General features: G+C 37.6%; 1 protein-coding gene across 2 annotated transcripts; it reads left to right on the plus strand.

Moving 5' to 3' along the window:
* Positions 1–32,656: 32,656 nt before the first annotated feature.
* pcdh17 (protocadherin 17) lies at positions 32,657–93,333 on the plus strand. Of its 2 annotated transcripts, none has more exons than XM_005810265.2 (5): positions 32,657–33,345; positions 34,113–36,908; positions 60,032–60,090; positions 60,233–60,405; positions 91,197–93,333. In XM_005810265.2, exons 2-5 carry the CDS (start codon positions 34,413–34,415, stop codon positions 91,892–91,894), a joined length of 3,426 nt encoding a protein of 1,141 aa, XP_005810322.1. In that variant the 5' UTR covers positions 32,657–33,345; positions 34,113–34,412; the 3' UTR covers positions 91,895–93,333. The 2 variants fall into 2 exon arrangements, with proteins under 2 accessions (XP_005810322.1, XP_023188428.1); XM_023332660.1 differs by having other exon boundaries at positions 60,236–60,405.
* The last annotated feature ends 50,846 nt before the right edge of the window (positions 93,334–144,179 follow it).

A 144,179-nucleotide genomic window follows, 5' to 3' on the forward strand; every position in this document is an offset into this window, starting at 1 on the left:
AAATGAACCCATAATCACCATCATAATTAACAGTGGAGTGTAAAGTATTACTGCCAGAGATGAAACATGACAACCAGGCTACTCAAAAGGTTACTACCCAGGGGAAAGTCTTTCCTGTGAATTTTAAAGGAACCTTAGTGGAGAGATACCCTTTCATATAAAGTCTAAATGCAAAAGGACTAGTGCCTTTCTCTAACATTCATTGGGGGTGAAATGGTAAATGGTCTGTACTTGTGTAATGCTTTATCAAGTCCAGAGGACCCCAAAGCACTTCACCCATTCACACACACATTTACACATTGATGACGGTAAGCTACTTCATTGTACTTGGCCTAGGGCAGCCTGATAGAAGCAAGGCTGCCATGTGCCTTGCCCGAGGTCACAACAACTAGTACAGATGGAGGACAGGTTTGACCTGCAACCTTGCAGGAAGAACTTCCACCTCTTGAGCCAGCGTTGTGAAGTTTGGTCCACCCTGGACATTTGGGTCCTTTTGAACAGGCCATAATCATTTTGCACTTTTTTGTATTATGAAAACTTTAACATGAACATCGACAACTGAGGCCATATAGTCTGAGATTTGTTTTTCAGTTGGCCTAGACCTGAGGTGTCCAAAGTCAGTCCTCAAGGGTCAGTATCCTGCATGTTTTAGTTCTCTCCCTGGTTCAACACACCTGGATCAAATGATGGCTCATTAGAAGTCCTCTGCAAAACATTGACATGTCGAGGAGGTAGTAACTACCACCAGGGAGAGAACTGAAACCTGCAGGATATGCTGGTGACTAAGTATTGCATGATCTCCCAACAGATAGAAAATTGCAGACTTCTGCCCAGGTCCCTCTTGAAAACGAGATCCAGATCTCAATGGGGTTTACCTGGTTAAATAAAGAAAATTAAAAATATATATATTTGGCATCCTTCACTCACTGCTTTTTTTAATTGTTCCCATTTTTGATTTACTCTTTGTAGAGTCATGGTCTTTAAACTGTACATGTTTTTAATGTCTCCTTATTACTTAATCAAGCTTAGTGTCACCAACAGCAACTGGATGTTTCTTGCCCTTTGAATTCACATTGAATTAGACATAAAAAGATAGTTACCTATTCATTATAACCACTTTTTTATTTTATTTCAGCTAAATACAGATGGAGGCTAAAACATCAAGCATTCTTGTAAAGTCTAATGAAAACCAAGTGTCTTCATCAAGGTCTTAACTCAAGGCATGTAAGAGAATAAAGCTCAAACAGGATTTACTTAACTTTTTATTGTCATATTAAAATTATTTCTTTGATTAATTTATTAGCAGATTCATTTGAAAAATGTATAATCTTTTGACAGCCTTTATTTATAGTCTTTTTAATTAACCTACAGGCTACCAGTAATTATAGCAATATTATCATCATTAAATTGCCATTATATTAATTTGCTTCTATTAAGCTCAGTTCAGATAATCGCTAAAGGAAAAAAAAAGAGCGACTTTTTTCTGGCTCTGCAACACTTGTAATAATGATCACGGTGTTTCTCAAACCCTGGAAATAACACAAGAGGCTTGCTTACAGAGGTAGATTATTGTCTGGTCACAATTCAGAGTTAATGGCTGTGGGAGTGTCCGGTTCTGCATCCAAGATTTCCAAACTGTACTGATATTCATCCACAGGCACAACCAGATCATTTTAATAATGACCAAATCAGTCTGCCAGGAGAAGCACATTAGCAAAGAATCACTAACAAATGGACATGTTCATAATCAGGAGTCTGTAATACAAACAAGACACAGCTGTTGCTCATTGCAATAACAATAACACGGGTCACAAAAGTATGAACCTGATTCACCCTACGCCACTGGGTCTGTTTTGTGAAATAACTTCTGATTTTGCCAATTTGTTTTTCAAAGGTTTTAATGTTCTAAGATCTAATTTTATATACAACTCCCTCCATACTGTTTACATACAACAGCAGGATTTATTATAATTATATATTTTAAAAAAATTATCTTCTGATGTTAGAGAATTCCTACTTATGTTATATCTAATTTATAGTTTTAGAATAAAATAAATATCCACTATTTACAAAAAATACACTTATTAAGACTGAATTAGGGCAATCTATCACTTCTAAACTTCTAAACCAGCCTTTCCTTCTTGCTCTTCATATAAATAGTTATCCATTGCTCTGTCATTAATTATCAGTTATTAAGTGTCACTGTGGACAAGCTAAAGGGCCACATGTTGCAAACCCCTGGCATAGGCCTTAAGTTTTCTCCCATAACATTTCACAAAGTTGGAGCATTCAGAATGATGGATCTTTGTCCATTCTTCTCAGCAAAACTGTAGGTGTAAAGAGTTCAGAGCGCTGATCCTCTCTTATGCACTCCACTGTTTTTTGTAGGATTTAGGTAAGGGAGACTAAGACAGATATCAAAGAAGATTAATTTTCTGTCTTGTGAACCATTTCTTAATTGATTCAATTGTATGTCTTTGGTCATTGTTCAACCTATTTTCAGTTTCTTTCAAATGTGAAGTGTCCATGATACCATAACAAGCTTCCAAGGGGCTTTGGAAGAGACACAGTCTGTTATCAAAGATCCTCTGTCATAATAGCATAATAGCAGGCTTGAGTTGTGTTTTTATTCAACCCAAGTTTCATACACACCCAGCTGGAGAGCCAGCTGCTGTAAAACCCAATGGTCTCATCTGATCAAAGCCCATAGTTTATGTTTGTAATGGTTGGAAAGAAAATGTAACTCCTTGGCTTTTCCCTAACAAGATAATTACTTTGGCATGCTGATAGCAACAACCTTAATAGGTTGTCATAAAAACTCTGTAACCCCAAAGCATCACTGTTTTCTGCACTTCTCCAATAGTGAATTTTAGAGATTTTTAAAATTTTATTTTTACGTTTCTTGGCATCCTGCTGAAGATTCAAAGTTCCAAGATGATCTCAATCTTCAGCCTTGATTGTTACAGTTCCAGGTTTATCAAGCTTGTTAATTATTGCTCTGCGTTAATATGTGGATGTTTTAAAGTAGCTGATTTCTTGATTTACAAAAACCAGCAAATGTATGCTTTTCTGGCATGACGCTCTTTTGTCCTTGCTATTTTGAATGTTCCACTACAGGGAAATAGGAAACCACGTATCATTATGTACAATGTCTGTATAAATGAGAAACATATTTAGTTACATGGTCCATCACAGGTTGGAAGCACATAATACAGTAATATTACAGAATCTAAACCAACAAGCTGCATCAATGTTACAAATAAATTTGAAACATCAGTAAAATGCAGAATCAAAGAAACAAATCAAAGTCTAAAATTAAAAGGGTTCATATTCTATATAATTCAAGAATTGGTAATGAGACTGATCTAAATCTTGATTTTTTTTTTCATGATTTTTATGTTGTTATTGCTGACATGTGTTCTATCACATCACAGAGATGAACAGTGTGATGTGACAAGTGCAGTTGCACTAACTCATCGTTGTGTTTTACCATTGTTTTATGACAGCAAGTGCAGTGTAAAAAGGTTTAGTTGAGATGCAAAAAAAGAAGGGCAGCCTTTGTGGAAAAAAATATTTCATCAAACCCAAAAGACAAACCAAAAGAATTGAAAAACACAATGTTCAAATTGATGGTGTAATTGTAACAAATCTCCAAACATACTGTAATACAGTCTTGACTTTGTGGAAAAAGTAAAACAGAATTAGCTTGGAAGCAACTCAGTTAACAATGGAGAGGATTAGACAAAGAATGAGTGAAAAACTAGATTCTATGTACTGCAAAGAACACAACAGACAAAGACAAAATCTAAGTAAATTAAATCTACCATGCATCAGGTTTTGTGCTAAGTAACTCAGTGCTGAATCTTGTGAAAACATAATTAGTTATACAGGATAAAAAGACAGCCACCAACTGTTAGAGCTTACCAGAACTGAGAGAGAATTATAATGTTCTCTCTTCGACACTGAATGATGAAAAATAAAAAAAAACTCATGGATAAAATGAAAGACATGAACTGACAAGAGCTACATGATCCTTAATTTTTGTCGCACACAGTCAGGAATTAATTTTTTTAAACTAAAATGTGCCAAATGTCTATTATAGTCATATTTTGAATTTAGAAATCATTCTGCATCCACTTTATGATTTTTTTCTGCATACGGCTTTCAAGACGCATCTGCTTTAAATTTCTGCTGCCGTACTAAAGCTCTGGTCAAAATATTTGTAAAAACCTGACATGCAGTCTTAATTTTTTATTTTGTTGCTGTTTTTCCTGTTCTTTGCCCACCAACTGCAGAAATCCCAGTGGTAAAAAAAAATGCTTTGTGATGATGTTTTAGAATGAATTGTTCAGTGAAGCTACTGGAAATGTTTCCAATTTAAAACATTTCATATGCAAGTTATTTCACTTGTTTATTTGTGATATCTCCATTTTAAATTAGTCTCTAAATAAAACATCTTAACTTGAAGGATGTTGATTTTTTTCCTCTGCTGAAGAAAATTCTGTTTCTGCTGGCTGCTTCACATCTCTTTAAATTTAGCCCCTATCTAAGATTGAAAAATTAACAAAGTTGATTATTTTAATTAAATAAAAGTATTTACATTGAGTATGTAGTTTACTTTAATCTAAAAAAAAAATCTAAGGGTCACCACAAATACTGGGACTAAACAAGGTACACGGTAGATACTTGGTAGATGTATTACATGGTTTTGGGGCATGCGGTGGTGGCGCAGGGGGTTAGCGTGCCCCACGTTTGGAGGCCTTAGTCCTTGACGCGGACGTCACGGGTTCGACTCCCGGTCCCGACGACCTTTGCCGCATGTCTTCCCCCCTCTCCTTAACCTCCTTCCTGTCTGCCTACTGTTGCAAAAATATGAGCCACTAGTGCCGCAAAAACTCTTTGGAGAAAAAAAAAAGATGTATTACATGGTTTTCAGTTTTTCCATAGCTGTAACAGGTAGTTATCTTTTACTTCAGGTTCGCTAAAAAAAACTATGGAGGAACTTCAGAAGTCTCCAAATTGGAGTCAACCTGTGTGTGCGGTTTTGTTTGTTTTTTTTCAGAATTTGTAATTTTATAATTAATTCCCCCAAACTAATTCTGATGATTTGATTATTAATTTATTCTTAGGTAATCAAACACTAGATCATAAAGCTGTTTTGACTGGCCAATGATCCTGATTTCCTAAAGCCCTTCACACTGGATGAAGCAGCAACAAAGCCACTTCAGTCAGCATGTCTACATTTCTGGATTCCTCTTTCATCTCTCTCTCAAAATTAAAACTAAGTAATGACATTCATTGCCGTGGGCTACTTAAAGACATTGAAGTCACAGAGGAGATTGAAACAACTTTACATACATTGTTGTGCCAATAGAAAATTACTTCCTGTTTATACTTGTCAGTCAATTTGAGCATGAGGGAGGCAAGTGTGAGTTTTGCATGCAAATACCTCTGCCTGGGCTCCAGGAAAGCATCCAGTTTATTTAGAATGCAACTCAGACTCTGTGGAATGTACACAAACATGAAGTTATGGTTGATGAGCTGAGCACTGTCCTTCAACTGAATCCGAGCCAGCCAGCATGTGACAGGATTACCAACTTTGCCCTTCCCAAGTCAGACCCTTTGTTCTTTTAGGTAACTTTGCAAAGCTGATCCCTTTTAATGTCTTTCTAAAATATTTTCACGAAGGCAGAGCAAATGTAAAAAGGAAAAACACACCTGTTAAAAAGACAGTGATGAATGATTATAAATATTTTTTCCAGATTTAAAGAGACAAATTAAATCATCTGCACAATTTAAATGAAAAAATAAACATGTCTGTTGAAAACACAGAAGTATATATTTAAAACTGCCACAATGTGCACACTCCTAAACTATTACTTTGTTGAAAAAGTAGTTCAGTATCCCACATCTTGACTTGGCAACATTTCTCCATTCTACCCTGTACAAGTTCATCTTTCACGTTGTGAAGAGATCTCTTGTGAACAACTCTTCTCAGGTAAATTTTCCCTTTTTTCAGATATGCCCATATTGTTTCCTATCAGAAACAAACTTTTAAAGTTAAATATAATCTGCCATGTGAATTAATAATTTTCAGCTTATTTGTATATATAAACCAAAGAAATTTGGAATTTGGTTAGCTTACTTATTTGTTATTATTTGCCTGGAGTGTCCTCCTCAGGCTGGCCACCAGCTTGGTCAAACAAGCTAGTGTCATGTATCTCATGTTTTGACAAGTTTTTGTCTCACGTCAGCCAGTAAGGTTGTGTATATGACACTCTGCACAAACTGATCCCACAACTATTGAGAAGTATAGGTCCTGGAGTCAGGACTTGGGTTCTGTAGGGTTGAGTGTTGTGACCTTGATGGATAGAGATTTGTCCATAAGGGTTAAGAGATGTAATTTCAATTGGTGGCAGAATCTACAAACCTACTGCAGCTTTATTACTGTTTACATTTGTCTGTCTCACTTTCTCTTTCAGTTGACATATGCAGGATGTGTTATGGTAGAAAAAGTTCAGAAATTATTGTCAAGTTTTTTTTACAACACACTCCCCTGGGAATCTATAAAGGGCAAGTAAACTTTTAATATCCATAACAGTTTTCTTTCACTGATGCTTGAAATATTAAGAAACCAATTACACAGACATTTATCCGTTTTTAGGGAATAAGCCTGAACATTAAGTTTTTCATTAAAAACACTAAAACTTTGATCAAATAGATCTTTGTTAAAGAGTTGTATTATTCAAGTTATTATTAAAGATAAAAATGCAATTGATTTGTCACAAATTTTTTGAATGTATCCAGCTAAATGATTTTAGGATTATTTCAGAGTGGAATTTATGCTTTGCAGCAATGAGTAAAAATGTTCCTTTTCTTTCTTTCTTTCCAAGGTCCATAAACCTTCTGTTCATGACACACAGTTTCAGAGCCTTTGTTAAATTCAGCCTTGAGCCAGTGGTAACATAATTTTCAATAAGACAGTTTTCAATGTATCTTTTCAATGACTAATTTTTTCTTTGAACCTGTGATTCATGATTATTTTATGATTGAAAAGAAATTACCTTGTTTTTATTTGTTTGGAAATGAGTTAAATACTGTTCATTGCTGGTGTTAATTTCCCACAAGAAGACTGCAGATTTCTTGTTTATATTTTTCAAAGGCTTGCTTCAATGTTTTCCTATTGCCACTTCTGAGTTTTCATTATGGTAAGGTTTGGTCTCTAGTGTTAAAAATGTAACCTTCTTCCATGTGCACACTGGAAAAATAATTTCTTCTAAAATTGCTCTACATTTTTTCTTCTGTCTTAGCCATTATATTAGCTCCACTCCCTGTTCTGACTGCTGAAACATCCCCACACAATAATGCTGCCATCTTCAAATTTGACTGTAGGGATGCTATTAATGAGCTGATCCCCAGTGTCTGGTTTCTTGCACACATGCTGTTGGGAAGTTTGGCTAAGTAGCTCAGTAATTGTTTCACCAGACCAGGGGACGTTACTTCTCGCAGTCGATGAGTCATTAGTAATCCTGGCAAGTTGTCAGCACTGTTTCTTGTCACTGTGAATCCCAAATTTGATAGGATTTTGAAAAATTCAAGCATGGTCTAAATAACTATTGTAACTGGAAGAGGTAGTTGACAAGTCGTGATTTTTGCTGCTTCCGTTTGGATCGAAATCAAAAAGAGCCCAACAGATGTGTACAGATGCTTGACTAAAACTGAATTGTCACACAGTTGTTGAAATTTGGTACAAGAGCTGAAAAAAGGGAAAAGATTGATCAGTTTTAAATTTTTTTACATTCACAGTGCAGTTCTAACATATAAATTTTGTTTCTTTAAACTCACTCAGATTTGTAGTATTAGTGACAACTGTATTGAAAACTATTAAAGATTTGCACTGCAAACTGTGTCCTGCATATAGGTTATGCTATAATTTGTGAAATACGATCATTTAAATATGAGTTATATTTTTAAGTATCAACATGTTGATTACTGCAGGAATATCTTGTTTACTTAAAATAACATTGTTTACTGTAACGTTACTGCAACAGTTCCTTGGAATCACTTGAGTTCTATTTTACAAGGTCTTTCAGGCTTCTTCTGCGTTTGATCATATTTTGCTTTATGAAGCTTTTACCAAATTATGAATTTTAAAATCAATCACATTTATTAGCTTTATTGGCTGTGGTTAGGTCACAGCAGTAACAGATTCATGATGTAAATCCACCCATCAGTCTCTCTGGCAATACTTTCCAACTCATTCTGAGGGACCCAAGACGTTCCCAGGCCAGAAGGGTTATACAGTCCCTCCAACGTGTCTGCTATGGGGCTTCCTCCTCCCAGACCTGAAAAACCTCCAAAGAGAGGTGTTCATGCTGATCAGATGCCCTTTTTGATGTGGATATATAGGGACTTTACTTCAAGCCTCCCCCGGATGAAGGAACCGCTTCACTATATTCCCAAGGCTAAGCTCGGCCAGCCTACAGAGGACATTCATTTCGCCTGCTAGTATCCAGGATCTCATATCAGCCGTAATTCATATCTCATCACAGTAGGTGAGGGCTGGAACCTAGACAGACAATAAATTGAGAACTTTGGTTTTTTTTCTAAGATTTCTTTATCATCACAACAGGCTGGAGAAGCACCTGCATTAAAGCTGATGAGACCCTGTCAGTCTGTCTTCTGTTCCATCCTACCATCACTCATAAAAGTCAGGATACTTGAAGGGCTTTATGTCACTCCAACATTTTTTAGTTGAGAACAATGGCCTTGCTACAAACCGAGCCGGGCCTGTGGAAATGCGTTCACTTCGTAGTAGAGCCGGGCTGCTGAAGTAGAGCCAGTGGAAAAGGGGTAATAGTAAAATCTACTTGTCACTCATTTGTTTCAGTGCCAACTGGAGGTCATGAGCAGAAGATTCAACCACATCATCTGCAAAATGGAAATATATGACCATGAGGTTCCTAAACCAGACAAATTCATTTGCATGACTTTGAATCACAAACAGGATCTGGACAGCGCTTACTGGGAATATATTGTAAAATATTTAAATGTATGTTATCTCCTCTATTGATTGTATTCTGTACTCTACAACTAAAGTACATGTGAAAACATAGAACTTTACAAGGCAAAGAAATATTGATTTTAAGTTTGCTATATGACAAAGAATAAAAACACCAAACAAAACTCTGCATAATACCAAACTTTTTCTAAGCGAAGGGTAATCCAGTGAGAGCCTAGATGAGCTAAAGAACATCCTTGCAGCAGGCCACTTCTGCCTTTGAAAGCAACATGCAGATTACAGCAATCCAAACACCTGCCCTCTCAATGTGGGGAGGGACAAACATAAATCAGCAGAGGTCTTTTTTTAAGATGCTTTTTTCCAGTTCTACCATAGACAACCGTTTTTAATGGCGTGAAACCAGAGAGTGTGTATTTCTGCTCTCCGGTTTCTTTTGTTGTAAGCCCTCTAAACCTTCAGAAAATGTGGTGGTTGGTGAAGAGTTTTACAGTGTAAACAAAAAGGGAAGGAGCAATGAATGACAGCTGGTGGGGGTCTGTCACAACAGACTAAAGCTTGACCACTTGTGCGCTCAGGTTTTATGTGGGTTCTTCTAGGATTCAAACCCCTCACTGAGCAGCTCCAGATAATCACATCAAGATGAGAAATTTCTAAAATGGGTTATATTGATATGTATGCAGTATTACATCACTGGCCAAGTTTATAAATGCAATGTGGCAATGGTACAATAGTTTGCTTTTAAGTGGTTTGTAAATCATTTTTGAAACAAATGATATAATTTAGTAGGTTTAGGCGTGGTTTCTGACAGACCAATGTGTTGTACTGAAACAACTTTCAGCCAGTTTCCCAAAGGGAAACCAAAGTTGATTTTTTCAAACCTAAACATTTGTTTAAATTTATACAAGTTTCATAAATAAAATCTTCTACTTTTTTCAGTGACTTTATGGCCTAATCTAACTTTTCCTACATTTGTTGTAGGCCAGCGATTATATTTAGTCATAAACATTAAACTGCCCAGGAGAAAGCTGGGAGACTAAAGTGTTTTAGTCCAACACTTTAATGCATAAAGTGTTGGACTAAAAATGTCCTTAGCTTTAGCCAGAGTCTGAGTTGCTGACTCACACTAATTGGAGCTGGCCTTTAATGAGAAGTTCTAGTGTTTGTAAGTGGTTGTGTCAAGAAAGGAAAAAGCTGATTGGAAAGTCAACGGTTATGGCTGTTCACCTCTCTGGGCTTTGTTCTTCATCACCATTGTCGTATACAGTGTTAATGGTCCAGTCCGCATTATTCTCAGACATCAAAGATGAGACTCATTTTCTGACACTTTAGCGAAGACCTGATGAAACAGAAGCTGAAGAGGAGCATGTGCCTTTTTCGAGTGAGAGAGGGAATGATGTTGTCGAGGGATAATGTGTTTTTGTTGCTAAGAAACTGTCTGCAAATCAGAAGGAGAGAAAATGATCAACATTATAACACTTTATAGGATCTTGTACAATTGGAAAAGATTCTTAGAGGACTCTGTAAAACTAAGTTGTGCATGAGTGAATGAAATAAAGGTGTACCCTGTTGAAGGTTGTGATCACTTTGAAACATAAGAAATTGTTAAAATGGAAAAGAGATTGCTGTTGGGTTCAGCTGACAAAACAAACAAAAACACACTTGTTTGGTTATCATTTTGTCTACATAGAAAGTGGTAAAAGTATTTGCATTGGCTTTAATCAATAACAACTGGAAAATCATTAGTTTAGTCTGGATTTCTTACTTATTACGTTATGTTTTCATCATCTAAAACTGTTTGAATTGCCTTGTTCCTGGAATGTGCTACACAAATAAACTTGACGACAATGATTAATGATGATGACGATGAAGATGTCACTGACTGACTTTTACAGTCTTTTAACAACAAATGAGATCAGTCTGATTGAGCGCCATGTATATAAGGATGGCAGCATCAGGTGACATTCTAGAAATGAACACAGTCTTAAAACAACATACGTCTAAAGATTCGGTGCAGACACACAAACTGTTCTGTAAGAGAGTGCGAGCAACTGAAGTTACATTTGGGCAGCCATGTGAAGTTCAGTGAATAACGGAGTGACTTGTGCCCTTTTTGGTTAATCAAACACCAAATACTCTTTCCCAGTTTTTAATTTTTTTTTGAGAATTTACAGCAAATAGTGACAGACCCTAGATACTATGGCATTAACTGAGGATCCAAAATATCATTAAATTTGCAAAAATGAAAATATGTTACATAGAAAGTTTGTTGTAATATATTGTGTGAAGACAGGTATGATAGTACCATTATGACTGCAATTCATTATAATAGAATAATTGAATAAAAGGTTTAGCATAGTGTGAAGTCTGTGCACTGATGCTATATTGAATGGCCATGCTACCAAACTTGTGTGCCAGATAATATAGCAGTTTGCTATAGCGTTAGTATAAATTCTTTTTGGATTATTAATTTGAGATGAAACTATGGTGTTACTAGATGACTCTGGAACAAAGCTCCCAGAGACGTTCCATGTTTAGAAAGTAAAACATCTCAATGGATTTCTGACTGTTTTTTGTGGAGAAAGACTTGCATAATCTGCCACCAAAGATCTTCAGAGAGATTTATCCAAACACCCTTTTGAGGGAGTTTTGCTTAGTTTTACTTACACATATGTCAGCAACTTCCTAACTTAAAATAGTCCTGTGTAACTATTCGGGTGATATCATGACCCTTGTTACTCATGATGAACTGATGTTTGAGCTTATGCTGTTTTGCATGTTTCCAAAGTAACTCCTCCCGTTATGAACTGTGCATTCATAGTTGTTTTAAAAGTCAGTTTTTTATTATGTTGATTATAAACTTAGAACTTCCTAAAAATATTTCCATTTTTAACTTGCCATGGACATATTCATTTTGTTCTGATGGGGGGAAACAGACTCGGACAGAATTTGAGTGGCTAATCTTGGCACAAGCTCATTACATTATATATCATGGCAGTTCATAAAAAGTCATATGATTTTGTTTTTTTTTTTGTTTTTTTGAGACGGGAGAAAGGGGGTGCCTGTTTCAGTGACATCAAAGACAAAGCAAATGAATATTCTTTCATTCTGGTCACCAGAGGGCCATCTCCTATAATTAAGAATTTAAAATGGATGGTTAACTCTGATTAAATTAATTACTGTTAACAATATCATTGTCTTTCGCTATTAATCTTTAAGGCAGTTCTATAGATAAAGTCTGCTATAATTTAGTAACTCCAAAAACATCAAAAAAACATATCTGCCATATAAGGAACTGTTATGTGCAGGAACATTAATGATACAAGAGAAACCAAATATTTACGTACACTCTGAATCAGAAATATAATACACACAGAACCTTTTTCTCTCATCATTTGCAATTAAATCAGACACAACTTTTAATTTCTCAGGGGGGACATATTTTCATGGACATAACTCAAAAGTTGGAATATAGTTACAAAATAGCCCATGAAAATATGTCCCCCCTTTTTCTTCTATATTATATCATATAGAAGAAAAAAACTAGGTAAGCCTGGCTGACCTGAGAAATTAAAAGTTTATCCATGCACAAAACTCTCAAATGTTTGTGAATATTATGACTAGATACTTGGAAAGAAATCATGTAACTGAATGAGGAGACTTGTAACTTTTGCTCAAACACATCTTTTATGTTCTGTCCACACATTTATGTGGAGCTGAGATAATGGACTTACGACGGAAATCCCAAGATAGTGATTTTGCTAACATCTTAGACTGGCTATTGCCTTCCTACACTATTCTGCTCGATTCAAATCTCAATTAAACCACAGTCTGTTTAAGATTGTGCTTAAAGCACTACCGGAGAGAGACTTACAGTAGATTCTCTGTGGTAGAATTCCTACCAGGTCAATCAGCGAACAGAAGGAGAAGTTGTGAACGATATTGATTTTTCTTGCTGTTTTACAATCGTAGTTTCAGCAATGGCAGCAAAGGAAATGCACAAAGCTGTTCAGTCCGTGTTGGTCACGCTTCCAAATACTGAATTAACGTTAACAGCCGCCTGGATCAGATTGGCACTTCCCTTTTTGAATTGACAGATAGTTGTTTACAGTGCAGGCAATTTCTGGTAAACTTCCTGGTGTCAATCTGGCACATTAGATACATCAAACATTAGGGATCAGCTATAATTTCAACCTCAACAGAGTTCACGGTTCCAGGAAGCAATTGTTTCTTGATAGCCGAGAACCCAGACCCTGTTTACTACGCAAAGTGTAGAGCAAGGGGCTGGTATTGACCAGGCTCTGTCCTCCAATTTGTAACTAGTGATGAAAAGTAACTTGATTATTGATTGCTGGTTATTCCTTGAAAATGTAATTTAGTTGTTTAACTGACTACTAGATCTTAAAAGCAATCAAGTTACATTACAAGTTACTTTATTAGTACTTACACAGCCCCCAACACCGCAACATAAAATTGACAATCAGGGCAAGACAACTGGATTCAAGGACAGCACTTCCTCTGTTCCTTTCTGTCTGACTAACTTCTTCAATTCTGCTCAAGTTACTGGTTGTGTACTGAAAATCAGGTTTTGTTGTTTGGGTGGATGGGGTCCTCCTGCATTTTAGTCCCAGCTCTCTGCTTCAGTGGGACTTGCTCTGTCATTTTGACTGTGCCATGCTGAGACTCCAGGTGCTTCTTTAAATTTGATGAAATATTTTTGAAGCCAGATAGTTTGATAGGTTAGAAGGCTATTATTGTAGGACAAAAAGATTCTGTGCAGGTTTTATAAATTGATTTCAGACAATAAAAAAAAAACAACAACAACAAAAAAAAGAATTGTAAAAGAAAAAAAAGGTTTACAATAAATATCAATCCACATTAGCTGACAAACCTTAAAACATAGTAAAATACAATTCATTTGTTGAAAAGTTCTTTTTTCACATAATAATGTAAATTGGCATTTTATTAAACTACAGAAAAATCACTCCTTTTTCTGTTTTCTGTACTTTTAAGAGTGTAACAATTTCACTTTACCAGCAAAGAGGGAACAACAAACCTTAATATTGTCATCATTAGCTGACGCAAACTAAAAACAATGCTTGAATTTCCAGCTAAAAAATGTGTATGTCTCTCCTCCCTCCATTGTCCATTGCATTGTGTTTCTGTGTTGGATATCATGTAAAGCACTTTGATATGCCTTGCTGCTGAAATGTGCTATACAAATAAAATTTGATTGATTGTTTGGGTTTATGGCCCAAAAAATATAAAATAAAATAAAATAAACAATATGATGCTGCCACTGATACTTAAAAGTTCTGATAATGTTCTGAGACTTACAAGCTCCCCCCCTCCAAAAGTAATGATGGTCACTTTGATCAAACACTTCAGTTTTAGTTACAGCAGCCCACAGGACACCCTTCTAAAAATGAAGGTCTGTCTCTCTGAGAGCCTTTGTAAGCTGGCAGTTTACTGTTTTATGTTGCTTTTGGAGTGATGACTTCTTCCCCTCTGAGAGGCCTGTCAGATGTAGGTACAGGACATGTTTCACTGGGGATAATAACACTCTCTTACTTATTTGAGAAAGCATCTTCTCAAGATTTTTTTGTTTTGTTTTAAGGTTGACCATCCATCCATCCATCCATCCATCCATCCATCCATCCATCCATCCATCCCTCCATCCCTCCATCCATCCATCCATCCATCCATCCATCCATCCCCCTTGGTGGGGTCAGAAGGAGAGTTGGGGCTTATCTCCAGCGAACGTTTCGGGTGTGAGGCGGGTTACACCCTGGACAGGTCGCCAGTCCATTGCAGGGGTTGCAGAACCCCTTCTTCCAAAATACTGTGATGGTATATTTTGTATATTCTTGCATACAATTATTTGAACAGATGAACATGGCACATGCAGTGTGCTTGTGGTGTTACCTGAAAACACACCCACAGTTGTGTGTCCATTTAACTGAAATGCTGTGAATGATCTTATCAACAGCGTACAAATCCTATTGTTACCAGAGCTTTCCTCATAAGCTAAAGGCATAATAATTTTAATGTATGTAAATCTCTAACTATGAAGAAAGTAAAACAATATTCTCTGAAAAAACATTTATGTAATTATACTGGCATTTAGCAAAACATTATATAGAAAACATTATGATAATTCTAAGCCTGAAGGTGATTCCATGGTTAAAGCAGAGGTCATTGAGTTAGCTACAAAGGTCAATGGTGGCAGAGCACCAGGTGTGAATAAGATTCGCATCAGATGCTGAAGGCTCTGGACAAGGTTGGCTCTTGGCATGGACCACATGGGCGGCTGGTTACACAAAAGGGCAACCTGGGTTAGAGCAACTCTAACACTAACACTAACACAAACAAATGTTATATTTTTAAAGGACAAGTTGCTGATATGTGTTCCAGTTGTTTTCTTGTAGTTGTAATGTCAACTTTGCAGTAAATAGTTTCATAGCTGTACATTATTTAGCAAAACGTCATCCATTAAGGTATCTATTCATCTATTATCTAAAATTATGACTGTCTCTTGATTACATGATGTAGTACTCATGTCCCAGAATATGGGTCTAACACTGTTAAAAAGAGGGGGGGAAAGAGATATTAATGTTCAATTAAAGACAAATCTGTGCTATATTATTGAAAAACTGCTAAATATTCAGTGTAAAATCATTATGAGTCTTTCCAAAAGCCAATTAAAAAATGCAATGACTACATAATTTCTAAGTGGTAGTTTAACTTCAGTTAAAAAGGCTTGCATGTGGATGTTCAGTATTTGATGTGGCAGTCTGACTAAGAATTGCTTTTCTTAGTATTCTCAAACTATTAAAAACATATCTGAATACACACAATTAGAACTACTTTGGGACCCTATCTACAGAACTCCTTAATAGTAAGTGTGGGTTCCTCTCTTTTTCCTTCAACCATTTTATTAAATTTGGTTACAATGACAAGCTGGGGAAAAGAATGATTGGGGTCGGCACTGTCGCAAACAGTTTCGGCAATTATAATGCTGAAATTTTGTCCGCTGCTGTCTTGTAGCTTTATCAGACACAAATCAAATTTTAACGCAGGCCTTGCAAATTGAATTACCCTCCCATTTAAGCAAACACCTATGTTGTCATGACAAACACAAGTTTTTTGCAGACCTCAGGCAAAGAATCTCTAGCATGCATGGATGTTTGCACTGATGTTATTTAGAGATTGGTTCATAACTTTCATGAGCTAAACTTATTAACAGTCTTCACATGCTTGGCTAAATGGTAGATCTTTTTTGTGAACGTCATGAGCTGGCACTTTCACAAAGGTAAAAGGATGTGTTTTCTTAGAGGACACATTTGAAGATGATTGCAGGAACACTGTAGAAGTGCATATATAATTTAGTTGACATTCAGATTTTTCTTTTTTTTATTATTATTATACTGGCTAATTAACTGGAGTATGAGTTTTTCCCTAATTAAGATACTTGATCTGTAGGGCATAATGACACTATGTCTGAATAAACAATTCAGTTATTATCTAAAAAGTAAATGTAGATAGACAGACAGACAGACAGACAGACAGACAGGCAGGCAGGCAGGCAGGCAGGCAGACAGACAGACAGATAGATTTTACAATAAACATTTAAAACCTTTGATGTACTGAAAATCTCTTTTAAACTCGCCACTAGATGGTGCTAATGTGTTTGTCACCCCATTCGTCTTAACACACAGGTGCCTCTTGTGACACTGACAAACTCATAAAATAGGGTTAACAGTTTTAGAAATCAAGCTTAAATAAAAGCGGATTCCAGTAAACAAATCAAATTAGCATATTGTCTGGAACTGTGAATCTGTGCATGCCATCAAGACGCAGTAAGGGAGAAACAGTGCCTGTGGTTGCCATAGACAACACACTGTTTAAATAAAGGTGCAAACGGAATAGTGTTATTTCCTACTCTGTTTTAGTTTTTTATTTGTGTGGATTTACACACTGCTAGAAATAATTAGTTGGAGAAATAGGAATGCTAAAGCAAACAACACAAACTGAGAAGACTTTATCACAACAAACTTGTAGTAGTTTATAAATAATAAGAAAAAAAACAACATTTCAAAAACATAAAAAAAACAATGCAATGGATGGTGCCTATGGAAAATGCACACAGAGTGTAAAATCTGCAGTTTGTGTTATGTTGTGTGAGTGCAACAAGATTTAAGTGTTCTGTCGTTGTTCCTGTCTGTTGTGTACATCTAATCATGATGAGCACAACCCTCATGCATAGTTCAAGGCCCTTGGAGTGTACAAAGTCTTGCATCAGTTCTGAGGGAATCAGGTGCTGCACCTTTGTAGTGATACACATTTGAGCACCGGCACCACACTGCTCTACAGGGATGGCTTGAAGTCTTTGTTTTGCTCTCAATTCCATTGATATTTCTTTGTGGGAAGGCAAAGGGGGGTCAGGTGTTTGCAAGTAGGTGAAAGTGAAAAACACAAAAATGAGAAAAAGGAAAGAAAGGAAGACAAGGCAGGAGGCTGGGTCAATCATGGTTAATGGGAACTAAAATAATAAAAAAAATCTTCCTTGTTTTGCCTCTGCTGTCCCAAGGCCACAATGGATTGTACAGTACATGCGTTAGCCTGCTATTATTTATACTCTGCAGGAAACAATAGAAGGGGACATCATGAATGAAAAGAGGATACAGTCTCATATCTCCCTGTTACTGTAAAAATAGAACATTGAACTCCACTAGTGAGACCACATTATGAACCTCAAGAGCTTGTAATTGCATCTAGTGACATTTAATCCTAATTCCTGTGCTAGAAGTGTGTTCTCTGCTACACCGTTTCAGTTTCAGTGTACAGTGGATATTTTTCAAAGCACTTAAAATCAATATATATCTTATATTAAAAATGCTTCAAATGTCTGTGTAAATTAAAATTGGTTTCTTGGGTTAGTGTGGCACCAAAAATACAATCACAGCTCTGTGATCCAATCATGCAGTATTTCAGCAAATCTTATTTCAGCAACTCTTTGTTTCAATACCACTGCAATTTCTATGTTTTCAATTTCACAAACATTTTATTTTAATCACTGTTCACGCAAGGCTCTAAATTAATAGCTTGTTAGAACAAACAAACCAAAAAAAACTAATAATCTTATTTTCCTCAGGATTTACAAAACGTCTTAGCCTGAGAGTCAATATTTAATTTTTTGTCTGAGTGAAAAGGTAGATTCTATTTATCATTGTCATTATTTTTCAAATCATTTGAAAAATGTTGTCCACATGTATTCATCCACCCCAACCTCCTCATTAATACGTTGAAGAACTATTATCTTTTACTGTATTTAAAGGTGAAAGTAAATGGATTTAGATTAGAGCCATGACTGGGCCACTAACATATGAATATGCTTTGTTCTAAACATTCTTACTGCAGCTCTGGCTGAAAGTCTAGAGTCGCTGTCCTACTGGAAAGTGAACATTCACATTTGTTTCAAGTCAGCAGCCTCTAACAGACTTTCTTCTTGGATTGGGCTTCAATAAGCTCCATCTATTTCCCTACCAACTCTGAGCAACTTGCAACCCTGTTATTGTAAAGCAACACACTCCCATGATATTACCATCACAATGTCTTATGTTAAGGAGGGGGTGATTATTAATAGTAGTGTTTTGCATGTAGGATCAAAAGTTTAGTTTTGGAGTGACTAGACCAACTTCTTCCACACCTTTGCTGTGTCTGCAATAGATTGTGGCGACCTTCAAAGATAATTTTTTTTTAATGGGTCAATTTTTTTCTCTTCTTTTCACCATTCCATAAAGGTTAGATTTATATAGTTTATAAGTGATACTTGACTTGTTGATAGCTAATTCCACTTAAGCTATAAATCATTGCAGTCCTTCCAAAGTCACCATAAGCCCCTTGTGTTCCTTGCCTTGCCTGTTAGTGCAGATGGACAGTCATATTGCGGTGATTTTGTAGTTGTGTCGTACACTATCCATTTCCGGTGGTAAAATTATGCTTCTCCACATCAAAATCTCTCACCTGATTGCTGTGGTCCTATTTTTCTTGATGACTTAGGTTTATGTTCTTTAGCAAAACTGTCGCAGAACAGCTTTGCTAATAACAAGGGTAATATACAGACAGACTCCATTTTACAATCTGAAATGTAGCTACACTGGATGTTATTTAGGGGTATCAGATTAAAGAGGGGTACAATTCTCCAATTTTCAAAGCATTTGAAAAGCATGTACATTTTTTCCCTCCAGTTCACAATTATGTCCTTTGCTATTTGTTATAAAATTTTAAAAATATAGCTTAGTAAGGCTCAAAATTTACCAGATATATTAACATTGTTGGGGCAATTTTTTATAAGTTTGATTAAACACAACAAAACCTCTATAGCTGTCCTTACTGATAGTAGTAGATATGACAGGAAATATATTTTGAATATTTATTCAATACAGAGAGTACAAAAACGTAAATTTAGTTCATATGTTCAGTGTCTGCTTAATCTTATGCAGGGTTGTGTGTGTTTGTGGGGGGGGGGGGGGGGGGTGTTGGAGGGGGTCTGTATTTTTTCAAGGGTCAGAAGTTAAAAGGTGGTACATGCTGAACTGGTCCTGATGTAAATGCAAGGGATAATAGAGGACATTATTTTGATGATGTTGTGAAGTAATGTGGGATCACAATGGATGTTATCTCCCAATCACATAATATTTACCCAAAGAGGTGAATGTTCTGCTCAGCCATTTCCCATTAATCTCCACATGACTTAATTAGAAATAAAAAGCCATGCTGAACTCAGTGTAAACTCCCTAACTTTTATAGAAAATAGGGAAGGTTAAACTCTATTTAAACGTTTGTCTGCAGTTTTACTCCCTGACATGCGAGAGGACCGGCGTGACCGTGGACCAGATGGACCCTGATGGGGATGGCTTGATCAAGTGGAGCGTTATCAGACCACCCACTCCAGCTGACATAAGCTGTGAGAGCTAAGCGTATTAGGAGGCAGGGGGTCTATGGGGACCATGGAGCCACTTCAGAGTAATATACTCATCAGGAGAGAGACAGATACACCTGTTCACTACAGGGTGACTGAAACAGAGGTCACAGAGAGGGAAAAAGAGAAGAAGGAGTGGCTGGTGGAGGGAATGAAGCAAATAGCTATTGAGGAGGTGGGGTGAAGAGGGAAGTGTAAAGAGGAAAAGACAGGCATGTTAAGCAACAGAGGGGTAGTCCGTGACCATCTCCTGAGTCAAAATTGCTATTGACAACTAAGCTGCTCCAGTTGAGACCAAGTAAAGCAAAACACTGAAGGAGAATCTTCAAATCCAAAGAATGCAGCAGTTTGTTCTCCAAACTTTACATAGAGATGTTTTCAAGAATATCGGTTTTAAAGGATCTGCTTAGGGGTTTCTACAATTTCATCATACTTTATAAATAACTATACTCAAAGTGTAATTCAACATTGACAGACATGCATTGCCAGTCTAGAATGAACTGCTGTAGAGAACAGAGGTGATAAAGGCCAGTTAAACCGAGATTGGATTGGAAATAGTAGGAAGGACAAATCTACTCCTTCCACATACAATAAACCCAGCGCAAGACAAATATAGACACTCTACTGGGTCAACTATATAAAATTGGTTGGTAATTTTCGACAGTCCTACAACACTCATTCTTACTGAATTGCCAGAAATAATGCAGTGACCCATGTGATTCTACCTCCTCTGTAGAAAATCACTTTGACCTACTTTGATGTAAAGTAGTCCATGTTCTTATTTTTGTCCTTTATCATACAAAAAGAAAGGAGCAGACAAGGTACTGAACTAGGTCTGGACAAAGACTTGCATGGGATTGGATGATTTTGTGTAATTCATGCAATAAAGTGGGAAACTGACCACAAATAAAAAGCAATTATGCTTAAACTGTCCTGAATCGTGTCATAGGTGAACAACAAAATTTTAGGGGTCTTTTGTGATTTATTTTGCTATCCACTATTTATTCATATATAAACATATAAACATTTTCATTGGCTTCCCAATCATAATTATGCCTGGGCATTGACCTTAGTTAGCAAAGATCTGAGAACTTAAAAGAGCAGATCTGTTGGGTTGTCAATTCAGTCTTTTCCAATCTCAATCAATAATTATAAAACACACTATTTATATCTTAGATTTTGACAATCTTAGGCTCTTATATACCCTTAACCTTATTACCCAGTAATAAATAATACAGTAATAAATTAGACTGTAAAAAATGTGTTTCAATTGTGTTTATTAATTTCAGCTCTATTGCTAAGTGCATTGTTGTGAGATGATATCTTTCAGTAAAAACAAGAAAAATAGACATAAATCTGCAGTGGGAGTAAAAGGAAATGTATGGTCTCATTCTTACTTCTAAGGAGATAATTTTTCTGTCAAGACTACCCCTCTCTAAACTGCGCTTGATGGGCAAATTTTAATGGGTAACTGTCTGTTGGTGTGTCATTTGATGTTGGGGTAGCATTTAAAAGCAGGCCCATACCAAAGAACTCAGTTGGTCTCATCTCCTTGTCTCAGCATGGTTCCTGGCTCTGCAAGGGGAAGTAATTATTTGCACCTCAGGGTGAATAAAAATCATTCCATCGGCGAGCCTCACATTGCTCCACCAATATTCTGTGTCAGCCTCAGCTGACCGAATGTGATTAAAATCTTTGTGGGCAATACTTGATGTTTAGAAAATGTGGGGGATAATTACAATTAATGTGCCTTACATGTTCTGTTAGAAGACAGGAAAATTATTCTTCTCAAAGCAATCCAGAGGCTTTATTATATGCATCAAATAGGACTTTTATTTAAAAGATGTAGAGAAGCACTTTTCTGTGTGTTCTGCCCATGAAAAAATATGAGACCAATTAATCTCATTTTTGCTGCCACAAACAACAACCCATAAACATCTAAACATCTCGCATAGCTGATAAAAAGCTTCTTTGATGAGAGGCAAAACCTGCTAAAATGCAATCACTGACTGACTTCTTGGAATGTGCAAACCATTAACGTGGTTGAAAAAAAAATATTCACAGGAAAACAGGTTCAAAGAGATTCAAATTGAGCTTGACCATTAAGCTTGTCCTTTTCCTAAACTCTCTGATAGAAGCATACATTACCTGGAGCCTTTGTGAAGACAAATTAGAAATCAACATATTGACATTACACACTGTCCTGACACATACATTAGACAAAAACAGACACAGAGTGACACATTCACAATGCACAGTACATTTGGGCAAGCATGTTGCCTGTCAAGCTATTTTAAAACATTGTTTGTCTTGAGACTTCCTTTTGGCATGTGCAAACCCAGGACAGGATCTGTTTCTGTTGCAAACAGATACTGCACAGAGAGCATATACAGAAGCATACATTGACAGATTCCCATGGCGAAAACTGTTGTTAAATGGGTTAAAGCAGCGCTGGGAGTATTTCTGAATCGATCAGTGCATTGACATCTGGCCTGCCATTAAAACTCTCCTTCTCACCTGACTGTGAAAGAGGGTTAGGGCACAACTCTTCTTTGTCATCAGAGATGAAAAAGGCATAAATGTAAGTAATGTAAACTTTCACATAATGTAGCTTTTGTTTTTATTCACTCTCTCAGTGGCTTTCTATGAGGACAGGCTACTACTTTTACTGAAATCAGATCATCTGAAGATGAGCTGCAGCAAGCACTGTCTCAGAGCAGGGAGACTGTTGCTACTCACATATACTAGGAGCATCTATTACCATATCTGGGAACATAGAAGTTTGACATTAGACAATTTTAATTTAGGAACTTCAGGAACACTGTGACATGGTTTTGTACAGGGCAGACTTCTTGTCCATTCACCAGTGGAGCTAAAAACTGAGCAACACTGAGTGAAAGTAAAGTGGAAGTGCCAAAGGACTGTGGAAAACATTGTCTGTGACTCATCTCAAACTAACAATCCTTTGTGTGAGAGTCTGCAGACTGCTACTTTCCTCCTAACAAGCAATTTACTGGAGTGAAGAGTGTCAGTCTTCACTTCATCAAGTAGCAGCACGTACCAAAAAGTTTAACTGTGCACCATCACATAGTGAAAAGTAAGCTGTGACTCAGGGAACGTGAACGAAGACAACTCACACAGTGTATGCTTTAGTATGTATTTTGGTAGTACCAGCTTTAGTGGGCAGCTTGGAGTGAGATTAACGATTCCAGCGGCATCAGTATAAAAAAAGTTGGATCAAATGTAAGTCAGTTTTGCATTAGGCGTCACAAAAGAAAATAAAGCTAATGGTTCTCACATTTGACTTTTGGCATGACCCATGCTGTAAGAAACAGGAACAAAACTATCAGTTATACTTACATTTCACTCAAAAATATACATAAACACAAGCAGCAACTATTTATAGAAGTATTTAGATGTTGTGGTTACCATGGAATTATTGCACTTAAACTCTTATCTGATTAAACATTGGTACATTATTTCCAGTTCGATATCCTTGAGGAATTGTATTGGTACTTTGATAAAGAAATATCAAAAACTTAAGTTCTAAACAGATTAAAACAAGTGCAGTCACCAAGTTGTGGTAATATATTCTTTGACGTTTGCAGTGGCATTGTCGTGGCCATTTATGTAAAAGTTTTGTAATTTATAATTTCTACCAATTTTGTTTTGTTTTTTGGGTAGTTGGAATATATTTAAGTTAATTTAGAATCAAAATTTGTAATTAATTTTTATATTTGGAATTGTTTAGTTTACGTTGTTAATTGTTAGACCCTCCCACCAATTTGAGTAATTAAGAACACACCGGGTGGATTGTTTGGTGGATGTCTGGTGTGGACGGGAGGTTTTGGTAGAATGATTTTTTGACCACTTGAACACTTATTTACACTTGTTTACAATTGTTTATACCTTCAAACATTAAATTGAGATTATTTTTCATTTCAACTAAGTTACAAGACCTTTATTTCTACTTTAACAATAAATGAATCAAGTCAAAGTGCGTACAAATCCCAAACCACCTGTTACCACCCACAGCCTTTATTGGAGTTTTATTTTTGGCTTTTTGGAACGAAAGGCTGCAACAGGCATATTATGCTAATTTTGCACTTTGGTACATTAAAAGTTGTATAATATGAATGTTCAAATATGCAAGTTGTAATTCCCCCTGTTTTTAGCACAATAAATCACAAATAGCATCGTGGGGAGTAGTAGTTTCAATCCATGGACTTGGAGCGATACGCTTTCATGGCAGAGCAATTCAGTGAAATACAGAAAACAGATTATGAAAGAGTAAAAGTTAGGAACTCAGCTCTACTTTGAAATTACATATTGTTGAAATTGGGGTTATTGTAAGGTGCTTTTGCACCAAAACAGTTTGATCTGCTTTCACGCCTGTCCAAAAAGGCCAACTGGTTCATTTGAAACAAGTGAATCTGTTTTCTGCACCACTTAGTTATCCTACTTGTAAGAGGCATTCTAACTGTTCACTTACAGTTAGAATGCAAGCAGACTACACAGCAGACCAAATATGGAAAGGGAAACAAAGATATGAGGTTGATGCATGATTTCCAGACATATTGTAACGCATACCCCCTTATAGATTTATTAGATTCCCCAATATGTTTCTTATTTAATAAAAGTGACATTACTGTTTTACACTCAGCCGGAGTCTCAACATGAATCTGTTGAAAAATTTGCGGAGGATGCTAAAGATTAGAGCGATGTGATGGAGGCCTTCCAACCTCAAGGGTAGGAACTCATTGCCAAAAATAAATCCTCCAAATTGCAGTGAAAATATGCAAAAAGCTGGTCAGCAATTTTAAGAAGGGTTTGTTTGCTGTAATGCAAATAAAGGTTTTTCTACTGAATATGGAGAAGAGTATTCAAGTCTTTTGATTAATTGATTTATTGCTTAATTACTTTTTCAAAACTGACGTTATGGCCTATTTACATTACTTTATTATGTGATCATCATTATGTGATTATCTATACTGCTGAATCTCAGGTGCACAGAACTACATTCTGGGTAGCTTGGTGCCACGTATTGCTGCTCTTAGTGGGCAGCCTCTTTTGATACTGCCTCAGGTGAACAGCTGTTATGACTACATGATGTTTTGCATGAAGTTTCAAAAGCGTTGTATGAAAGGGAACTAAACTGAATGAAAATTGCACATATTTGTGCATTCTCTGTCCATTCAAACTTTGTCCTTCTGACCTTTTCGGTGTGGAACAGCCTTAAACTTTAAAACTAAAATGCAGCATTTTGGTAATTTACTCCAACAATGTGCTATCTTAAGAAATATTCTTAGCACAGCCTTCTAATATGCTGATTCATCTAATACCAGAAGAAGTACTGTTAGGTGCACACTGTGTCACATATTCTCTCAATAAAACACAGCAAAGAATTGAACACTGAGAAGAAAACAGAGGACAGATTCTGATGGGAACATGATAAAAAATGAACATGTGAAGCCAACCACTGTCAAGAAAAAAAGTCACTATGAAAGAGGCAAAAGTGTGTTGCAGGAAAATTTCTCCATGTGTAAATGTCTGCTCTCATTTCAATTTTCTTTCCTTTAAAGAAGTAGTAAAGGGGGAAAAAATCACACCTAGTCTTCATTCTGTTGGCTCAAATTTCTATCTAGTGGAAGAGTTGGATATTTTTAAGCTGTGTGAAAGAAAGAAATCTGGATGCCAGAAAATGGGGAAGGGAAATCTAGAAATAGGTTAAATAGTGCAGGCAGGAATAGGCCTCCTCTCTCTTATTACCACCTGAAGAAAGGCCATTGCCATTAGATTGAAATTTAATTTACGAAATAGGGTTTTAATGCAGCTGTTCACCAGCAGCCCATTCCAAATACACTTTCTGTCAGTGCATTTCCTGAGGGCCATTTAATTGGGCTAATGAAGAAAGCTGCTAATGGCTGGCTTTATCTCTGGAAGCACTGGTGACATTTCATCAAAGCAGGTGATTTTCCAGGCATTGTTTTGGCTCAGTGCATTTCATAGTGAAAAAGAAAAAAAAATGCAAGTGTGTTACTTGGGCAAATTATGGAAAATGGTGCTGGTAACAATGTGGTCCTGAGGACAATGGCTAATTCAACTTTATTTAAAAGGAGAATGAATAATTTTTTTTAAATTATCCACACATTTTGTAATGTTTTACTTGTTCATTTCGAACTCCTTAATTTTGGAACCAAGGGCAAAGACATGAATAAGCAAAATGTGCAGCACGTAGACACACGCTCATAGCACAGATAGAGACAGTGATGTGACATTTACCTTCATCAGTTATCAACATCTTGACATTAGTACATCAAACCTGCTGTTTGATAATGAGCTTTGGTCGCCATCTGACTGAACAAATCTGACACTGTTGTCATTCGCTGCTGTCAGAGGGAAAGGTCAACATGAAAGTCAAAGAGGTTGAGACCCATGTTTATAGATGATTGTACTGAACAATGCTGACATGCCAAAACAGAAAGCCTGAATAAAAGGCTTTGTTAAATATTGCAACAAAAAGAGACAAAGCTCAAACAGGCAAAGTGATAAAAGTTTTCTGGAAATGATCAGTTTTAAATAGCTACTGTGCAAGCTATGGTTATGATTATTTTTGATTAGGGATACATCCTTCCTGAAAATACATGTATTGTCAGGATACATAATACCTGACAATGTATTATAACTAAAAACATGTATATATTCTGACAAAATTAATGTTAAATGTTTCTATATCTTAAGTCAGCATCGTGGAGGAATTAAGCTTCTTGCATTGTCAAAAAAGTACACCCTTCCTAAAATATGGGAGGTGGGGAGAGGGCTGTACAGCAATAGTGGTGAGACCCAGTTCGATATACTCTAATCCTTTAGAAGCTTTGTCAAACATTTTTTAAGTAATAAATGAAGCAATAAGTAGGACTGAAACAATTTCTCGAATGATTCGAGTACCTCGACTATTAAAATTCCTCGAGGAAAATGTATCTGCCTCGAAGCTTCGTTAAATAATGTTTTATTATGTAGCGCACCGTGTTCCACCCGGATCATTATTTGTGGTGGGCAGCGGTCTTACTTCTGCCTATGAGTTGTTGTGAAGTGCTAGCAGCATGGTGTTGAATTGTGTAGCATTTGTGAGAGTTTGGGGAGAAATAAGGATTGTTGAATTTTGTGGCGCGATGGTTGGAGTACGACAGCGTTTCTGCTGTCGGAGCCACGTCGTGGAGCGAACGGTAGGAATGGCGCTGAGAGAGAAAGAAAGAGGGAGATTCCTTGATTAATCATAAAAATATTCTATAGAGTACTCAATTACTAAAATATTCTTTTACAACAGCCCTAGCAATAAGCATCATTTGATTGATAACTGAATTAATGAATAGATATGTTTGGACTTAAATAGTCACATCAAATGTAGAATTACTTATTTTGTCTCTACATACTGTAGTATTCAAAGAACCATCATAGCCAATATTAGCTCCGACTTTCACACTTGTATCAAAATGGTTTGCATGTGGCTATGTACAAGTGAAATACTGCAGACATGAAATGTCATTGTTCCACCGTTTACACAAAACTATGTTTTTTTGTCTTTTGTTTAACAAAACTATGTTTTTTAAGTTATTGAAAAATATGGTCAAATTGTCCATCACAGTTCACCAAACTATTCCTAGATTCAATGCATTAATGTAGTTCCTGATACAATTAAAAATAACACAAAGTAAAGCATGTCTGAAAGAATTAAAAGGAGAAAATCAAAATAATAAGGCTTCACAAATCAGGTTCGTAAAGAAACGCGAGTCCTTGAGCAATGTATATTGAACCAGTGGGGTCAAAGAAGAGATGACCTCAATATACGACATGCTTGGTGAAAACACATTATCCAAACTCCTAAGACTATCATAAGTGAAGGGCGTCCCGTTACTTGTACATGTCTGATGCAAAGGCTAGCTAACACTTTTCTCTTATTAAAACTCTGAAGACCAAAGACCGTTGTCAGCAGGTTTATTAACAATCAAAAGGGTGAAACTGAAACACATGACAAAAAATACAATAAATATATAAATATGTGCAGAATATATTGCACTTTTATACTGAGTTTCTGCCGAACATCTATGTGTATAGATCTAGGCTACCGACACCATATTGAGTAATTTCTCAACTCGCGGTTAAATTACACAACAAAGAAAACTTATTTTGCAGTCAAATAGCACATTAGGAAGCTACATCTAGTACAGAAACGACCTCACATAATTACTCGTGCAGTACAAAACAGCAATGCAACCATGAACGAAAGATGTCTGCAGATTTTCACTAGAAGCGGAGATCACAAAGTGGATGACTGCTACTGCTGTTCAATAAAGTTTTGTTTCAAAACGATTGCTAAGTTGCAGTACCTAAAAATAACACATGAGGCAGGCTTTCCCTCGTTTTGACCTACATACATTAACTTAATTACTAAAAACATATACAACTTGGTATCAGAACAAAGGGTGATTATTTGGGCTTGTATTGCAGTAAAGACCAGATCCTCTGACCAAGTAAAAGCCCAGATCTTAATCCATCTAAAATATTGTAGGGGAGCCTTACATAACACTGGGGATACATTTATACATTTTAAACCTAATTAGTCAGAATAGTAGTGCAGGCAGGTGGACTAAAATTGACCATAACAGTGTATCAGCCTAATAAACAAAGGAAATGATTACTATAAATTATTGTAGCTAAAGATTGTCCAACAAGCTATTGAACAATGATGTGTTATTGGGTTTTCTTGTGCTTTCTTTTTAAATACATTATGACAGTGTAGAACACATTGTATATTTTGTCACTTGAAGTATGATTTTAGTAATTTCAGACTCTGATATGGATAGATATTGTGTTATATGTAAAACAGTGGACACTGGAAGGAGAATGGACTTTCTTTTTTTTACATGCTGAAAATTCATGGGGGGATGATACCAGTACTCATCACAACAGAGACATGGGGCGCTGCATCTGTCATTACCAACACGCTGTAAATATACAACTGCAATTTTTTTTTTCTGCTGCACAGGTATCTCCATCATGTTGTGCTCTCTGTGTGCTACCCCACAGCACCAGCCTGCAGAGTATTCTGTTGTGAGAACGCCTCCCCAGTGGAGAATATCCCGCTGTGAAGTGAATGTGTGAACAACACCTTTGGTGAAACTCTACCTAATTCCATGCATACATTCTCCAGGCATTCTTGAGTTCATGTAGGAAAATGCCTTATATACTGTATGAACACACTGCCAATATACCCTCCATGCAATATTCCAAACACTTTTTTTTTCAAACTCTTATTTTTTTTACTTTCTTTCTCACACCATAAACACTTCTTTTTGCAGCAGTTTCAGGAAATGTCTAAAGACTACTGACGTTATCATGTGTTCTTGTGTTATATACAGAAAAAAAAATGTGTGTTATGCCGGTTATTAGTTACAGTGCCTTGCAAAAGTGTTGATACCCTTTGAACCTTTCCAGATGTCATCAAAATAAACTTCTATGTATTCTAGCATGATTTCATGTGATAGACTTATGGAAAGAAAAATACCCATGGCTTTCTATATATTTTTTAAAAATACAAATCTGAAAAGTTTGACACATGTGTATTCAGTCTCTGCTACTGGGAAACCTTTAAGTTATATCCACCACAAACAGCTGCGTTTAGAATTGAGCTAATTAGTAAATAGAGTATAAATATCAAGACTCTAATCTCAGTATAAATAAAGCAATAAAGGTGTTACTAATCAAGTCACTAATAAAGTTGTCCAATCTATTATCTGCAAATGAAAAATAAAATATGGAAAAGATTCATAGTGCAGATAAAAAAAAAATCTTTCAACATTGCAAATAATGCATGCACTCCCCAAATCTGGAAGAGCGGCAAGAAGAAAGCCATTATTTAAAGAAATGATAAGATATTTACATTTTGCCACAAGCCATTCAGGGGGCACAACAAACATGATCGGATGGCATTATAACTTAACTTTTTGTCCTATGGCACCACTGCCTATTGAGTGAAAGGAAGCCCTCACCTGACTGTTGTGTCTGTCCCCTCTCTGTTTTTACATAATGCTATAATCCCATATCCTCATATGTGGTTGGTCACAAGTCTGCCATTCTAATCAAAGCAAAGTTCGGCCTTGAGCAGAGCGCTTGCAGTGAGAGCGAGAACTGAGCAGCCAAAGGCAGAAAAAATAGACTTTTTTGCACTGAAGATTCAGCCCTATTTTACTCTGGCTCTGGTCATTTTGCATTGAGCAGAGTACGACTTCGAAAGTGGGCGGACCGTCATGTCAATCAAATTCCTGCTAAAGCTGCCGAGGCTATCTCCCAAGAAAAAGCAGAATAGTTTTGTTCTTGGTTATCCCGTCTAGCTCCTTCTGTATGCACTTGTCAGCGAAGAAGCTGAGGAAACTAATTATCTCAGCGTTACTTTTAACTTAAAAAATGTTCACCTAAGTGTTCTCTCAGAACTGAACTCACATTTGGTACTGCTGAACTACCACCAAGGCTTGAGTGATTTCCCAGCTACATGTGGAAAATCCCCTCATTCACAGTCTTGGTGACTTCTGATCAGTTCAATTGGAGAAATGTTTTTTACATTTACCATTAAAATCTGTGACTGAAGAGGCGCTTGTAATTCCAGTGTAGCACATAGCGCAGATTCATCCTCTAGATCAACTTGAAAACCTTGAGATATTTGATTGTATACAACTGATACAGACTAGGAAGTTGTGAGATTATATCAGGCTAGGGAGCAGAGTGGGACCGGGCCGGCTCTGCAGTGCCATAGGGGCGAAAGTGTGGAGACGGAGCTCAGTCCCTTTCGCTCTCTTTCTCCCTCTTTCTCTTCACCTTTCGTGTTTTATGATAGTTGCGCTGTTGTGTCTATAGCCCTTCCCGATGAAGAACTGCTGTTAGCGAGGAGTCGGCGCCCGTCACTCACTTCCAAGAACCGGCTCTATACGAGCTGAAACATTCCCATCTGACCCATTACTATTCTGAACAAACATCGTTGGTAGGCATGTTCACATGGACATATGTAATTGGAATAACCTGCCAATTGAAATAAAAATATGGTATCTAAGATCGGATTCAGAACAATAGGAATGAAATTGTGATCCAAATGAAAGTGATGGCTTGTACTGATCAATATTCAAAACACACTTGTTCTGTTGATGTCTTTCTGATTGTGGCAAACTGACTTGACTGCGCATGTCCCAGCTATGTCAACTAATGGGAAAGCAAAACTGGTCTGCTATGGTTAAAACTTTGAAGGATGTTAATTGCCTCCCATTCTCTCGTCCTGTAACACTGGAGGACCATTAGCATATGCTTAGCCTGTAGCTTAATTAGGGAGTGCAGTAAAGTCTTAGCCTTTTTTATGGTCCAAGTCCATTTTGGGCACTCAGAAAATGCAAAACAAACACAGGTGCTTCTGCGTTTGTCTTTATGCACTGTGCAGACATGCATGCTTCTTTTGTTTGAATAAATCCTGGTGCACATAAACACATCAGGATCAACTTAAATGAAATTGTGCCCACATAAATGATATATTTGCATTATTTGACCCAAATATATTCAATCTGATTAATGCATTTTGTGCACTAATATATCACTATCATGACACGTGGTGGTGGCAATATCATGCTGAAATTATGTTTTTCTGGAGTAGAGAGAGGGAAACTGATCAGAATTGATTGGAAGATGGAGGGACCTAAATACAAGGAAATCCTTTAGGACAACCTGTTAGAGACTGCAAAACACTTGAAGATGTTAACCATTCAGGAGAAAATTACCTAAAATGAATAGTCAGAGAAATGGCTTAATGGCTTAGAAATCAAAGCACATCCATAAGCAAAGAAAATGAAAGTTCAAACCAAAGTCAAATTGAAAATGTTTCAAGACTAAAAATAAATAAATAAAAAATCCGTTGTTCACAAATGGAACCTTTTCAGCCTGTTCCACAGTGGTTTTACTAATACCAAGGGGTAAAACATTCTGCTGTATATTGCGAGTGGGAATGCAAGTGCACACCACACCTTTCAGATTTCTTAAAAAAGTAAGAACTTGCATTTCACTTTACAACTATGCTCTAGTCTACATCTTTATGCTCTATTACATAAAATCCAGACATATTAAACGTTCTGATCGTACAAAATGGGATAACTTTAAATGCTATAAATACTTTTGCAAGTCGTTGCATGTACAAAAATAACCCAACATCATCCGTGTGTTTGTATTTAAATGACAAGGTTTTTTTTTTTTTTTTAACTATGCCACTAATTTTAAAAAGGAGACGTGGATATTATTTATTCAGTTAGCGGGAAAGGGAATTAACTGGTGTGTTTCTCTCCCTCCCAGTCTAACTGAAATTTCAAACCACTTGGGCTTGGCCTCAGCACATCCGTTGGTGACCGTGGTCAACGCACCGTTTCCTTTATTGTAGCCCCGCACAACAATGAAGTGTGATATTTGAAAAAAGACAGATCCGCCACCGGTGAACTAAGACCCACCAATCATTTGTAGTCTGTACCCACGGCGACTTTTGAATCCCTCCTTCTCTTCCCACCTCTTCAAATTCATTGGCTGCCACAGGAGTAGCGACAATGTTTAATGCACCATGCGGTGTCCGGAGTCCAGTCAGTGAGAGGAAGCGCTTGCTGTGCTTAGGGCTGTGTTACGTGCTGAAAATAGTAAGTGATGACTTGGCTTGAGTAGTTTAAAAAAAAAATCAAAATTTTCTCTGACAGCAGCATGGAGACTTATCCTAAAATGCGGCATTGTTGCTGACCACTTCCACAGCAGCTGTCCGTCTTTCTTTGCGCACTTTGACGGGGGGACGACGCACAAGGACAAAATGCCACTACGGGAATCAGTAACTCTGAGCTGTCTCGGACGTGGGGAGAGAACACCGATCGCCCTTTAAATGTCCACTGTGGATATCGGCTACCTTTCCACACATCTGGATTCTTCTTTCTTTTACACAGTAATTTTGACAACAGTTTTCCATCCTGAAGAACAGTGACTCACTGCAGGCAGAGGGCGAGCCGCTGCATCCTAATCAGACAGGAGAGAGGTCTTCAGCTCATTGACATTACAGTCATACTTTGGAGCACTTTTTTTTTTTATTTCTACTGCGCTGTACTGTAGAGTGCGTGTTCATCGGAGGCTTGTGGCTTTCCTTCTTCACGGAGGAGAAGAAGGATACGGGTGGTACCTTTAGTGAAGTGGAAATTAAACAATCTCTTCATCGCACTGGAATTGACTGTTTTGATTTTTTTTACTGTTACCCTTTTGAACTAGCGAAACAGTTTCTCCCGTGGTAAGATTGTGTTTTTTATATATTCTTTGTGTCTTATCCGCTTTCGTGATTTTCCACCTGAAGCTCTCACTGTTGCTCATTTTCAAACCGGTGTTATTCCCTAACCTTTTCCCGTACACCCCGACGCAACAGCTTCTCTCAAGGACTGTTGAGCGTTAGAGAGAAGCAGAGTTGAGGAAACGGAGAGCAGCAGTGGAGAGAATTAAACGGCTGTGCTGAGATGTTGGCAGCTCATTTCTGACTTTTTATAAGGCTCATTTTAAATATCCGGATTATGCGGATTTGTTAATGCGCGTAAGAAGATAATTTTATATTCACTCCTTCAAATAGCCCTTACAATAGGCCATCCTCAGTTTTACGCCTGCGGCGTTACCGCATTATTAAAGTTGCCCTGTTACACTTCAGTCAGCACCCTCAACAAATGTATGGGTCATTATCTCTCTGGGGTCAAATGATGCATGCACACCACATATAGATTTGAAACTGCCTGCAGAGTCTTGGATTTTGTTTTGTATAGACTGCAGGAGAATACTTGCTGCATGTGTATTTATGGGGCTGAGTGCCTTCCAAGGTTAACCAATTAACAATCTTCTCCCATAATTGTGTAGATGAATTACACATGAGCTGTGTCTCATTTTTGGCTTGGCAGTGAATCTGATTTCTTCTGATTTCTCTCTGGCAGGGTGGCTTGTAGCTCATTTTGTTTTTATTCGATTTACTAATTGATTTTCACATAACATGTTTTTTTTCTCCTTTTCCTTTCTTAGGTGATATGAGTGAACACTTACAATGACTATTCTGTTGGAGTCTGGATCTCGATTATTGTTAAGATGAGTCTGGGTGCTCAGCTGAATATAAATTAGGCATTCAGTACCACAGATTGCTTGCTGAGGAGAGAAAGCAACAAAGCAAAGACAATCTACAGTGACAAATGTCAAGACATCACATGATGAACTGGACTCTTTTCTTTACCCGTCGTGATAGAAGTATCAAATCTGAACAGAATATCAACAGGTCACAGATAGAATAATCACTGCAAAGATTTAAGCAGCTTTTACTGAGTGGAGATGCATCTTTCTATTTTCTTTTTCCTCCTGTTGTGGGCTCAAGCCTTGACATTGAAAAACTTGAATTACTCTGTCCCGGAGGAACAGGGACCAGGAACAGTGATTGGGAACATTGCCAAAGATGCCAGGCTTGGACTCGAACAGATTGGGCCGGGAGGACAGGGTAAGAAAGCCAACTTTAGGGTGTTGGAGAACTCAGCCCCACATCTTATCGACGTGGACCCCCAAAGCGGACTGCTGTACACAAAACAGCGCATCGACAGGGAAACATTGTGTAAGAGAAACCCCAAGTGCCAGCTCTCCATGGAGGTGTTTGCCAATGACAAGGAGATATGCATGATAAAAATAGATATTCAGGACATCAATGACAACTCACCCGTTTTTCCTTCTGATCAAATTGACATCGACATTTCTGAAAATGCAGTGCCAGGGACACGCTTTCCTCTGACCAGCGCACATGACCCTGATGCAGGGGAAAATGGCCTAAAAACGTATCAAATAACTCGCGATGACTACAATCTCTTTTCATTGGAGGTAAAATCCCGAGGGGATGGGACCAAATTCCCAGAATTAGTCATTCAGCGTCCACTGGACAGAGAAGAACGAAGCCATCACACTCTCATTTTGTCAGCCACTGATGGTGGAGAATATCCTAGATCAGGTACAATGCAGATAAATGTTAAAGTTATAGATTCCAACGATAACAGTCCAGTATTTGATCAATCTTCATATGTTGTAGAAATTCCTGAAAATTCACCTCCTGGAAAAGTCTTAATTGATTTAAATGCTACAGACCCTGATGAGGGAAACAATGGTCAAGTAGTTTATTCGTTTAGTGGCTATGCTCCTGAGAGAATCCGTGAGCTATTCTCAATAGATTCTAGAACAGGAGTCATAAAGATTCAGGGGGAAATTGATTATGAAGAGAGCTCAGTTATCGAGATTGACGTCCAGGCAAAAGATCTAGGTCCCAATCCAATCCCGGGCCACTGTAAAGTCACCGTTAAAGTACTTGACAGGAATGATAACTGGCCATCTATAGGCTTTGTGTCTGTGAGACAGGGAGCCATCAGTGAAGCAGCACCCCCAGGCACTGTCATTGCTCTGGTCCGTGTCACAGACAAGGACTCTGGAAGAAATGGGCAGCTCCAGTGCAAGGTGTTGGGTAATGTCCCTTTTAAACTTGAGGAGAACTATGATAACTTCTACACAGTGGTTACAGACAGGCCCCTGGACAGAGAGGTGCAGGATGAATACAACGTTACTATTGTAGCCAAAGACAATGGCATTCCTCCTTTAAACTCCACAAAATCTTTTACGGTGAAGATTCTTGATGAGAACGATAATGTTCCTCGTTTCACCAAGTCAGTCTACCTACTTCAAATTCCTGAGAACAACATCCCTGGGGAGTACCTAGGTTCAGTTCTGGCACATGACCCAGATCTAGGCCAGAATGGCACTGTGTACTACAGTATTATCAACTCCAACGTGAGTGGGGGTGATGTCAACACCTATGTTAATGTAAATGCCGCAAACGGAGCCATCTATGCTGTAAGATCTTTTAACTATGAGCAAATAAAGTATTTTGACTTCAAAGTTCTTGCTAAAGACGCAGGATCTCCACACTTAGAGAGCAATGCTACTGTGCGCATTAGTGTCTTGGACGTCAACGACAACATCCCTGTCATAGTTTTGCCGCTTCTCCAGAATGACACAGCTGAAATCCATGTTCCACGAAATGTTGGAGTTGGCTACATTGTTACCACAGTGAGAGCAGTAGATAACGACTATGGTGAGAGTGGAAGACTCACCTATGAAATTTCAGATGGCAATGAAGAACACCTCTTTGAGATTGATCCTATAACTGGGGAGGTGCGAACGGCTCACCCTTTCTGGGATGATGTAAGTCCCATTGTTGAGTTGATCATTCGTGTATCAGACCACGGCAAGCCAACTCTAACTGCCGCTGCCAGACTCATTGTCAAGGCTTCCAACGGGCGTCCTCCAGATGGACTTCCACACATGAAAGACAATCAAAACTGGGACATGTCACTGCCTCTTATTGTGACTCTGAGCATCATATCTATCATGCTTCTAGCTGCCATGGTGACCATAGCAATCAAGTGCAAGCGGGAGAACAAGGAAATTCGTACTTATAATTGTCGCATTGCAGAGTACTCGCACCCACAGCTGGGTAAAGGCAAGAAGAAAAAGATCAACAAGAACGACATCATGCTGGTGCAAAGCGAAGTGGAGGAGCGGGATGCCATGAATGTGATGAATGTGGTAAGCAGCCCTTCCCTGGCCACCTCTCCCATGTACTTTGACTATCAGACACGCCTGCCACTCAGCTCACCAAGGTCAGAGGTCATGTACCTCAAACCCACTGCCAATAACCTCAGCGTGCCCCAAAGCCACGTGGGATGCCACACCAGCTTCACAGGCCCAGTCACCAGCACTACAGACACACCTACTAACCGCATGTCCATCATACAGGTAAGAGAAATTGCATTCTTCTCCACTGTGGTACCATCGTTTTTAGATCACAAGCTGCACAAAGCTCCCATTTCCCACATCACCACTTACTTTTGTTTCTTTAAATGAAAAAAAAGGCAAGGACAGACAGTGGCAGAGCGACCCAGGAGCAGTGATAAAAAAAAAAGATGCAAGGGAGGGGTGAGCATTAGAAGGATTAAACTGCCATTCTGGTGCTTACATAGAACAGAGCCGATGACATCAACGCAAATCTGTTGTGCCGGAAATATGTGACAACAACTTTTATTTATTTTCTTAGATCAGCTTCTGTGCAGTTGTTTTTATATCACTTTAAAGTTTTCTGTTCTTGTAGGAGAAAGCAATTTATCCCAGAAACTAAAATATTATATTGTTCTATAATTGTAATCTGACTATAAAACAGGCATTACCCCTATTTCTTATTCCTAATGCCAATTTAAATGACTAAAGAATTACCTACAAAAAACACAACCATGTATTTAGTATGCAATGCATTTAGTTGGTTAAAACAACAGCTTATATGAAGAGGAAACTATCTCTAATCAATAACTATTTAGTATGACATTCTATTCTACAGTTTCTTTCATACTTATTCTAGTGGTTTTAATTCCTGGCGATAAGGAGATTGTACTTATTTTCTTGACTACTTTATACGTCTTTGTGCCAAGTAGTAGGGTACATAAGCTTCCAACGTGATAAGTTCTCAAAGTCTTTGACCGTAAGCCCATTAAAGGTCTGTCGTGGTCGACAAGGATTAAACCCAGCTTAAGCTAGTGGTGTATTCCACGACACCTAATGGGCAGTCACAGTGAAGTTAACCAGTGTCTTGTTTTCTTACTATTGTTCCAGTTTTGGTTGATATCTGTCCCTTCTAAATGTAGTTTTGATGGGTGTTGTTTCTATTATCTGGGTTAATTATTTTGCTATTTGATAAAGGCCTTAATTTATATTCCCCAAATATAGCACACATTTATTCTCCATATTTATTATGTTCAGCTACTTCTTATTCAGAACAGATGTAATCTTGGAGCACTATATATAGAAAAAATAAACAGGTGCAATTTAAAACCAGTTATGCTTATTATCTCCACTTATCCTCTGAGACTTCAACTATCATAGTCTAGGTTACGCTGCTTGCAGGGAACAACCCTGATGGAGTTTGGGATGATGACTGTGATCATTTACCAGGAAAGAAGGCAAATGTCTGTTGTTCTGTCTCACATTCTTTGCCCTCCTTCTATTATGAACTGACTCTGAAGGCCAGAGGTCAGCACAAAGACCGTTAATGCTTTCTGTTATGAGGGACAAAATAATTGCTGGTCCATTCCACAGACAGTTTCCCTGCTAATCTACTCATGATGAATTGGACTGCATTAGGCTGTCTTACACCTGTTTATTAATGTTCTTCTCCTCAACTGTTAAAGGCAAAAATTAAACAACAAAAAAACAAGAGGGATCAACACACTCTACAGTGCCTTGTTTATGGAAGGTCCCTTCAACGTATGGGTGCTTTATTGTATTATTCAATAGAAACCTGTGTTGAGGGAGATGGCCTGAGGCATTAAGTTTCTTCAGAAGCTGTACAGAAACATATCAGTTTCTTCCCTCCTCCTTCCTCCTACCCTCACTCCATTCGCATGGACAGTAAGTAACCTGAGTCAGGAAAGTGTCTATGGTAAAAATGTCAGGAAACAAAGACAGAATTCCCCTTCTATCGATCCAAGGCCTCTCGGCCCATCTGTCACTGTGGTTGCCACAGTGGTGTAGCTGAGTAGGAAAAACAAATGAATAGATGAATAAACCGGATGAACATATCACCTCTTCACAAGGGCACCTTTGTGGTGCTGGCTGCATCTGTGCATTGTGGAGCAATATTAACTGCCTGCAATGTGTGGTCTTCATCTGTAGAGCTGGTTTACACAAATAATATTTTATAGTGGTGCACTAGGAGAGGGGCTGAGATGGTGTTTAGCTTGAATAGAGGAATGATATAAAGAATTCAGCAAAGCTCCACTTTCCTTATTATCCTCATCACCATGCAAGGACATTACATAGTGGAGAATATTGTCATTCGTAAACAGAATTCCCTAGAAGAGATGGGTGATATACAGCGAAGCCTAATTCCGCTTAAGGCGTAAAAGGAAATTACTGTGTATGGAATCAATAATAAAACCAGTCTGTAGCAAAATTCCTCGGGGTTCAGGATGAATGGACTGTAATATTTTTGCTTAACAGAGCCTGTGCTAAAAGTGACTGGAAATGGATTCAGATTCACCAAACTGGAAGTCACTTACTGACTTGTTTGGAGGCTCTCCTTTTTAAGTCTTCATTGTGACCACATTTTAAAACTCTGCTTTGTCAAACAGAAGATGCTGCACTTATGTAAGCTTGTGTATTATTTCTTGTATAAAAAAACTTAATGTTATGTCTGTGAGACATAACTCTTGTGAATAAGATACGAGTGGCTCTGTAAAAAAGGCTGTAAAAGCTGCCTGTAGGTGGCGGTATTCTGCCTTTTGTGGGGTAGCATTGACAAGAGAGTGGCAAGAAAACTGGGCTCCAGTATATACTGACTTGTCACTCGTCAGTTTATTAAAAGAGTTCTGCTCTATCAAGAAAGGATATATGTGGAATCATCAGCTTTAGGAGTTTTTTTAAAAGCAGCCTCTCTTACAGCATTCATCTGCTACAGGTCTGATTGACATTCACTGAACTTGTGACAGTGAATCCATGATATCGATGGTTCATTTAGGAATACATGTTGCTACATGTCACCATCAGCTCTCTCTCTCTCTCTTTATATATATATATATATATAGATATATATATCTATATATATATATATTTTTTTGTTGTTGTTGTTTTTTTCTTTTTAAGGTGTTAAAGGAATTTACTCTGAATGGAATCAGAGTAATAAAGCCAGTCTGTAGCGAAATCCCTGAGGGTTCAGGAAACATGGACTGCAATATTGGCCACACATACACAAATATGTTTGTGTGTGGCAGGAAAAGGAACTTTTAAGTGATGTGATTGTGACCATTAAAGTTGCGTATTTACTCTGCTTGGGATTTTTCACTCTTTTGATCTGTTTAGGTTGAGAATATGCATGCCAACATTTTAACTGGAGCAGATGTTGAGAATGGATGCTTCGAGGGATGGTCTTACTCTGCATAATTTAGGGAGATTGTGTGTGTTCGTGTGTGGGTGTAGTGTCATTGTGTATTCCAGGCATGTGATTTAAGCCTTTAGCTGGCAGGCTCCGTGACAGAGCCCCTCTCTTTTATGAGTGTGACAATGTTGCGTTTGTCCGAACCTTGAAACACCCTTCCTCCAAGAGACACACACACGCATACAGACACACACACACACACGTAGGTCTGTTTTTTTTAAGGATTCAACCAAAACGTCTTATCCAAGCCTCAGTGGTATATTGTATTGAAATTGCTCCCACACTTCAGTAGCCACTGAGCCAATGAATAGAAAAGCACTCTTTATTTCATTTTTTTCTCCTTTCATCTTTCGATAACTCTTTTGGTCTGGAGCTTCCTACAGAGTAAGTTTAGTAAACATGTATATACTCAAACCTGCTGTCAGGTTTTGCAGTATAACAACAAAATGTGTAGGCAATTATGGCAAATAAGAAACACTTCGAGAAACCTTTTGCAATTTGTGTTTATTTGTCCCCTTGTGGGCCTACTAAGTCTCTAAGACAGATCTGTTTTATTTTATTCGCCTGTACATAAAGAAATATTATCTTGCCTTGGGGTTTATTTTTGTATTTCTTCAAATAAACCTGCCCCTACTGTACATAACACACCACGATGAAATATTAAATTATTAATAAACACCTTTATGTCTCTTCATTCTACCCAAAGCTGATATGATAGATACAACTGGGAGGAAGTGCAGTCAAACCAAAGAGTGTTGCTCTGGGGAATAACTCCAAGTTATTTGATCTCTTTTCCCAACACGCACAAGTTTGGATAATGTGTATATTTTTATTTTATTTGCAACCGTCGCTAGTGTTTAATAGTAATCGTTGAAAAAGGGCTTGTTTCCATATAGATGCCTTCAGAGTGGTTAGAAGTGGCAGCGGCTGTGCAAAGCAGAGCATAAAGCTGTATTTGCATCCTCCTTCATTAATTAATCATGATGTTTAACAAATCAGAGCTAAAGCAGAAGATGTCACAATAAACATCAGAGGTCTCCGGCTACTTGTTTATGAACTGGACCAAATGAGGATAACTGAACTCAGAGAAAGTGGGGAACCAGAAGATACTCGCTGGCTGATATAGGCAGAATTTGAGTGCTTATTTGAGACATTATGAGACAGCGAGAGAAGGAGAGAGAGACAGAGGGCAGAGTAGTAGCCTCTCAAATAGCCAATCAGTTTTCACTCTCCGATGTAGGAATTGTATTTAAGTTTTATGAAAGATGGAGAGCAGAAAATTAGGTCTGATTGCAATGTGCATCATCCATGTCTTTTATCTTCCCACATTCATTACATAAACAGATATTATAAGCACATTGAAAGTTTGTTTGAGATTTAACGCAGCTTTAGAAAGGAATGTTTTATTTATTTCCTGTTTTCAAAAATCCCAGTAACCATGCTAAATAATTTATCTGTTGGCTCCATACTTCGCTCACCACTACTTACGATTTCCCCTTGTACCTAAAAACAAACTTCACATGTTGTAGACAGATATGGACTGGTTTGTTGGTGACCCACTGGATGCGGGGGAAGTGCTCTGCATATGGACTCCGCACTTAGCTGTGCTGCATAATTTCATTAGTTTAACAGACCTCCCAACTTGGCAAGGCAGGCCAACAAAGGAATTTTTATTTTTTTGGTAGCGTAATGAAAGACACAGGAAATGAGCACACAAGTCACCCTTCATGATAGCCAGATTGACCGGACACATTAACCAATTTTCTTGGCTCAGTAGGAAACAGCCAATTGGAGATGACATGAGCTTGATAATAAAACTGCAGCTTGTTAGTGAATGCTTGCTCTCTTATTGTGTGGTGGTGTATGCCTAGCTGTGTTAGAGACAGAGGGGAAGAGGATGATGAAGATTTTTATGCCTAATTCAGCACCATTTTGCTTGACATACATTTAACTGAGAGACTAGGAAAGTTTTATACAACTATTTACTATTCCATGAAGCCAAGCACACTTCTTTCTTTATTTCTGGATGCTGTCTTGTCCAGCACTCTCTTGTTTGCAAGACCTTGTTGATAGCATATTTCTGTTATGCTGCAGGTGCACTCCTACACAGGATACATTTCAGCGTTTTGTACCTGAGAATACATCTACTGTAATGTTTTTATTTATTTATTTTTTTGCATAATTTAAGATGTTTCCTGTGAGAAAAAAATAATATTTTGTCAAAAAAAATCCACATGCTGCCACTCAGCTTGGTGCTGCTGGCATTGTGCTGAGAGGGTGTGGAGATGAAAGAACAAAACATAACCTTCACAGCAAAGGAATCTGTGATTCAACTGCCACGCGTCTACCTGTATTTCTGCGCGGACGTGTGTGTGTGCACACAACCTCGCACCTGTGCTACCACCAGCAGAGCTCTGAAGCACAGGTCTTGCTGGTTTCCCCAGAACATAATGGTCTTCTCTGTTGGGGCCGCCTGTCCCCTGTAGGTTCTGGATCCCTGCTGGCGTCCTTACACTTGACTTTTTAAGTAACAGGTGGGCCTTAGATGGAACTGAAGACAGGCTCAGATAGGAATGACCACACATTAATGTGCAACAAAATGCACGACACACAAGGGGTCGCCTAGGTGTACAGAGCATGGTGATGTATTCTTTGAACTGCCAGCAACTGGGTCTCCTTGCTGTAAATCAAACGCTCTCAAAGTCAAACAAAGTAGAGTCCGCTCTGCTGTGCCTTGGCTCCGGTCCAGCCTGAGAGAGCTTTTATTTCTGCCACATCTTCTTTCACTGTGCCCCCCAGGCATGTGCTGTAGAAACAACACGTAGCTCAAAGAATGAGTTATGTGAAACTGTTCTCACCTTCTATCTCATTAGTATAAGAGAAATGATTTATCCCCCTCTGCCTGAATGTCTCGCTCTCTCTCCTTGTCCTTGCCTTTTACAGTTCAGCTCTTCTTCAGCTTCATCAGTAATGTGATTAATTGTTTGGAGGCATATATCATGCATACCATCTCATTTGCTATAATTTAACCTAACTGCATGTCAAAACAAGCTGTTATAAAATGACTCCCTCTCCCTCATACAATCACAGGAGTACATTACTGGCCGGTTACAAATAGGAAATTACGATTTCCCTCGCAATTTGTGTGCAATCGTATCTGAGTTTGTGCACGGTGTGTGTGAGAGATTGTGAAACTGAAATGAGAGAGATCCTCCCGTTCTCTTCTGTTGCTGCGTATATCTATCGCACAGCTTGAAATTTGACCCGCGTGTCTATAGCCCTGAGTGTGCATGAGAGAAATCGAGAAGCGGCTGTGTATTGGAGTGTTGATGGAAATAGAGGCGAATGGTCCCACACTCTAAGATGCTATTGCCTAAACAAAGAGCCACTAAGTGGTGGGAGCACAAGATTTGTTGTCAAACCTTGACGGTCTCTGTTCTTAGTGGTAGCAGTGGCAACGCTAAGTGCTAAAGGCATATTGAAAATAGTTTTATTTCACCAGTATTATCTTCGTCTGTTGTACCACACAGATGTACTGAATTGGCCCCTTGCTGGGTTTATGTCTTAGCAAGAAATCTTTTTGGGTCCTTTAGCATTCAGATCAATGGCTGGTTTGCTCCGTTTCTTATTGATTTTTACTCTGTTTGGTACTGACTTACTGTTTTTCATTATCTAGCGCTCTTAGCATTGTTAAGTAAAAAAAAAAAACCTAGAGCTCTTGGTTTTGCCTTCAATTTTAGGATTTCTTTTCTTTCTCTCAGCCCTTGTCATCTCAGATAAGCATAGCAATTGCTCATGTTACAGACGACCCAAGCCAAATTTATAATGATGAGATTATGTTGTCAACGGTACAGGGTGTATATGTCTGCTGTATTGATCTGTGCAAAGTCCTAATAAATGAAGTACCACAATGGAAGCTTTGGCTCAGTAATAACTCTGAACAGATCTTGCTATTTATATACTCTCAACACTGCTTAGATGATGGATGGATCTTTTTCCGTTTTCCTCTTGTATCTTTTTTATGCCCTGTCTCAATTAATCCCTCCTCTTCCTTTTTTCCCCTCCCCTGTTTGAGGTCATAGCAACATGCTTGACCGAAATGCTTGCAGGTGGAGAGACATGGGTGCTGCCAATCAGACAGAATCCAAGGGCGGTAGAGCAGGGCAAAAACAAGTTAGCAACGCCTTTGTGCATGTGTGTTAGGGTGTGTAGGGGTGTGCGTGTGTGTGTGTCTTAAAAAGGCTGAGGTTTGAAGCAGGGTCTCTCTATGTATTTGAAGAGAAGGTCAGGAGGATTTAGAAGCTCCGATTATGTGTGATTGTTTCTTCAGTGGGCTAGCTGATTAACACCAAAGCTGCTCTGCCAGATCCTTGACGCTCCATAGAGACACTTAAAAGAGACAGAGAGAAACATACATCCAACACTCTGACAATAGAGCATTATCCCAAAGCTTGTTTTCCTGCTTTTCCCCAGGAGCAAGAATAGCTTCCACCCTGTCTTCCATTGTGTCTTATTCAGGCTCAACCTTTTACTAAAATATTACACCCCCTATTGACCCTATAAGTCACCTTGTTATAAAAGTACCTCAATGTATTTTGTGTCTGTTTGAGTATTCATTGAGAGGGAGTGAGGACAAGAAGGCCTTTATGTGTGTCGGCGTGCATTGGTGTATGTATCAATGTGAGACCCATGCATTCAGTCTGTGTCAATATTTGTGTGTTTCTTTGTGTCTGGCCTTGGTATTGGGCTTTTGGGAAGCCTCTAAAAAGCCCTTTCATCCACAGAATGGCACACCCCCCCTCCTCCATTCAATTGGAATAATTGTATTCTTTATTGTTTTGTTCACAAGCTCTCAGCTTCTGTCTTGTTTATCAGCAGAGAAGCCAATAATTTTTGGATTATTTCTTTGCAGGAGAAAAACTAAATAAATCTGCAAAATAAGAGGACTTAATGAAATCAGTTTACAAGTGTAATTATTGTATGCTGAAGCTAAACACTGGGTCACAATATGTTTATTTAACAATTATCCCTAACACAGAATCACGCAGCTGTTTATTGACTTCATCCTAAAGATGCCTCTTTCTGCTCTGGTTCCTTTGTAGTGAAAAGATATAATAATTCCTGATTACTCACACAAATTGCCCATTTTCTGAGATGGGAAATAATTCAGATAATGCCAAAGAATTAGACATATTTTATTTATACTTAGCTTTAAGTAATAATTGCTGCTTTTACTGGAATAAAATTGCTTAAGTATTTACTATTGTCTCGGTTTGTTTGAGGGCAGCAAAACATGTGCTCGATCACTGAGGAGAATTCACCATCATGTGAATTCTCCTCCAGTCTTTTCTTTAGACTGGAATTAACTACTTTTGGGAGAAAGTAAGGGCAACAGAGAAAGATGAAAACATGCGTCTCCTTTGTAAAGCGTCATAAGGCTGTTGCAAACATTCCAGAAAAAAAACAAAAAAAAAGATCATAGTTCATGTTTAAAGGTCCAAATTTAATTTCCAGATAGATTAGTAAATCAATTTTATAAATTTGTGTACATCTTGAAAAGAAATACAACTTTATGCCTACAGTTGGTTGTCTGTGAGCCTAATCAGCTTAAGTTTGGACATTAAAACAAAATGAGCTGCCTAATTTTATTAGAAAATATAACTTAAACATAATTATTTCTATTACTTTCCATGCCTCGAAGAAGAAAATGTGTTGTTTTGTTTTTTGGTTTTGTTTTTTTGTGGATCCTTTCTTCAGAAATTGAGTTCTTTGTTTTGAATGGCCCATTTTTTACACATGGTGTCATGGCAGCATACAGTGGTGGGTTTAAGTCTTCTGTTGAGCTAGCAGAACATGCCAAGCAGTAAGGCATGCACTCTGTCCAGATTGGCTTGCTATTTGGTCTGAACTCTGATCAGTTTTGTTTTGAGAATAGCTGATTTTAGCTTGTCATTTTTTCAAATTGAGAAATTTACATATTTCCACCCGGTGATGCGAATTATATTAAAACATTTTATCAGTGAGATGTATCTTTAGTGTTTCCGTATCCCTTATTCATAACTTAAATAAAAAACAACAACAACTAAAAACACAAGTCACAGTAGATAAACAATGGGGAGAAACACTTATCTATATCCATCTACTCCATAAAGTTAAATTCCAAGTCTGAATCTTAAGGCAGCAATTGTAAAACTTAGTTCCATGTTAGTAAGAAAAATCCAAAGGTATCAGACTGCACACCAGCACATCCTAACCTGAAAATTAATGATTTTATTAATCTACATTTAAAATACAAAATGGAAACTGTAAACAAGATTCTAAAGAAAAGCAACATATGTCCTGACTGAAATAAATAAACACGTGGTGTAGCTGAGTTTTTTTATTTTTACTACAGGTTTTATTTTCTTTATGTAGATACCAAAGTAGTTTCAGTATTCTGAAAAGTTTCAGAAACAAAATGAATACACCCGTATTTACCTTGAAGAGAATTGTATTAAGGCGTAACTCCCTGTTTACTTATTGCAGTAAATATGCATTATGCATGTATCTCTTTATGACTAAGTACAATGTCTTTTTGTATGATGACAATATATTACCTCAAGCTGGACCTTCTCAGCTGAGTTTGCTTTGGAATAATGAGGGTTTAGCAGGATCAGTGTGGATTCTAGGCTTTAGATAACTTCAGTTCAAACAGTTGTCACTATTAATGAGCAAGTAATAGAGGATTAGTAGCCCTGGCTCTAAAATTTCATACTGTCCTCTCACTTTTGTGTGTTCTCTAGATAATTTTAAATGTAACTGATGAATGTGGCATCAAGGAGAATCCTCTATCTCTCATTTCTGACATGTTTTATTCGATGTTTCATATTTTTCTTCATTAATAATCAAAAGACTGGTGCTACGCATCTCAGACAAGCTAGTAAAATCTGTCTGTATACAAATGTCTCATGTAGTTGCTCTTTTTTGTTCATTTACATTTCTTGTGCTGTAATGAAGAATTGTATTTATTTGAAAAGTCATATTTATCATTTACTCCTGGGGCCAAACAGCAAGTTATGGGGGAGGAGGGTATTCTCCCCTTATGACAATCTTAGGACGTTCCGACCTCCTGTGTGGTGTGTTACGTAGAACGTCGGGACTGCTCCGATCTAAAGTCGGGCATATTCAACATGTTGGATTGTCTTGGCCCTTTTATGGCAGCCTGTGGGATTTGCCCTGACTAGGAACGAGAACGCAGCCTGTTGAATGTGACAGGTGGCCAATCAGAAAGTACGGTGACACAAGCACGGAGGGGAAATCTCAAACAGCTAACATTGTGCAACTAAGAGCCTGGTTTAGTGCATAGTGCAGCAAATAGAGTGGCTGCTCCCGCAGTCTTTTATCCAAGGTTTTTTCTTTTTGTTAGGTCTTTTAACGTGAGTCCACAAACCATCACTATTGCTTCTACATCGTCGGACATGTTTGTTACTCTAAATTGACGTATGGTATGGTGGGGGTTTTTACGGGATTTTCTTCAGGAATCAGGATGTTGGTGAGTGAAATCGGTTTGTGCCATATGGCTGGACACACAAACCGATTGAACCTGTTGTACTTTTATCAGCTCCTGTGTGTTCACAGAGGTTTGGAAAATCAGCGGACAACTTTTAAATCGTGCCGTGTGAACTCGACCTAAAACTCACAAGCTCTACTCTCCTCTCAACCACTGCCCTAACGCTCTCTGACTCTGTCGCTATGGTAACGTTTACATATCTCTTCAAAATAAGACACAGATGCGCCACAAAAAGGAATATTTTGCTTTCATGAAAATTTTATCTCACGATAACGACAAATTCCCCTTCGCAAAGAAGCTTTCCAAAGACATATGATCTGTTTCTTACTCATTTTGCTGCTTGTGAGCTCAATGTTGGCGCGCAAGACGCAACTAAGAGAATCTGGTTAAAGGATTTTCAAAATAAAAGATCCTCCAGACTCAAATAATGCATAAAACTGAAATATTTAACTATTTCTTGTGCGGCCCGGAACCAATTGGTCCACCTACCGGTACCGGCCCGGGGTTGGGGATGACTAGTTTACAGGTTCAGTCTTAACCAAAAATTACCTCACATTTAAGGCTAGAGCTATTACCATGAAATATAATCATTTAATATTTTTGTTTACTTGTTTTTATTCCCAAGGTCTGGCAGGTCCACACAATAGGACTGCCTAAACAGCTTTTTGTCCCAACATTATGACTAATAGAAGTGCACACACATAAGCATGCAGTCACACAAACAGGCTAATGCAGAATCATGCACAGATTAGCTCACACATGTAGACACCAACTCCCTGTTCTGGTAGAAGAGCATTATGACTTCTCACTCGGCCCCAAAAACCCTAGGGTCAGTCATATGAATTCACTCAATTTGAATTTAGTTTGCAGCTTGTTAGGCTATGAATTGTGCCAGTGCCACCCAGATGAAATTGGAATTAATTTTTCTGCTTGAATATCCCACTCACATGGCATTTTAGTGATCCCACAGTCTGCTTGCCCGAAGACAAATGTACAGCAGCTTGTGAGGGAGTGGATTTTTGCAATTTTCTACACTTATGACTTGTTTGTCATGCAAACCACAAACTAACAGAATTAAATTGATGTTGATTTTTGCTTTACAAAACAAGAATCATTTGCTTAAATTAAATCTAAAATTAGGCGAAACATTTGGGTTTCATTTGATTCACACAGAAGAAACTATTTGCTCCTGTGAGCTGTAACCCACTCTGTTATGTACTGATGGAGAAAAAAACAGCAAAATGGGATTTGGGATTTTTAAAAACACTTATTTATACTGAAGGCAAAAAATGCAAAAGGCTTAACGTATGTCTGTGCCTATCACTATGCAGGGAATACATTGCACTGTCATCTCAATAGCACTATCTACTATGATTCCTGAAGATTGAAATAGTCTTTACTTGCTATTTTGTTCAAATGTTAATTGAGATATATCATGTCACTGATTTAAAATGTGACAAGTACTTATAATTTGCCATGCCATCTCCTTTACAACATGCCACCCTGGGCGGTTGCCTATATCACATATCAGAAAACACCACTGCTAGTGACAATAAAAATGATCTTGGACAGAGAGTAAGGTGCCTCTAATTGTTACTCCTCCCATTACTATCTTCTGCAAGGCCCTCTTTTCTCTATATTGCTGTACAGTTCCATTTTCAGACATCAACTACAGTTCTGTAGAAAGTTGCAAAAATATAAATGAGGGTTCTGTTTCAAAATATGAGATGTATTCTTTGATTAGATGAGGTCATCAGACACCTGTCTTTCAATAAAATCTACTCAATTAATTAATTTCTATACAGCAAACGTGCTGATGTTAATTGGTGTGCAATCATTTTATGATTTTCGTAAGCTGTTGATTATCTTTTCCTCCATTTTGTCTACATTGAGCACCAGGTTGTTGGCTATGCCTTTCTCTGTTCATCCCTTAGATACATCCCACTACTGCAGTGTCATCTGCATATTTTTTGATCAGGTTTTCCACTCAGTAGAATTGAACTGAGTATACAACTTTGGGGAAACTCAGTGCACAGCATGCTGTAGGTGAGGATGCTTTTAAAATGATTTTAATTAAGAAATCTTCCAAGGCATAGTAAAAGTTGTGGTAAGGTTGGTTGTCAGTGCAATAATACTTTTGTTAATTTCACATGACTGTTGATATCGTCTCTTTCTTACATGTAGATGGCAGGTTGGTGCAAAGATTTGTCCAAGTAATGGCTGTTGTGGACTGTGATGGAGCTTTGTGGTTGCAGTCTCTCAACATTAATAACATTCTTTTACCAATTAATGTGTTCAGGCTTGGTCTCCTTTCTGCATTGGAATCATAATGTGAAGTCCAGTAGGTAAGCTCTAGCCTTATGCTATGCTTCCTTTGCACTTTATAAAGCACAAAACTGAATAAAATAGGCAATATATAACAGAAATACCAAAACGTACCTCCACCATGCTACTGCTGATTATAATTTGAAGCTTTTTGGAGTACACCAACAACAACAACATAAAAACATTTTACACTTTATTTTAATAGACTGTACATTTTAAAATAAAGCGTTATTTAATATTTAGTCCATGCAGATGAAAGTAATTAAAGTAATGGAGAGCATTGAAGTGAAGACATTTGCTTACATAACATGTATTTTGCTATCCAGGGGTTACCTAATTTTCAGCTCTTGTCTTAACAAAATAACAGTGGCATGGGCCCAGGTTATCGCTGGTTCAAATATGGTTAAAGTTGACTTATTAGCAATAAAGCTCTATAATAAGTTAATTAAGAATGGACATATAATAAACAGCTTGATCCACCATTTTACATTTTTCTTTTCTGTTTTATACATCTTGTATAAAACAGAAATTAGCCCAATAATCCTTAAAGGAGTTTTATCTTTTTAAGCCACTAGCAGTGAGAATTCAGATGTTTTTTATGTACAGTTCAACATGTGTCTACATGACTTGTGATTTGGTAGAAATTATATGCAAGTCTTACAAAGTCAGGTAAGTTACTGAGGTGATAATTCAAACATACAACTAAGAATCTAAGGTTTCTCAGCTTTGTGTGGAAAGGATTGTGTTCTTACATTGAAATTTTTAATAGCACAAGACTTTCTTCTAGTCTGAAGAAAGATTAGAAGAATTTGGTAAGCGGACAAATACTTTTATCATCTTTCAAAGGTGTCTGTCTCCTCCCTCTATTCTTGAATGTATTCATTCAATATCATAAACTATTTAATGAGATTAGCTTCACAGAAGTGTGTGGGTAAGCATCACCCTCTCAAAGCCAGAAGACCACCAATTCAATTTCCGTTTGGGTTTTTTTGGTGTGTACTTCCCATGTGTTCTCCTTTTGAATCCACTTTAGTCTCCTCCCACAGTCTTATCTGAAGTTAACCTCAGGTTTGAGTGCAGGGTTAGTTGTGTCATAATATGATATAGTGATGACCTCCATGGCACAAATCCTAGTTTGATGATTTTCAGAGTAGATATGGAGTTTTGCATAAAATAGGGACCAGACAGACCATCTTGCTTCAATTTTAGAAAAAAGCAACATTGTGTGTTTGTGACTCATGGTGTTTTTCCAATTTTGCAGCTTATTGTAATCTTTACCCAAGGGGATGCTGGTCCACATCATGATTTATGGGTAATGATGTTCTTCATAGTTAGATAGGGAGAATCCTTTAAAAACCTGCTTAATCATCCTATTAATGAATCAATTACATGCACAGAAGTTAAAAGAAAAAAATGTAATATATTTTTGTTGTCCAAAGTAATCAGATTATTATGTATTTTCCTTGATTATAAAGAGAACACATTGTCTTGAGGGTAGAAGAATAATTAATTCTTCATTGTAATCTGAAGTGTAGCCTCATGATGCCGATAAGATCAAGTTAAAGTTTAACAGTTCTTTAGTGACAGTCTGTCAGACACAGGGGTGTTAATCCACCAGTGTTCTTTCCTTGCTCTTTAAAACTCATTTAGTTTTCAATATTAAATGACAAACTTTATAACAAATGGATGAAGTGCTTTACAAAAAAAAAGCTCTTAAAACTGATGAACCCTCATACACTGTTACTGTCAAAGGCAAATGCAGCTATTCGGATTGTGCCGAAAACTATAAATGAGACTAAAGCAGCTATTTGGAGACAGAAGTGAAAAGTATATGTGTATGTTTGCCCGGGATCCACTTCAAATGGAATAATAGATTATCAGTAACTGCACTGACTGTCCTGTTTGTTTTTCACTTGTAAGTTTAGATAGGCTTGAAAAAAAAAAAACATAAGCCAACTTTCCTCCACTGCATCTTCCACTCTATATTTGTATATATTTCAAATGAAGTTCTTTCTTAATAACAGCAGCTGTGCCACTAAGCATGCACGATGAATTCTACTTGTTTGTTGTTTACCAGGATGTCAAAAGGGAGCCCTAATGATACTTTGTGGTCATTGAAAGGTACTCCATGTTAATCATGAATACTGAATCGAGGAATTACTCAGCAAGCAAAAAGTCATGTCCTTTATATAGATTAATAAAAAAGTCACCAGAGTGCTTCTTAGCCCAATCTAATAAAGGAAAAGGTACCATTCCCAACACGTAAACCCCCCCCCCAAAAAAAACAAATCTCTTAAAATGATGAGACAATGATTTACAAGGTATGAGTGCCGAGTTAGATTGAATTTGCCAGCTTTATAATAAAGGAGCTTCTTACAAATAGCCCCGAGGTAGTTCTATAATAAACACAGATGATACTTCTACACCACAGCAGCGCTAACAGATGATTCTTTGTTTGTCTTTATTTACTTTGTCTTGTGTTAGATTTGTTGTAATGTCAGATTCACTGCAGCTAGTGATGAGCAGCAGATAAGAGATTGTAAGAAGGATTTGATTTAATGACTCATTTCTTTGGGTGGAACAAATAATCAATATTTTCTGTTACGGTCTCAAGTGATGTTTTATCATTACATCGGTGCTAGTTTCACATCATTTTTCTCTTGCTATACTGAGGAGTTCTTTTCATAATTTGCTGGTATTGCAGAGAAAAATCAGGGAAACATGAATGTAGCTGTCAAATGCCAATTGGAAAAGTGAAAATTTCTGTAACAGATACATACAAAGGATTCATTAATGTACATCTACCAAGTCTGCTACAATGGAGTTTACATCAAGTATTAGCTCATTTGTTTCCATTAGCGTTACAGTAACTTGCCACATATCACAAACATTGTGATAGGAAGTAAGGCATGCTAGCTATTTTCAGCACTACAGCATATCATTCTGCAGCTGCACGTATCTGTACATATACCTCACTGATATCAATAATGTCAAGCCTGAAACAAATCGTATTATATTTATTTTAAAAAGTTCTCTGCTGCTACATTGCTTTAAAGAACACATTTTAAGATTTTTCAGGTTTTCTGAAGGACCCATGTGATTTAGATGACTAAACCTACAAACTAACTGTTTTATTATAGCTGTACTCAAACGCTTGCTGAGCATGCATGCTCGATTTTAGCTCTGCCTCGTGTCATTTATGTAGCCGCACTTGTTCACACTTGGGAATTACCAGTTGAAGTGCTATTTTGGACCTTTGTCAACAACACAGCTCTCCCAGGCATCTTAGAATTATGCTTGAGGTTGTGTTTGAGGGTTGCTGACATATAATAGAATTGAAACCAGGAGAGAATATTGGAGCACATTCGGTTTTTTTCTTCATAGTAACACTTGTTACTTGTTTTGCAATTGTTTAAGATATGAGTTTTAAAAATGTGGGGGAGCTAGGCCCCTCTACATTGTTGCTAGAATGTCTTCAAACCTTTGGCTGTCGCTATACTTGATGTTCCATTCAGACATGTTTCACTGATGTTGTGGGGTTTATTTGCTTTATCTTGCTTTACTTGCTTTACCACATGATGTGAGGCTTTTGTTGCTTTGTCAGTTACAGTGCTACAAGTATGAACTACTTTCTGCTGTAGTCGAAGTTTGTTTAGCCTCCTGTAACAAAAACCCCCGAGGCAACACATTGGCTGTGGGGTATCTTCATATCCATCCCATGAAAATTTCCTCCATCATCATCATACTGTTTTGCTTGGCCCAGACTCTATCTCCTTATTCAACATAGCTTTAGGTTGTAGCAACTCATCAATTTTATCTATGGTATAGGCTTGGTGAAGTTGACTAAATGTTTGCTGTTACTTTTTCTGGGTAATTTGCTTTTAAAACGCACCCTGACATCCTAGGGCTAAACAGCATGTGAAAGACTTGTAATGAGCTCCTCAGAGCTGTATCAGTGTAATGAATTTAAAGCCACTTTCAGACATTCCCTGCTTTCCATCAAATGTGACAACAAGCAAATGTGTTGGTTTTATGTCTGGGTGAGCACTCAAGTGCTTTTCCACATCAGTGTACAATGGCAACTGTACTAGTTTAAATTAAATGCAATTTATTATGTTTAATGTTTTGTAAATGTGACCTGCATGCATGGACATTTACTGAGAGGCATTCATCATAGTTGATACGTCTAAAAAAAAAAAGAAAAAAAAGATTTTATTCACTAGGGTTCTTTATTTGAGAATGGTCAGACAGGACAGTGGGAAATGAAAGAGGAGGGGAGGGGGGGCATTATGGGACTCTGACCCACACTTCAAGGATTACGGCTTCCACATTTGGGTTGTGTTTATGTGTTCACAAGTAAATTTTCATTAATATACTGTATATTCTCATTGAAAAAAAACCTGCAAACAAACTAGTAAAGGGTTTCAATGTGACATTTATCTTGCATGTCAGAAAAATTTGATGTTCAAAATAACTAACTTTAAGACAAACTCTTTAAAAAACTAAACAACCAGTCATTCTTTCCAACCATATTTTATAATTCAGTCCATCAGCAGCTCTCCTATATGTTGTTCTTCTCTATCTGCTTCCTCTTGGTCCAATACTATCAATTTTTAAGGATATTTCCCATCATTGCTTTGCGGATAATATCCAGTTCCAAACTAAGTTTTGAAACTACACATTTTACCAAGATGTCTGGATGAGTGAAAGTTTTTTTTCAGCTGAATGAAGAAAAAACTGAAGAAATCCTCTGTGAGCCACAAAAAGTATCGGTAAAGATAAAGCAGATCCTTGGGCCATCGTCTGTTTGAAACTGTGGAATAACCTCCAACTCAGATTTTAAGCTGGAAAATATCTTAAAAGTTCTGGTTTGATCCTGTTTCTACCATGTACGAAATATTGCCAAACTTAACCTTGTTGTCTCTTGTCCTTAGATGGACGGGAGACAATAGCTTTTGTTTCATTTCATCTGGATAATTGCGATGGACTTTGTCTATCCTGAGCCTCCCTAGACCAGTTGCAGTCTGTACAGAATGCTGCTGCTGGGGTGCTAATTGCATCTTTAAAGTTTTATCACTTCCAGTGACAAAACATTCGTTTCTGGTCGTTGCAATTCTAGATTCTGGTTTTGACTTAAAGAGGTTCTCATGGAAAGACACCAGTCTACACCTAGACGTACTGATTTCCTCCCAAATAAAACAGAAAACTATAAGAAACAGAGCGTTCTCTGGAACTCTTTTCCTCTGACTGCAATCAGCAGACCCTTTGAAGGACAGCTAAAAATGTACTTTTTTAAGTCTGCTAATGTTTAATTTTTCACTGTATATTTTTACTCCGCTTGTTAAAGCAAGTTGTTTGTATTTTTTATCTTGAAAGGTTCTTTATAAATAAGATTTTACTTACTTAATTAGTTACTCCTGTCCATCAGAACTGCTTAAACCTTTTGTGTTTACTGGCATCATTAGGACACCGTTACTTGTCAAAAATTCAACTGGATCACTTCTGTTCTGAGTTATTTAGAAGATAAAGCAAGATGTTTATCAGGCAGTGTGTTGGCCTTAAGTTCACTTACGACCATCGATTTGATGGTCTCTTATCTCCAGGAAGATGTTTAAATGCTAATTAGATCTGATCACTTAAAGTTGCTCCTCAACCACTAGATACTCTATGTGGTCCAATGTATTGTTTCTCCACCCCTCTTTTCTGATTCTTTTAGCGTTTACTGTTTTACCTCAATTTATTCTTTTATAACCCATTTTCTGTGCCATTCATTTCCTTATTGTTTTTCCCTGGTCTCAGCATGTTTTTCATTTTGTCCTTTATTTCTGTCTGACTGGTGCTGATATACTCTACAACCTTTATTTTTGCACAGCTGAAAAACGCTTTTTCCCAATGTGTAACTGGTGCATAGATTTTTTCAGTTTATTACTATGACTATGGTGATTCCAGGTTGCTCCGATTACTTTTTCTTAGCAAAAAACATAATAATAATCACATATACATTAACAAGATTTCTGCCGTATCTTCAACAGTTATTGAGAGTTATTGAAGATGAACTAAAATCCTCAGAATTAATTGAAAAATTCTATTTTCATTTGACACATTTATGGAAAAAAGTCCTCTTTATGGAAAAAAAAATTGAAACAGTTGTTTTTACTTAGATCACTGTTGCTAAACTTGGCCTAACGATTCCTAAAATATAAATGTAACTGAACTTTCTTTGTGTTGTGTTTAAGTTTGGTCACTTTGTGGCGGAACTTTTTATCAACATCCATGACATCTTGTGAGTCACTATTGCAATAACATGTAAGGTAAGGGCCTTTGTTTTGAGTTTCGAGTCACAAAATGACTGCAAGAAAATACCTAACTGTCTTAATTTGACATTGAAGTCAACAAAGAACAAGTATTGAAGGTCTCTTTCTGCGTGCTCTGACCTTGTATATTGTTGTATTGTTTTATGTGTGATTACGGTGTGCAATAAAAAAATAATAATTCCTTCCTTACGGTTTTTACATGTTTCTGTAAGGAAGGAATTGGCACCCTCTTGTTTTTACAAGTGAGTGCCAATACATATGGAGGTCACTGTATTTTTTCCAGGACGACAGCAAAGGAGAAATGCATGAATCATACCTCTCAGAATAGGTGAAGGGGGTGTACTCTTGTTCGTTTGAATAAAAGTGAGCGGTCCAATGATGTGTGAAAAAGAAGCTGCAATTTGTCCTCGCTCACCATCCCTGTGTAGGATATCAAATGCACACTGAAAAGGTAGCAATACACAAATGTAACCACATAGAAGCAAACAGTAGCCCAGAATTCACCACTATGCCCCAAGAGGAGAACAGCACTCCAATATTCTCGTCCCATTTGTCTCAATCGGCCTGCTGTCTGGGCGGTCAGTCTTAGGGGCCTCAATGGGAATACAGAATAGAGTGCAGCTTTTTACACTTACTCAGCCTGGCTGTGTTCAGTATCCCTGTGACCTTTGTGACCTTGCTCCCTGAACTAGATACAACACATCATTTACTGAACTTCAGCAACACATGCCTTTGGAAAATTCATCCACACCACAAAACAAGAACAGCCTTTATTGTTATGTGAACAATGTGAGTAGAGGTGGATTTGCTGGATTCATCTTTTATTGAACAGGTTCTTCACTTCTTTAGCTCTTTACGGTAATGACTCAGATCTTCAGTCAATAAGCAAGGGAAATCTTCAAACGAGTTCTGGCTATTCAGGTTTAGGTACATGTAGCATTGAAAGTAATGATACCTATAATGCAAAGGGAATTTATGCAGTGTACAATGCAGTTTATCAGCCTGCCTCAAATTATCCTGTATTTATTGTGGGCTCTGACTTTCTCAGCGGAAAGCAGTTCATGCTGCCTGTTATCGACCCATTAATTGGAAAGTGGCCCATTGAAGTGAAAGGGCTGGGTGCTATGGTCAGACAGGAAGAGATGGAGGCTTAAGATCACCCAGAACTCTTAATTGGCAGGAAAGAGGTTTCCATGAAGTGGTGTAATGTGTTTTTTATTGCCTTGTGTGCAGTGAACGGCATGGTACTTTAAGTAGAGGCATGTTTTTTTTGTCTGTTAAGAAAAACTACAGGTGTGAATAACATTTGTTGAGACTACGTTTGGATTCAAATCAACTGTAACTGTCGACTATTTTATTCAGTACCACAAAATTTAAATTTTTGTATGTTGTGATGAAGAAATCACAGCATGGCAATTGCAAAAAACATCTTTGAGTAATGCCCTTTTCTTGTGATGACCTTTATGGAGCAGAATTGTTTGAAACACATGCCCAAGGTTAGTTGTATAGTCAAAATAAGTACAGATGGGACACATCACTGGAAAAAGATTTTAATCTTCCCTTTTCTTTCTTTCCAATTTTATTTCAATTTATTTCATTTTATTTTTTTAAAACTCTTTTCAGCCGCTCTTATCATTTCATTGCCAAATGATTTCAAACATTCCTTCTTCTCTTGCTTTATGGTCAGATTCCAGTCTTTGATATATTCCGTGGGTGTTTTCTTTTAACATTGGCAAAGGCTGAAGTGGAATAAAATGTTGAGGAGATAAAGGTGTTTGCAAAAGCATGGAAGGTCAGAGTACTGAGGTGGCCTGTCTGACCTTCACACACCCTTTTTTCATACTGAGCCACTGCAGCGCACCGATGACATTGAAATACTCTATCGACCATGAGTCAAGCTGTGCATGTGAAAAAGCCTGGCACAACGACGCATTACTCACCAAACATGACATTTCGCCGCTATGAATTCTAGACAGAGAGTTGTGCACAACATAGTGTAATTATTTGTGTTGCTGTGATGAATGCAGCTACAAGAGCATGAAAGCATTTTCTCTTTAAGGCATTTTCTTCAATCATTCCTACCACTACACAAGAGGAAATTGATTATTCCCTTGCAATAATCAGAGCTAAAAATATGCTGGTTAAAAAAAATGTTTTCATAAAAAGATCCTACATCTTTTGATAATGGGCCTATATTTTTGGCAAATGCCAGTAAGCACACTGCGATGTTTTTAACCTTTTAACTCCTTAACATGATTAAAATCTCCAGTACATTGTGGCTTGCTATAATTACTAAGCCAGTGAGACACACTGGGACTAAGATAGAGTGCTTCGTTGCCGATGTGATTGATCCACCCCGTAAGGCGGTGCTTCGTACTGTTCCAAAGATTAGGCATTTGTGCCATTTATGCAGAGTGCCTTGTACCAGAATTACATTACAGTGCTGCACTTTGTCACACATCAAAATGCTTCCTAATGTGACTGTACAGAACATGTAAAGTCTTTTTCTCATTATCTGACATTAAAATCAGACTGAAGTTTTATTATTGTGTTAGTTTGGTATATACAAATCATTCCTATTGGGTATATAATATTGATAGTAGTAATAATCAACTGTAATATTTTTACAGCTCTTACCACATTTGTCGGTTTAAACAATTATGTCCAAGTGTAAATAGATATCCTTCTATCATATTGTTCAAGAAGGAGATGGGTTCTTTGTGTAGCAAAATGTGCCTATCAACTAAAGAACAAAACCTGGGTAAAAATAAACCATGACCAAGTTGGGGACAAACACCATAATGTTTAGAGACAATGAAATCAAGAGTAAAGTGTTTGGCCAATTTCGGAAACAATACCATTACATGTTAAGTTAACATATCTGCTAAGACGTTAAAGCAAAAGTGGATTTTCCAAATGGAGAATTACCCTAAGCATACCACCAGCTTATTTAGAAAGTGGCTTAACAGAGTGACCATCACAAATTACTGGTCTGAGTTACATATAGTGTGTTTCCATTGAAAGAACTTTCATTCGTTTGGTTTGTTTCAATCACATGGATAGACTGTTAGATCTTTTGAACACAGCTTGAACTATATTTCTAGATATTCTCAGTGTTCTTATAACAGCGTAAAGCTCTAATTATCTGACATTCCCACCCAATTCCTCATGCAGCATGTTGTGATCTCAACTAGTCAACATGAAATGCAAGAAAGTCATGGCAGATCTAAGAATGGACCGTCTAATATTCAACTAATCGTCCCTACTATACAAAGTCTTTTTATTTTTTAATATACTTGTGAGTGAAGATTGAGAAAGAATATGTTGAATTTAAGAGAGTTAGTTGTTCTCTAACAGGAACAAGGCGGAAATTACATTCTTATTCCTGTACAATTTGTACTGTAATCTAGCTAATAGATGTCTAGCCAACGGCTCGACACCGCAATTGCAAAGATTTCTATTTTCATCAAGACAATTGTCCTTGGAGTCATTGATTATCTGATGTCTGCCAGACCTGATGTTTAACTGTGTGGGTTACTCTCCAATGGCTAATTATCCCGTTTCATATGGTTAGTGAAATGCTTAAACCTTGGCAAAGCAGAGTGCATACTTTCAATTCCTTTCAACTAATCTGTCCTGCACCTCACAGTTCTGCATAATTAATTGTATATCTTTAGGAATTCTTGTTTTTACAACAGAAAATGTTTCTCTTACTAACACTGCATACTTTATTCTCACTTTTCCACAGACGGACAGTTTCCCCACTGAACCTAATTATATGGGTAGCAGACAACAGTTTGTTCAAAGGTAAGAGCTGGAATCTATAAGGTAACTGTATCCAAGTCATTACTAGTTACCAAAACGTACTACAGAGTATGCATATGTCAATTAGATCTAAAAGTGGTCATATTGATGCATCCAAATCTTCTGGTTTTTTGTTGTTGTTTAGTAGTTCAACATTCAAAGACCCAGAGCGAGCCAGCCTCAGAGACAGCGGCCATGGTGACAGCGACCAGGCTGACAGCGACCAGGACACCAACAAAGGCTCCTGCTGTGATATGTCTGCAAAAGAAGCCCTCAAACTGAAGGCTGCAGGTGTGAAACCACCACCTTTGGAACAAGGTGAGCCCTCCCTGGCAAATCTAAGCAGACGGGAGAAGAAACAGCCAAAAAAATACAATTAAAAACATATTTCTTTTGTACTTGCCTAAATACTCATTGTATGAAATTGCATCGGTCCCCTTTATCCACGCCCCACTTTTTTCACTGCGCTCTGCATACAGTATGCCTGGACTGGAGGGTGTGACTATGTGTGCATGCTACACACGTCCTCAGTTTATCAAAGCAGACAAGCCCATTATGTTTTTATAAGCTCAACTACTTCTGCTTCTGCATTTAGTCCCCTTTCTCTGAGCTCCCATCTCTGAAACTTTGATAATGGAACATGGAAAATGACTTAGCAAGTGGCAGGCGATGTAGTCTCGTAGTTTGGTGATTAAATATGAATAATTATTCTAAGCACTGTGGGTCGGGCAGATTACATATGACATGTGTAGAACAATAACTCCCCAGATATGAGTTGCTGCAGTCACCCCCCTCAACCTCGCATGATTAGTGCATGGTCACAGAGAGGCAAGAAATTTAAGATTATGCATAGAGTAGAAAGAGAGAGGAAATGGGAAAGGAGATACAGTGAATTTCTCTTAGCAGCTTTAACCGGAGATTTGCTTTGGTGCGCACAATTACCCGCTTAACATAATGGAAATACTCCGGGAAACACAAATTTGCTAAAACATCTACACTAAAAAAGTTTGTATCTCGCTGACAGGATCCTGAAGAATGGTCTTGTGTACTGAACATGGATTCTCTGTAATGGTGCTATTAATCCTGGGAACAGAAGGGCTGCTTTACTCCGTACGGAAGGACAATGAAAATTTGAGCAACACTCTGTGCTGCAATATGCGAGTCTGACAAGATAGCATTTTTTTCCTTTTCATTGATTTTAGAATTAAAAAAAGCCACACATGTTGGCAAGAGAAATTGGCCAATTAAAAAACTCCATATGTTTCTCATTTTGAAAATGTTCTCATTTAATTGTCCATGAGGGACCAAAGGATCACATTTATAAACACAAAAGCACGTGACTAAAGACTAAGTATGCAATTTTAGGTGTTTGGTAGCTGTTTGAGCTCTGGTAGATGCAGCATGCTTATACACTTCTGTCTGTGTGGTCTTTGAGCAGTACAATTTAGTTCTTGAACAAAACAAAATGTGCTCACATGCCTACACGTGCACACACTCACACACACATATATGCACTCACAGACCACAAGTCCGGAGGTGATGGTAACTTATTGAGGGTGTAATCTGTGTTTAAGGTTTTTTTCCCACTCCTCCTCCATGAGTCTCGTTCCACTTCTCCCCCTTTCCTTGTTTGGGGAAATCGACTGATGTGAGATTAGACAGTCAACCGACAGCAGCCGGCTGTGTTTTGCCAATAACATAGGGGTTTAGCTAAGCTGTGGGGGAGAGGCTGTAGGCTAACGCTGAAGTTACTCTGGTACTACACTAGCACATCTTTATCAACTTTCTAAACCACTAGTTGAGTGCTCAATGATGTTTTTATCTTAAGGAAAAATAAATATCATCGTATGTTCTGTATTCAAGCTATATCTTGAAGAGAAAGAAAATTATACTCTCCCATGCATGCGCAAGTAATTTGTAGTATGATCACTTAAATCTGAAGCTGTTAAGAGAAAAAAATGTTTAATGCACTGGGATTTGTTTAACCCACATGAGATAAACCCACACAAGTGTGGATACAGCATATTGTTCATGAAACAACGCTCCAGTTTGTTTCCTCAGATGAAAACAGGTTAAAAAAAAGCTTGACACTGGTCAGTGTCCCTGAGGTTGTTTTCTTACAGGGTTTTCTATACATCGAATCACTTAGTGTATAGTTCATGGGTCTTTCTTTACAGCTGCCTCCCCCACCTTTCCCCACCCCCAACTTTCATCCCTTATCCCATCTTAAGACCAGTTTCCCTCTAAGCATAGCCCTCTCAATTACTCTGTAGCTCTTTGCTTTTCTGTCAGAACACTGTGGCCTCTTTCACTGGTTCAGTATAAACAGGACTTTCAGTGCACAGAGCATGTAGTTCAAGTCCCAATTAATCCCCACCTCAGTCAGTTCTTATCCTTAAAGAAACCAAGTTTTTCTTTATTTTCACCCTAATTTTGCCATCCCGTTTAGGTTTTTCTTTTAATACCTGGATTTGTGCTGCCCTCCAGTAAAAGTAGGTTGAGTTCAACAATTTCCCTCCCTTATAGAATAGGTTTCTTCTACACAATATAATCTAGATATCTTAGCACTGCAGCTCAGTCTCAAATTGATTAATTAGTCTCGCAAAATTGGTTGCAATGTATTAATTAAGCTTAAGTATATCAAATGCATTTTTGCCAGTTTTAAACAGCGATTAATTGATGCTCCAGCGCGCCTGCAGCAGACATTAATACGGTCTTGTCTGGCTCGCCGGAGAGGTTGGCAGCACATCGCTCGCCTCTGTGGAGATGACTGCCACAGTCGCTATCATGAACAGACAGTCGGCAGTGGTGTTGGGAGATGTTACCCACTGATAGGGCTGTCCGAGCAAATGGAGAGGGAGCAAGAAGAACAGTGGGGGATGAGGGCGGGGGGTTGGAGCACAGAGAGGAACGGACAGTGTTTGAGTGCACCACCTGACCTTTCCTAATTATCTGCAACTGGATTATGATAATCAAACCGCCTCCTGCTTTGTTTCAGAAACGGGAGGGATGAGTGGGACAGGGAGGGGATGGGGGTGTGGGAGGATAATGTGATACTACAAGGACAGTGTGGATACTGTGAGGAGACAGCATGAGATGTGTTCCTATGACAGCACTGTGGAAGGTGATGAAATTGAGTTTCTCAGTTATTTGTGGCTTGGTAATAGAAATATCCACCTGCACATTTTCCACCAGCTTTTGAATTGATTAAGTAAGGGAAATGCCATGATTGGTCAGTTGTTCTCACACATTCAAATGCTCCCTTACAGTGATGTCTATGAACACACACACACACACACCCACACACGCACGCACATATAATGTAATTCATAAAAAGATAATGATGATGGCATTATATTCAGCTCTTACTTGAAAACCTACATTTCAGTTTGCTTGTTTTTTCTGTAAATGCTAAGTAATATACTGAGAATGAACCAGTATATAATGATTATATACAGTTATATAAAAATTTACAATTCTATTTACTTCTGTGGTAACAGATTAAACACACATTTTTGCAGTGTGTTTTTAATGTTTTATAGAATACTTCATTGCTTTATGCGCAAACTTAAAGATATACAAAAATAAAATCAGACATTTTATCTTCGATGGATCCTATAGGCAGTGTCTTGCGCTTTCTTTTGATTCTGAGATGTAATTGCAAAGGTGGATGTTAAGAGAACAAAATAATACTGAGCTGGCAATATTTCATATCAATGTACTTCTGCGGGTGATGTGTGAATTTCCATTTATGCCTTTACACATCAGTGTTTCTAATTTTATCAGTAGCATTTTCAGCTGAATGTAGTAGCCCAAAGCAACAAGCGCAGCAGAAAAGTTAGCAGCCTATCAAAGAGGATTTCACGCAGTGGATTTTCCTGACCTTATTGTGGCATTAGGATGTTTTCAAGCTAAAGAAGGGCTCAACTCTGTGTTCTTCTGAAAAACTATGAATAAAATTGAGTCCACATAGTTTACTGTGCTTAATTAAACATTTTCTCTTTTAGTCCTCGCAAAGACAAAGTCAAAGAAATATTCTGGCTTAAATTCATCTAAAATATTAATCCCATCTTCCCTCGAGGCAGCTTAATCTTAAGACGTTAGCACTATGGTACCTTTCCTAAATCCTCACAATCTCAGTTTTCCTTTTTTATGTACAAAGCAATTAATTTTGAATTATAGGTGAACCTTTGATTAAAAAAAATGCAGTTGCAAGATTAATTGACTGGTCAGAAGTCAAATCAGATGCCCTTTTCAACCGTGTAGCCATGGCAACCCCTTTCCTACTCACCATGGCCTTCAATAAACCTTTATCTGACTGTTGGAAAAGTGGATTCCGTTGAATATCATTCATATTTCATGGTCAGATAGAGCATTTGTTGTATGAATGCTTTTGGATCTGTATTAAAAAGGCATCCCAGACAGCATTTTATGACTTCATTATTGACATGTACCATTTTGACACATACAGCCCTCAGGACAGTACACATTACAGTAGTGGGTGAAATCAATAACGCATACTATTTTGATGTATTTATGTTTAGAATTCCTCTTAATGGACTGATAGAAAATGCTTTTGTTTGGGCTCACCAGTCATACCAACTCAAAGAAAATCGAGTGCAAATTTTACACGGCTATCAGCTTCATTAGAGAAGTATTTGTTTTTGTATTTACATAAACATTGTCAGCTGCTCCATTTGAGATTTGTCAATAATGGTTTTGGACAAACAAGTTCTTATCGTTCCAATTTATTTAATCTGGGTTCCCTTTAGGGATAAAGCATGGTTCATAGCGAATGTTTCGTCAAGGGAGAGGAAGAGAGAGGCAAGCTGAAAAGGGAAAAAACAGTTCAGATGCTGCACAAGTGAATTCTGAAAACAACAAATGAACAAAGAAACACGCAATCTGGCTGCTGAATGACAGGCTGCTTGAAGACGCACATCTTCTGAAACACTTCCAGTAAGCTTTGAATCCAAAGTGGCATGATCGAACCATGGCGCCACCAGGATGTGACTCAGTCATATCATCCGGACAGGGAGGCTGACTTTTTGACATTTACTCATCTGATGAAAACTTGAAAAGCAACAGTTGCCTCTCTTGTGAGGGTCCCTAAAGTGACGGCTCACTGACACATAATAATTCCTTTCTTATTGCAGTTATTACATCCATCATATATTTCATGATTTTATTCAATATATGTGACACTGTGATCCATCATATTCAAGTTTTTTTTGGTTTTTTTTGTTTTGCATTTTGTTAAAGGAAACCCATTGATAGATAGAAACTTGAGAGGGAAGATTCACGATTTACTTCTGCAGCTGTCTTGCACCCAGTGCCTACTTTTGTTTCCTTACTGGATTTATGAAGCAGGTTGCGCTAGATACCTGAAGATGGGTGCTGGTAATGGAAGAAATCTGCAAATATCATCAAGCCACTGTAATACTTTCTCCAGGCACAAACACAGCTGGAGCTGGAGTGATCAAAGAGATTGAAAAGATAGTTTCTCGTTTTGTTATTCAAATTTCAGCTAATAAGGAACTGATAATTGTCCTGAAAAAGCAAGACTAACATTTTGAAAGACAAATTGTGCTTAGAAAAATTAGGGAAGAATGGCCTAAATCAACAAGTGTTGCTGCAGATTGTAAAAAGAAAAAAGTGGAATGATGCATTCATTTATCTGAATCAGTTGGAGATAGATAGAGAGGGAGAGGCTATTTGCTCTGTTTGGTTATTTCAGATCCAGATCTGCCTTTGTGTCCAAGTTTATAATCAGTCACACAGTTTAAGGTTTGATCATGTTTAACACTTAATACATCCTTCTTGAATTTACTCCTGAATTGTATGTCACTTAAAAATCGATAGCAACATCAGCAATAATTTCTCAATGAACGGAGTTAGAAAAGGCAACAGTCAACAAAATTAACCTTCATGTTCAATGAACAGCCAGCTTTTCAATGCCAAAAGCAAAAACATTGTGTTTATTTTCTCTTTTACAATTAGAGCAGTGTTGATGTGTGCTGGTTCCCATGCTAAAATAACTGTTCCACAGGTTAATGGACAAACAGCTGCTAAGAGATAGGCTTCATCTGAGAGCACTGTAATTAGTCAGCTTACAAATATTGCTCCAAACAGGTAGCATATGGAGGAGTCATGGTTTCATGTGATGCCATCACGTCCGTCTGTTTAAACATGATTAATTTAGGCCATCGGGGTGTGTTTACACCCGTTGTTCCAACCAGATATGAAAGTGCGTCATTCCAGTGATCCTCCTCATACCAGCACAAGCACAATTTGGAGCGCTCCTCAGCTCCTGTTTTCCTGTTTGCACCTTTCTTCAGAAATCATTAATGTAAGAATTGGAATTGTTTTTCGTATCATCTAATGAAGTATCAATTGTGATTTACCACAATGCCACTAAAGGATGGCTGTGAAACTCTGCAACGTGGCCTTGGGGAGTAGATTAAAAAACAAGCATCATCCAAAAACAGCAGCCAGCAGCTTGTGCTTCTTCTAACTGTTTGTGCGAGCCATTGGGCAGGGAGGATTTGTCTCTGAGACTTTCATCTCTTCCTGTCCCTCATCTCCTCAGCTTTCTGCGGTCTGTCCCTGGCCAGGCCGATAGCTTGATTCATTGCACCCTCACCAACTTACTTTTCCTGGTGGGGAATATAAAAGCCATCAACAGTCTGGAGTTCTCCAGGATGCATCACTCAAAGTCAAATAAGATTTGTGAGTGTTTTTGTGCCATACACATGTGCCAGATCACCCCTATTCTTAGAGGATGTGGTGGTATCGCACAGCAGTGAGACGATTTGCGGCTAAGCTATTGGAATCCTGCGGAAAGCCTAAAATCTTATGGGGTGAAGGGAGGGGAACTATCACAGTCTGAGGATTTCTTCCCTCTCATTACGGAAGATTTAAAGGGATTAGTCTATTTTCTTTACCACACAAAGTTTTATTAAATCCTATTGTTATGATTGTGGTTTATAAAGGGTAATGTCCATTCTTGTGTCCTTCCTCTTGTGCTTTGTGGGAAGCTATTTCAGACCGGGCCGGCTGTTGGGTGTGATATCCACCTCTAAATCTCAGCCTGACTGCATGGCGGATCACCCACAATCCTTATTCAGCCAGTGTAGCCTATCTCCAACTCTCTAGTGCTGGAGAGGATTGATGAATATCTCTGACTCTTACCACTTAGGCTGTAAATCTGTGACATTATCCCTTTACTCTGGTAGCAGTAGCAAATAATTACACCATGTTTATGGAAGCAGTGAGAGAGAACACCTCTTATTTCTTCCTAAGTGCCCTCATAACCTCTCTACACAGCATAGTAGGACTTTTCACCCTTAAAAGTCTGCCTTATACCCTTCTGAGAATGGTTGTCACCTATATCTGAAGCTACAACTGCTTACCAAAATCAGACCGTCCTCAAAAATGGCAAACTATTACTCCAAGAGTCTCATATTACATGGAAAAAAGAAAACGCAAATCCAGTATAACACAATGAAAATGTTATTCAAAGCTTACTGAAATATTTATGTCTGCTAAGGATGAGGATTAGTCCAGAGTCCTGGAGATTTAAGGGTAATCACTCTTCACCCATAGTGTTAAAGCCTTCATCCAGTATCAGGACCAGTAAAGCTCCAGTGATATTGTGTAATCATTTATTTACTTGCTTTTTTTGTCAGTCATAACTCTTGCGACTTGCAGGACCATAAATATGGATCCCGGTGCTCTTCTCGAGCCACAGATTCGTCATCATTGTTCTTATCGCAGGCCCTGCCCCGTGCACAAATTTGCATGTGTTTGTTTTAATGCCTTGTCTGTGCGCAATAGAGCTCCGAAAGTGAGGCATGGTGGTTTGATTAGTTTGCATATTTTATGTTTACAGTTTATACATGCTGGCTGACTTGTTTGCTGTAAACACGCTAGTAACCCACATTATCATGCAGAGAATATGATTCAACTCCGCTGAGTTGACTGGGAAAGAAAACAACTCTACCAAACTTGTTTCTACGCAGATATAAAATCTCCCTAAGGAGTTGTAAGAGAGAAAATCCAGTGTTTATCAGCTCCATCATCATGATAGACATGTTTCTGTTCCCAGTTGTTCCGTTTGTAATCACATGATCAACAGCCTCCTAGATGGGGTGTCTGAGCTATAAATGAAATTAATTAATACTATGTAGCTGAGCCCCATGGCAATGCAGCCTCCTTTTTTTTCTCCAGGAATTAATTTCTGGATGCAAAGCTTTGTTAATTTTGTGAATTCTACTCAGACAATTAAAGTGTTATCATAGCTTTTAAATAGAAGTGCTTAAAAGACAGCAACTATCGCAACTCAGAATGTGTAGATGTTGTGTTGCAGATTTTCAGAGTAGTTCTATAAACAGCGAAGAAGCCCATTGAACAGTCGAAAACTGTGCTTTGCAAGGTTGAACTTGCTTTTATACGTGCAACTGAATCAAAGCAATAGCTACTGCAAGCAAGTTGGATTTGAGAAAGCCTGAGGGTTAGAGCACACATTGTTTTGCATTTTAAGAAATACTACATGATATTAGGAAAAGTGTGATTGCAATACTTTCATTGAATTTTGTAATGGCTTGTTTTTAGATACACTTTACACTGGGCTGCGGTTGCCACTAAATACATCTTGTATTACCTCGATCTGTGTACTTTTCATTGACTTTTCATTAATGCATCCAGTATTCCTCTCACCTTCTTTCCCACCTTTTTGCCTTTCTTTTCTCCTTTTTTTTCTGTCTGCATCCTTTACATTTCAAATAAACCAAAAGCAAGTTTTACATAGATTGATAGACAGATATGCTCAAGTGAATCAATCTGCATTGGAGCATCACGACAAAAGTTGTAATGCTCCACTTGTGAAAAATAAATCTGTTTTGCTTCACTTTGGTACTCAAACACACCTCTGAGAGCCACACTGGAAACAAAAAAGAAGAATATTGTTATAGCTATATTTACTATACCTACATTTTACTCTATTTTTTCTTTTTCTTCATGTCTCTACTACTCTTTGTGAGCTAAGATCTGGCCCACCACACTTCATTGGTACAAACAGGAGGGGGGGACAAATGGAAAAATGATGTAAGGCAACATTTTGAGAATATATATAAAAAATAAATTAAACTTCAGGTTTAATTTATTTTATATATATATATATATATATATATATATATATATATATATATATATATATATATATATATATATATATATATATAGTAGATTTAAGCATTTTTAAGCAAGTATTTAACTCCATAACTTATCAAAAATACAACTAAAAAGATCAATGAAACAGTATGCAATAATTTAAGTTCATGGGTATTAATTGGAAGTAGTAAACAAGCGATGATAGCTATGGAATGTTGGAAATGCCAAATGTAAGTTTATTTTTGCAAGCGTCTGAGTGTATGTGCTGGAGAACAGCAGTAGAATTGTTCCAGTGTCTGCTCTCAGTGGGTGAAACATGTTGTCCTGCACAGCAGTAGGGAGGATACTACGGAGCAGATTATAATGATACAGAACATCGTCACTCCCTGGATCAGAGCCACTCCGTAGCCATCTGTCCTCTGTCCACGGACAGCCGGGCATTTCTGCATTTGTATTTGTGTGTATGCATGCATGTTGGGGTGTGTGTACGTATGTGCATGTGTGCGAGAAGTAATTCTAGACATTACCCATGCTGTTTTACATATGCTTTGAAAGCCTCTTTTACTTGCTCCCTATCGTTGTCCAGCCATATACATGATCATTACCATTTCTTTTAGTACCCAGTTTTTCAGCCAAGTTAAAAATATATAGTTTTGTTTTGCTTTTTTAAAACTCTCTCTCTTATAACCTGAGAGACTCTTCTTTTCGTTTTCTCCACATTGCCTTACATTATACAAAACTGCTAGAAATTAATTAGGAAATTAGGACATGACAACTCTCTAGCACTTCATAAAAGAGCTCTAAGTATATTTAGAGAGCGACCTTACACTGGTGCTACAGCCGCTCGGTGACCTGTCAGATTCTTTGACCTATAGCAGTGCCTTCAGGTAATGTTAAGTGCTTTAAGCATATACTGAATATTAAAGTGGAATTATTATATTTTCTGCTGTTTTACTTAACCTATGAAATATTAGAGGCCAAAGTCGAACTACAAGCTCTGCCCCACAGAGAGGAACAAGCTATTGTCCTTTGCAAACAAAAAGCAAATGCATAATAAGGACAGTGTTAATGATACAGTCATAGAACAGTGATAAATTAGGTAATGAAGCCAACTCACCACGGAGTCTTTTTAAAACAGATAATAAAATTTGAGAGAAAAGAATTATGTTTATACTTTAATCTTAGAGTCATAAAACTACATGAGGGATTTAGATTTCACAATATCTATCTTGGTCCAAATTATTTTAATTAAATTTTTTTATGTTATGGGATTGAAATAAAGATTTTGCCATTTCTACAATCTTTATGTACTGTGTTTTAACATGTTCTTGTATGCAGTAAAATTGAGAGTACTTGGACTCATACTTTGGGTTTAGCGTTTCAGAGAGGTTTAGAGAACCAGACTAATTACAGCAATATAACAGTAGTGTGTGCTGTCATACTCCGAGTAGAACAACTTCAGAGCCTGGTTGCTAATATTAAGGTTATGGGCAGGTTGAAGAACTTTCTGTGTTCTCTAGGTTTGCATTTAAAACAGAACTCAGCCATCAAGACCTTAAAGCTTGTTAGTAGGAAAAGAAATAAGTGACAAAATTCAGGCTAGTCAGATGATTACAATGTTAGGAAGGAAAAAATATATTGGACTCTCAAGAACAAAGCAAGAAATTTAATAACAAATGGAGACATCTTGAAAAGAGGGGATTTTCATTAATTGTGTAATTATGTGAAATCTACTTTTTTCCAGCTTTATATCATGTTATAATGTCATTCTCTCATCAAAGACATGCCCAGAGTGTTGCTTTGATTCTTTCATGCATGTTTGAGAAATCCTTGAGTCTCCCGTGGCAACCATTCATGGTGCCTAATCGTTGCTCAGACAAAGCCGCACCTATTTACCGAAAGCTCTGCCTTGGATCACCTGAAAGTGACAAAGGCCAATTTCAAAAAGTGAGATATGGTCAAATTTCTTTGAAGTTAGTTTTGATATTTTGATATCATTTTCACAACTGTAAGTTACAGTACATGCTTACTTTATTGTGGTATAAAATGGAACTGAAAAATACATAACAGCCCCCTTTTAAATACCCACAAATTACATGGCAATAACACTCCTCTTTGTAATGACACCATTATGTTAAAAAAGAAACGGTTTTGAAATTATGAAAAATATAGTCAGGCCTTTCAGGTAGTACTGTAAAGGAAACACGATCTATAAAAAAAACTCATCTCATAACTTCAGTAGCACAAATATCTTTTGCTAATGGCCAAACATCTGCGGAGGCTTTCAAATGCTCTGAGTGCAAGGTGGCTTTGATAACTTTTATGTGTGTGTTTATTTACTTATGCTGATCTGTGAAACTTTACCTCTAAAAGAAAATCAGTCGAAGCACCTACAGAATTACATTGAACAAAATTACAATCGCTCTGAAATCAACTTGAAGAATAGATTATTTATTTTACTCACAAGGTCATTTCAGTTTGCAGATTGCCACACAGAAATGTCTTTGCTTCAAAATGCATATCTAGACCTAGTTTAGAGGTCCCATCTGTTAATATCCTGCTATAATTAGACGGTTTTGTATGGATTTGCTGGAGCAGCCACATGCTGATTGCTGTAGTTCTGCTCACGATATTATGTCCTGAGTTCCCCCTATATTGAATTCCTCAACGTTATTAATTACAATAGTAAAAATGACAGATTGCTTGATCAATTCTGTGCAGTCAGCTACAAACTGGAGAAATTGTTCAGCTTTGATTATGTGAAAATGAACTGCCGTATGAAAATTTCCCGAGACAATGAATTCAGCACAACTTCAATCACTAAGATGCAATTGGAAGGCCCCTCCGTCTGCACTGTTTCCACGCCTGATGCGAGTGAATATTTGTGATGCCCTGGGGCATTGTTTCCCCATGTTACACTGCATCAGGAACCAGAGAGACAAATGGCCCAGGCCTGTCCAAGGCATCAGGACTTCTTCTCAGTTCAACCATAACTAGTAATGTCCTTTCATCCACTGCCTGCAGTGTAGTAGATAATGGAGTTTTTGAAAAAGAAGAGATGCTAAAACAAAGGGGGGTAGGGTGGACTTGACAGTGGATGGGATGATCACAGAAGAAACTATTTAGGTATTTCGTAAATCTGAATGATTGAGACTTATATACATAAAAAGCACCCAACCCCTAATTAGGTTTTAAAATATGACATCTGAATAATAGGGTCACTATGGATGAGCATTACACCAGGCTAGCTTCATTGGAGATAGACTTACAAAGACACCAGTTCCAATCCAGATGAAAAAGACAACACATGCACTGGTAAGATCTGCTTCAGTCTTGTCCCAATCAGGGATATACCTTTATGGATTGTCAAAAAACTTGCCTTGATGTCAGAATTACACAACAGAATAAACTTGTGCTAAAGTATGGTATCTTAACATAAAGCAGTCAGTGCCAACATAATAAATTTCATTAAATATATCTATTTCACCGAAGCTTTGCCACATTGACAGAGACAGAGAGCATGTACATGTGAGTATACCAGTATGGCGACTAGGAGTGTTTTTCCCAGATAACCTCAGTTTGTTACTTTTTGATCCTGCTAAATTAAGATAACGGGCTTGGTTAATTAAACTGTCACATGGCAATACCTTGAGGAATTGCAAGGCCAACACAGCTTTAATTGGGTGGCTGCTATTGTCCCCGTATTGCCTCCCTTATGCGGGAATCAACCCCACACAGGGGAAAAAAACACTCTCATTGCCTCTGGTGAAGGACAGAAAAACTTAAGAATGATGCATATGATGTAGAAAAATGTTGAGACGAGTTCAGAGTAATTGCCGACTTAGGTTTGTGAAAAAAGAGCTTTGCGATTCAGTCTAAATACTTAAAAATCACTTAACACATTTTAAAACCAAAATGTAATTCCTGCAGTTTCCCTGTGAATCCGTGAACACCAGATTAGGCCCACCACGACTTCCTATCGCTTCTTAAGTTTCACGTTAATGAGAGTCAGTGTAATTTTCAGTACATTGTAGTTGTTTCTGCATTGAATTAGTTGATAGTGCCTGCAAAGCCCCATGGACAATGTCAGCAAGCTTAGGATGCATCTGTAATTACTAGCAGCCAATAAACAGCTGACCTCACCATCGCACCTCAAAACACAACAAAGATCTATTACGGAGATTTAGAGGGTTTATAGTGTAAACAACTTGGAGTGATGGGTAGTTGGACCTCTTACACAAACAACATTAAAGTAAATTCATGGATGTGGTGCATGTATACAGATTTTTTTTTAACACTACCAATTTCATCAATGTACTCCTAATGACCTGCTCAATATGTACTGATATTTTATTGCTTCTTAATTAGAATGTGAATTTTTAATCAGACCTAATTTATTAAACATTTTTTATAGTATATTCTTGAAGCATTTCAGTTGAACACAAACATCATTTAGATGACTGAAATGCATTTCAGGGAATAAGCACCTCTGAGACTGTGTCAGGATTTTTGCAAAATTTTTACAAACTGGCTTGACCACTTCATGTCTGTTCTACTGTGATGTTTATGAATCTATTGTCCATCTGTCCCTGAAGGTGATCAAAATCTGTTGTGATTAGCAAGTGCGAAGTCTGGGTAATGGTCCTCCTGCCGCACTGCCTCTTATCCCCTCCCAAGTGCGGATCAAAGAGGATGAAGTTTTGAGCCTGGGGATAATCTAGTCCCTTAGATTGTGATAATGCTTCTCAGGGTGATCATGTGGATGAGAGCGGGTCTGGGCGTGCTCACGGTAGTGTTTTTTTCTTCTTTTTTTTCATCCTCATGAGGTACTTGTCAGCATGTTAGTGCTCAAAAGACAAATGGCAGACAATAGCAGAGTGAGGCAGTGAATTAGCACATGTAGGGAGATGGAAAACACACTTTTGCTGAAGGTGTATCCAGGCAACCACATCAGAATTGATAACGTTTTGCCTTCATGACAGATGATTGCTGCTATCTTCCTTTTCTAGCTTTACAGTGATGAAATATAACATGTTCTAGCTTAGTGTGAATTCAAATATGTTGTGAGACTTTAATTTTAATAAATACTGTTATAACTGGAAATGTTTTTGCTATATTTTTGGTGACTGTGATTCTTTGGGTGAATCGCTGAAACATTATGGGGTACATGGAAAATCTTACACAACAATGTACTTGTAAAGAAAAAAACAATGTGTAAAATATCAAAAAAGTAACAAAAAAGAATTTTGCATGATTGTTCTCTAGTTTGGAACAAAAACATGACCTTTCCTCTACCCTCTTCATGTAAAATTATTTTAGTTACAAGATTTACAAAGGTTTTCTTTGCTCTCACTACTGCAACATTTCAACATGACTCAAGTCTGGCCTGTAGCTCGACTTTCCATAACTCTCCCCGTTTGGTCTTTTTGAGTCATTCCTTGGTGGATTTGCTAGTGTGTGGAGCATCATTATCCTGTTGAAAGGTCCACTTCAATTCCAATTTTGACTTTTGGCCAGATTGACTCACATTATCTTCCAGAAACTCTTTGATATGGTGCAGAATTCATAGTTGGATCAGTGGCTTCAAGCTGCCCTGTCCCGGGGGCAGTGAAACAACCTCAAACCAGAACACTTCTTCCACACTTTACGCTTGGTGTGAGGTTCCGCTCCTGAAAAGCCATCTGTGACCTCTGCCGCGTGTCTGTTGCTGCGGCCACACAGCCTTTCTCTTTGCTTTTCTTCTTGGCAGGTTATTTCAAGAGGGCATTCATTCATTTATTTATTCATTTATGTATTTCAAGCATAAATGTCCACCACTTAGTTTTAAATTTTATTTTCTATCCGTCTATGCATTCGCTTTAACACCACTAGCTGCAGTATTTACCTGCAGAATCTGCTAGGAGACTTCCAGACTCCTTTTTGCATTAAATAGTTTTTTCTCTTTAGCCATTTTTGCTGAGGCTGCCATTCCATAAATTGGCAGCCATTTCAAATGTGTACCATTTGCAGATGCTCTCCTTTACTTGGGGATGATCTTTTTTTTAATAATTTGAAGGTCTTTTTAAATCCCTTCATAGAATACAAACATCTAGAACTTTCTTTGAAGGCCTTAGAGAACTCTTTACGTCTTGGCATGATGAGACGATACACTGGAGCACCAAAGAGAGCAGCAGGTCATACATGTCAGGGGTTTATGGATTTAAGAGTATGATAAATATTAGAGAGCAGTTATGTTTGAGTGTTTGCTTGTGAAAATATGAGAAAAATCTCCCTTCTATTATTATACAGGGTTTTCCGTGTAGATACTGATTTACAATTGTATTTGATATCAGACCTGCTAATTCCAGTTGTGACAGAGTTTTTATTCTTTTTATTTAAGAGCTTAACAAAAAACTAGTAACAGAAAATGAGTACAGGATCACTCAAATTAATGCATCGTTGTTTTTTTAAGCACATTAAAATGTATCAGTGTTGGTAGATTTGCTTATTGACTGAAAGTGGTGGAAGTTCTTAGTTGTGATTCATTTAATGAATTAGAGGAAAAAATATCAGATTTTTTAGCATTTGACCAATAAATCACCAATCAGGGACAGTCAATGGGGAAATGGTCAACGGTCCATTCCTATCTTTGGCAGGTTGATTGGTCCATCTCTCCTCATTTCAGTATGTACAGCTTGTTTGCTTCAAACTATTTGTTTGAGAAATATTAAAAACAAACAGATTTAGTTTTACTTGTGTTCTTTTGTTTTTCTTTCGCCCTGTTGACTCAGTCTGTGAAATGACAGTGAGCTTAAGCTTTGCTCAATCTCATTTTGGTCTTAAGTTCCCTGTTGTTCCGCATGATCTCTTCCCACCCTGATCTGTGTCTGGTGTTGGTGTCCAGCTGTTCTGTCAGCACGACAAGTGGTTCAGGGAACTCCCTCATTGCTCACTGACCAATCGCAAGCACACCAGAATGCTGTCAACGAGAATTTTCCACCCAGTGGTTTGCATTTGTGTGCACCTGTGGTTTCAGCCTGGAGGACAGGGGAGGGAAAAAGGGGGCGGGAGAATGGTGGCGAAGCAGGGCACCGGGGTGGAAAGGCAGTCAGAGTTGGGATTAGGCTATCCCTCTGTCTGTAAAGATTAAAGGAAATAGATTCACAGTGTGCCTCCTCCCTCCCCGTTTTGTTGTGTTTTCTTCAAAATGCATCACAGGACAGCTGAGGCTTTACCGCCCCTATTTGCATATTTATAATTTGCATGAAGTCATTGGAGCTTGGAGGCAACTTACGGTCGTATGTGCACGTTTGCATGCAGGCATGATTGCATGTGCGGGCATGTGCTTTGCAATTCGACAAGAGAAATCAAAACCTTGTCCAAGCAATCAAATGAACGCGCCTGGAAAAGCCTGCACGAAATCCGTGGAAATCTTAAATTACCTGGACATTTCAAATGCTTGTTACCCAAAATTTAATGGAATGTAAAAAAAAAAAACTTGAAAGCCTTTACTAAGGTGTAAGTACAATGTATCATACTGCAGTAGAGAGCCTACTGTGGAGAGTTACTAGAAAAGATACTCATTCTGCACTGCAGTGCTTTGCTAGCCGAGTTGTGAATCTTATCAGGCAGAGTTGTGGGGGATTTTGTTTGCGTGTGTGTGTGCGGGCGTCGGGGTGTGTGTGTGTGTGTGTGTCCAGGCCCCTCTGGAGTCCATTAATCCCAAATCTAACAGACATACTGCAGAAGCAGCCTTTGATGTGTGCTGAATCCCTCGCCGGAATATTGGATGCAACTTCTCTTCTCTTCTCTGTTTTTTTTTTTTTTTTTTTTGCTCTCTCATCGGCAGTGCATTGTTTTGCTTTCCCCCCATGATGCCAGTGCTGTCCAGCAGGACAGGTGGCAGCCGTGTTAGGAGTTTGTTTACGATTCAGGTGTGTTCTCGCCAGTTCTCTGATCTGTAATTTTACATCTCTGAGCTCTTTTAATCCCATTCTTATCTTGTGTAAGCCTTCTAATCTTTGACCCTAATCTTAAACCGCTGAATAGAATGGGGCAGTGTGGATTGAGGCGAGTTGTTTCTCTCACCTTCAAATTCAATGCATAGATTTGTCACAGGGAGCCTAGGCGCTCCAGTCTTTTGGGTTTTTTGCCTCTCAAGCTGAGTTTGAAATGTGCCTATAGCTCTATATTTATTTTTATTTATGTTTTATTGCCAGAGCCTGGACTTGGACCCTGTGAGTTTTAAAGCTCTTTGTTCATAACTCACCAGTCTCAAGCGTAAAGCAGATGGAGAGGCAAAGAAAGTATAAATGAGATAGTGAGATGGAAAATGCATTTCTATTTGAAATGATTATACCCTCTCTACTCCCCTCCCCCCAACGGGTGCACTAATAAACTGTTATTGCATTTCCGTCAGTTTCTTTTAATCTAATCATGCATATAAACAGATGAGTGATAGCATTACTGTTTGCGTATGTTTATCCATAACAGAGGCATAGGCGGCCATTGTCTAGACGGCAAACACTAATTTGGCTGGGACACAGAGGAACATCAATGCTAAAGCAATGGTGCTGAAACACTAGGCATGTGCTTTGGCTTTGCACGGAAGGGGAGATTGCAGTGGCAGACAGACGGCGATAGGAGGAAAAGGCGGTGCAGCAGAAGTAGTGGAAAGGTTGGCAGAGCTCACCGTGGCTAATACATCCAAAGTGTGTCAGTTAGCTCTTTAAATGTGTTAGGCCCCGGGGCTGAGAAAGCCAACACCATCGACTCGGCCCACCTCACTCCACCTTTCCACTTAGCCTCTGTTCAACACCCGCCAATATCCTTAGGGGAGTTACACTGCTGTTCATTGGCAAAATTGATCAAATGCCTTCATGCTTAAGTGTACATTTTTGTCATTGGACTTATTAGTCTCACAAGTCCATGTTCTGGAGGATGAATTTAGAGAATTGCATGCCATGTATTGTGATGCATGGCATGCAACTATAGAGGTGTTTTGACTTCACACTGAGCTCCATGCTGTGACCTCTCCATTACCCTGTTTAACAGGCAGTAAGAATAGGTGATGAAACCATATATGCCATTCATATGCACCTACATCAGTCTCATCTCTGGTAAGGTGTCAAACTCTAGTCCTTGAGGACTGAATTCAGCAACTGACATTTAGATGTCTCAGTTGAGCAACACATATGAATCAAATATCTCAACTACAGTGTATGTCCTCAGTCAGCTTCTTCTTCTTGTGTTTTATGGTGGTCAGCAGACCAACTATGATGGTCCATTATCACCACATAAAGTAATGTTCTTGAGAGTCCTACTCATGATGTAATCTTTTGATTCAGGTGGTTCTTTAGGACTGGAGTTTGGCATCTTCTAAGTACTTTATTTAAACCTCATCATGTAATGCACTAATGACATAATCAAAAGGAGCACAGCCACTGTTTACTAATTGTTTGCCAAATATTTGGAATTTCATGGAAAGTGTAGAATCCATAACAAAATATGAGATATTATATGAGATATTTTGAAAAGTAACTTTTAAAATATCTGATTTGTATCATTTACTTAAACTCTGATTTTTCTGTGGCTGCATTATTGGCCAAAATTATCCATACTATTATGTCATGAGTAGGACTCTGAAGAAGATTACTTTATGTGGTGACTTTCTCACTTTAAGTCTTGAACTCACTATCTCTCTTATAACTTTACCAACATCTTTCTTCAGAGTAAAAGTAAAATTAAGGCTTGACTGATTGAGAATCTGTGAAGGGAGATAAAGATTAGTAGGATGGCGAGGACCGATTACCAAAGATAAAATGTCAAACTACAGGTGGAAACCTGAAAAGCAGTTCAGCTATTATGAGAATTTGACAGCTGGGATGCCTATAAAGTGTTTTTTTCCCCCACTGAATATGTAAACGGGTATTATATTCAGTATTAATTTTTTTATATATATAAATAAAAACTATGATTTTTTTATTTTTTTCCCCCCCAAATTTTGTCATATAGCAGTCAAGAAAGATTTGTACTGCTGATGCAAAAAGAAAACTAATGTGTTTTCTAGTCTGTAAAAGAGCACCATCAATGACTAATTTCTTCTTATGCTGTTTTTTCCACCTTTCGGATTACATTAGGCTTGATTGGCAAGCTTACCAACATGCATCATCAGCCACCTTATCTTTATTTTAGTTTGAGATGTTTTAGTCACTAAGCCGAAGGTACAGGTTGTGGCTGTAAGCTGTCAAATATTCATATATTCGCTTTATTATCATTTCCAATGCAGATTTTTCTGCCAGAGCTGGTTTGTTTAGTGCAAAACCCCCTCACTAAAATATTTAAGATAATTTGAAACAAACTATGCAATGCAGTGACAATTTGCCACAAGGAGCTTTCATGCAGTCAAAAGGTCAGTAGCTCAATCGTTTTGTGGAAGATACATCGGCCTAAAATTAAATCCCACAATTACCTTGGATCTTCTGATCTGTGGTCAGACATAGAATGACTGAATTGCGTGTGTGTGTACGCGTGACGCATAAATAAGGTCAAAACGGACAACACTGGTGCAAACCGTTCAATCTTCGTTTGCTATATGCAAAGGGTTGTTTTGAGATTGAGAATCAGAAGCACTTTCCCTAATCCTGCTAAAGCGGCACACGTGGGAATGGTTCCTGCACAAAGCCGCAACACCCTGAGTCGCTCAAATCCATTTGTTCAAAACTGAGCAACAAGCAGAGAGAGGGAGACAATAAAGAAGTAATCTAATTCAGTAAACGTGACAGTATTAAATTTATGGTGGATTATATTATTGTATGGATTGTATCTATGAAGCGCCCATGCTTCATCTCGCTCACCAGTCTCCCTGCTTAAGGCCAGTTATCGCGACAGGGCTCTAAATTCAGTCCAAGATATGCTCCCTCAGCTCCGGAAATGGCTGAGGGAGCAATGGCATCATTAAAGCACCATGGTTAAAATGTAAAAATTTGGTGGAGTGAACCGCTTCTAAAGACGTCCCTCCCTGAATTAGCAACAATAGGTTCCCCCTCATTCTTTCTTTAATAAGCTCTTTAAACCTGTTTTCTCCTTGGATAGAAACAGGATTTCTGTAATGAGCTGGTGACTCATAGATTCGCTTGCCTTAATTTTTTAAAATTCCTCTCCTCCTTCCATTTTCTTTTCTGTCTCTCTTTCTCACTTCAAGTCTTGTCCTCACTATCTCTCTAAATGGGCCAAGGTAACTTTCTTTGCCATCTACAGGGGCGAGGAAATAGATAAAGGCTATTAACTGGCAGACGGCTGCTGATCAGCCTCCCCGGTCTCTGATCTAATGTCTCAAACACAATGTGAACCTCTTCTCTGCTAAGGCTCTTCTGCAGCCTTCAAATACAATTCTCTTGACTGCTTGGTGAACATTTGTGGCTCACCAAACAGTTGCTTGATAGAAACAAGCACACAAATATGACCAGGCATAATCTTAATGCTGCCGTGGAGCAAAGAAAGCAGCGCAAAAAACAAGTGAGGAGTGAGCAGAAGTAAAACATGGTGCGAGCCTGCTGTGTCTGTTTGTGTTGCTCATGAGCGAACAAGCTGAGATACACACACACAGGAAAGACAGGGAGCACACAAGCATACTATATTTAGATGACAAAGTGCCACAAACCCAGACTAAAGGGGGAAAAGTAAACAAAGGAGAAAGCGGAGAGGAAAAAAAAACAAGGCGGTCCAGAAGCATCCCCTGTTATGGTGCAATCCCCCATGTCCTAATTACACAGGCTTAGAGGAAACGGAGGATTAGCCACCAATTCACCACGCTTCTCGCCTCATCTTCTAATAAGTCCTCTTCTTGTTTCCTTGCCACCCTTTGTGCAACCCCGCATGTCTTTCTTCAGTTACAGGTAGAAGGATACTGTTGTCCCGAGTCTGTCTTTCTTTCTTTGCCCATTCTTACCAACATTTACACTCCAGACAACAAAAACTAAATCCTTTGTAAAAGTAGGTTGTGTGGCAGATCTGTTTGTTTGCGGTCCTCGACATTATGGGTTCAGCATTTCTGTACAATTCAGTACCCTAGGCTCATCTGTTTTTCTCCTGTTTCTCTTTGTGAATGAACTTCTCAAGTTTGTTTATTCATTTTTTTTTTCAAATTAAACTGAAGCACTTTGTTTGCAGCAAAACAATTTTACTCTCAGTGCTGCTTCATTGTAGTCACTTTAAATGCTGAGACTCATATCCGCTGTGCAGCCCCATCAGGCGTTCATCTAATTGGTCCCAAATTCAATCTGCACCATACAATGACCCCAATCACACAGCAAGAGTCGCACAGATTCATCTTCAGCAGTGAGAAGAACAAGGAAGCCTGCACCAGATGCCGTGGACCCACACAGCTTAGATCTCAGTGTCACTACATCAACCAGGGAATACATGAAACGATGGAAACAAGTTCAACATGAGGCTTGGGACAAATTCATTATATCTAACCCTGTTTTTCAAGAACATTCTTAAAGTTTTATTACACAGAGACCTACTTGCTTTTATGGGTTAAATTCTGGTTATAGCTTACTGCATGTTGATAAATATTAAATGCTTTAAAACATGAAATCGTCCTGAAGTGCTCTGAAAAATTATTCATGGTCCTAGAACGCTTTTACACTTTATCACATTACAACCGTTAACTGCAGTTTATTTTCTTCAGTTTACTTTGTGAATGTATACATATCCTGTATATAAATAGATATAGTGTATATATACAGGAGATGTGCCTCCACATGATATAAAAGCTTGGCATTTTTATTCATCTGAACTCAATTCTTGTACACCTAATCTTTTTTAGCCTTTCTCTGCCAGCTCTAAACTTTTAATGATTTATATTCTTGTCCTTTAGCCTTTGGAAAATACCTCAAGCTCAGTCCCCTTAAATGATGAGCAAATGCGAACACCAAGTTTCATGTTTGGCCACAGATGATTGATTAATTTAAGTCTGAGCATTGTGATCCTCTACCTATGATTATGATTTGATCAAAGTCTTTACATTTTAGCTCAGAGTGTCTTTGTTTTGCCGACTGGATCTAAATCACCGCCCCAGTCGATTTAAACCTCTTAACATGTCTTTTTTAATGTTTTATCCTGTTTAGTTCTACCATCTTTCACAGCATCATGCTGCCATCCCCATGTTTCATGTGTTAGTTTTACACTAAACATAGGATTTTTCACAAAACCGTAAAAATTAAAAATTTTGCTCATACTGTATGGCCAGAGCACCTTCTTCCACATCCATATGGCCAGCCATATTTTGGTATCTTTGCAGATGTTTTATAGTTTTTTACAAAACTTAATCCCTAACATGTCAAGTGTTTTTTCTTTTTTTTTTTTTTTTTTTTTTTTTGCTTTTCATGTTGCAGTTTGTTCACTGATGTTCTCTGACAAACTGTTAAGATTTGACCAGAAGCACACTCCTTAATAATAAGATAACTCCTGAAATATACTAGTTGTACTGAATTTTACTTTGGGGGATCAGAGGAAAGAAGGCTCAATATAATAGTATGCTATACATTCCTGATTTGTATTTCTAAAAATGTTTAGATCGTTTTTTTTCATATTCACAATTATATACTATTTCACAAATACTATACTTCTATTTGTGTTTGTTTATAACTTAAAGTCCATGAATTTACATTCAAGAAGTATGTATACTTTACAAGGTATCTGTCTGTCTGTGTGTTTATGTATATACTGTGTAGTGTTTAATATATTCATAGGATACCTTGCGTTGCTAAACTAGGTTATTTATATTTTTCAGTGTTTTTTAATTAGAATAAACAGCTTGATCACTTCAGGAATGATGTTAGGCTTGTTCTTCTCAGTCATCTATAATCTAATAGCTTGCCCATGGCTTCTCTCTTTCAAAAGCTGCAACATTAAAAGACTTTGAAGCAAAAGCAGGGGCGATCTGTACCTAGAGGAAATGTGAATTATATAAGGTCTAAAGTCACAGCGTTGGAGAAGAGGCTCAGGTATTTTGATAGGCTAAGGGAAGGATCTTCCTTAACTGACCTTGCAATATTTATTGAGTGCCTCTGACTGCTGTCAGAAGTGAAAGCTCAAAGCTGTTCTATTCACAACAACAACAAAAAGTGTGTTTTTCTTTTAATTTGTTTATTCTGTACGTAACGGAAGATGAAAATACATCAACGAAGAGCAAGACTGAGAAGTTCACTAAAGTTGTTGTTCGAAACAGCGGTTTGAATATTGTAACACAAAACATTGTTACTGTTAAACACTGGTTTGCCTTTACTCAGCATGTTTTTGAATAGGCTTTCATGGCTGTTCATTAATGTTGAACTTGTTTGTGAGGATTGCCAGCAGATAAAAAAAAGAAAAATCTAAACAAAAACAAAAAAACGTTGAAATCCCTTTTTCCCACAGAAATCTCAAGGTTGACCTTTGCTAACAGTTAAAGCTGGCAGACATCTTTCATTAATAATATAACACCAGGCAGCTCTTGGCGCACCTGGGGAAATCTAAAGCATGTGGGAAAACATGCCAGGAAAAGCAGATCCTATTTGATTAGATTCACTAAAAATAAAACTGATATGCGTTCACATTGCAGATAAACTGACACTGGGGGGGGTGAGTGCACAATTCATTCAGACACAAACAACCCCAACTGGTACACACACTCACATGCACACCCCCTTATGTGGCCATGCAAAAATTTTTTAAAGACAACCTCACGCATTTCAGGGCACTTTGGCTGCTTTGTGCCAGTAGGAGAGTGCTGTTTGAGAACACAATTCTGGCAGCCCATATGCCCCTTATTTCCACAGCCCTGCAGACCCCTTTTTTCCACCCACACCCCCTGGCTCTGCTTGCTCATCACTGATTAAGCTTTGCGTGTTTGTTTTTGTTTGAATATGAGCTTATGCTGCTCCTAGGTTTTTTTATCCTTCTCCCCGCTGTGCATAAACTTTCTCCTCTGTGTGTTGTTTGAGCAACTTAGCCAAGCATTAGCCAACTGAGAGGCCTGCGGTTTTGCGGCAGAATGCCTAAAGAGAGGACGTGTTTGATCCTTAGATAGGTGTTCTTGATTTAGTCTGTGCATTGCCAGCCAACGGTTTTTCCCCACGGCTGCTGCCGAGCACTTCCTGCTATGCATCAGTATTCTCCTGCCTCTCACTGTTATGCCATCTATTACACCAAAGATAATTATTCTTTTCATTCTGTTAAGCCGTTCACTCCACAAAACAATTTAGACACACTATATTAAATCACATTTATACAACCAGAAGTTTGAATTTCCTGATCAATAATTAGCATTTTTGCTACAGTCTTTATGAAAAAAAGGTAAAAATGTCAGATAAGCATGAATATACAATAGCTCTCAAAAATACACACACATTTGTAATAATACAATGTTTGGTTTTTGTGATTTAAAAGACTTTTTCATTATCATTTCAAAACTCTTTTACCCTTTAATGTCAGATATTTCCTGTCAAGTTTAATTGAAAAACTGGAGGGAAAAAAATATTTAAAAAGAAAATCTGTAACTTAGATGGCACAATTTGCAAAAGCTTTTAAACTTTTTCAGCAGTTTAAGCTTTCAGTCTTCTTGAATTTACACCTGCCACAGGTTATAGAGAATCTAATTATAAAGATGTTGTAATAGGAATGTCTTGACATTGCTCAATTGCATATGTCAGCTAAAGTCATAGTTTGCAAACAGATTACAAAGGTTCAGAATAATGTCAAAATGTTATCAGTCAGGAGAAAATTACAGTTAAAAAAACACCATTGCATCTTATTTGTTTATGGCCACAGTGAAGGCAGTTAGCAAAAAATTTAAGAACATTTTGGAAAAACAAGAACATTGCAAAAACATTTCAGTAGCACTCACAAATATACTAAAGAACCTCCTCAGTAGGAACTCCTGTGCTCTTCATACATATGGACTGAAGAGTAGAGATGAGAGAATAAATCTTTTTTTTTGTTGTTTGCTTATAAGGTTTGGGTAATATTTAAAATTCCTTTGAAAATGTGTTTTTTTCCAAAGAAAGCAAACTTACTATAATTTTGGACCTTTGAAGCAAGTTTACAGGACAAGAGTGTGCAGGTACAATTTGCTCCAAAGTATCATAAAATGACATTATGACCTGGTTTTGATGCTTTTCTGGTTTCAAGTAGAGTCGTTGGCCATCACAAATGCTGGTCCCACAGCAAGATGTGATGAGTACACAAGAACTGCAGATATAATGCTGGCATAATAAACCAGCCAACTGTAGAGGGCAAGTGACATTCCCAGCGTGAGTGTGGAAAACAATGGAAAACAACAATCGTCCAACTCGATTCAAAAATTTGCTGTTTGTAAATAAATCTGCGTAGACTAGACTTTATTCAGTTTAATCTCAGGGAAAATTTAAGAAGGTTTCTTAAATAGTTCAAAATAAATAAAAAAAGTAGAGCTTTATGCATGATCACAATATTGTCTGTTTAGAGGGATACTAAATTATGTCACCGATACCCAAAGCTTGAGATGTTGTCCCTTAATAAAAAGTCTCAAGATATTTTCTGAACATTTGACCCCGTCAGATTGGAGACTCTTTCATTGGCTCAGTTCAGATATTTAGTTAACCTGATTGGCTGATATAGCCAGGGGTGGTGGAGAAGAGGAAGCGCATGGTTCAGCTGGGCTGGATAGCAGTAGGTGAGAAGATTAAAAACACAATAATGCACACCCCCACACGCCTGCACACACGAACACACACTGTGAGCTCCCTCAGGTGAACAGGTGCAGTCATGGTTTGTCACAGATGCCCCGCTCAATTCGTCAGCTGCCACTCCTCCTGTCCACCTCGGGTGGGTTAACACAACACAACCTCTACACAAGGATACACACACACACACACACACACTCATTACCTTGGTTCATTCTCTAGTCCTGTAGTCCACTTTAGCAGATCATTTTGCTCTGTGTAGTGGCTCCAATCCGTGCATGACAGTGGAATGATTCACTGCCACTGTTATCAGTTTGCCATCTTTTCCCTCATTTTTAAACTTAAGGAACACATTACCTCTACATTGTTTTACCCAGTGTTCAGCGTAATGCTGATGGTTTGCTAGCATTAGCCTGTGAGTACAGCTCTCATCCTTTCCTCTTTGGGAACCACAGCATGTGACAGAGGGACATTAATCACCGGCCTGGGTAATAAAGCGAGAAGGGACGGGCTTGTAGGGCCAGAGGGCAGGTGTCTCGGGAGAGAAAAGGGTGTTTAGGGAAATCACACCATGTTTTATGATACATGCTGATACACAAGAGGACTTTTACATTCACAAGTTTCACTGTGCACAATTTCACATCACATCAAACCTCAGTCATTTGTTGCAAGCCTTATCTGAGGTAGCAAGATGTTAATGTCTAATTGTTGGTAGAAATGTCTCCACAACCACGCAAAACTGTGTAGAGCACATGTGTCAAACTCCAGTCCTCAAGGCCTGCTGTCCTGCAACTTTTAGATGTGCCTCTGCTGCACCACACCTGAATAGAATAATTAGGTCATTAGCAAGGCTGTGGAGAACTGATCTACACAAGGAGGAGGTAATTAAGCCATTTCCTTCCAGCATTTCGTACCTGTGGCACATCTAAAAACTGCAGGACAGTGGCCCTCGAGGACTGGAGTTTGACACCCCTGGTGTAGAGTTTACTTAAGCCTTTTTGTTGACACCAGAGATGTAATATTTAATTCCAATCAGGAATCGAGGTCAAGTGTCTTCAGTAGAGTTGCCAAGATAGAATAGTCGATAGTTCTTGACTCCCGATCAGGGGATTCAATCAGAGTTTAGTGACACTTGCCTTAAAGCAAAGCACTTTTGGGGTTTCTGATTACATTTTGGAAAAGAGTTATGTCCTTTCCGAGGAACTTTGAACCAAATTGTAACCAGCTAAAGTCAGTACCTGTCATTTCAGTTTGAATAAAGAATAAACACTGGAAGACCCATGTATTTAGATGTATTTAGATGTATCTAACTAGATGTAGTTAGATACAGGTCACAAATGACCACAAATAAACAAACCTCAATGAACCTTCTGAATATTTCCATTATTATTTTTTACTGCTTGTCATTCCTCTCTCAGCAGTTACGTTTGTGCTTAAGTTCCCCTGGTTGTTACCAGCTTAGTGGATTTTTTTTCTTTACAGCCTCCTTTAAAAGAACGGGGGGAAAAAATGCTGTGACAAATGTAGTGAAACATCTCTCTGCTGTTACTCTGTTACAGTCGGAGTCAGACAGGAAAGGATGCCATTATGAAGCTCTTTGCAGATGCACCTTGTTGTTTTTATGTTTTGTTACCCAGACGGCAACTGTGCACTCGCTGAGAAAAGTGAATAAGAAATGACCATAACACTTATTTGTTCGACATGTTAATGAAGAGTTCTTTTTAATAGTAGGTCCACAGCATGGAAGGTAATGGTGTTTTTATTAATCATCTGCAGGAAATTAAAATTAAAGAACGAGCCAAATAATTTGTCTCAGTAACCAGTGCCCTAAACCAGATTATTGGCAGAGAGCTGTATTAAGTTTGGACAAATGATGGCATGTTTTAGGGTATCTGTCAGAGTAATTTATCTTGCACCACTGAAGTGCATTTGAAGTGCATGTAAGTGCAGAGGAACTAAAGAGGAAGAAACAGCACATGCCCCCACTAGCCAAATCATCATAAGCAAATGTGTCCTTGGTGGAGGCCTTTGCTGCCCATCCTAGAGAGCTGGTTGAGCCAGAGTGAAAAAACAGAAAGAGGGAAGAAGAAAGAGAGGGAGGGAGATGAATGTCACCCCTGTTCTCATATGTCATATTGTTAGCCATAGATATGAGGAGAGTGCCTCAAGGTTGTACGTGCAGCAGAGACATGAATAATCTATCAGAGGTTTTCTTCGACTAAATAGAGAGAAATATGTCTGCATGGATTATTTATGCTTTAATATGCTGAATGGACAATCACCTCGGAGAGCATGAAGACATCGTAGGGGCAAAGTTAATTGTTTGTGTCTTTGTGAGTGGGTGGGTGAAAGGCAGCAGTTGTCCATGCATTGTTAGATGCTGGCTCTGTTTGGTTTTTTTTTGTTGTTGTTTTTTAACCCTGCTGATGGATTACAGTCATTGTGTGCTCTGGTTGAAAACAATATTCAAGCTTGTATTTTTATGTGCAGTCTTTTTACTAAATCAGCGATATCTGCGCTTTGATATTTCGCTTATATTTTCTTACTCCAATCTTAAATCACTTTCTTAAAACCTCAGACATGCATCACTCTCAGTCGGTGTGTGTAGATGCATTCACTCATCATCGATACCACTTAAATGTAGTCCATTCTGTATTGGTCTAGTCTCGCTTTTCCTGCTCACCTTATTTCCTCTGTAGATGACTGCCTTGACACGGGAAATGTCAGGCTCTCCCTGGCAGCGCTTTTTGGCTTCTTCAAACATTTGTGAAGTGTTAAGCTCATCTCCACAGCTTAGGAAGGGCAGTCTCTTGGGAATCTGTGCTGCTGACCCGCAACACGGCAAAGACGGCCAAGCCAAGTGCACTCAAGCACATCCACTCTGCTTGCTCATTCGCATCAACGAAAGATTGTATTAGTCCCAGGTTTGTGGTCTTTAAAGCAGCACTTTCACCGTGTTGTAGAGCCTTGTGCATTGCATAATGGAGCTGATGGGGTAGCTTTCCAGTGCCTAACAGCAATTCTGTCCTTCAGGAGTCAATTGAGAATAGTTGCTCAAACGCTGCACAGTTCTAAGTAGCCTTGTTGTTACTCCAATAAAAGGTTACCTTTGTTTTTACATTTGCAAGAACAAACCGTAGCCTTGTGTTGATAAGTTCTTCAGAATTTAAAACCTCTGATTTTACTATAAAACAACATCAAGATGATGGAGTGCATTTGTCAAATTCAGGTGTACAAGAATAAAAATGTATCCTCAGTCTTATTTAAGAAAAGTAAAGTAGGTGGAAATTAACTGGTATAACTTGGATGATAGATACAGGAAGAAAGAGGCAAACACTTGTGTTTGACACAAGGTTAACACCATCTCAACTAGGGCCAGATTCACACTGCGATCATCTTACAATCTTCTGTAGTGAAGAAAATTCTCCAATGTCAGTGCAAGACATGTGATATTAAATACTGTTAGCGAGTGCTGCAATAAAGACATGCTTGCAATAATTAAGTATTCAAGTAAGCCGTATTAATGGCTTTCTATGTTGGGTTCATTGCAAACATGTAACATCTACTTGAAAACCATTTTTGATTGCTATTTTTTCTGGATTTTTAAGGAAATTTTGTAAATTGGTAAATGGCCCCGAATTTTCTGTAAAAATATGAGTAACAATTTTCTTACTTGTAAGTATGAAACATAATAAAATACTCAGGTAGCAGGTTGACTTCTTGTCAGTAAAATACCATGTTTACCTGAATATTAGCCTTTTAAATCAATTTAAACTTAAACTGCTCATATTTGCAATATATAATACTCTATTAGCATATAACACATTTCACCTTGAGGAGATCCCATGAATTTTGTTGCTTTTTACTTAGACAAACAACTTCCATGTAACTAAAGTTTTGTTGGCGGACTGAACTGCTGATCTGCCCATTCGCCTGACTGGAAATTTACTGCCATAGTTTCCAAACAGCTATGAGACCAGGAAAAGAAAAAAGGACAGAAACGCACCATCTGCAGTGCCGTTGCATAAAGTTCAGCCTGTTGCGAAATTCAAGCATTTGCTCCACTATCGGTGGACTTAGAGCAGATTGACGAGTCGCGGCCTTCAACATAACTTTCGTGGAGTAATGTGGAAGTTGTTTGGCAGAGAACATAGAGACAAGCTTAACAATCTCCTGTGAAAATGTACATATCTCATATCTACTAATGTAACACATTCATAAATATTCTTAAATTGACTTGTTTGGAAAAGCTAACACCGACTGTTAGCTGTTTCGCTGCTATGAAGATGTTTTTCTAACATGTTTACAGTGACATCACATCTGTCTACTAGATTGATTGATAACATTACAGAAACTTACTATGATATCCATTAAGACCCCTCTTAATATCTTTCCAATTTGTCACTTTATAGTGACAAATAATTTTTGTTAAAAATAAGGCATAAACTTCAGTAATTTTATTTCTTATTGTTTGTAAGAATCGTGTCTCTGTATCCAACATACAACAAACCTTTTGTGCCACACAATGTTACCTTCTCTCTTCCATCAGGAGCAAAAAGAAAAAAATCTGCTTTTTTTATTTTATTTTTTTAACCAAGTTTTGGATCCACTTTACACAGGCAGAAACACTCCCATAATCAGCCAAAGTGTGCTTCCTTCTGAATAGAGATGAAAGAGAGAAACACACACTTTTATGCACACATATGCACACGAGAGGCAACAAGGCACGCACAAATAAACAGGCAGAAACACACAGGGAAGAAGCACAAGCCATTTGGCACAGGCTCACTATCTAGGGAGGGCTTCAAAGCCCACTGACATGAATTTATGATAACGCCACTGTGCCTTTGCCAAACCTGAACCGTTGTTGTTTTTCCTCTCACTCCCTTCCCATCTTTTCTGTATGCTCTGCCATCCCCTTGATCAGAGCTTTGGAAAATGCAAGCAGGTGTCCCCCAGTTCCCTTGGAAAGCTGTGTGCCTTTATGTGTGCTTTAGTACGCATGTGACTGTGTTTATATGTGTGCTAGGAATGGGACATCCTTTGCTGGTTTTCCTCTTTTTTGGGGACTTTTTTGGGCTTTTGTTCTATTTCTCTATCTTTAACTCCTTCTCAAGTTTACTTTGGTTTTTAATGCCAGTAGGATTTAAGCGCCATCTCATTGTGCGTTTTAATTCTGTTTTATATAGATGTTTGACATTAATGTTGCTTTCTTCTCCATCCATCCCCTCCCTTTGTTTTTGTCTGCAGATGAGGATTGTTTAAATTGCACAGAGGAGTGCAGAGTGCTGGGTCATTCTGACCGCTGCTGGATGCCTCAGTTCCCTGCAGGCGGAAACCAGGCGGAAGGTGTTGACTATCGCAACAATATGTTTGTGCCGGCCGGGATGGAGGCAGTTGCCGAGACAGAAACTTATGAGACTGTCAACCCCAACGGCAAGAAAACATTCTGTACTTTTGGCAAGGAGAGACGCGACCACACCATCCTTGTCGCCAATGTCAAGCCCTACCTAAAAGCAAAACGTGCCCTCAGCCCCCTGCTGCAAGAGGTACCCTCAGCCTCCAGCAGTCCAACCAAGGGTTGCTCCACGATGCCTCCCTGCTCCGCAGTAAAAGGCCCAGCAGATGGGGCTGAGGGCAAACCTCCCCTAGCCAGCTGCTCTGTCCACTACGGGCCACCTGATGGTCAATACCTGTCACCTACTAAACAAACAAGAGACCAAGGGGTGTACCCATCGTTGCCTCCCTCAGACCCAGTGGCCAAGGTGCTCGCAGAGGCCCGCTCCAGGATCAGTCAGGAGGCAGCAGGTGAAATGGAGTGTGTCCTGGAGCAGGCGGAACCAGATTCAAACCGCGACGGAATGGACGCTGACCAGGTGGTGAGAGACATCGACAAACTGTTGCAGGACTGCAGAGAAAGTGAGGCCACTGGCACACTGAGAAAGTGACTCAAATGACTGCAACATAGGAATTGTGAAGATAAAAGTCGGGGTTTGTTGCTCTTCTAACAACTCTCATGCCAAAACTGTCACCAAAACAAATTGAAAAGGTTAAACCTCTCTGGTCCCCAGAGCGTTTTTCACTGTATTTGTTGTAGAAAAAGTACAGACACTGGACTTTTATTACGTCAGTCATATGGCAACCAACAAAATAAGAAACTGACATCTGACTTTTTCTGAATTTCTAAACTTTTTTTGGATTCTTAAGAAAATTGCAGGGGTTTAAGCCTCTGGCACCTCGCAAGCTCCTATCTAAGTGCCCACCAGCTCATTCGTGTGTTGTTCATGGTCTATCGTGAAATCCTACATATCTTTTTAAGTGTGCGTAGGTGGATTTCTGTTTTGCGTGTTGGACATTGAAACTGAATGACAAAGGACTACTTATGGTCAGACTTGACAATCGATGTGGAAAAAGAGAAACAAAAGCTGATCTAATCGGACAGTGAAAGACAGGAATACAACTTTACCTGTTTATTTTGTTTGTTTGTTGTTTTTTTTTTTATTAAGTGATAAAAAGTGTAGCGTGTGATGGACCAGATCTGTACCTGAAGAGACTTCCTTTTAGGGGGGTTGCTATGGACCAGTCGGATCTGTTTCAGTCGGATTTATTAACAGTGTAACCATGTCTCACCCGTCATTTTGTAACTACATGTGTAAGCTGTGTCTGTCTCACACCTCTATTTAAATGTTCATGTTGCTCAGCAATGTAGTCGCACGCACCAACGTCACCACATGTCCACTACCACTCTGCATACACACATGGCAGTACACTGACACGCGCTGATGCTGCACCACACGCAGAAACACGCAAACAAATGAATGCTCACACACAACTGCCCATCTGTGGATTTGTCTTATACATGTACACCATCAGCTTTTAGTCCCTTGTGTACAGTGAATTATCATGTGTGTGACTATGCCTTAAGGCAATCAAGTTGTATAAAAAGGGACATTTCTTTCCTCAGCTGTGAAAAGATAATATCTATATGGTTATATAGATGACTGTATGTATGAATCCATGTATAGTGTCAGAATATCAGCAAAATATGTATACATTTTGTAAGGAGAAAAAAAAGGAATTTGAAGTGAAGTGTCCTGGAGTTGAGGTCAGGTGTGAAGCATTTCAGGAAAGAACTGCAAAGGACACTGCCATTGTTTCAAAGACAAATATCCAAAAATATAACAAAACAAGAAAATGTCCCTTCACATTATCACTATACATAATATCATTATATGTGTATATGTATCCAATTTAGATGTGTTTACATCAGAAAAACTGACATATTTTTATTGATTTTACTGCAATTTCTGTGCATTTGAGCCAAATTGTTATGTGTACAAAAGCTATATTGTGTATTTTATTAAATTAATATATTGTTGTGTTGCAATATACATGGGCTTATATTGTATTTGGCAAAAGTTGCCTTAGTAGCTGTCGAACTCTGTGAGTTTGCTTTTGGGTTTCTGTTGGTGTTTCCTTTTTTTCCATCTCTATTCTGCATCTTTGCAGGCAGACTGGCCTCAGTGCTTTTGAGATGTCGCCTCTTTTTACCCTGAGATCCAGCTGGATCAAATACAATAACTGTTAGAAGCTTAATGAGCCAGCTGATCTGGAAGATGATTCAAACCAACAACAAAAAAAGCAACAACAACAAGGAGACAGTTTGACTATTTTTACTGAGCAAATTTTTATAAGGCAGCTATTTTCTTTAACAATAACAAGTCTGCATATTTTCTGTTCATTCTGTTTCTACTTTCTTTCAAAAAAAAAAGAGAGAAAAGAAACCCGCCATATGGAAAGTGGAGTGGTTTCCTTGGTGATCATGAAACTGCCTTACTGTCTCTGCAGAGAGCTTGTTGTATCTGTGGAGCTTTGTGACTGCTTCTTAAGCCCTGGTCCACCAAAATGTGCATTTCCTATAAAGGACCAAAACAGGTTCTTTTTCAACAGTCTGCGTTGTTTATGTATGTACTTCTTCTTCAATACATGTTGGAAATCTCATACTTTGCAGAGAGACTTATCTGAAATTCTATCTGAAGTTACTTTGGTTACATCTTCGCTGTTTGGGTACATGGTTTGTACAACCAGGTGTCTTTGCATTCAGGATTTCTTAAAATAAAAAAAGAAGAAAAACATTTATTTTTGAGAATTTTGGCAAGTTTCGGCCAGTCTGAAATACTAATGCAGGGTGCTTTTTAAAAAAAATCCCTTACAGTAAGGTACACAGAACAGTAGGCTACTTGTGTTCTGGAAAATGTGACCACAATCATAAAATGTATATAACCTGCAGCCATGATAGGAAACAGTGACTTATTGTGGCACTAAGATGTGTTGGAAGTAGATTTGCCTGTTGTCATACAGGCAAATCACACTCATGTTGTTTGGATTTCCTTTGTTTGGGCATTCTATCATTCTTCTGTTCTGCATCATTTTGACTTCTTTGCATTTTGCTATTCATTCACTGACATCTCTCCCTTTTTGACTGTTTTCTCTCCTTAGAGGGGCAAAGCAACTGTTACCTTTTCTCCTCTCTTTCGTCTGAAAGATATTTGGTTTAGGTTTACCCTTGCTCTTTTTTGCAGGAGAAAAGCAGAATGCAGATTTTTAGGCAGAGCTTAGAGGCTTTGACAGAGGAGCACAAATATTTACGCTTCTCTTTCTTTTTCTGAGGAGACTTTTTCTTCTATTTTAATTTAAATATCTGGATAAATCAAGCAAGCCTCAGATTCACATGATACAGGCAGCACAAACAGTTCACATTTGCAGCTTGCACTGGAACTTTGATCCAGCCAGGAATGCCATCACACACACTCAATAACACCAGTGCATTTAAGTAACATAATGCTTAAATGCACTGGTGCATTTAGGCATTTCATTTTCATAAGCACTGAAAATGAAATATATACATAAAGGGAGGGAAAAAACATTACAAAGTTGATTTTGAGTCTTCTTTATTTACCCTAGTGATTTTTTTGTGTTGAGCGACTTTGTCTGCCTCTTAGCTAGAGCCAGTAATCTTTCTTTGTGTTGCGTGCTTGTTTGCTTAATTTCTGTACATATTGTCCATTTCCCTTCTTTCTCCACCTCAAACTCCATTTTGATGTCCTTCCTTTCTTTTCCTTATTCAAAACAGGTATGTAGAGGACATCCCAGGTTTCATTGTTTTCACTGTCGCTGTCACAATTCAAGGTACTGTCCCCTTTGATGGTGTTCCCTCGCCCTGGCCACTGTCTGCACATATAAAAGCCGAAGGTGAAGAAATGTGCAGGGTCCAGTTGTGGAAAGGAATTCTCTAAAGCCATGGCCCCCTTTTCTCAGGCAATTTGCTGTTTAATAGAGCAGAGGCTGCTGTTCAGGGCCAATGCATAGTTTGGCCTCAGAAGTTTAGAGATTGAGCTTTATGTGAGGTCTCTCATTATTGTCTAATTATACACTGGCATCTTGCACTGTTGGCAGTGCATTACTCAAGCCTAGAGTGTGATATGTTTTGCCCACTTGAGACTTGTTGGCTTTACCAAGCGATTAGGGAAGGGCCTTGTTGAATGTGGCTAACCACCTCTGGTCTATTACTCACACTGATGCAAGTGCACACAGACTCAGACAGTCACTGCTTCACAAACACAGACACATATCAGACAATATGCCTTTTTGGTTTGTTAAATTAAGCCCCCAATGATGTTGGTGTTGTTCCCTCACCCACAGGGCCCGCACTGATAGCATAGGGCTCCACTTTATCATGAGAAGACCAGAGACATTTTTATTTGTATGGATTATCTCTGCTATTGTCTAAAGGCTGTGTTCATTGTGATCTATCTGAAGTTAAAAAAGAAAAACAGTTAAAAGCGCAAATAAAAAGGAAATAACCAAAATGTTTTTCTCTTGTCCTTGTTTGACTTGGTTGAGGAATGATTAGTCCTGGCTCTGATTTAATTTCTCTTTTCCCAGGAGAAAACCTTGCACACCCGATACTTCTTTGCTCTCAATAATCTTTACATGGCCAGTATTTTAATGTCAACTTGAATTGCATTGTTTTGTGAGCAAGTGCCGGCTTACTTTAAAAAGGAGTTGCAGTTTTTATTTGTTTATTGTTTTTATTTAAACTGCTTGTTTAATAACATATGGCAGTTCACAGTTGTGTTTACAAAATAAGAAAACATAAAAATACAACTAATCAGTAATGAGAATATACAAAATAGTTGTACAAACTTTGTGTTGCATTCAAATATAAAAAGTTAAATGTTTAATTGACTTTATACAAATACACTGGATTGAATGTAATTAAACATATGCCAGGACCACAAACGCGTACATACTTCTCTCTTCACATCTTTTAGTGATAGCCAACAGGCTTCACATTTACCCTGTTAAAATATTGCTTATGTAACACACCATTTATGCCGGTTAAAGGCAATGGATGCTGAACCAAGGAGCATATTCAAAGTGTGACCTTCTTTGAAATGTTTAGCTTGCCAAAAGGAAACGTTTATTTTTGTTGCTTTTGAATGGGTTTTTAATCACCTGTGCTGCCCAAGCCAAAATGAAACAGAGAAGATGACAATACACTAAAGTTCTGCACTTGCAATAGGGAACCATTATCCATCAACTTGGTTTGATTGCACAAGCATATGGGTGTTTTCCTGTTATTCTGCTGTTAAAAGAGTAAAGCTTGTAACTGTTTAGCTTGTAGTCTTGTAAACATTTACAATACTCATATCCTGACATTTCCAGGAAACTGGTGGTTCTGTAAAGGCATAGTCATTGATTTTTTTTTTTTTTTTACGGGTTCTGAACTGTAATATTTTACATCTTGGCATCTTAATTTGGCAAAAATGCACCCCAACATGTTCAGAAGCCGGAAGCAAATGGCTAGTAGAATAGGGCTAAGACTGAAATGGACTTCTGCTGTCTTAGGCCTTCTCTACACATAAACCTGATAAACCGACAAGATTTTTATGCCAGTTGATCTTTCATCCATATGTAACCTCTGTTTAATAGCACTAAAAGACACTATAAACAAAACCTCCGGCCAAAATGAAGCTTTGCAAATTTTCCTTTTTTGCATGTGGACACTGGAAACCGGAGGTTTAGAAGTAAATGCATCACAGGCAACAACTAATGCAGCAGCAACATCTCATATGTGACCTTTGTTATTGTTTGGCCTTGCAGTGAAGGAAAGGTGACTTCTTTCACGGAGGTGCACTTGTTCATAAACCCTTCTTGTTTTTCATAAGCCCAATTGCACCAATATGTTGAGTTGCAAAGGAGAAAGTGCACTTGGAGGTCAGCTATCTTACAACAGGTATCTGTCCCAATCTAGACACAATCCTGTTCAACCTCCACATGCGTCCAGATACTTGCTTTAACATAATTCCCAGTTCACATTGTATTCTATTGGTTTTATTTTCTAACACTGTATTTAAAAGTAATTTAACCTTTCTGTCTGTCCACACAAATGTTTAATTCCTAAAGGGAATTTGTAGTTAATTTGAAGGAATGAGATTGATTGATATAGCTCTTAGCTTTGCTCCACACTGCCCCCTATGGGTTTGGCAGGTTTAAAATAATGCTCCGTAGTGTAATTCAGCAGGTTTGTGCGTATGAACACTTTTCTTAAACCGATCAACTGTGAACGAAATTATTTTATAGAAACAAATATCTCCACAACATCATTTTAAAAAGACCCAGCTACATGTGAACAAAGCCTTAAAACAACTCCAATCACAAAAACACTCATTTATTTATGTGAGCACTATTTTATGAATCTAAAATTATTTTCCCATATGCATTCTGCAATTACTGACTCAAATGCCAATGTACACAGAAAACAGAGGTGGGACTCACTGCACTGGCAACAACCACATACGGAGGATGCAATTGCAACTCCTCAGTAAAAGTAAAAGTAAAGTAGATATTGGCTTTCTTTCTAGTAACTGAAATTACATGATCAACTAATTTGCATAATAGGCCACCTGCATGTGATTCTAATAGAAGCTGCAGGAGGACGTAATGAGAGAGACACAAAAACAAGTTCAGCACTAAAACCCTATTTTGTTAATGTCAAAATTCTAACCCTCTTCTTTTTGAGACCTGGAAGTAATCCAAAATAGAAAGTATATTTTTTATTCATCTTATTTATTTATTTATTTATTTATTTATTTTTACTGTAGTTTACTTTTCTAAAGTCTGGTTTGGTTTTTAACCCTATGGTCCCGTTGGGAACCTAAAATAATTGTCAGCACAACACAAATATTTTTAACAACAATATTTTTAGGATCTTTATACAATCCACACAATGTCTAATTTCAGCTGTGAAAACTTTGGGAAGGTGATGAGATTCATGTTAGTATCTGGTGCTTGTTGAAAAAAAAGTAAAAATAACAATAATAATAAAAAATATTTTTATGTTAAGATCTCCAATAAAGTCAGAAAAAACTGCTACAATTGTTGCTAGAGTGGCCTGAAGTAATTACATGGATCAAGGTGGCAACATTAGGCAGAACAGATAAAGTGCTGCTAATCAGAATAACTACAAAACATAAGAATGGGGCAGAATAAAACAAATAAAAATACTTAAAGAAACAAAACTTTGCTCACATCAAGGTCTATGACAAGCTGAATTTAGAAGTTTATTTGAAGGTGGCTGAACCCCTCTTTGATTATGCTCCCTCTCAACCTGGCCATAAGCTTTGAGCTGGAATGTTCAATTACTAATACTTATTAAAATGTGTTTTAAAACACTGAAATTAGCTGCGGCAGCTAAGTTAATTGTTCATGCTTATAAAATTCAATGCCAAAAGAATTCATTCAGCTACATCAAGGCAAATTATTCATAGAATAATTTATTATTTGAAGAAGACTCAATCAAATACATTTTTATTTTGACCAGAGAGGGAATGTTCTACCCCTTGCTGGATTAACAGTCCATTCGTATGCGTCAAGGGTTTTTTTTTCCCCTCTTTTTTTTTCTGTTTGTATCTAACTAGTCGCCTGAAGGCAGATATTAATTAAAAAGATAGCTGAGGCACTCCTACATAAAAACACCACTTCTAGGACTGCAGCAGGTTCATGCTTGACTGGCTAGTTCTGGCCAGTAGTCAGTTTTCAAAAACCCACAGCATACCTTCAAGCAAATAACAGGCTGTCTTCTTGTACGTGTTCTTCACCTTCAACCAAAAACTTTACAGATCACACCACTCATTAAGGAAACCACATGAAGGTGTGAAATATTAATGACATGGTGCAGAGCGTGGTTTGTAGCAGCTAGGAATGCATAGTGAGGTAAATGCAACCCAAAGATGAGAAGATATGCATTTCAGCCCCACATGTCCGCAGCACACTCCATTCCAGAGTGACTCAGAGTCATGACACTGAAACTGAAACCACAATGACAACGTTGCATACAGCGGTCATGTTTATTCACTAAACTCTGCATACAGTTTTAGGGTATGATATACTAAATGAATCTACTGCCTCGTTTAGTTGTTTAGTCTCAGGCGAGCTCAGGTTGAGATTTCAGCTTAACAGTAGATGGGAAAACATATTTCTGCATTTTAATCAAGGTCCTTGATCCAAATAGCAGTGCTGATGGGATTTAATCAAGCACTCTTCTGTATTGAGCTGACTAAAAGGGCAGCTGGGGAAAAGATCATTTCAACATTAAGAGGAGAAAGTATTCATCATACTTTATTGTAAAAGGACATGAATTGTCCTTTCATTTGTGACAGTGTTCAGGAAAGTACAGAAAATTAGAATAAGTGACGCATCTCTATGAGAGGAAGACTATGTCTGTATGAGAAAAAGCTCAACAGAAAATTTGAATGCAAGCCTCTCATAGAATTGAAAAGCTGGCAAATAAAATGGAGGACATTCAAAGGACAGACTGCAGTTAAATCCAGACAAGAACACTTTGGGCCAGGTAAGAAAAGTTCTTAGCTTTGATCAAAATTAAACCCATTGTGGCCTCCTGGTCCATTATTTGGGATAATAAACCAGAGTATAGTCTTAACCATTTAAACAACTGTATTTAATTAAAGGGTCATAGGATGAGAAGGGGGGTGCATCTGGACAGGTCATTAGTCCTTAACAAGGCAATATGGAGAGACACATCACAAACAACCATACATATACACAGTCAAACCTAATCACAGTAATTCTTTTTGGACTGGGGAAGGAAGCCAGGGTACCTGAAGAGAACTTACTCATTCACAGAGACAACATACAAACTTTATGCAGCAAGACACCAGGCCAGTAACCAAACGTAGGAGCCTCCTGCTGCAAGATAGTAGAGCCACTGTGCATCCTTGAAATCAGGCAAAGCTTACAATATTGATTACTAAGGAATACTATGTGTTAAAAGCAACTTTTTAGACTGAAATTTTAATGAAATAAAGATGAAGTATTGAAAGTAAAAAGGAGAAAACAAATATTGAATCTCTAAAATGTTTTCACTACAAATACCCTTCTAATGAGGCTACTGACAATTTAATGAAATGCATTCATGACTTTGTAGAACAATATCTGGTTGGTAATGACAGTAATGAAAATCTTTCTATTGTTCAGTAGTGACATGCATAAAAGGACAGACATTTGTCATGACAAGTAAAATAGGTTCTGACAAGGATAAAACAAAATCAATTTGTCCACTTGACTGTTCAAAAAATGTGTTTATATATGATTTCAACTATTTTTTGGGCAAAATGACCAGTTTAAATACATGGAAGAAGTGCAGGATGAGGCAGTGATGAGCTGTGCTTCACCTCTGGTGGTGAAGTGTCACACAATGAATGGAGCAGGCAGTTGGCACATGCCCGTTGTTGTCTCTCTGTCTCAATAGACATGTTTGATTACACACGTGCTACACATGTTGACGTTCCGCAGCCTGCGTAGCAAATTTAATAAATGTGACATTATTAGTCTACGTGATCAGCCATAAATGTGCAGTGAAAATGTGACTGGCCTCCACAAAACCAGGAACAAATCTCCCCAGGAGTGTTTTGAGTTATTTACAGCTTCTGAAAGTGTGGATTCTAAGCTTTCTAATGACTTCAAACATAGACAGAAAATGAAGAAGATATGACCATTTGAATGTTGGAAAACTTCAAAGATTATTGAGAAAACGGGCCTCAAAGTTTGAGAAGATTTGTCCCCAGACCTGATGAGCTACCTGCGAGTGTCTGTTCATTTACATTACTTTGATGTAATCTAACCCACCTTTTTCCAATAAGGATGTGAGCTTCTACCATGAGCCTTTATCATGGAGTTGTCTGTGAACCTTGATCAGTAGTAAAATGAAACCATGCCTAAATACAACATGTTTGACAATGTTTTGTTATACTGAAGAAAGCCTGGCATAGATAATAATTTTATTTTAGGTGTTACCGCCACTCTATGCAGTGCACACCACATCTGATGCAACACCCTCCTGGTCACTATCATAGCCCACTAAGCACAACCACAGTACCTCAGCACAGGAGAGCAGGAACAGACTTGCAATAAGTGTGTGATAGAAATCAGGACCTATCAAATCCACCATATTACACTGTAAGTATTGAATACATTTCCTGAAAAATGTTTTAGTGCTATATCATAATTGTTTTCTAAAAACAAAAGTTCTAAAACTCACCGACTGATAAACTGAAGGTATACTTGCAGACTGATCATATGAGTGGTCCTGGGTGTTTTCTTCTCACTGGCATCTTTATGGTGGATGTTGTCATCTGCAAAATAAGGACTGTGCACGTGTTACCTTCTAGATGTCTAATTATTCTCATGTCCTGCCACTCTCTTTCTGCTGCTGAAGAATCCATCCTTAAGTTTACATGTTCACAGGACGAAGTTTGCAGCTGGACGACAATGTCCCAAGTGGAGAATTGCAGATTTTGCTGTAGGAGCGATAAGTAACCATGTGTTCCTTTTAGATGTGCAGCTTATTAGCCAAAAACAACAACCAAAGCATGTGAATAGCAAAACAAAACCAGTATGTTAATCAGCTACGGATTTCACCAACCCCCAAAACTCAAATGCCTGCCATACAGATTTACTCTATTAATACATTTAAAACTGCTATTGGGTGGTTTCATGACTTCAGCTAGTATTATTAAGATAGGTTTAGCAACATTTGACCTTACATTAAATATTATTTTATTTTTCTTTGTACTGCACTGTTAACTAGTATATCAATTATGACAGAATACACTTTGAAAACAACAAAGCATACTTTTTCTCAGAGATCTGTCCTTGCTCTGTGTTTGGAATTTTTGTCTTGCTCAAAAATCCAACCATATTTCCTTTTTAGCTTCTTACCAGGAATGTCATTGTATATTTATCCAGGTGTCCTTCTTCCATCTTTATTATGGTGCAGCACCATTCCTCCTCCAAACAAGGTGCAGGCAATGACATTCAAGATATTCCATTTTGGTGACATCTGACAAAACTATCACCTCCCAGCACTGAATTTGCTTGGCCAAATGTTCTGCAGAAAGCAAACAAGATTCAGTGTTCCTATTCTTTGTGTGAAATCGATTGTATTACTCAGCGTTTTCATAGAAAATCTGAACCTACAAATTCTACATCTTTTTAAACCTCTCTGCAAGTGGATCCAGTTTTCTCATATGGCAGACATTTCATAAGGAGCCCCTGATCGTGGCTGGTGAAATCATGTTCTTTCCACTTGCTCATAATGTCCCTGACAGTACTTTCTAGAACATTCAGCGTAGAAATGAATCTGTAAACGATATCAATAGTATATTTTGCAACAATAATGTTTTAAAGGTATCGAATAGTTTTTTGCTTTTACCTATCATAAACTGCATCTTTTGCTATTTTTGGTAAGGAGACAGCCGTTTACAGGTCATCAGTTAGGACTTATCCAGCTGATATTTTTTGTACTGCTACGAGTAAGGATTGTTTTTTAATACAAATTCCACTGTTTCATTGGATTCTGTTGGTTTTTGCAGCATCTTTTCTTTAGGTGTTTGAAATGTGTTTCCTCCGTCAAATTAACTTATAGTCTAACATGTTTTGATTCATATGTGTCTGTGACTTACTGAGGTTGTAACTGACATTTGGCTTAAAATTCATAATAATACCCCTGTTGGAATTATACAGTACTGTAATAAATTATTATGTGTTCTATGCATATTTTCCTTGTTATATCTATTCTGCAAAATAGCTAAAACCTGGTATAAAGTAATTTTTACCTCCAAAGCTCCAAGCCACCATCTAGCCCAGGATAAAAGTAATCAGCAAACATTCAAACTTTTCACATCTCACTCTCTGAAGAGAGAGAAAGGGGGCAGTGGCTCCAAAAGGCTGCGTACCCACTTTAAGATCAGAGTTCAGACAACTTCCTTAAAGTTTTCTCTTTGTCCCCTGCTATAACTGGTCCCTCTGCTTGTGCTTATTCTCTGCTTCTCTCATGTTGTTGGCTTTGAATTTGCTCTGATTGCTATAGGAGGGAGGAGGTTCAACTCTGCTGCCCTAACTATCAGTGTCCCTACCCACTCCCTCAAAGTGGGAAAGAGTGTGTCCCCATTTCCTCTTCTTCCTGGTGCAGGGATTTAAAAAATGTGTATACAGTTGCCACAACCACCCACATCCCCTCAACACCTAGTTTTATTTAACAGAAATAATAACTATAAAATATGTTTAAAATGGATGTATTAAAGTTTAGTCTTAGAATAAACATAATTTCAAAAAGCACTTTATTGATGGACATCGACAAAATTTCAATGCTAGAATAATTCAATTCTGCTTTAACAAAATATGCAGATATTTTCATGCAGCTGGTGACTTACAAACCTATACAGTATGGATAGTTGGGTTGTTTCTGTTAACATTATATTGTTGTTCAGTCTGTTTCATAAAATTTGGAATATGCTTTAATTATTTTTAATGTAAAAATCTTAATTTAAAAAATGTTTGTTACAAAAGCCAAAAATATTTCTCTCATAACTGCATATTTTGACTTTTAAAAAATCCACTCATCGCTTTTCAAGTCGCATCTCATTTGTGTGAAAACATGATTTTCTTCCTGCCAAGGAGTTCAGATGAACCTGAAAGAAAAACAAAACAGGAGTGCAGAAGGTAACTATAGCAACAGTATTTAAGACTCTTGCCTTCATCAAACAAGAGATTAATTTGCTTTTCTTTGTTCTTTTTTTAAATAAAAGTATGTTGTCAGCTATTTGGAGCAAACATCAATTAATATAGAATACATGTCAAATCAAATATTGAGTATATTTGCTTCTCTAGCATTTTCACCTTAGGTATTGCTCAACTAAAAATTAACACTGGTGGAGAAACTTGCAAAAAGTTATGAATGTTTCATGATATGTACAATGTAAGCAGAATTGGACAGAATATTGTTTATGTTCCCCGGACTGCGTACTCCAAGTCCTCATTCACTTTCAAAGCCCTTTTCACCGTTGCATTAAGTGTTCGAGTGTTTTTCACCTGAAGCAAAATTGAAAGCTACCAAATAATGGCTCTAGACAGCTTCTGTGAAGGGACCAGTTCACATCAGTGGAGGGAAAATGCTAGATGAAAAGGTCAATAAGCAGCACGGGAAACTTAATATGAAGTAGACATATGAATTCTATCACATGGATTAGTGCCGCTGGCAAAGTGCAGGACTGACTGACACTGCTGAATCAATTCATAAATATCCAATGTCTTCTGAGTGAGACACTTGAGTACTAAGGGGACCTTCCACTAAATGCCACCAGGACTTTTAGAACTGTTCCATTCAACTATTTTGTCCCTTGTATTTGGTCATATTTTGCTTGTGATGACTTATGCATGTGAGCTTTCAGCATTCTTATGTTTCACTAAGATGCCTTTCTTTATTGGTTATGTTTTTCAACATTTTTTGGCCATTAAAAAGCTACTTTCAAATGTTCTTGTCTTTCTTCACACCAAACGAAAAATTATTAAGGAATATTGATGAGGACATTTTTGTTGCTTGCAAACTGAATCTGGCTCTATAAGAATGTTTTTCTTTTTTTTATCTGTGAAAAAAACCCAAAAAAACAATCAATACAAGTGATTTAGAAGTTAGCTTTTGTTGATATATCATCAGAGACCAATGGGGAAGGGATGTATTGGATGAAAGAAAAGACAGATACCTAACTGACTGGACTATAACAACAGGATGTGCTTTGAACCAAATGGGACGGGGGGGACAGCAAGGTCAATATTACAGTAACAGAATATGACTTTGGGGACAAAGTTCTTATGACCAAACCTATTGTGCTTTGGCAGCACCGCACCTTTGATCCATTGCTCCAATATCAATTAGCCATACAATTGTTAAATGAGCTTTTAGTCGCAATGTCATTTTGAGAGTGTTCTTTGGGAAATCTCTTGTGCTATACATACACACTGAAGTGAAAGAGGGGCACATACAGACGGGTACCCCCCACGCTCACCAATTACTTTTGCTGCATGATAAATCACAGTGATAGGAAAAATAAATTAGTGGAACAAATTATTACATTTATCGTAATAGCTTTTGCTCTTTATCTACCATATTTGCTTACTTTGTTATAATAAGAACACAAATGACATTTCCAAGCAATTATGTGATTTAGTGCTGCCGTCCTGGCTGTCTGTCTGGTTCACCAAGCAGTGCTGCCACCTTCAACAAGCTCACACTGTGGTAAAGTCAGACATGTCACACTGTCCACACAAACCCACAATTTTCAATAAGTGTGGATTTATAGATTTTGTTCATATAGATTTAAAATGACAAAGAGTATAGCTATAAGAAATATGATTTTATGACTTGTAATGACAACACCATAAAGTTTATATTCTTTTTGACTTAGACCAAAATTATTCTTGCAGCTTTATTCTGATCAAAGATTTTGATCAGAGCTTTTTTAGTCTGATCAATATGTGACTTCTGACTGGAAGAAACATTGATGCCTTAGAGTGGACCAGTCAGCGTCCCAGTTTGAACTTGGTGATTGGGGTGATCATCAAAACTGATCAGCAATTACAATTGTTGTATTGCCTATAAAGATGTTTTCATTGATTATTGTGAAGGATATAAGTAACTTTGCAAGTTTTTAGAACAATGTTTTGTTTTTTTTTCCAAAATTGGTACTCCCATTGTTTAATCTCTTAAGAGACAGCTACCTAATTCCCTGTCAGAAACACTTCTTGGTTGAATAAAAAATTACTTTCACATTCTAGTCTGCCAAGGGTATGTATAATTTTTTGCCTGCTAGTAAACCTTTACATCTTCTCTTTTGATTCATTGTAGACATGGTTTGGTAGAATGAGAAATTCTTCTACCCTTCTTCTGCACTGAGACTGATCTGAATAGTAACAACCTAGGAAACATTTATCTTCTGCTACTGCTTCCATTTGTCCATTCTGGAAAATCTTTTGTCTTTAGCATGATATAGTATGTGTAATGATGGGAACTGGAAACCTATAGTGAGTTCAAAGCTCCATCCCCCTTCCTGCCTCCCTTTGATTTTAAAGTTCATGGATCTCCCGTATGAACACAACAACAGATATCATGCAGGGACATCGGCCTCACTTTGAACTCAAAACCATGGTTCACAAAGGCGATTAAAGCCTGTGACAGCTTGCCTGCATATGATTAGACAATCCTTCTGAGCTTTAAACCTCCACAGCCACCCCCCAAGTATTCCCCAAACTTATCAAATGAAACATGAGAGTTAAAATGAACTTCGTATCAATGACAAGTGAGAAACGGAACGATCAAATATGAATTGGCAAGAGAAAAGCAAACAGTGAGTTGCTAAACAGACAGAGTAACAGACAGGGGTCTTCTCTTCTCTAATGGCTACTGCAAATAAAATGGGCCTTGAGGGATTTAAAGGGCTGCAGCTGACAGTTAAAGCAGTCTCAGGCAGATCTACAACAAAGTGAGAATGCAATGCCTCCACATGGCAACAACCCAGGACGGATAAGAGGGTGTAAATAACAGACAGTCCCTAGAGGTGTGGGCTACATACCATCAAGATTCACTTGTTTGAGGGTTTGATTTGTCTAAACGCTATCTGACATTTGTATAACCACTTACCAGGAAAATTACCTTCAAGACTTTAACACTTTAGCCTCATGATGTTAGCAGCTTCCATCTTCCTTTTTTATTTGTAATGCCACAGCACCAACACTTCATTGTATTATCCGAAATCAAGATATGGGGAACACTGCGTATTATTCACTGCAAGCATTTTGTCCATATTTGTGCTGTAATTTATCTTTTTATTGTAAGCAGACCACACTCTGAAGTACTGCCTCAAGATAAGCATTCGAAGTCACAGTTAAATCATAGCCGCTTGAGGTTATTCAGGAAATAGAAAAAAAAAAAAAAGTCATACATTTCCATTTAAGTCACTTTCTGCTCTTATCTGGTCAAACATCTCTACCATCATATCTCCTTTACCTTAATGGAAAACATTAGAAATACCCTTCTACTGTTTCATCCTTTAGATATACTGCTGTTTTTCTCCCTCCCTTTGTCTTCCACCAGACCGCCCGGGTATTGGCGTGTGACGTGAGTGAGTAACTGTGCGTGTGTCGCGCATCTGAGCTCGTATTACAGCTTAGATCACAGCCCAGTGAACATCCGAACACCCTGCTTTCAAGTATCCGTTGAGTGGCAGAAGGACGATGACTTGCTGTCTCACATCCGCTGTGTTGCACAATGTACCTGTCACTGGCTTACAATGACGTGTCACATTGTACATAGAAGGGTGTGTTCTTGGGCAAATTATTCCAGTTAAATTACCTATTTTGTCCTAAAATTTATGTTGTGACAGGGAGATGCATCAATTATCTGGCCAATCAACTGCATAACAGATTATGCTATTGATATGACCATTGATTTCGTTATACACAAGCTTTCTATGACCAAGGTTTCAATCTCGCTTTAGCCACTGAGAAACATCAATATTTCATTGACAAAGGACAGGCCTTTGGACTCATTAAAAATGAGAGACCAAAACAATGGGAGCATAGGAAATGAGCAGAGTGACATTGTTATTCTGTGCCTGTATTTCTGATACACCCAGTACCCAATGAACTCTACCAAAGTGAGCTATTCTATAAATTCTCAGCCAACAGAAGTATGAGAGTTTATAGCACTGAAGAGGCATCAAACAATGGACTTTTTCTGCTCTCAGTGCCTCCAAATCTGAAATTAGAAACACACTTAATCTCTTACAGCCATAGCACCTCTCTCACAGGTATCTCATAACAAAGAGATGATGATGACAGAATATCTGTCAGACAGAAGAGGAAGGGATTTTTTATTTTTTTTAATCAGGACAAAATGACTGCAGTTAGCATACAGTTAGCATCTCACCTGATGGACTTGTTTAGTAATAAACATCTCCTGAGTTTAGGATTAGCTCAGTCTTATCAACGTCAGCTAATATTAAACTTAACTTGTCAAGTTAGACTTTTAATATAGATGTAAGATGTGTATTAGAACAACACTTTTATTCTAAATATACAAATTAGGGTTATTTTCAGCAGAAGACACCACTAAAGTATTTTTGCAAGATAATAGCAGCCTCCATATATTTTGTTATCACAGTAATGAATGGTAAACTGTAGCTCTGTTAAAAGGTAAGCAAACTGCAAACTGTTTTACCCAGTATGCATTTTGTGTTTTAAAACATGTAATTTCAATGTCCAGTTGTTAACTGACTAGTCAAAAACTGCTGTGTGCAACATTGGTGTGAGTTTAGAATGTTTAATGTGAAATCAACATGGATAAACTTTAATATATTCCAATGGTTTAATGTTCTTTTATTGGAGATGCCAAAGATGCTAAAATGACCAAAAACATAAAATTAAAATAAAAATAGTTATAGATACAATTTATTCATACTGCTTTGGTCACATCTTAAATAATTTAATCAGATGTAATGCTCTGCCTTTGGTGAAAACATTTTGTTCTTTTCATAGCTTTACATGTTGAATCATAGCATAGAACAGTGTTGTTTTTACTCAAGGTTATCATACTATTAGAAGCCTGTTACCATACCCCTGGTGTATAATATAACACTGAAAAAACAGGAATGATGTATGTTGCAACTATACCATCTACCCAAATGTCATAAAATATAAATGGAAAACAGTGCATGTTTTTACAGTCATCAGATTGCCCATGTATCATCTCCCGAGTCATTTTGACATGCAAAACTGCTTTAAAGGGCCAGATGGTTCAGCCCTGACGTACATGAACCGTTAAATTTCAAAGGTTGAGATGGTGCCACGGGTGGCAAAGCTGCATCTGGCACGGTATTGAGGCGCCTGTGTGGTATGTAGACCACATCCATTCCTGATGGCATCATTCAGCACCACAGGGGCACTGATGCCCAATGACAACTGAAAGGCTAAACTGCAAAAACTATCTGATGCCCTCAAAACGTCAGAAGACGAAAGGATTATCCTTTTAAATAAGCAAAACATCAAGATATTTCTTTGAAACTGCTTTTGCTTCATTTTATGGAAATGTTGTTGTGACATTGTGCATACAAATCTATCAGAATGAGACACATGGTGCCTGAAATTATTTATTCTGTCTGCAAAGTCACGGTGGCCTTAAATTTTTTCGAAATAAACGTTCACTGCTTTCGGCAGAACAGAATTTTACAGACCTCTACTGTAATGGGTTGGCAGCATAATTTTCACTGGCAGCGACCTTCAAGCTTGGCACATACAACCCAAACTATTTGCATGGCCAGATCTAAAAGGGGGGGAATTATGTTTATTTTTGATGCAGGTGAACGGATGTTGGTGTACCCATTATTGTGCACCTGCATGCCAACGAATCGTTTGCTCGGCACATTAAACAGACTACAAGAACTCTCCCTTGGGGAGCAGACTGCTCAGCAGACAATTGCTTGTTGTCACACGGAGGTTATGTAGGCCAGGATATGTAGGATGGTGAGTACAAAGGAGAGCACTCAGCACCACCCTCTAAAAACTGTTCATAAATACTGCAGAGTGACGCTTTGTCTTTCTGCAGCACTGAACCCAACCTCACTTACAAGACAGCTGTGCTTTGGCGATGTGCTTTCCAGCCAAACACAAAGGATACAGACTGACAGCACCCATACGTTCTGATGTATTGTTGTTAATGTTTAAATGCTTTTACCGCTGTGCCAATACAAAGCGCAGTAATGTACTTCCTCACAAGGATGAGAGGTGGAAATGGAAAAATAAGGTGCATGGAACTTTTGGAGTTAGAAAGTGACTAATCAGACTTCACAGCTCAACAAATCTGACGTTTTCATGTGTGGAGCTTTCAGCCTTTTTACAGGCGTTATTTATCTAGTTTGCACAGCTGACAGCATAAAGCTGTAACTATAAATTAAGACTGTTAGGAGAAAGTTGTGATGTTGCACTAAGCTGTTTAAGGTCACGGCAGATTTAAATACAGAAGGTGAATTGCACACCAGACACACCTGAATAAAAAAGGCAAACCTCTCAGAAATTGATGTTTTTTTTTAGTTAGAAGAGTTATAATTTGAAATAAAAAAAAATCTGATCTTGACAACCAAACATTGGGGAGGTTTCAAAATGAAGCCTGACACTTGTTTACTTCATAAATTCAAACCTGTCCGGCTTACAACTCGATGTACCTACTTACTTGGATGAAATGTACCTCATAAAAATGTGCATTTGCATAAAACCTTTGATTTAACGCAGATGAATGCACAGGAGAAAGCAACAGCCGCTTTGTTGAGATTAGAAGAGTTTATTTGTCACATTAGTCAGAATTACGTATGTTGGTGTCAGCTGTGTGCAATTGGAGCAGTGCAGGAGGCATTAAGAGAGGAAAGGTGGAAAGAGAAGCTCAGTAAGGGAGGAAGTGCTGGGTGGATACAAAGAAGCATAAAGAAAGAAAAGGAAGAAAGAGATGCATTCATTCGACACCACATTGCCTCATAAGGTGCTCTCTCACCTCCCTCTGCTGATAATAACTATCTTTGCACACTGTGAGCCATGGGAGAGAGGGAAAGCTCCCTTTGCTCCTGCTTCCTACCTCCTAGGAGGGCTTGATGTTGCAGATGTACCCTAGCAGCTCAGTTGGACTGAACTCTTCTCCTCTCAGTGTGGTGGCTGAAAGGATGTCTGCTGTGACAGCTGGTGGTCTGTTGTGATGAAGGAGGATATAGAGTTAGATAAACTACCTGCTGATGTTGGCTTTAGAAGGCGCTGTTGATACAGGCACCCATGCAAAAGGCCTGAACTCGACTGAGAGAGGCGAGGAGATTAAAGAGGATGAGATGTGTGACAGGATCATGTTGACCATATGTTGTCTTGCTTTCTGGTGTAACCTCTGAGTTTCCCTTTGGATTAAACATCTGACCATTTACTGTGGCACAATTATAGAGGTCATTTCAAACCCGCGATGAAAGCAAATCGGAGAGGTAGGGCACATAATCAACAAGTCTGCTTCACAAATCCTAATTCTTGTTTTTGCTCTGCTGTTTTGTCCAAGGACAGATGCAGGGACAGATGAAAAACATGACATTGAAAAGGGTTAAGCCACTTCGGCCCTTCAGCAAAATCGGAAATAACTTTTTTTAACTAGCACGGCTAGCAACCAATGTGGTGATTACTGAAAATTATTTGTACATTTGCTGTGTCCTTTCTTTTATGTAAGAAGAAGAAAATTCTCTTGATGTTAACCTAGACTAAACCAGCCTTTTGTGCCAAAGAACTCCAATTTTCCCTACCTGGCACTCTCTGCTGTGTCAGTCATTATTTTTCATTTCCTGCACTTTTTTCCTGGAACCTTGTTATGTTCACCTGCTCTTTCCATCAGTGTCAACTGGTTATCCAAGGTCTGTCTAAATCAGTGTTTCCCAACCCTGGTCCTCAAGGCACACTGTCCTACATGTTTTAGAGGTTTTCCTGCTTTAATGTGCCTGATTCAACTGATTGCAGTTCAACAAACGCCTGTTAATCAGTCATCAATTGAAATCAGCTGGACTGAAGCAAGGAAATGCCTAAAACATGCAGGACAGTGTGCCTTGAGGACCAGGGTTGGGGACCACTGGTTTAAATAATGATAAAAGTTTCAAGAGCATTTTCTATGTCTACTTGTTCTGGTTTGTGTTTGTGTAGACATTTGCCAGTTAAATCTGAAGTCCAGCCACCCAATGATTATATTCTGCTTATCTGAAGGAGTAAGAGCTTTGTGAGGAGAAACTCACACATTTCTCTTCACAGCAAGACCCTTCAGCTCATCCAGGGGTATTCTAGGATCTTCACAGTCCACAAGGCAAACGTAGTCCCTCCAATTTGTTCTGAGTCTTTCCTGGGTCTCCTTTTAGATTAGTGGTGTCTATCATCAGTGCTCAAGGACCAGTATCCTGCATGTTTTAAGTGTTGTCCTGGTTCAACAGAGCTGAACCTAAGCAGTGCTTAGTTAAAAAGCCTTTACAGAAATTGATCAGATCCAGATAAGGTAAATGAATTGAATCAGATGTGATGTAGCAAGGACAAATCTCAGACATGCGGAAGACTTGAGGACTAGAGTTTAACATACCTCTCTTACATGGGCATGCCCAGAAAGGAGAGCCAAGCTGAAGAGATCCTAATCATATGGCCAACTTATACTACATTGAGCTTTTCATCCAGTTGCTCAGGGTAATCACAGCCACTAAACTTCTCAGTGATTAATGTCTAATGACCTTAGGTGAGCGTTAGAACATAAGAAATCAAGACTTTTTTTTGTTGCTCAGCTCATTCTTTACCTTGACAGAGAGAACCAACTCCTTCATTACCACAAACATGGCAGAAATTAATTTGTCTATCTCACCATCTTACCATCACTTGACCTTACCCCTTCATTGCACCCTAAAGGTAAAGATGCCAACTGAACAAAATGCAAAGAACACACCAGAAGGTTTAAAAAGAATCACCCTCCTTTATATGACAAAACCTTGAGATCATGCTGATGAAAACCAGAAATAGGATCGGTGACATGGGATAGTCCCTCATTGACTGCATGGACTGCACTAGGAACAAGCCCAACTTTGCCCCAATAATGCAAACACAGCTCTTACTACGAATACTGTTGAGAATAAATCATTCAGTGCTTTCCTTCTATCTCTTTTAGCTAGTTGCTAAGCTATAGCTAAAGGAAATTACATGTTAGAAAAGCCAAATGAGAGCTAGGGTTAGAGGAAATGACACACTAGGGATTGCCCTCTTTAGGGCGTAGCTTAGATAGAGGCTAACAAAGGAAATCACAAACTGTTCTTGGGTGCCATTTTGTCCCGCTAGCTCCTAAACATAGCATTTGAAATGTACCAGTTATATTTTGGTATTAATACATGGAATTCATGAATTCAACTCACTGGCTCCTCTTCAACCTTATACATCAAAAACTTAGCATGGAGAATGGATAATTCTCCATGCTTTTAAGAACCAGACAGCCCTTAAAACCAACCCAAGTGCCTTACACTCTGCTAGCCACCCCAGGCACCTACAAACTACCTCAAGGGGTAAAACTCTTCTTCTATTCCACATGTAAAGTACAGAAAAGCAAACAAGAGTACACTGACAAGGTGATGAATTACACTACTGATAAGCCAACCTCCTCCTACTTTGATGCATTTTCATTATTTTCGGTCAGTTCTACTCTCAACCTGAAACACTTTTGCTAACCTTCCTCCTGTCTCTCAACCCTACCTGTTCTTTTCTGTCTCCTCCTCAAACAATTTTCAAACTGTAAGTTCCAGTGCTTCATGAATTGCATTGGTTTTCTGAAATTAGAGTCACATGCTGTCTCTTATCCAAATATAGGTATCAGGCAGGCCTCACATTTAGTTGTCAGTCAAAACCGCAAGCCGCCAGTCATTCCCATATCATAGGTGTTGATGAGAAAAAGACTGTAACCTCTATTCTTGTTCGCGTATGCTGCAGAATCTCAGGAGCCCCATCAATCCCGCCTCCATCAGCCTGACAGAGCCGTAATAACACAAATAGCTGGGACTTTCCAAATGCAAAAGGAAGGGAAATCAGGAGTCAGCTCACATCCCTTGCCATTCATACTATAATACAAAACAAGAATGGAAAGAGGTGATGTGAATAACAAAATATGCTTTTACAGTTAGTGTTCACTTTCAATAACAGGCCAGGATTTATTTGATTGTTGTTGTTTTTTTTTTGATGTTGTGTTGTTGATTTTCTAATACTGACCTGGCAGTATGAGCTAGCAAAAAACCCCAACTTGTTTGAAAATGCTAGAGTTTAACACCTGGGGATTTGTCATTCTTCAATTCTGTCGTTATGGTTTTCAGTATCTGCCTAGCTCTTCTCAACTGCACTTTGAGAGCAACATCTTAAGGAAAGACTTGAATTTACAAATCACTACAAATCTACTCTCAGATATTAGAGATATCTGACAGATATTCAATCACAATACTGATGCACTAACTATAAATAGAGGAAGTGTAAATGAATATCTAAAAACTTCAAAGATCTTCCATAAAAGGTTCCATTTTGTTCAGTGGCTGCTTTCTGAATATTAGATTTGGTTGTCTGTTGTCAAGCCCTCTAAAATACACATCTTCACAAGGATAATTGTATTAAATTTGTTTAATTTGTGTTTTTTTCTGTCCATCTCATTTTTATTGCAACATTCTGTCAGGCATTTTTTTTTTTTGCTTTAACTTCGCAACGTTTCCTTTGTACACGCCAGCAAAAGCTTGCATTGGCTTCCTCATCACTCTAGAATGTGTGTTTAAGCATGTGCTTGACAAATCCACCCCAAGGGCTGTCTTTCGGTTAGTTTATTATTAGTGATTATCATAAGAAGCCTGTCAGTTCAAAGGAAGCAGAAAGAAACTTGAAGAAGCTGATGATGTTCTGGAAAAACTGAACACAGACACTTCTGTTAATATTAACTGTGCATGTGTGAAGTGTTGGCTATTACAAAAGAAAATGTCCAGCCTCATTGCAAATAAAATCAGTTCTTCTGTTGTTTATCAACACTACTGGCCAACTGTCTTTCTCTTTTCTGTCACTAATCAAATGCAAATCACATGCAAACAACATGTAATGTTTTTAATACATTTCTTGTAATTAAAATGTTACTGACTGCAGAGGAAATATGCATTAACAATATTTTATCAGCTAAGATCAAACTTCTTTTACCTTTTGAATTTTTATCTTTTTTCTTTACTTTGTTGAATGGTTATTATGATCTGTTTTTAAACTTTATCCTTAGGTTTACATTTTTTCAGGGTTTTATTACTTTTGGTTAGGTATTCTCCAGGTGGTTCCTTTTTATTTTTTCTCCCTCAACTTTATGATATAAGTCCTTGCTTTAAGTGACTAGAGCCCTGTTACAAGACTTATCTAATAGACAGGAAGACCCAATAAATTAAAATATCATCAAAAGATTAAGTCACTTAAGTATTTTAGTTCAAAAAGCAAAACTCTGAAATTATAAACACAGTGTTACATTGTAGGTAATAATTAATTTTTGTAGCTTACAACTAATGAAATTACAAATCAGACAAAACAAAATGTTTCAAGAAACTGTTATGACCATTGTATGGCCAACACAACCATAGGAGAGAAGACTGTTGACTTGACAGAATTGAAAACATAAAGTAATTTACACAGGGAAGGTACGCCACAAAATATCCTTATTTTGATCTACCTATACAGGCAGTGCAACCTAATGAAAAAAAAAAATATTTTTTAGCAACACGGCTATTCCACAGCTTTGAGAAGATTATAAAGCAAAATCCATTGAAATTCAATCCAGATTGAATTTACCACATTCATTGATGATCCATGTCATCTGCTGGTGTTGGTCCACTATGTTTTATCAAACTTAAATTCGTTGAAGCTATGTGGTAGGAAATTTGGAGCGCTTCAAGCTGACTTTGTTTTCCAATAGGATATGAAACCAGCACACACTGCCCAAAATGCCAGCACCAGCTTTGTAAAACTGCTAAGATTTTCTGCTACAATTTAAACAACTAAAAAAAAACAAACCAAAAGAAAAAAAAGCTAGTATTAATTGTATGTCTACTAAATTCAGACGGTATCCCATGTCTTTCTCTGTTTCACAATTAACCTTTTTTGAGACCATGTGGGTAAGCAAAAATGCAGATTTTGTGATTTGTTTCCCTTTTTAAAAATAAATAATTAAATCATCATCCATTTTCTGTTATAGGCAAGCAATAATTGCAAGAGCACAGAGAAATTGGATACTCGTAAGTCTAGGGCAGCTTTCAATTAATTTCTTTCTCATGTTTTAGATAGTATGACGTGAAATATTCTAAATTAGTAAACTGAAACAAAAAATTAAACATGTTTTAAAAACTCAAAAGACTATAAAAAGTAGTGTGTGTATGTATTCAACCACTTTGCTGTGATGCCCTGAATTATGATCCTAAGGAGAGACATTTACCTTGTTTGTTGGACCTTGTTTGTTCCAGTAATTAAAGTTGTGAGCCATCTTAGTCACAAAATACTAGCATCTTGTGAAAGATTTAATGACACCATAGTGTGCGCTGTTGAAAAAAAAAATCTGCCCAGTTTGAATCTTAGATGTGGCCTTCATGTGTGGGCTTTGATGCCTACTCCCTATGATTTTAACAATGTATATGGGAAATAAAAGGGAATCTGTCTGTGAATCATCTCCAAAATAGCCACAAAATCAGAACCAAGAATCTTTAATTAATGTCCTATAAACAGATAAAATATATAAGTAAAATTTTTAGAGCTTAGTGCTATTAAGAAATAAACCTTTTCCTTTGTTGGATCTACTTTGCCTTCAAATTTATTATTAATGCATTTTAGCACATGTGAGCCATATTGTCTCTGTACAGTGGAAAGTACTTTGCATCTACAGTAGGTTGTCTTCCTTTTTATTGCATTAATTTCTTAAAAGATAACCAACCTGTGCTACAATATTTCACAGCTGTTTGCTGAATAAAAGTAAGAAACATATGATTAGGTATGATTAATGTTGGTGTTGTAAAGAAAATGTCACAATTTCTTTTTTATTTATTTAATATAAAGTTAAGTTATGTTTCAAATAAAACAGAAAGACAAACAATAGTTAGGGGCAAAATTCTGACTATAATTCTTTCACCATGTAAATTAAATCTATTCTACCTTTAATTTATATAATCTGTTCATTCGTTTTATTCTTAAGGATTTTTAGAATGAAATTTAGTGGCTGGATTTAAACTTGAGGAAGAGATAAGATTCAGATCAACTAGTATATTGGTTCTCTGACACTAAACAGATATACTAACAGGCCAAAAAAAACCTTGCTCATCAGGTTACATGTGGTCTCAGTAGCAAGTTGCAGTTACCTTACCACAACCTCAAATTAACGGACATACAATGAAACAGGGTTAACAAAAAAATGCAGAATGTACACTAAAGAAAACATCAACAATATCTACAAAACCCAAATTCTTAATTTAGAAATTATTATCTAACACTGGGAAATGTCTAAAAACAGGTTTTGGTTTCTGAATTAAGGTCTACAACATTAAATTCTAGTGGGAAAAGTCTATATTTCTTCATGAGTTGTTCTAGTTAGGGGCCAATAATGAGGAAGTGAATAACGCTGTTGCATGCAGATAATGTTAGGTATGTACATGCCGAGTTGGGGGCATAGCCAGAAGAAGTTTATTTGGATGTAAAGTGACAAGAGGCCCTAAAACAGCTAATTCTGAAAGGAACTCAAAATAGGCAGAAGTGAGCAGGTGAGATCATTATCATCATTAGTTTATAACAGAGTACGCAACATAGTGAGCCACAAATATATGAAAGAAGCAATTACCAAACATCTCTTTTGGAGCAGACATCCATATGTGCAAATCGATTTTTTATTTTTATTTTTACCCAATTTAAATTGAACAGACTGATTGCTTTTTAAAGCAGGACTTAAGAGACTAGCTGCTTGAGTTAGTTCCTGTCAAATAACCACATCCAATGTTGTTTCACTTTAGTTATAGATGTTATTTAAAATTGTTTCAGAAACATATTATTTTTAAAATGTCACAGTCCAATCAGATCTGCAAAAGGTATTTTATTCTGTTGGCCAAGCAGGTAAACAGCTGATGGGAGTCCAGGCCAATTTTATGAAGTCACATTTTGGAAACACTATTTCCCCCTGGCTTTAGATGGGCTGTTGTTGTTGACAGGGTGCTTTTGCCAAACTCTTGAGAAAGAACAGCTGTAAGCAGTTTCCAAGTAATGGTTTTTTGGCTCTGGATGTGTAAAGCAGCATATGGTGCATTCATTTTCAAATGAATTCCTTTCATATCTACATATGAAAAGTACTGCAAGACAAAGCCAAATTGCTATGAACTGTCAAAACGTAAAATCTCAGATTAAATTGTCTGTATAGTCTATTTTATTTGTACTCTACTGACTCACTTTTTTTTTATCTCTCAACAGTATGCCTTCACTAAACCAACAAATTAATAATAAAAAAAATCATTGGAATATTTTTGTTTCTGAAAGCAATTGAAGATTAAATAAAATAAATTGTCCAACTTGATTGTACTTTCAAACTAATGAGGATCAAATTGTAACAAGTTTTCTAACTACTAAGGTACTATGACTTTATAACTATATTAATGTTATGACCAAACTGCATATTTATGTTGAGGTGAAGTTTAATATTTACATGTCATTCATCTGTTGACTCAGAGCATACCTGTATTTATGGTGCTGATTGTCTGGTGTCTGGTGAATAAATTGCTCAATCACGCACTTGACTGTGCATTGATTGAAGCATAGAAATATCTAATTTTAAAATATATAAATAACACAGGAGGAATCTGGAAAAAAGAATGTACTCAAATGAAAGAACAGTCCACTCAACAATCCATACATTATTACATAGTTATATACACTTATTTGAGTCCAGGTCATAGCAGCAACAGCTTTAGCGGTGAGCCCCAGATCCCTGTTGTCAACTACTGCCCTGTGCCATCAGCTGGAACTCAGATTCAGATTCATTCACAAGTAAGCTGCAAGGTGTGAAATTTCCTTTACTGAGTCTTCCCTGTGACTCTTTTTGGTTTCATGCCTGAAACTCCTTCCTTGGAAAGCTTTCAGAAGGTTTCCTTTCCAACCTTCCTTTCCAAATGGCCAAACCACCTTAACTGTACTCCTCTGTAATATGGAGAAACAATGGCTCTACTTTGAGCTCCTTTTAAATTTCTGGCCTGATCTCCCTGTCACTACCTTTGAGTCCAGCCATCCTGCAGTTTCAGCTACTTGTTTATATATCAAATTTTCAGTCTTATTCTTTCTATCATCTATATTACTACTTATGACTATTGGTGAGGATTTGGACATAGATCATAGGTATATTCAAAAATTAAGAAGCTTGTCATTAAACTGGCACAATGTTTACATCCCTACCAATGCTGTCTCAAAATGTGTATTGATTTGTTGCTCTGCTTTAAAAGCTGGCAAAAAAAGCAGCTGTTGTGGGAATGTAGCCAAGTAACCTGACCTAAACAGACAGCAGTTAGAGTTATCCTTCAATTCATTCATTTTTATTACAGGAAAATGTTTTTTTTTCTCAGCATGGTTTATGTTCTGAGTTTAATAAGTTGAGAGGACAGCTTTATCAAAGTTTAAAACCTGCTAGCAGTGAAAAACAGCTTGATGTTACACACCTACAGTTGTGTTTAAAATTAAAGTAGCATGATTGTGAAGGGAAGTACATTGGGAACACTCAAAGTGTAAATATAATATCAAACTTGTTACCGCTTTACAGAACTGATTATGCAAAAAAATAAAGAAAGAAAATGGAGTTTCCCTTAGTGTACTGTCATGATTAGTTACCAAGCAGAGATCTGTGATTTTCACTTGAAAAGCACTTTATAAATTCTCTCAAGAATGTCAACAGAAAGCAGAGTTTTCCAGTGTCTGTTCAGTCTGATCTGTATTAACTGGGCAGAGTCACTAACATCTTATACTTAGGTTATCACAAATTTTCTCACTGGGAGAATGGGAACCAACATTTCTGGTTCAGCAATGGGATGCTAACAAAGATCTTCAAAACCTTGAAAATGGAGGAGTGCTCCATTCTTATCTAAACTCAATACAGGCCTCTTTGAAATAAAGGCTTGTTCAGTCACTTTGTCATTTATGGGTTCTTTGATGTAATGGTTAGCACTCTGGACTTTAAATCCAGTTATCTGAGTTCAAGTCTCAAATAGGACCATCTGGAATTGCACCTAAGATTTTGCACAAAGAAACATTTTCAATACTCTAGCTGTTCCCAGGTGTGGGTGGTGATGAGGACAGGGCTGGAGATCAATCTGTCATGATTAAGTAAGAATGACATCACTGGACACTTTAAAAAGAGGCTGGTGCTTGGCATCATTGTTTCTCTTCTGTGAACCATGGTTACCTCGAAAGAAACACGTGCAGTCATCATTGGCTTCATTTATAGACTTATTTTTGAAATCAGGCAGAAATAGAGGTTTGACAGTTTGTTCGCCAAGTTAATGTGGTCTATAAAATAATCAGTAGTATTAATATTTGTCATTGTCTACAGCCATTCATTACAATCAGCCTTTGGCAAATTTTGGACACCTCTACCAGGAATATTACATAGAATATAATTTTCTATAATGTAGTGTTTACTTGACATGCAAAAAGTTTCTGGTCTGAAACTTTTTGTTTCCGCAAAAGCGGTTTTCCAGGTTATATTTATCACAGCGTGTAGTAGGTCAACAAGAGGGTTTCTCTTTTGTGAACTGGCACATGTCAGTGCTGGCATCTTTCAAATCATACTATCAAATCATAGTGTATGATGTGGTTAGGATTTTGAATTTCTCCTCTACATTCAATTTATCAAAGTACAATGTTCTGTTGAAAGTCTGAATCAATCCACCTTATTCAGACTTTCAGAGAGAACTGCACCATAATACCCATGAACTGAACTTCACACTGCTAATATTTTGAGCATGCCTCTTTGAATTAATGATTTTAAACATAACTGCATGTCATCATTTGCTTATTTAAACTAAGTGTACTATATATATATTTTTTTTTATTAATTTGGTAAAAATTTTTTTTACAAATCTCAAGATGGGTATAGTTTGACCAGTTTCTCCATATATTGTACTAGTTTATACTATTGGTGAAAATAGAACTTCCACAAAACATGGTGAGTCAGTAAAATAACAGTACAAAATACTTTCAAGGTAATCAGAAAGAAATTATGCCATAAATATCATACATAGTTAGAAAATAGACATTAGATTCCACCCACTCCACTACCAGTCTGTGAACTGTTCCACGGAGACTGACCAGTAGATTTTTTTGGCAATGCTCAGATTTTTCAGAACATGTTTTTATTGAATGTATTTAAAGTTGTAATATAAATAATAACAATACAATTTAACAAAATATCCTTTACATAGGTACATAGGTAGAAGTACAGATTTTGATGCTAATCTAAAATTATTCTGGTTGGCAAGAATCAGTGTGTACTGTTCGTACAATAAAATACAACAGTCTTTAATCAGAGGCTCAGGTATTTCACCAGAAATCAAATAGTACTTGCAGAGTCACAATATGTTCACCAAACTTGCAACTTTTTTATTAATCCAAGACCACACTGCTGCAAACAGCAACACCATCTGAAAATATCAAACCACTATTCACAGATTTATGTGTAAATGAATTAACTGGATGGAGAATATGAGCCGAGGTTGTTTCACCACCAAGATATAAACAAATAAAACTAAAGAGAATAAAAAGAATTTAAATTATTTTAACATGAACAGTGCTTGTAAAACAAGATAATCCTAATGTGTTTAAAGTCCTGCAGAATTGTTTTTTAACAGTCCCCTATTTCTGTTTAGTTCAGAGATTATCTGAGCATAGTCTATGTGCAGGTATTCAATTGTACCTTTTGTACCTTTTTACTTTCTACAATCAATACAAAGAGCAGAGCAATATACAAGGCATTGATCAGTGCAAAGCAAAAAACATACTTGGTCGTTTTTTACACTCACAAAAAAACATTTAATTTAAAAATATCTGTTTCAGAGCAGCACAGTGGGAAAACATAATGCTTGCCATGCCCATTTGAGAAAACGGAGCAGCAAATCCTTACTTGAAAAATGGAACATAAGAAACCCAGGTAGGTTTTAACATAATTTTTCACCAGCCTATTGGGTCATCAGCCCAGATCACCTTAGCAAGAACTTTCCCAGTTATCTAACAACAGTGTCTTGCCAAGCAATGGCCAGTTTCCATGGACACAAGTGATATCATTAGTTTGGTTTAAATTATAGTAAGTGTGAAATATTTAATAATCCTTCCATCTGTTGTTTGAAAAACAGTTTAAGTGTTTCAGCCCTTAATGGGCTTCCCCCTACATTAACCATCCTCCCTCTGCCAACAGGCTGCATCCAGCATACAGTAGAGAACTTTCAAATCAACAAGCCATCTGCAAATAGACAGAAGGGAGGGATGGGGTGGAACAGCAGTAATTCTTCATTCCAGATGTGACCCTGCGCCAGGCCTGGCAGGATGGAGGCACTGATTCGGAGTAGGGAAGGGGGGGAAAGGTTATAGAGATAGTAGGGTAGCTGGCCTTGCACTGAATGGAGAAGAGCAGGCTTATTATATGCGCATGACTGTCAAAAAGAGGGCATGGAAGCAAACAACGTCTGGCTATGGGAGTGATGTGGCAACACAATGAGGGCTCAGAGGCAGCCAGTCGCTAGTTGGAAAAACAAACTCCGAAAGCTGAGGTGGGAAGGCAGATGGGGCAGGAACCAGGACCAGCCGAGGACAGCCATATGTGAGAGCCAGCTGATGTGTGAAGTATTATGCCCAGCAGTCGTCTTCTCCACGCACTGCTGTGTGTGAGGGCACCTTGGCCCCCTCGGAGCTACCCAGATAAACATGGTCCAAACCTCCTCTTTTACGGCTTCTCATTAGTTAGAGTGGGGTGGAGGAGGGGGTAAAGCAATCCTGCTCGTAACCCCGGCACTCCCACACGATTGAAATGGTGTTTTATATTCTGTCGTCTTTTGAAGCAATATTTCTTACTTTTTTGTAGACAAATTCAAAGGTTTTTAGACAGACTTTTGTGCACCATTTGGCCTTGTTATCATTCATCCTGAAAACTCCGTTCATGGACATTTCACTGTTTGTCCTTTACAAAAGTTAAGTTTTTATTATCAAAGTTTCTTGGAGACCATTTAGGAAAGCTTATTCTTTAAGTGTCCATTTTTGTTACAAATTGAGTTGCTCTTAAAAGAGCACTTTAGAAGATTGTCTACGTCTACTTTGCGTGACCATAAGGCTGAAATATTCTCAATGTTCTGAGAAACTAACTCAAATATCTAGTCAGAAACCACATAGAGGGCTAATACTACCACTGTTATATATTTCTGGTGTTCTGGATAATGTGTATGAGCAATATGTTGGTTAATATATGCAATTTTCTTACTCTTCTCCTGATCAAAATTGTAAGACCAGTTGAGAAATGGCAAAATGTACATTTTGCACTGCATAATCTTATAAAGGTCATAAGTAGAGCTTCAAAATGCAAACAGAAGAAATGGGGGTGAGACAGAAGAAAATCAGAGTAAGCATTTTATTGCAAACAACAATTAAACTGAAATACGCTGTCTATGTACTGATCAAGAGTTTCGGACCAACTCTAACCCCCCCACCCCCGAAAAACACCTAACATAGAAAAAAAACCTCACTAATGAATAGATGTGCCATTCTTGTTAATCACCTCAAATATTTATTTTGGGATGCTTGATGCATGTGACATATCCTAGGGAAAATAAAATTGTCGTTTCTGGGCCACTTTCATCTATTCAACCTATTATCAGTATAAACACCATGAAAATGTCTAGCTATCAGAGTTGACATGCTTCAGTATGAGCAAAGAACCATGTAAAGATAATTTTATAAGCCACAGTGAAACAAGTCCTGTACCTAACATGTGCTCAATTGCCATTTAGACAAGAAGACATCCCTCTAAAAGCAACATAAAAAAGCCTGAACCAGGTTACAGGCGGCAAATGCAATCATATGCAAAAACCTTAATTTTTGGAAACATGTTCTGTTGTCTAATTAAATAAAAATTGAAGTCATTGGCCATATTGACCATCAGTGCATTTGAATGAAAAAGAGAAACGCTTGCAAACCTCAGAATATCATTTCAGTTGTGAAGTACAGGGGGAACAGCATGATGTTGTGTTGGTGTATTTTACTGCACGAGGGACTTAAGCACTTCACAAACTTGGTGGCGTCACAGGAGAGGAACATTATGTTTAAAAATTGAAGCAACATCTCAAGGCATCAGCCAAGCAATTAAAGGCTTGTGGGCGAATAGGTCAAACAGACATTGACTATGAACATACTGCCAATTAGCCACACAGTGGCCCAAGGAGAACAGAGTCAATGTTCTGAAGTGTCTGTAACATAACCATGAGCTTAATCCTAAAGCAAATTTTAGAGCTTAAAATGGTGTGTGTGAGCAAAGTCTACATCTCTGATTGAGTTACACTGTTCTGAGGAATGGGCCAACATTCCAACAAACTATAGTGGAAATCTTGGAAAGGATATTCATTCAATTCTGGCTTTTCAATAAAGTCAGAATTCAAATGATGAAAAATAATCTCTAAAAACTGTTCTTGCTCATTGATTTGGCATTTTAGCAAATATAAATAATTTTAGTAATCCTGATTGACCCGGAGCAGCAAAAGCTTAACCTGGTTTAGTGTCAGAAAGTAAGAAAGGAAACTTTGTGTTTTTACATGCTGGCTCAAGACCTGCAACAAAAAGGAAGACAACATGAGGTGGTAGAATTTTAAGGAAATAAATTATTTATCTAAACCAGAAAATTAAAAGGTTTGATCAGTTGTTAGTAATTTCTGGATGTGTGGAAATCTGTATGGTGAAAAAACCCAGACATAACCAAAATCCAAATATTAGAAGTAACCAGCACTCCCCACTAAACAGAGGAGTCACCACTAAAGAACAGGTAGAAACTGCTTTTAAAGGGTAAGAGAACATTGCATCTCATACCACTAAAGGCAGGTTACAGCCTGAAAAAGAAAAGAAAAAGAGACCCCCTAATATTGGGGTTGTCACAAGTACATGTAAATATCTCATTTACATTGTTGTTAATTACACAGGAAAATTTCATTGTGTATATACAGCACTAACATTGAGTATCAAGAACTGTACACTGTACAATTTGTCTTTCGTTTGCGAACTACAGTAACGATTGCTTGTTTTTTTTTCATGTTGAAGCCAGAAGAATCTTTAGCTCAGATTCTTTTAAAATCTGAGCTAAAGTTTGATTATACAGCCAAACCAGTCCCAAGTTTAAAAACACAAAAATGATGTGGATTATTTGACACCAAAGATATTGTCGATGTGTGAATGAAACTCTTCAAACAATACTAATCAACAACAGATCCTCTAATTTCCAAATAATGTGCTTACTGCATATGTTTTTCCACTTATCAGTAAAATCATCTCTTAGAAATAGGAACAATTACAATCACAAGCAGAGACAAAGATATTTAGAGTATTGTTAATTATGAGTAATATTTGAACACTGATCTAAGTTTCTCCAGAGTAGTTAATTTAATTGTTGAATTTTTCCAGAACTTAAAAAGTTTGAGAAAAACCTAATGAACTTGACTAGGCTGCTCGACTTCTTTCGTTTCTGTTTTGACCTTTAATACTTAATTAAGTATTTTTAATTAATGGGGTAACTTTGCAATGACCTTAGTTCTCTATATATTTATATAAACTTGATAGGTTTAGGTTTTTTGTCAGTCCCAAACTTTTTTTCCAGTCGTTTCTGTTATACAGTACATATCCACTAAAATATGACATATATTTAATGGACTACTTCCTTGCTGTCTTTTTGCTGCTAAAACATTACTAGAAATTAGGAAAGGCTACACCTTTGTCTGTTTTAAAAAAAGAGAGAACCAAACGTGTTATCCTGCAATGCTCATTAATTAGGTTGTGTGTTATCTCTTGTGAAAGAGTCTCCTTCTACAAAGAAAAATATTTGCATTAAACTGATGTACTTTTATTATGAATGAAAATGAAAACCCATAGGTCAAATCTGATGTCAGCTCTAACCACACCCACTGATTGGTGTGTTCCTAATCTTATTTATTGTCCTACCCTCCCCATAGCTCACAGAACAAGCCTAGGCACAATGTGTGTGGCTGCTTTCACAAAATATTCAGAACAGCAAAGCAATGGGATGTAAAATTCTCAGGATAGTTGCAACTTTCAAACAAGGAAATTCTTTTCTTACAAGGTGTGCTGTTTTTGAAGGGCTTCTCTCTCTCTCTCTCTCTCTCTCTCTCTCTCTCTTTTTTTTTTTTATTTTTTTACACATTTTGACCTTGTCTGAGAAATAACTTGGGTTCTCTGAAGGATATGCAATTTCAAAGCACATGCAACCTGAATCTGAAATTAATGAGAATACTTGTTATCTTCTCTGATTATTGTTCCAAGTGTAAGCTGCTGGTGTGTGGGTTTATGATGTCTCTTTGTCTTTGGGAGTTCAGACTTTAGGAACTGGATCTATTTTAGAACTCAAGGGTAAAATAAGGGCTCGCATGTGCATGATAAAACATTTCTTGTAATTCTATAACTAGAACCATGAAGCATATAGAGTTGTGCCTTGAAATCTACACACAAACAAAACTTGTCATACAGAAAGGCAAATATGGGAGCTCAGAACATTTATTGAGGTGTTAATTATTTTATTGGAATCCAAAAGAAAAGGGCCATTACTTTTAAAAATATACCCTTTTTAAAAGGCTTTCACATTCTATGATTTACTTTATCACTTACTCCTTGTGCTGTAAAAGAGCATTATTTGTTCAAATATGAACATGCCTGAAGATTATTTGTATCTTGTGATTTATAGGGTGTGGCGTTCTAGGATGTAGCTTCCCTCTGACCTGTCCCTCCCTCACTAAATCAGATTGGGATCTTGGTAATCTAAAGGATGGGTAAAGGAAATGGAGGTACTTCATCTGTTACAATGTTGTTTCTAATGAAAAAAAAAATCACAGAATCCACTTTTATCATCCCTGACATGTAAACATCCTCTTAACCTATACACCCATTCACTGTATGTTGCTGTCATGTTGTCTCTGATTGCTTTTTTCCTGTCCATTAGTATGCTGCTCAGTCACACGGCTCATGGACGAATCGACTGAATGGAACGTGATCGGTTCAACTTCATAATTTCACTTTTATCAATTGATTATGTGTCAGATACGTAAGACATAAACAGCTCTGTGGGAGGTCACTTTATTGATTTCCTCAGGACTCATGCTGTGTGTTTCTGTGCCAATGACAGGCCAGTGGCAGAAAAATCATACCTTTTGTAGTAATGATTAAATATCCTTTTTATGAAAAGCATCCCTATCCTTTTCATTAATATTACAATCATTCACATGCTGTGGCATGCAGCACCAAAGCTAAATACCTGAAACAAATCATGGTATTCACATAACTTAGGTCCTCTGTGTTACTCAGACAACCTTCTTTTCTCTCCTTTAGATGTCTGCGGCACTAATCATGAATTCTGCTTTAGTGAAAAACCGAATGTGTTGCTTTACTGCTATGTGATTCTCAAGTGTATGGTGAAAATTGTACATATTTCTATACAGTTTCACATTATTGCAGCATACTTTAAACTTTTGCTTCTATCGAGGAGTTGTTCTGTATGCATACCTGTGTCCATGCATATGATGTCAGTCCCTGGATGGACTTTCTTTTGATATTCAAAATGCAGGTTGAAGCATAATAAAACTGTTATCAGACATGTTTTTTTTTATTCCTTTACTAAACCAGTCCTTGAGCATCTACATGGATAAAAGTAATGCCTACAAAACTGTTGGTCTCAGCACAAGAGCTTCTCCTCTCCCGAAATGGGTTCTTACTCATAGTGTTTAAAACTAAACTTGAGTCTCATCAAATCTAAAAATGCCAGACCATGCACTTGTACATACATTTTATAGATAAACACATATTCTACCACAGATTGCAATCTCAAGAGTTTACCCTTCTGGAACTGTACCCACTCATTCTCCTTGTTACGATATTCCCAGTGCTAGGCTGCTGATTGCATCACACAGACATCTGGGTCTAGATGTGCGTGGAGATGCAATTTAAACCGAGCCAATAAATCTATATCAGCTGCTTTCTGGGGCTCTCAGGTGTGTCTTAAAGACATATATGTATCTTCCCTTGTCACAGCCCTGGGTAATCTGCTTTTGTCCAGTCAGGCGACTGAGCGCATGTCTAACATGTTAGGGAGAGCAATATAAATGTGCATTTGAGTCCATTCATATATCTTCACTGTACTTGGTGACGGATACCAATACGTTTAATATTTTAAAATGACAGTCCTGCAAGGTAATCTAAATAAAATAACAGAAAGACTTTATGTTAATCATAAAGCATTTGTCATATATAAAAAAGGCAGATTTTGATCTGTATATGTCCTGATAAAAGACAAGGGGACAGCTGCACTATTTGCCCTGGCTTAATGTTGTTCTGCCTCAGCAAAGGTTTGATGGAGCAAACATTCCCACTTTGATCACAGCCATTTCACCTCTTCTGTCATTTAAGCTTTGCTCAACAAATGATTAACCTCAAATCATTCCTACCTGAAAATAATCACTACCAATGTCATTAACCTGGTTGACCTACAGTTTCTCGTCCAGCTCATTTTTCTCTATGGTTAGGCCTGTTCTCCTACTATTCATCACTCCATTTTGACATGATTTCCAAACTCCATGAAAGAAAAAAAACATGTCTTATTGATTTCCTGGCAATGCCAGAGACTGACCAAAAAGAAAGTGATATAATGTTCATACTTTGGTATTGAACAGAAGATGAAAAGAGAAAAAGAGATTTTGTATTATTGAAAATATATATTTCTCTTTGCCAAAGAGATCTGGCTCTCTTGACTATATCAGCTCCTAATATAGACAGTAACGGTTTTAATGTTACATCTCAGAATGGTTCTAAAACAAAATAAATAAATAAAATAAAGTGAGTAAGGTAGCTAATGTATTGGATGACAGATTTTGCTTAAAAGGGAAACTAATTTGTCTCTGGCAACACTTTAGAGATGTATGTCATTGTGTCTTGTTTGGCTTTAGTTTCTTCTCACAAGAAGCTGCCCTACATTTTATCTGCTGCCCATTAGAAGATTGTCTCCTGCTTTTAAGGGGAATAAAAGGAGCCCATTACTGAACTTATTCAACTCCATGTGCTGATAATGTAATAAATCCTCAAAGCCCCATTTCCTCTGATTCTGCCAGTGCTTGGGTAATACCTAAAAGTTGTAATTGGACCATATGACTATATACAAATAATACAACGGATTGGCATATCACAATTTGAAATGACAAGATCAGATAAATAATGTTTACTTTAAAGCTTAGTAGTTTAACAGTTCTGGTAAAAGTCCTGCTATAATTATGTTTAATTTTTTTTTTACTTGGTTTTGAACAATGACATGCAATATGGAACCATGCCATTGCAAGCTGTGCAGTAGTTGGCCACTGGTAAAATAAAATGGAAATATTGCTCTCCACAGATGACCAAATGAAAGCATGGACTCTTAGAAATAAATAAATAATGAACCCGAGAGAGCTTTGTTTCATTTCCCTTTTCAGCTGGAAACACAGGAAGTTTTGCTTCTGACATTTTGTTCACTTTATTTTGTACATAGTTTATGATGATGCTATTGTCTTGGCTATGTCACATATGCCAAACCTATCATTGTGGCCTTTCTTTAGCAAAACTAAAAGGAGAGGTTTTGTCTTAAAAACATGAGTATGGATACCAAATGTATCACTGTCTAAATAGTTATTCAGTGTATTGTATAAGACACAATTGCTCTCCTTCTTGAAAAAAGAAACTTCAAACAGAACTTCCTACTCATCCCAGTGCTCTAAGGCAATGTTTTAATTTCCTATGACAGCACCAGAACACTTGTACACAAAATGTTGCTTGCTACCGTTTGTTGCAGAAGAACACAAGGAGTGAAATATCCTTGCAGGGTTCTTATCTCTGACATGTCTCAGTTGAAATTAAAATTTTAACTGTTGTCATACAGTGACAAGAAAGGACGGCTCTCTGTGGAGCAGCGCTTTAAGAGATACAACTCGTCCTTCATGACTTCACAAACAAAAGGAACCACCTGTCAAAAAAGACATTTCTGAATTGCTAGGCCTTTAGCGAATAGAAAAACACTGTGCAAATCCATGTTTTAGCCATGACTCAGACAAAAATACATTTGCCTCAGCCTCTTGAAGATAACCAAAAAATAAATAAAAAAATAAGCCAGGCTTCAGTTTCATTGTTGCATTACACACACCTTCTTTAATTTTACATCCCATTAACCTGTCTCAACAGTGGTGGCTACTTTTTATCATATGACTCTTTTTTACTCGTGTTCTACGTTTTGTTTATGCAAAACTTGTAGATTAGTGATTGTTGTACACCAATGGTTTAAGGTTAAGGTTCTTAATCGAACTAGGCTTGAGACTGTGAAGTCACTTAGTACTCATTATTTTCATCCAGTTGGTGAAGGTAAAGACACCATAATTCTGTATGTCAGCATGATGTGCCATACCAAAGTGCTTTTTTCCAACACTTTCAGGCAAACATAATTCAGTATGCAATATTTCTTTGGATTTTGGCCTCTTTCATCATGCAAGTGCAGTCAGTCAAGGACAAAAGTCAAGCTTTTGTTTCCTGTCCACACTAGCATAAGCACAGGCAGTGTGTGTGATTTGTTATATCAAATGCATTTTCAAGGATACAAGCCTTTTTTGTAATGGTGCCAGACTGTTCATCTGCTGAGAAATGCATTAAATTGCTTTTTTGTAAAATACAATCATACTTGTGAACTAGGCCATAGAGTATAAAGATGTACAAATGCATGGTTCTCTCTTGGACGAGCTATATTTACATAAAGACTCTGCCTCAGTCTACCTGTGCTTTACCAACCTTTACACTTTAGTTTTGTTCATAATCTTCCACTCTATGGACCCATCAGAAACCCGGTGTGCAAGTTACTTTTCTGACATGGAGACATTTACAAGGCAGGAAAAAGGAATTCATTCCTGAAATTGTGATACTTATGAAGGTAAATATATGGTTCTAAGTAAAATATACAGTTTTAAATACTAAACTGTACTCTCATTGCCCACCTGATCATATGTATGTTCAAATCATAAGATAAAATGAAATCATTAAATCTCATTGCAGCATTTTAATACCATAATATGTACTGTGAAGACAGCCGGCTGAAGTTAAAACCATTCAAATCAAAAGCATCAGAGAGGGAAATAAATTAGTTTTAGGGACTTTTCAAGTTGTGACAAATCATCTTGATTGCCAGAGACTGACCAAAAAGAAAGAGATATAATGTTCATACTTTGGTATTGAACAGAAGATGAAAAGAGAAAAAGAGATTTTGTATTATTGAAAATATACATTTCTCTTTGCCAAAGAGATCTGGCTCTCTTGACTATATCAGCTCCTAATATAGACAGTAACAGTTTTAATGCTACATCTCAGAATGGTTCTAAAATAAAATAAATTATTAAAATAACGTGAGCAAGGTAGTTAATGTATTGGATGACAGATTTTGCTTAAAAGGGGAAACTATCAGACACTAAATCACACTGACTAATGAGTTTTCAATAGGTCACACACAATGACACCAGAACAGGTATCAGACAGGATTGTGGGATCACAACTATCTAACAAAGGCATCATGGCAAATAAGGCAATCTCAAACAAAGAGCAAGTGAGACTCCAAGCAGTAATGAGGCTAGAGTTGGACACACAATGGGAAGTAGGGAGGTTTAAAATCAGGTAAATAAACCAGGTGTAAAAATACAAGAGCACCTCGTAGACAAGTAAAAAATGCACGGTGGAAAGGATGAATATTCCTGAATGGGGAAAATTATGAACGGCACCACTCAAGAAAACTAATTATAACTCTGCCATTAGACAAAGATGTTAAAGCCCCCTTGTAATTAACAATTGAGGATGCAAATCAGGTCGCCTGTAAAAATCTGATATCTCCACTATGTTTTATTTTAGTAAAAATAGAGACATCTCAGGTCAAACAAGCCTGTGTTTTGAAATAAATAATTGCTTTATGAAGAGGCAAGCACTTTCTAAACTCTAGTTGTTAATTATCACCTACAAAATGTTGAAATCTTTGTCAGACTTTGGCAAAATAGACTTTTATGGATTTTGACTGAATTAAATATTTTACTAAAAGTGATCTAAGATGTGCCATCCATCTGTCCATCGATCTTTGTCGTCCATCAACAAGCTAAAAGTTTGCAAAGGTCAGTAGTTCATCAACTTGCACTCAAACCTACAGCCTATTTAGACATCACCAGTTTACCCAGCCATGCACTGAAAAACACAAACTGCACACACCTGAGATAAAAGCCTTAGACTTTCTTGCTTCGAGGTGACAGTGCTGACCACTACATCACTGTACGGACATTGCACTATCCAATCTCTTAAAATTACTTTTAGGAAGAGGTAGCAAAATAAAAGTTAAGTCATCAATTTTAGTTGAATCACTTTTTTTTCCTGGTTTCATTTATCCAGCCACATGTGACACTGTTACCCTTAAGGTCAGAAGCTTTAATCTCTGCTAGGTTCCCATATGGATTACTATCGGTCTCTCTGGAAGCTGTTACAATTACTTTTATTACTAACCTCAGCGACATCATGTCGCCCCGCTTCTGTGCGCGTTTTCCACAATCACTCTTAAGAGGATTACATCAATTTGAGTAGCAGAAAATGTCAACACATAACCAAGCAGATGAAATCTAACCTACACCATTACAACAAAGAACGTGTTTTTGGGTCCCATATACTCAAGGGTCTATGCAACATAATCTGTTTCAATAGACTGATGAATAAATGTCATTCTAAAATAAATACTTCAGGTGTGGAAAATTTATTTCCATTGAAGAAATTGTTAACTGTAATTAAGGTTCCAAGTCCACAGAAGCAGGCAAATGCACCATGCTAAGCTTGGCCGTTTCTTGCTCCCAGCATAGCAGGGGACTCTATTGTAGTTGTAGGGATTTTGTATTTCTCACTAATTATTATTAATCTAAAACATGTGGGCCAGAAGAACCAGAAAATGAGGGGATAAGCTGACTAGGCAATTTGGCAGAAAAACCCAACTACTAAAAATGTCCTACCCCTCAATATCTGGGGAGCCCTATTGGGGAAGACAATGTGTTTTTACTAACGACTCCTAAATTGTGGGGCCTTTCCCTAAAGAACGTTATATCAGCTCAGTCCTTGAATGACTCTACCTCACTTTTACATTGGCCATGCACACTTCTACCAAACTAGATTATTTTTCTATACCGAGACAAATGCAAAGCTTGGATTACTCCTCCTACATTGTAAGATGGATCGGCGTAACACATAGTGCATAACGTTTTATGAATCTAGCCAGTAAAACTACAAGGAAAAACTGTACAATTTTTTGAAAATTGTTCAAGTGACGCAACAACAAGACTTTTATTGCACACTAGCACAACATTTAGTTCTATATCTCCATCATATTTTAGGATTACAAAGTAAGCATTGAGATCCTGAGAGGGGATTAGAGGTTGCCACTTTACATTGAGGTTTATGCAGCTTTAGTAAAAGAGGGTGCAATAGGGTCATATACCAAAACATGAATATGACTGAGATAACATTGTGCATAAGCTAAGTGTTCAAAATACAATATTATAAGTAGAGAAATTGTGCAATTTCAAATGAGGAATTATGCAAATAACCTTATGGCTTTTTTTATTTATTTATTTTTTGTGACATACCTCAAGAGCAATGTAAAATACAATTATATTCCTATTTAAATGCAATTTGATGTTGCACTAAAACAAAGGAATTTTTCTTTGGTGCAACTATGACACTTGTCAGCTTATACAGACAATTCTGAGATTCTGACTCATTTGCTGACAGACAATCTTACACAAAGATTTATTTCTATTGTGCACTGTGACAACAAAACTGTAGAAAGGAAAGTAAAGCTCCTAAATTAAATCAGTTCTTTCATAAATCCATACAAAAACAACTTTGATCTTGCTGGGCTTCAGAATCAAATAGCATTTTGTATTCTTAGACAGTAAGCTATAAATGAAAATAGAAGGAGTGGGAGCACAGAATGAGAGGTAGGTCTACATACATTCATTTTTTCTTTAAAGTGTCTTATAATTGTTAGTGCGACTGCATTGAACATGCTTGCTTTACAAGCCTGTAAACTGTAAAAAAAAAAAAAAACAGATCGCATAATGAATTGAAAAGTATAATAGTAATTTAAAAATACATGTATTTTCTTTTGTCTTAGTTGAATTTTAAATAGAGTTTTATCCAGGAACCAGCCTGGGGATTCCTGCTATTTACAAAGCTCCTTGCCTAACTTGTTCATTATTTGAGACGAGAGCAGGTCAGGTCTGAAGTATGCTGGCAGAGGTCACTGTTGGCTGTCACTGTACAGACGAGGAGAGACAAAGGCAAAGTCAGGATACATAAACAAGGAAACATGACTCACAAGTGCTGCTGGTGGGTAAAAGGTCGCTCACTCCTGCTAATCCACAAATATGCCTGATGTCTGCACTTTGTGCAACACGATAGCAAGATCTCGTTACAGAAATTTGGTGTCAGCATGCTTTTTTTGTAACTGATTGTTGTGTCCAGTGGTGTCACAGCAAGCCAGTAACATACAATAACATCCCTGATGATCTGATGTTATTCTGTACATTTGCTATGTTCAAATCTTTTAATAGAATACATTGTTTTCTTAAAAATTACTAGACAGATCTTGTAGTAAGAGCTTACCTCATGCCATTTTGAAGCATTTTTCTTCATTTTTCTGTTGATTTTTCAGTTTGATCTAAGATGAAGCTATGTTGGCTACCACTAGTTTTATCTCTTAAAAACAAATATTACATGCATTTATTTTATATATCCACAGATTCTGGGCTGATATAATTAATTCTATATATTTGAAATTTTAACTGTCTTTAAAAGTTGTAACTGTGACCTAATGCTAAAACAGCTTGGCTGCAGCCATGATGTGAGATAAAAACCTGCATATTTACAGTAATGTCCCAACATTAATGCTGAAAATGTAACATTTCACATAACATGCACATCTGTATCACTGATGCAAATGTGCTTTGAATCTCACAGGGATGCCTTACCGGTTTCAGCACATACTCACACCATTCAAGTTTACTGACAGTATAATGAATGCTACTCAAAGTTTTCATCTGAATTATAAAGATGGAAATGGAAAGTTATTAAACCAGGCAGCAGTTTTTAAATGTATTAATGTTTCAGAAAGCTTGAGTGAACTGTAACCTCAGATATTCTTAGATGGCAATAGTAGCACCCAGGATGTCTTCCTGCTTCTGTAGCCTGTCTACTTCAAGGTTTGACATGGGTATTCAGAAATGGTATTCTACATACTGTGGTAGAATAAATTGGTAAATTGAGTTGTTGCTGCCTTCTACTCAGACCCCCTTCCTTACCCTGCAATCACAGTCCAAGTACATACACTAAGTTAAGAGCAAACTGGGACAATGTGCATGTGTACAGACACTTTAACTTGTCCAAGACCTGGTACTCAAAAAACCTGTTCTGCAAATAGTGAATGTGCCTCCATATTGTCCCAGGCTCATTATTCAATTATTTTTAATTAGCTTTCAAACATATGGGTATGATTTCACATAACTATTCTAACAATTTTCACCTGAAGTCTAAACTCACACATATTAGCCGAATTGATGCATGTCCACCTGTAGGTTTATGTGCCCATTCTAATTAGGATGTAGAGAAAGCGCTTTCAAATCTATTACTGTAAGAAGTGATATTGAGTGCACAGAGGTCAGGCCAAAATGATAATTAGATGATAAAATTGATTCCAGCTACTTGTTCCATTTGCTTCAGGCCTTGCTTGTCCTAATTCCATTCTTTTGTCTCTGTATATTTTTCCCTCCATCTGTGGTGGAGGCTGGCCACCATCAGAGTATGGAGGACGTCACTGAGCAGTGGTGCACCCGCAGACTTGAGGGAATAAACGGGTGGAACATGGAGCTATTTTGGTTGCGCTTCTCTGAATCTAGGTCTACGTGATTAAAAGAGTGGCGCCTATATGCCTAACACCTATTAAATTTCAAATGGGAAGGTGTTTCATGTTTTATAATAGTAATTAACACCAAACTGAAATTATTTTCACACAAATCTTTTTTTTCTCATTATGTCTCAAATACAAACACATTCCTGTTTATTCATATTCTGGACTTCTTTTCTCTTTTTCAGCTGGTGCTAAACATGTAGTGCAAATGCCACATTGACTCTCATGGGCTTCCATATCTAACCCAAATCCTTCTTTTTAACTTGAAAAATTGCTCACTGTGCTAACCACAAGGGACTTGGAAGAGAAATGCCTATTCTTCCTTACACTGCTGCTTTAGGTTACTTACTGTAAGATCTCTCTTCATTCCGTCTTTCTTTATTTTCTGTCTCCCATTGCTTAGGTTCTTCCTCTTCCACTCCCACCATACCAACAACCCCTCGACTCCTGACCATCATGCAGCCTGACCGGCTTCAGTGTCACAGCTTTTTATTCTACACAGTCAACATGGCAAAGAGGTTTGTTGCGGAGGCCCAGTTAAAACAGTAAGCACTGGGGCAAAGCCTAGTGGGGCCATGCTGAATGGATGAGCTGTCAGGCAGCCAGTTCTGTGATGAGAAACCCAGACTTCCTGCAGGCTCAGAGGGAAAGGATATTGGTTCCTGTCGACTCCCCAGTAAAAGAGTGTCCCATGCCAGAACTACCCTGAAGATGGCTTTGAAAGTAGGAGGGGTATTTGTCTGAAGGAATAGTGTGAAGCTGTCTGGGGATTATAGACTTCATTTTTACTTTCAAGCCTGGCACCTATTTTACATGTACACAAACACACACCCCTATAAGCATGCACACACACACACACACACACACACACACAAACAGCATGCATCCATGTCTCAAACTGTCTTTAAATTTCTTGAGTTTATGAAACAAGAGCAATGGAGACACATCTTTGCACTTACTACTGATTGGATTGCTACTACATTGCATCTTCTCTGCAATATCTTTGATCCTCTCAATTCTATATTTCTGTTTAAATCTTTTTACAATTATGACTCAAGAATGTTTGCTGTGAGATGTGCCGCAGGGAGTCCAAAAACTGACAACAGGCTCTGGGGGAAGATAGAGAAAGTAGGAGGGCAGGATAGGAGAGAGGATATAGAGGGAATAAGGAGACAACTGGGGTTCCCATGAGAAATAAGATGACAATGGTGTCTGATAACACGACATGGAGTGACAACATAGAGAAGCATTAGTTGGAAGAGAGAAATGAGGATGAGGACAGAAGTTAAAAATAAGGAGACAAACTGACAGTAGGGACCAAAGGGATGCCAATTTCAGTCTCTCTATTCTTCTTTGCGAAAGTAAACTTCCCAGTTTTTGTTATTGCATATGAGGCACATATCACATATGCATCTCATTCTGCTTCTTTAAGCTCCATAATGAAAGTAAGCTGGCTTCTGGTTTCCTGACTATTTGAGCCAATCTTTGTAAAAATGTCCTTTCTTGCAAAAGTCTTTTTTTTGCCATAATATTGTTTGAAGTCTAGTGAAACTTTGGTTTCGCTTAACATCTATTTGACAGCTTGTTAAAAAAAAATAAAATAACCAATAAAACTAATTGACCAAGAAATAATTTAACCAATTCATTAATCACTCAATTGGTTAGACCACTAATACATTTATAACATTTGTGCAGATTTCATTATATTTTTCTGTCATATTTTCATTAAAACATGACACATGCAATGTTTTATTTATTATAAACATCCAATATTGCCACATGTGCAGATGAGTCTATAAAACAATGCCTTACTGCATTAGAACAATTAAAAAAGGTATGGATCACGGGAGTCAAATCTTGCAAGACAACAATTGTTGGAAAAAAGACAGGCAATCTGCCTTTCATATATTTAATTTATTATTTGTAGAAGCAGGTGTTGTATGCAATTGTCCATAGCTTGCAAAAAAGCCAATAAATGTCAGGCAAGCTAAAAGTTTGACTGTTTTATGTTTTCTAACTTGTAAAGTTTACTACATGATTTTCCCGTCTTCATTTTTGGTACCTGCTTTCTGGTTCAGGGTTGCAACTTATCTGAAGCCTATACCAGATGACAAGGTGCGAGAAGAAGTAAACATATCGCCAATCTATCACACTGCCAGGCTACACAGGCATAACACAGTAAAAGATCAGTCTAGACCGTGAACAATCTCAGATTATTTTTTTCCCCCCATAAAGGAATAAAAGTTAAAAAAGGCTACTTGCATTTCAGGTTGTATTTTCAGGTCAAATAATGACTGTTGAACTAAGTGAAACTTAGGGGTGTTTTAAAAAGAAAATACAAGGAAAGAATAATCCACAAAAAGCTGCTTGAATCAGCTATAATGTAATTTGCTTCAACTTCAGTTAGAAAGTGAGTTTCAAAAAGTGAAGGAAAAATATGCAGTGTGAAAAGTAAACGTCGGTGAAGCAACAGGACAGAATTAGCTCAAAAGGCCAGACATACTAAAAAAACTGCTCTGGTTAAAGAGAGGAGGCAAGCAAAGTAAAACTGTTGAGATGAGTCGAGAGAAGCAAGAGCAGGAAAACATCAGTGGATAACTCATCGCAATGCAGTGCAGCAGAGCCGCTCCCAGCCTTCTCAACAGGAATCCCATCTTCAGAGCTCAGAGCAGGTAATAGGAATGCTCTAACCATTACTCTGGTGAGAAGAACAGAAAAAACTCTGTTCTCTCAAGAAGCCATAGCTAAACTCCGATTCAGCAGCAATCCAACCATGCATGCTAAGAAAAGACAGTTTAAAAACTGCCTACAATTTATGGCACCCGACTTGCATATTTACTATGATTTCACACACAATTGTGAAAATGCGCACATTTTTTGTTTACTTTAAGTTTTTATATATGTAACCACTACTTAATTAGCAATAAATTCAGTAGGAAAGTTACTTTTGTTCTAGGGCCACACAGGAGGATGATAAGCATACAAGTTTTAACAACTCAAGTTTATGTTTCTTTCCCAACAAAAAAAAAATAATCCAGGTAACACTAATTACCTTATTAAAATTAAGGTATAAAACTTAAATTGTCCACCCTTATATATAAATACCAAATTAATATATAGAAAATTGAGGGTAGTTTTTTTTAACAGTAGCTTTAAAGCTTATTTCAACAAAAGAAATTACATATTCCATTTAGTCCTTCAATATAACAGTTCAGTCAATGTGCACATAAGTTGTCCGTTATGAAAATGTTCATGAACAAATAGTTTGTGGAATAAAAAAAAAAAAGGATTAGAGGCCCCCTTTTTGTTCAATAAGCTTATCTGTTGTCCACGCAAAACATCCAGCAGCACCAGGCCCTCCGTCTCTCCAGGCTTCAGTCCGAGTCACAAAGATGGCGGCGGATCCCTCCTGCTTCTGGAATCACTGGCTCGTTCAGGTATCGGTCGTCCAAAAAAAACACACCAACCTGCATGCAGAGCGTTAACTACGGAGCCCTCTAGGGGACATGGGGAATTTTTTTTCTTTTGCGTTCCCTCGCAAAACTTTTGCGTTACCTCGCAATACTTTTGCGTTCCCTTGCAAAACCTTTTGCGTTACCTCGCAATACTGTACTGGTCAGTTATGCAGCATAATTGAATACTGTAAGCCTTTCCTACGGTGGGCGCCGTACTTTATGCTTTAATATAAGGTTATGTGAGGTATTTCCATGAATTTTAATATCTTTTTGTGAAATATCTGAAGTTTTATATCTTTCTTTAGAAAGGCACCACAAACCTACGATATAAACAGAAACCTTCCGTAAGTAGGAAAGAAATAAAAATACATTATAATTTGGACTATTTCTGAGTTATTATCGCGGTTAATAAATCATCTTACAGTTTTGATTGTGTCTCTGTTGTGTTCATAGTCTGAATGGTTTAAAGAGCTGCTTTCAGTGCCGCTCCATCTTAGCCTTAACAGACATAAACATGCAGTAATAAATGAATCGATTTTCAATCAGTGTTTTGCACCAAACAGTTAATAATAATAAACAAGTTTTCACTGAGGCTCTGTAAGAGCCATATGAATGAAATAAGTAATTATTGATATGACAGGAGCAGCGGCTTTGACACTTAGGTGTGTCGACGTGGGAGTGACGTCACCAGGTATGAATGGGAAGGATACAGGCTTTGTGTGTATTAGGAAGCGGTGAGCGGGGCGGTCAGTCCTTGCAAAGTTTGGAGCATAATCATCAAAATGGAATAAATCGATAATTGTGACAGAACAAAGAAAAGGTTTGGAGTTGATTGATACACAGACAGATGAGATTCCCCGAGTTAACCCAGTGCGGCCCTTTACCATCATTAGTTTGTCGTGTTTTTAATAATAAAAACTTAACAGTAAAAACTGCTTGGTGCAAAACACTGATTGAAAATCGATTTATTACTGCATGTTTATGTCTGTTAAGGCTAAGATGGAGCGGCACTGAAAGCAGCTCTTTAAACCATTCAGAACACAACAGAGACACAATCAAAACTGTCAGATGATTTATTAACCGCGATAATAACTCAGAAATAGTCCAAATTATAATGTGTTTTTATTTCTTTCCTACTTACGGAAAGTTTCTGTTTATATCATAGGTTTGTGGTGCCTTTCTATCCTAAGGAAAGATATAAAACTTCAGATATTTCACAAAAAGATACTAAAATTCATGGAAATACCTCACATAACCTTATATTAAAGCATAAAGTACGGCGCCCACCGTAGGAAAGGCTTACAGTATTCAATTATGCTGCATAACTGACCAGTACAGTATTGCGAGGGAACGCAAAAGGTTTTGCGAGGGAACGCAAAAGTATTGCGAGGTAACGCAAAACGTTTGCGAGGTAACGCAAAAGTATTGCGAGGTAACGCAAACGTTTTGCGAGGGAACGCAAACGTTTTGCGAGGGAACGCAAAAGAAAAAAAAATCCCCATGTCCCCTAGAGGGCTCCGTAGTTAACCGATCAGGCAGGTATACGGAAATCATAGAAATCTTTCAATTACTTCTCAGTGAAAATCAAATTAGCGTTTAAAATAAACCAAAAACGCTCAGTAATAAATAAATTACTTAATAAACATCACTTCATCATAAACGGTCTCATTTCACAGAGCTATGCTGCTTACAGAGCGACACTTTAAACTCCGGTTGTTTTTTTTTCCAGTTCGAAAAACACTGAGCAACGTTAGCTCCAGCTAGGTAGCCATTCTGCGTAAGTAAGCAGCTGAAAATAAAACAACAGACTCACCGGAGAAATCTCAGAACAGAATGTACATTATCCAGTTCAAAATAAACAGATTTCTTTCATATCACAGCAGCACTTATGCGTAGTAACTTCTCTATTTCTGCTGAAATGTGCTTAGTCTGCCATTTCTTTTTCTTCTTCCCTCTTCTTCTCGTACCGACACAGGAGGAATGTGGGTCTAGTGCCCTCTACAGGACATTCTAAGAACTAACAAAACAAACACATTAAACATACAGACAGATCAACATAGTTTATGGGGGTTACATATATATATTTGAAGTCTATTTTATTGCATTTTTGCAAGTCCATTTGCTTTAAAATGTAATTAATTCTGACAAGCAAATTAGCCAAAACTCTTACCTGAAAACCTTCAAGTCAGCATTGCTGTCTCTTAAAGTGGAATAAAATCTAATTTTTAATGCATTTTTTTATCATTACCTACAAATAATTACATCTATTTTTTCAATTAAAAGAAAAATCTGTAAGAACTGATGAATGAAAAGAATACGTGCACTAAGAAATTTAAGCATGAAATAGATAAGATTTGTGCTTGGTTGGTGCCAGCAGAGTTTTGATATTGCTCATTTGCAGTTGATATCCTCACATGACATGAGGGTAGTAAGACAATTCAGAAATTAAAGTCTGAGAAGGAGGAGATAAGCAAAGTAAAGTAACATAGTAAAAAATCCTGTGTCTCTCCTACCCAGTGGTTTAAGCAAGCTGGTATGTGTGCAATTCCACCACTTCTACATTTTACCCTTCAATAGACTGGGACACTTTTTTAACCACATTTACTGCTGACTTTTTCCTGTTGTTGTAACAGGTGGTAAAGTCTGTCTGTTTCCTTGTCAATATACTCCCAATACATTTCTGCACTACACAGGCAATAAAAAAAATGTGTCTGCTTGGTCCTAATCCGTCACAGGCTCACTCTGCTGGCACACAGAGGACTATGGGAACCTGTCAAGCTTCATGTTCAATAGACACAGCCACTGTGCAGACAACCACTAATGACAGGCATTATTGAGAAATTTAACAACAAAACTTTTGAAACTCAAGAACAGGAAGACCAGAGTAATTCATTAGCGGTGAATCAGAAAGAAAATGGAGAATCTGGCACTGAAGAGAAAACAAATTCAGAATGAGTGGCAGATCAGCTGAAACACATGGGAGTGATGAAGCAGCACAGGTGAATGGCATGAGTAATGATGACTGGTGTTAACACACAGCAAATGGGAGGCAGACTAGCACGAAAGCAACCAAGACAACATAACAATAAACCAAGAAAGCCCAAGGGAATGAAATAGAAATGCAAAAAATACAAAATGAAACACTAAACTAAGAAACGAAATAAACAATATGGCAAGAACCTTTGATAATTAGAACAAGGGAACACATACGTGCAGAATATGACGAGATCTGAACGGAGGTAAAAACACCACGGATTGTAATTAGAAAAAAAGAACTCTAAGGGAAAATGATTCATAAAGGGGAACACAGTAAATATAAATAGTCCTCAAGGAATAAACTAAAATGGCAGAAACTATTAAGCAAAAGTTACCCAATATAAAAAAAAAATCAAAATCAAACACCCAAGAATTGTGAAAGCTCAAAGATCCTGCTTTGGCAAAGTCAACTCCAGGTATTGTTCTTCTTCTGTTGCATTTTATGGCAGTTTACAGACTTCGTGCATTATCGCCATCAACTGGACGGAGATGTACAGGTATTGTTCTTTCATCTCATCAACTTAAATAGGTTAATTCCACCCTGTCCTCTTTATTGGTAATTGGGAACAGATGTTTGCAAATAGATCAGTAAGTGGATCAATAATCAGCTGAAGCTATCTGACTGTGATTCGACAAAAATAAAAAGTAAAACATTTGGCAAACTGCCTCCAAGGGCTGCCTGGGTCTCACCACTCATACTCTTTGCAAATTTTATGCCAGCTAACCCTGCCAACTGTGCCCAGCTAAAAACAAGACTTTGCCCAACTGGAATTCCTGGGTTGTAGCTGGTAAAATATAATTTAGTGTGTCATGATGAGCTTAAAAAAGATAACTTTTTACCAGTTTCCATGAAATGATTACTGAATTTGGCCATTTTGAATTTGGGTTAAACTGGTTAAGCTTGACGGTGTTGGAATGAATTGTTTGTGTCATAAACTGCTGCGAGATTATATTTGTCGTAATTTAATGCTCTGAAATTAAAACGTGCAATAGAAACGGCTCCATATTTTGTAAATAGAACAAAATATAAGACTTAGTGAAAATGGTTTGGACCAGGATCACTTTGTGGATTGTCATTTCTTTATTAATTTTCCATGTCAATTTTATCATGCTTACGGTGTTGTACATACGTCGATCTGTATATATAGATAGATATATACATAGACCTTGTATATATTTGAACTTTATGGAAGCAAAGCTTTATTCTTGATAGAAAAATAAGTCAGCTGTTCAGGAGGAATCATGTCTTTCTCTATTGCTATCATTGCTTCTTGTCTCTCATCCTGCTAACATAATCAGCAGCATAATCAGCTCAATCTGTTTGTCCTGTGCCACTGGTGGAATTGAAGTCGTGCTTGCCAACTTTCTTGGATGGCACTCACCAGCACATTGAATTCAGATCAATTGGTATTCACTAGGCATCTCTCACTGCCTTTTTGCATTTGTCAAATCCTGGCATGAAAACAAGTTCTCCCATGCCCCTGGTTGATG

The sequence above is a fragment of the Xiphophorus maculatus genome, chromosome 4 (genome assembly GCF_002775205.1).
Source record: "Xiphophorus maculatus strain JP 163 A chromosome 4, X_maculatus-5.0-male, whole genome shotgun sequence".
In the NCBI taxonomy this organism is placed as follows: Eukaryota; Metazoa; Chordata; class Actinopteri; order Cyprinodontiformes; family Poeciliidae; genus Xiphophorus; species Xiphophorus maculatus.

What these genes read in the sequence shown, in the direction of transcription:
- pcdh17 (XM_005810265.2), top strand. Translation starts at nt 34,413, where the DNA reads ATGCATCTTTCTATTTTCTTTTTCCTCCTGTTGTGGGCTCAAGCCTTG. An exon ending in ACCGCATGTCCATCATACAG is followed by an intron (nt 36,909 to 60,031) that starts GTAAGAGAAATT and finishes ACTTTTCCACAG; the next exon opens with ACGGACAGTTTCCCCACTGA. An exon ending in AGACAACAGTTTGTTCAAAG is followed by an intron (nt 60,091 to 60,232) that starts GTAAGAGCTGGA and finishes GTTGTTGTTTAG; the next exon opens with TAGTTCAACATTCAAAGACC.